The 144,179-nt window shown below is 39.0% G+C and overlaps 1 protein-coding gene across 1 annotated transcript; it reads left to right on the forward strand.

Annotated features, from left to right (window-relative positions):
• The first annotated feature begins 9,619 nt into the window (after nt 1–9,619).
• On the forward strand, nt 9,620–96,694 carry LOC139742817 (netrin-1-like). Its single transcript, XM_071653332.1, has 6 exons — nt 9,620–10,616; nt 68,259–68,447; nt 82,170–82,319; nt 90,809–90,865; nt 93,656–93,730; nt 95,245–96,694. The coding sequence occupies exons 1-6, from the start codon at nt 9,620–9,622 to the stop codon at nt 95,571–95,573; spliced, it is 1,797 nt and encodes a 598-aa protein (XP_071509433.1). The 3' UTR covers nt 95,574–96,694.
• The last annotated feature ends 47,485 nt before the right edge of the window (nt 96,695–144,179 follow it).

Consider the following 144,179-nt stretch of genomic DNA (forward strand, 5'->3'; position numbering starts at 1 on the left):
TGGATATTTGGGGAACTGTAAAGATTAAATTGTTGAAAATTTTCCTTAAGTGCCCCTTTCTTTGTTAAATTTAACATCTTTTTATTAATTGCAAATATTCAAACTTACTAAAAACAAATCTTTCCCCCAGCAAATGCCCAGTAGGCCTCACTGGAAACATAACTCACGTCCTCTACTTTTAACCTGCCCTATGCAATATGTTGGTATGATTAACTTATCATCAACAACATACTTTACAAAAGAGTCGCTGTGAATCCATATAGCGCTCTCGAATAGGAAGGTTTGTGGTGGAAACCAGATTTCAATACCACCACATAATGCAATTGCTGCCGTTGTTCGAACCACGAAATACGATCCTGTAGTTGTTTTCAACAAGCTGCAGACTTTATAAGGATGCTACGTCAATCCAAGGGTTCGTTATATAGAACACATAAAATTCGTACAGCCAGAAGTTAGTTAACTCCGAAAATGAAACTGGGTTTGGTTTTACAGGTAGTTGAGGCATCTGTTCGAATATTTCTTTTTCCTAAAAGGTTTAATATTCCGAATGTTAGTTTTCTGAGAATAGAACAGTGTTTCCTCCGAAAGAGAAGAAAGATTTCTTAATCCGAAAAATGAGGTAGGTATATTGACGATCAGAAATTGAAAGAGGATTCGTTAATTTTAAAACTGAATAAGATTCATTGTTTCAAATATTAAAGGTATTTCGATAAAAATCAATATCATGGCTGAAATCTCCTGTTCAATTTGTTTTGAGATTCATTTGTTTGCGATATACCCTTGGGCTATACACATTGTGTGTGACACTTGGCCTTTGGATAGCATACTCGTAGGCCAGAACCCAACTCTCAGTAAAAAATGGGCCCCTAGAACAGTGTAGAACCTGACAGAAGCTTTTTCCCAGAAATCCAAATCGGTTACAACAAGGAGGTGAAATCACCTCCCTGGTTACAAGCACTCCGCTCAGTAAACTGTGTTTCCTCTCTATAATAGTGTCGACACTACATTGCTAATCCTCTTTGTATTTTGGACGAATCCGAGAAACAGCAGCCGTAGTAGTACGTGTAGTAGTATATAATAGCAATGGTATAGTGGTAGTAGTAGTAGTAGTAGTAGTAGTAGTAGTAGTAGTAGTAGTAGTTGCGGTGCTAGTAGTAGCAACAATAAAGTTAAAAATTGACCCATACGTTAAAGCAGTAACAGGAGTAGCAGTTATGGTGGTCGTGAAGGAACAACAGAGAGAGAAGCAGTACTTACAGTAGCAGCGTTAGTCACCGTTAGAGCACAGCAGCAGTGAATTTATGATATTAGTAACACTGGTAGTAATGGAGACAGCATGAGGCACCGATATGAATTCGAAGCACCACACTTCAAATCGAATTTAGAGTAAAGTCAAACATACAGTTTGGGAGTTTGGGAGTTTTGTAGTCACAAGTTAGGAATCACGTGAAAGCTATAGTAAAGACTATACTATATTTTTCTCTCTCTTTCTTTTTTTCCCTCTGTCAGAGTGTCAGCTACTTATCCACCCCACAATTTATTCTAAAGAAATTGTTTTGATTGCCTGAAAAGGTATTTAAACAGGTAAGCGATAAAGGAAACAAACACAAAACAAGCAAAACAATACTATAGCTGAATACGAGAAATATGGGGTCATGTGAATACAATGTCCCTTGGGTAGACTTAGTAATATGCTCTGTACACAAAGTGGCCATAAGCACGACTCTTAAAATGGCATGAAGGCAACGAATTCAACATTCTTCGAGACAATATTATGTGTGTTTATAAGCCATGAGACATAGTATGATACTGTTTACATTTCCATGGACGAAATGAATAAGAAGACCAGCGAAGTCCTATTCACTATAACTGAGGAGGGGGGCGAATACAAATTTGAAACATTGCGTTATAGTGGATTATGACATTTAAATGTTCATACCATTGTCATTAAAAGTTTGGCAACACTGTATTTCTGACCACTGATTTTATCTAAGCTTTCTGTTATAAGCGATTTCGCTTTCAACTTCCCTCAGTCATGCTCTAGTTTTGTGCTTCAACGTGACTTTCGTTTTCCTTTCTGTAGGAGGAGCTTGCATCTTCTTGCCTGCTTCGTGTTCTGCTCTGTTATTTTGCAGTGTTTAGTTTCGTGTTGTTTTGGGAAAATGAGAGAATGCATAGAAACCAAACAATATATAGGTCTATAATAACTATTGTTTTTCTAATGATAACTTTCCAGAGAGGAAGGAGACCCTAGGGGAACGTACCCCTGCTTCCGAAGCTTTGTAGGCCAGGAAAGTTTTGGCTCAGAAAACACCAGGGATGCTGATGACGGATCGAAGCTGAAAGGTTTAAACGTGGCGTGATTCCGCAGGAGCTTTCCCTGGCTCCGGATCTCGAACAGTTTCAAGTTCACGGTCACTGTATAGCGCCCCTCGGGGGTTTTCATTGCAGTCACTCATCGGTAAAGGAAGAGCATTCGTTGGGTGCCAGGACGGGGTAACTTCATATGATATTGCCGCACGGAAGACCCTCCTGAAAGCAGTCTCAAAAGATCTACGAAACACAGCCATCCTAGTGTGACTGACAAGATCGCTGTCCAGTATAAGGAATGCGTGTTACCGGTCAAGGATAGCCTTGCATTCTGTCCTAGAACGCGTTGTATTGAATGCAAAGATCATATCCCTCGACTAAATCGTTCGGCCAGAACACCAATGTAATTTGTTGTGACATTTACCAAATAATGTCATCTCGGCTGTATAGAGTATGAACATTCATCATATTTTTTAAACATTCATAGCACCATATTCTAACGATGCCAGCCACATCGCAATTCAATATTTTTCTGTGGTGTTATTACCTTAATTTTGTCGGTGAAACCCCTATGTCAATCTCATTTTAATTCTAACAAAAATATAGAAAAAACGCTTGGTGTTAATGCATTGAACTAACTGGAATATACTTTCGGATAATAAGCAGTCATGATGCAAACAAGGATGGTATCTTCAAACTGGATACGGATACTTAGCCCCATGTACAGGTAGTCGGTTCGCCCTACCATTTTCTTTTCCACACATATTTTTTTTCTCACGTGCCTCGCCCCTCCTCATCGAACCTCATTGTTTACCTCTCATATAATATTGACTTTGACATTTGTTATTATGAATGATTTGCCCCACAGCATCTAATTGACATGGGAACTACCTACAATCCAGTTCGTAATCTCCGTTCTAGTCATGATAACGCACATCCTTTGTCCCTTGTCCTCTTCTGGTATTTTATGTTTGAATATCAACTTATGCTCCTAAAGTATAGAATGCACTACAACAGTCAATGAGAGAATCCTCCACAATTACGTCATTTAAAAATCGACTTAGAAATATTTTAGTTCTTAAATTGTAATAGATCTGTAATTCTATAGTTCTGTATTTCTAAGCAGTGTATTATGCCAATGCTGTGTAATAACTGACTTTCTGTATGGCGCTGTCATGCTTATAGTGAACAGCGTCTATTAAATTAGCCATAATCATTATTATTGTTATCATTATTATCATTATTGTTATCATGATCATCATGATCATCATCATTATTATCATGATTTTCATTGTTACTTATTGTATCACAATACTACAATTGTACGAGATGTCCTGATATAAGGTATTCAGTAACTTTCAACACAAATATGGTAACATAATATACCTGTTTTGATATACGGGTATAAGATTAGGAGATCATGAGAAGCTGCATCATCAAAACGCTACGTAATGCTGTTTACTTTACGTAAAGATATCTTGTATTAACATATACGTTACAATACGTAAACGTATATCTACGAATCGATGCTGGTTACGACACATTTGACAGGAAATTTATATTTGCTCTCGATAAAAGTGTGACATGGGTTATTTTCGTAGCGCCATGACCTAGAACTACATGCCCCATTAAGTAAATTTGTTTGTGAGTCTAGATTTGAAGTTTGATTTCAGCATCGGGCTTTATTATTGCCTTGCCTTTATTTGCCACGCTTAACACCTCGCCGAAAGTAGACATTCATCTGGCGCTAGCGTCATGCTTGGGGGCTATGTCATTCGAGTCAACTAGAACTTCCCTTTGCGATGTCAACTTCTGATTACATTTGTATTTTCGAGATAAGAAGGTGCATGCTTATATACCCATTATTTGTGATGTGTCTCCGCCCAAGCAATGATACATCTTCCTCGCATTTTCCGTATGATAATGATAAAAACAACAAAACAATAACAGATAAGAAAGTAAATCTACGAAAGGTTGGGCTTATAAGTTATCGAGTCTCTCAATTAGTTTATAAAAGCTTTATTTATTTTGTAAAAGTAGCGATTATGAGAACGGATGCATGAGACAAAGGTGACTGCGCCAACATTCGTACACTGTCAACTGAGAAGTTTATGACCATTGATTTTACCACGTTTGAATCAATATGGCCTCGTTTATGAAGGCTTCATAAATAGAACATGGTAGAGTTGTCATGGTAGCATGATAATATCTCTTGTACAATATCCTCATTATATTCCTACATCCATAGGCGGAAGAAAAATGATTACTCTACTTTGTCTCATGAACGCCCTGCGGATAAATTATTTAACAATCAATTTTCAGGCATCATTTTTAACCGATAAGACATTTTCACGTTTTTCTGTAAATTTTTCTTCCTCGATACATTTTTGTTTCGTATTTCATTCTGAAAATGTCATCTGCTAGTTTCTTGTATGAATGAGTATGTGTACAGTGTGTGTGTGTGGCGCGCGCACACACTGGTATAGAAATGGGAAGACGCAGAAAAAGGTGTATTGTAAATTCGAAATTTAAAGAGTTCGTTCAAGTCGAATGCTCTCGCGCGATTTTTTCTTAAAGATAAAAGTAGAACAGTGCTGAAATGAAAACTTTTGTCTTCTACGTCTACAAATGTTCCAATAATCAATTTACACTAAAACATAACAAATCTCGAAAAATATATGGAAACAAGATACACGCCAAAAAACACTTAGTCGCACTGCTGAGACATATTAATAACTATACAATTATCGAGAGAGGGCGTTTTAGACCTTGTGTAGTCAACTCTTTCAGAGATACAGCAAGCAGAACGTTGTGACGGCCTTCCAAAAAAATGTAACATCTAAATGCTCTCGCTGACCCGACACCATGTAAAACAATGGCATTAGATTGCCTTTTACAAGAAAAAATGTACTTACGAAAAATATAAAGAAGCTACGTAACACTCCCCTAACAAAGGTAGTCAAGGTTTTGATACAAAGCTATCATTTCTTACCTTGTCGAGTCTATATACTGTAATGGAAGTTTTATGAAATATTGATGCATTTACATGTGAACACATATTTTTCAAATGATTGGCTAGATCTTTGGCTTTTATGTAGAAGCATCGGTTTTTAAAAAAATTTACATTCTTCAGCTGCCGCGTTTGTGAATAAATCATCCGGTGCAAAAACATCAATTACCTTTCCATCAGAACTGATACAGTATCGTGCAAGAGGGTGACATGATTGATTGAAGAGTCTAAAAGATGCCTCAAAACTGTCTTAATATGAGAAGTGAATGTTGTATTCTTTGATTGTTTGTTTATTTTATCCTTGCATTTTGATGAGTTAGAAAGTTTGATGTTAATTATTGTCATTTTTACCATTGTTTGTTATTATTGAATTCAACATTATTTTCCCGTACGAATAAGGAATATTGTGTTCCCAGGTCAAACATAAGCAGAACGTACCAAGTCACGGGCTATCGGAAGACATGTTCTTTTATTTATATACGGTCTACGTTTGTTTTGTTTTTCAAGTTCATATTATTACACGATACCTGGATGTGACAAGTCAACACTTTTATGTGTGTCCTCATTAGTACGATCCATGCTGTAAGCTCATGCCGTGCTGTCAAATGAAAAAAGCTGAATAATCATTTATATTTTACACAGCAGCCTCAATTGTAGATCCAAAATGTGCTTACAATTTCACCAGGAATGCAACCTGGTGGATTCACAAGAAGGGAGTCCAGCAAGGTCTTTGGATATTTCATTGCCACGAAAACATTAGCTGCTACATAGAACGGCCTTGTTCAGGTCATCGACTGCCACCGTAGTACAATCATACTTCACATCGATGACGGTTGGGAAGGAGGATGCCCATGTGTACAGCGTTAACTCATGGAGGAGTACACGGCCTCAGCGCCGCATGACTTCAAAACAAGGCATCATCACATCACATTCCGAGACCGACAGTAATCATCGCTATGGGCGCTTTTAAATAGTCATACCTCGAGGACTGAAAATACTGCCCTGTTGACGTAGAGAATGCATCAACATACTATTACGACTATAGCGTGGAGCCCGACGTGGGGAAACGCGTAATGACCGCAGATGAGTTTTACGTTTTACAGACAGACTTACATTTAATGGGTCTTTGCTAATTAACCGTGATAATTATTCAGTTTCGAAGTTAATAAAATACGCATGAAAATTGATTATTTTTTTATTACCAAAGCTTTTGTGCAAATGAGGTACATTACAAATCATTACTTTGAAGTGGATTTATCATGACAGACATACTTAACTCAAAAAGATCAGACAGAACAGAACAGGAGGCCCTACTAATCTCCCATATTTCTTTCGTCTTCTTTTTTTAGGCATTACTTCACACTTGATAAGAAAAATATAATCACACTACTCTTGGAAATAAAGCTACAATGCTTAGTAAGTAGTGCCATCGAATATGGATAAGCAACAATTGTCATGTTTGATGTACAAACGGGATACATGTAAATATATATATTCAATATTACACGTTTCTTAGATAAGCATAACAAAGAACTGAGGGGGGGGGAGTACAGCGAAACGGATTCTAATTGGATTGCAAAAGTTCTTACAAAACTACACGCGGAGTTTAACAGAAACCAACACCCACAAATACCTCTATAACACTAACTCTTCGTATAAGCAACATTGCGCAGTACATCATCGCAAATAATATGCAGAGCTCGCTTTCTGACATTTGAATGTCCGTTTAACAACTCCTAATTCAATGAAGGAGAAACCAACTTTGGTGTAGCTATATTAAACGGGGGAAATTCACGGTGTCACGATTTGCTCGTCGTCTTGAAACCACAGGGAAGTCGCAAGTGTTTGCTAAAGATTGGCTACTGGTCATCTGGTCTGTAGCGGTTTGCCTAAGATGGCCGAATAATGGGATAATCGTTTTGAAGCATCCCAGCGGGTGAGCTGGTTGAAAACCGGGTTCTACTGCTAATTGCCCTTCAAGTCAACCGTTCCAAAAGAGCTAATGACTATGCGACGCAGTATTTCATCTATTGACAAGATTAAGAGTTTGTATTATTAGCCTTGTAGGACAGTCATTTACGATATGTATCAATATGTATTATGATTATGTGTGTGTGTGTGTGGGTGTGTGTATGTGCGTGTGTAAATTATACTGACAGACAAATCGAGCCGGTGTGGAAAGCAGTGTACCTCTTACTATAATCCTACATGTACTAGCGTTGACGCTTATGAATTTACTTGATGCGGTGCAAGGGATGCTGTTTTCTTTGAGCCAAGTTATCTGGTTTGTCTGTGGGTTTTACATCTCCTATAAAGTTGGATCTCAGAGACTGACAGGACCTTTTGTTATATTGTTTCGTTGTTAGTTTCTTTTCAGATGAAAGTGTTATTGCTACGATTTTTTCCTTCAGTTTAACAAGATGTCTTTGCTAATAATCATATCATTTTGTGTGTGATTAAGTTTCTTCTGCGTCATTGTTTTGATAGTCGTCTCAACGAAGACGCCAGTGCATTCTGTCTCGATGAAGAGAGTTGAAATGGATCGCTGATCGCACGGTGCCGCGATTATAACACAGATTGTCGACGAATCCTTCAGATCAAAATGTAGTCTTGTTTTTATAGAACAAAGAGATGATGATAGCGGCTTCATAAGAAAAGAAAGACCAGCCACATGTATTACGTTTTATTTAATATCAGACCAACCAAGTTGTGATCTCATACAATCATGTATATCTAATACTTATGACCAGTGTCACAACAGTCAAGATGATTATTTAATCATCACTGTATGTACAAGTAATCAAAATCTAGTATACCATTTAAGTGTTTTTGATAGCAATTAACTTGTATGAAAAGCATGCCCTAAACAGATCCCAGTTCATGGCAGGAAAATGAAAACAAAAGAGGGAAATCTGGGATGTCTGTTAGTACAGTATCATCCATTTCTTTCTCTCTCTTTACCTCTTTCCAATTTTTTGATTTCTTTTCTTTTCTTTTTTAACTCTGTTACATTCATGCGTTATCATCTGTACACCCTTTCAAATATCGTCGATGTTACTGTTGTCTGTTTCGAGAATCTCTTTACAATACAGCGCTTCAGAAATGATCCATGTACTTTCCATTTATACCATCCACATTTCTTTAAATAAATTTTCTCTCCTTGCGTGTTCTCATTTACTCCCTCAATGTACGAGTTACAGTGCTTTTATCCTTTCAATCTTGTATCTCTTTCAAGTTGTAAGGTTGCTCTAATGAAAGTAAGCAAATACATCCTTTTTAAAGCCGCAGACGGGACATGGACTGCAAATAACAGCGTCAACAATCAAAGCAGCGACTTAAAGAAAACACAGTTAAATCCAAGCTGAACGAAGCGAACGAGAAATAGTTCGGTGGGAAGAGAGCCAGGGGTAACACTCTTCTTTCTTACGACATCTCGCGCTGATTGGCTGTTAAGCGACGCACGCGTAGTTCACGCCCATGAATTGGGGCATCTGAGCGTCGGTGCAGTAATCAGCCACTGCGGTGAGCTTTTCAACGTTGACATTGCGGGTGCTGAGGGCGCAAAGTGAGACAGGCTGCCCTATTCGATTTCGTTAGTCGCAGACAAATACGGGCTGTTCACTTCTAGTACACTTCACATTATCTACTACCCATGAGACGACTAACCCTGACGTTGTGACCGGATGAGAGAATATTATCAGTATTATTGTAGTGAGACTGGAAGCTTACCTATGGATGCGCGATTGTGCCGTGCTCCACCTCGAGTTTTGTTAGCTTTTCAGTTAGTTTTCTTAAGTTGAAGGCATCTCTCTCTGAATCTTGTCAGAATTTCTCGAAGCCACTGTGTTGAAGTGATATTCGGCTTCCGAAGGAGTGTGGAACTGGATCTTCAGAGAAGGTCTCTTCGCGTCTTTTTTTTTTAATATTTATTTTTTGATCTGTGCATTATTATACAACGTTCATTCTTAACTTTTTATTCCGCTTATGATGATATTGAACTCGCTCTCCTCATGATCTCGGGCGTACAGCATGAGCTTGACATTATAATTTGGCATTATATGTAATTTGCAAGAGTTTACGTCGCCTCATGTCCTTTTCGCCACAGGTATTTGGATTCTTTGACGGAATAATTTCCCATCTCAAGACTGATCGCGAGACAGCAAGGAGCATTTCACCTCGTTTTGTGAAGCTATATTGCAACAACCCATGGTGTGAAATCTAGCCAGTCCCTGTCTTGCATCACCCGTACAGGATTGACTGCAAACTAGTGTGGAATAGGCTTGGTAGTAAAAAAAAAATATGGCTATGTGGTGCTGCTGCTTAGTGTTCATTGTCATGGGCTTTGGCAGCTGCACAGCGGCTCGCTCGGCAGCCAACAGTCTTAGCATGTTCGCTGCTCAGCAGACCCGTCGCGACCCCTGTTATGACGATAATGGTAGTCCAAGGCGGTGCGAGCCAGACTTCATCAACGCCGCATTCCAGGCACCTGTGGAGGCTTCTAGCACATGCGGGAACCCTCCCAGTCGCTTCTGCGCCTTGTCCAGCGGGTCTGAGGGCGAACGACAGAGAAACTGTTTTATCTGCGACGACAGCCATCCAAAACGGCGCCACCCGGCGTCCTACCTCACTGACCTCCACAATCCTAACAACTTAACATGCTGGCAGTCCGAACCCTTCACACAAAGTCAGCACAACGTCAGCCTGATATTAAATATGGGAAAACGATTCGAGATAACATACATCTCAATGGACTTCTGCTCGCTACACCCGGATTCTATGGCTGTATACAAGTCACAAGACTTCGGTAGGACATGGCAACCCTATCAGTACTACTCAAGCCAGTGTCGTAAAACCTATGGATACCCTAAGAATGTCATTATCACCAAGCAAAACGAGCAAGAACCAGTTTGCACCGATATTCCTATCTCCGGCTCCCGTGTCGCTTTCAGCACACTCGAGGGTCGTCCGTCCGCCTACGACTTTGACAACAGTCCTATTCTCCAGGACTGGGTGACGGCCACCGATATCAAGATCGTCTTTAACAAGCTGCAAGCACTCGGAGGGGCAGATGCGGAGACGCCTAGAGAGAGCTTGTACTACGCGCTTTCAGACCTGTCCGTCGGGGGAAGATGCAAATGCAATGGACACGCCTCCAGTTGTGGTCCAGGAAGAGACGGGGAGCTTGAGTGTGACTGCAAACATAACACAGCGGGAAGGGAATGCGAATTATGTAAACCATTCCATTATGACAGACCATGGGCAAGGGCTACCGCCAAAGATGCCAACGAATGTATCCGTGAGTATTAACATTAAAAACTGTTTTGAAAACAACGCCTTTTAAAACCATTGTGTTAATGTAATAACACATTAGCTTCTCATGTTTCTCCCTCATCATGACAAATAATATTAACAAGCAAACGTGATGATCTCTTCTGCAGAGAGTGAGGTATACCTTAATCATGCAGAGATAATTTACTCCTTTTGATATAGGACTTCGTTTCTGTCTTGGCCTTATTACTGAGTGAATACGCAGGTTAAAGTGCCCCGCATGCAGTCTACATATCTTACTGAAGTGTGGTATATTAGTACATATGCACTTGTAGGAAGACACTTTACGCAAGGTAAGAGATGTACGACAGCAATTCATGTCACCTCCACAAATTTGCACTCTCAGCTGCCAAGTCGTACATCAACGAATCATGCTCAGACAACGATCACCTGCATATCCAAACCCTTGACTGGTATGTCCTCGACAGTGAAAGCTTCAATAAATGAGACGTCTGCGTACGTGAATTCAGATTTCTAGTTCGATTCGTTAGATGTTTATATTCAAAACCATAAACAGGTATGCTGTCATCGAGCTCCTTGAGGTGACCTGATAACCCCCATGGGATAGATTACAGATTAGTTATTTTTCATCTGGGGACTACTTTCAAAGCAAGGTGCATTGTTGATCTTATCATTTCGAGTAATCCAAATCAACACACATTTCCTTACAAAGTTAAGCAAGTATCCATAGCAAGAGATTTGTTTGATTTAAAAGAGATGAAGAGGACGACGAGACTCTATCGAGATATGACTTCTGTGATGAAGTCTGTAAGCAGGGATACGCGCTACATGCGAGAAGTGGGGATTTCCCCGTTTCGCTGTTTTGTTTTGCTTTTGTAGGGGAGAATGCTGGACGTTTAATTTGTAACCACCAAGACTTACATAAGGACGAAACAGTGATTTTTTTAAAACTAATTCCTTCTGACTAATGCCAGTGTTTGACTCTTTCTCCCCATTTGTGTGTTTGTTCCGCTTTGTCTATTTGTGTAGTTGTGTATTTGTGTACAATAGAAATATTATTTGTTTGTCCATCGTAATAATGTATGCAAACGTGTCGTGTAAGGGGAAACATGGCCATTTACGCACACACACCGACACAAAGTGAGATACCTTTTCCTCTACACAAATACGCTTGTTACTGTTCAAAAGAAATGAGTAAATCATTATTCTCCTTGACCACACTGGTCGTGTTCCGTTGATGATTTTCCCCATAAGAAATGAGGGGAGGTAAAAGCAATTACTGTACTTAATTACTTCTTTTAGACATGGTGTAGTATGTGACCACATCATTCATATATCTGAGACTATAGTACAACACGCCCTTGTGATATCATGATAACGAAATGATGTTAATTCTCATCACTATAGAAGACTTGTTTCCCTCCTCCCCTACGTTTATTACACACTTACAACTCGACCTATGTCGTGCTTCATTTGAAAATACCATTATGTACCGAGTTAGGGCTATTGCTAATTACCCATTTCGGGTCATGTTGTTAAATACAAAACATAGGGTCTGTTCATAAAGGGTTGCGATTGATCTTCCCTTCGATTTATTGAGCGTATAACTCTGCAAATCGAGTGCAAGTTCAATGTTGAGCGTAAGTCCTGTTTCATAAAGACACGCTTGATTTCAAGAAAACTCAAGTAGTAGATTGAGTTGATTGATTCAGTAGATTTGGCGTTACTTGCGATCAATCGAAAAGCTGTGCATGAATCGCAATTTGCGATTGACTTCAGCTTACGCTCAATCCTTATAAAACAGACCCCTAATATTTATTTTGACGCTACAGATTTTCTCTTTGATTTGCTAAAGCATTGAGGGTGCCCTTAAACAGAATTAAACCTTAGCTCGATGTTGAATGAAAAATGGACCTATTACAGAGGGTCGTTACCAACGTTTTTAGGTAAGGTCTTTTTCCGCTGTTTTCACTGAAATACTAGAAATTATCTTTGGAATCAACCATGGGCGTAAATCCGGGGGGGGGGGGGAATGGGGGGATATATCCCCCCCCCCCCCTGAAATGGAGGGGGGGGGGTGGCCTGTACAATCATCCCCCTGAAATTTGAGGAAAAAATGGAGGAAGCAGAAATGTGATTGTATCAATTTTGGCATATTGCATGACGTTCGTACGCTCGCCTTCAGAGAGGTAACAGAGCTGAACAGTATTCTTGTATCTTGTAGGATAATTTATACTTTCTCAAGCGCTCGCTCGCGAAGAAAGTAATATCTACATAAGGTTACAGGTATGGTCCAGACGTTGACAACGTTAAATAGTGTAGGCCTACACGTAAACATGCTGTGACGTGCAACTCGGAACCATCTGCAAATTATGTACGAAAAAAAAAAACAATAACAAAAACTATATCGCCATAATTGAACCCCCCTCCATTTCCTGAATCATTCCTGAAACAATGATGACTCTGATGACTCAGTCAGGATACATCTATGGGCATACGCAGGGATGGAATCTATCGGGGGGGGGGGGGGGGGGAGCAAAGGGGCATTTGCCCCGCCCCTACGGTAGAGTGTTGGGGCAGATAAATCATTTGCCCTACAAGCAATTCCCGAAATGAGGACAAATCACGAAATGTCTTTATGGAAAATTGTCCAAATACCGCCAGAACTATGCACCAAATCGTTGAATTGCAATCATAAACATGCAAAAGCTCCGCTACTGGATCCCTTTCGATAGACTTTGTACACTTTTGAGATTTACGATTTTCCTAATATTTTATCCAGTGGCGTAACTACACGGGGGGGGGGGGGGGGGGGGGATGGGGGCACGGGGAAGTACGTGTCCTCCCCCCCCCCCCCCCCCCCACCTGGGCTATTTCCTAACTTTTTCATTAATATAAAACACACACACAAACAAACACAAACAATTAGGGGATGCTATAAAGCGCAGATTTTGGACATCCTTCCCCCGCTTCGCCGCTTGGTCACTTCGACGCCCCCTCGCTGGTCATACCTCCCCTAATCATGAACATAACCGACACCCTTGATTACCAGTGGCGGATCCAGGGTGGCGCACCGGGCGCCCCCCCCCCCCCCCCCTCTTAATTTCCAAAGCGAAAAAATATAGCTACAAACGGCAGTTTTTGGACTGTAAAATGTCAAAATTTTCAAGCTCGCTCGATCGCATCTAATCGTTATGCCATTCTCCTGATGTTGCTGAAAGTAATTGTCAGCAGACTTTGCGCCCGGTGCGCCCCCCCCCCCCCCTTGATTTCCAAAAAAAATATAGCTACAAACGGCAGTTTGGGGGCTGTAAAATGTCAAAGTTTTCAAGCTCGCTCGCTTCGCTCGCTCGCATCTAATCGCAATGCCATTCTCCTGATGTTGCTGCCAGTAATTGCCAGCAGTTGCGCCAGGTGCGCCCCCGTCTTAATTTCCAAAGCGAAAAAAATATAGCTATAAACGGCAGTTTTTGGACTGTAAAATGTCAAAATTTTCAAGCTCGCTCGCTTCGCTCGCTCGCATCTAATCGTTATGCCATTCTCCTGATGTTGCTGTCAGTAATTGCCAGCAATTGCGTCCGTTGCGCCCCCCTTAATTTCCAAAGCGAAAAAGTATAGCGACAAACGGCAGTTTTTGGACTGTAAAATGTCGAAATTTTCAAGCTCGCTCGCTTCGCTCGCTCGCATCTAATCGTTATGCCATTCTCCTGATGTTGCTGTCAGTAATTGCCAGCAGTTGCGCCCGGTGCGCCTCTCCCCCCCCCCCCCCCCTCCTTCAATTCCAAAGCGAAAAAATATAGCTACAAACGGTAGTTTTTAGGCTGTAAAATGTCGAAATTTTCAAGCTCGCTCGCTCCCATCGCTCGCGTTTATTCGTTATGCAATTCTCCTAATGTTGCTGCCAATAATTACCAGCAGTTGCACCCGGTGCGCCACCATTTACAACATCAAAATGCAAAAAGTTCTCACCGTAGGAGGGGGAACATCCCCGTCCCACACCCTCACCCCCCTCCCTCGCTCGGGTTAGGTCGCGTTCATGATATTCAGTGTAAGAATCAATACAAGAAGTTTATTTATGATACCATTTTATAGCTAAATTGTTTAATAATAATCGACATTTGAATATATTGCTACCTTAAACAATTGGGACCGTTTCAAGTCGACAAAACGCGCAAAAACATGCATCAAATTGCACCATTTACAACATTAAAATGCAAAAAGTTCTCACCGTGGGAGCGGGATCATCCCCCTCCCACACCCTCGCCCCCCCCCCCTCCACCATTTACAACATCACAATGCAACAGTTCTCATCCGTAGGAGGGAGAACATCCCCGTCCAACACCCTCACCCTCACCCCCCCCCCCCCCTCCCTCGCTTGGGTTAGGTCGCGTTCATGATATTCAGTGTAAGAATTAATGCAAGAAGTTTATTTATGTGATACCATTTTATAGCCAAATTGTTTAATAATAATCGACATCAAAATATATTGCTACCTTAAACAAGTGGGACTGTTTCAAGTCGACAAAACGCGCAAAAACATGCACCGCTCCCTCGCACAGGTATTTCAAAAAAATAAGTCTTCTTACTAAAAAAAAAAGTGTGTGTGTGTGTGGGGGGGGGGGGGGCACCAAGCTTCACCAAGCCCCCCCCCCCCCCCCCCCCCCTCCCCCCAAGGCTGCGCCGGTCCGCTTATGGGCTTGTAATCGTGGTGATGGCGACTATCCGATCATCCCCCCACTCCTCAGTACGGATTTACGCCGTTGGAATCAACCGTATCTTCTTGCCTCCAAAGCATTTCTGAAGCATCAGGAAATATGAAAGAGTAAAGAAAATTAACAGAAATAACTGCATGATGCTGCATTCAAGTATTTCTAGCCGCTGTCGCTCGTAGGCTATTAACTATTTGTCCGTTGGACTTGGATTCCCGCGACGTTAATCACGAGTCTCGAGTAACATTCTTGCCCGTTTTGAAAGTGAAATTTTAACGAAACTCAAGACGGCGCTCGGGGCAAGGCGCCTGAGTCAGCACACACACAAGAGAAATATAATATGCATAATAAATGCAAGATTTTCACTAACCATGGGCGAGATTTTTCCCTTGTTTATCATCCTTTAGAAACTGCTTGAATAGAAAATAGATTATAACTGGAGGCCAAAGTGTGTGCAGGAGCGTTACTTCGTAAGTGTTTTGTTCAAGGATTTATGCTTGTGATTTGTTTGATCATATTACTTTCTTTCATATAAAAAAATAAAATAAAGTCAGTGGAAAGAAAATATCTAGGTACCTACATTATTTTAAATGATTCTTATAAGGAGGACGCATCAAAAGACACGAAGCTCTATCTAAAGAGGTAGATGTAGAACTACATATCTACCTCTTTTGTTAGTCTATGATACAGAATGCACCATAGCAGTATAGGATTTAGTATGCCGTGAGATGCAGCCCTGCCATGTTATGGAGAGTTGTTACGTAGTGTTCAAAGTAGATAATGAAAGATACAGTCGCATGCCTTTCTTCATTGTTACAAACTGAAACATCATGTGTAATTAAGTGAAGATATAACCTTGTGTGGTCAATATATGAAACTTATGAGACAATGGCATCATCAATCTTATCTAAGGGCGACGCAACGTCACATTCGTTATGCGTGTACGTGTGTTGTAGCTCCATGGTATGTTACTTGTGTGTTCGAGGTATCATGTTCAAAGGAACAATAGTACTATCTCTATATCAAAATCACTTTCTTACACCGTGTGTCTCTCTGTTCATTACATTAGTAAAGGGAATATTCGGTGTTAAACGTCCTTAACTGTACAGCAAGACTTCATGGAAAGGACGTGGTTTACGGACTCTCGAAGTTTATTGTGAGAGCCAAATACCAGGACGATGACTTTTCTTCACTGAACAATTTTAAAAAGTGTCAAAAATAGTTCCCTCGGCAAATACAAGTTTTGTCATTTCATAGACACTTTCTAAACATGTGTTATTAGGGTCACTTCGGCTGGACAACAAAGTTGGGAAGTCCCAGTTTTCGCCACCCAGCGGGCACCCAAGTGAGGGGCCCAAAGCCCTTCATACTGAGCATGTAATGTGCCCCTTCACTGAAGAATTGTTTTCATCTCACCTCCCTGTTTGTAACCTGACGTGCCTGACAGCGACAGGAAGAAATGATTAAATAAATGAATAAGTGAAACGAAAGCATAACAGATGAAAGAGACATAGTGTCCATTTACACCATTTACACATCCACCCCACCTCTCTCTCTCTCAAAAAAAAAAAAAAAAGCTGAAAAGAGAGGAAAGGGGCATTTCGTCTTCAGTGAATTTGTTTGCCCCTCCGCCCGCTCCGCTTTCCTTCACCTCATTATTTTGTACATAAGTGCTTGCTATGCATCACTGTATGAGTGAAATTACGTCAAATTTTAAAATTTCTTAAGTTCCGCTACCATTCTGACTTACTGTATGTTTAATAAGTATCATACTGATGATGACTCTGACACTGAATAACAAGAATAACAATAAAAAAGAGAGTGATTGTTAACATTAAATCATGACCATCAATCAAAATATTGTTACTTTATTTTTACAAAGTTGCCTGAAAGGTTGTTTAATGCGTTTAAGTAAGGTTTTGTATTGTCGTTTTCTGCCTGACGTTGTCTCAATATTCTCCACGAGCAGTGAGTATAAGGAAATATCTTTCTCCTCCTGATATATCTTTCATCAATGTACAATTGATACGTGTTCATATTGGCTCTATTTGTTATTGTCAAATCGATAGAATGGTAGAGATCTTATCAAAACATGATTCTAAAAGAAAGGTACGGTAGTTTGGTATTAAAGTTTCACACTTTTTCACGGAAGAGTGATGTTGATAACAACCATGTCAGTACGCAGGCCGCACAAGTCTCTAAGCTGATTACTGAGTTAGTTTTTTTTTTTTTTTTTTTACTGATACATGCTCAAATATCGACTTCAGACGTTATTTTTTATCGCTGTACACAAACCAATGTGAGCGTTTTGAGTTGATGACGTTGTCTATCTTCATCTCACCTATGAGTATAGCTGCGTTTCGTGTATGTGGTTGCGAGCTACATTACTACATGTATAATCATCCAGTCAAAACACTATACAGAAACGCTAACATCATTACAGTAACTCACTTGTTTTGGTCCAATTTTGATTGTTTGAATTTACCATAATATTTTGGAGACAAATTAAACGTGATATATATAGAGAGAACTGCCCTTCAAAGGTTTCTTCTGGATGATGAAAAGCCGTGAAATTTTCCCATCAAACAAGGAGTCATAACTGCCATCCAGCTTCTCGAATAAATCATGCCAGATGTTTGTCTGAACAGCGATTTTCAGCTTATTTTTACGTGTCATCCTCTTTCATGTGTGGCAGTGATAGCATCATAGTATGTTCGGCACAAAAATTAATGATAATTACCAGGCCCCAAACTTGTTCAGGCTGCAAATTTACAGACACCGTATCAGTGCACCTTGTCCCTTTCCCGTCCTCCGTCACTTCTTGAAGTGTTTGTGTCTGTAAGTCGTGATACGCATCATTGGGTGAAAGACGAGCTTTTTTACACTTGCAAATTTTTGCTTAGTCCCGTACCATAGGTGGGGCTAAGGGGGGGGGGGGGGGGGGGGGGGGGGGGGGGGGGGGCCTTAGCCCCACCGTTGGTACCGGACTTTCCTCAGCCCACTATAGCCCTTAAAACACTTGTGTTTCTTAACCCCGTACTTTCTCTGACCCAGGAGTATCGTTAATCCCGTACCAATTTTTCAGCTTTTTACACTCGCCAATAAATCCCGTACTAGCTCTTTTTCGGGGCTAATGAGAGAAAACTGACCTTTTTACACTCGTATTTCTTAGTGCCGTACCTTCCAAACCACATGAATATTAATGATTACGCTGTACACTGTACAAGTACACGCACGCACCGGCAGCACTTGATTATCTCGTTTCTGATTGGTCAGTGGGGTTCGGACTTCGTCTCCATCGCTTAGCCCCGGATTATTTTTTCGTTCTGTTTACACTCGCTTGCTTGGCACCGCAATTGCGGGGTTAGCACCGCAATTGCGGTGCTAACCCTGCTATTTTGTAGGGCCAGATAGTACGGGATTATCGATGGGGCTAGCCCACTTTGGCAAAATCAAAGTGTAAACAGAAAGTGGGCTAAGGAAAGTCCGATACCAACGGTGGGGCTAAGCCCCCCCCCCCCCTTAGCCCCACCGTTGGTACAGGACTAAGCAAAATTTTGCAAGTGTAAAAAGCCCTTTTCTGTTTACACTTGTTTTTGCCAAAGTGGGCTAGCCCCACCGATAATCCCGTACTATCTGGCCCTGCAAAAAAGCAGGGTTAGCACCGCAGTTGCGGTGCCAAGCAAGCGAGTGTAAACAGAACGAAAAAATAATCCGGGGCTAAGCGACGGAGACGAAGTCCGACCCCCCACTGACCAATCAGAAACGAGGTAATCAAGTGCTGCCGGTGCGTGCCTGTACTTGTACAGTGCACAGCGTAATCATGAATATTCATGTGGTTTGGAAAGTACGGGACTAACAAATACGAGTGTAAAAAGGTCAGTTTTCTCCTTAGCCCAGGACAAGAGCTTAGTACGGGATTTATTGGCGAGTGTAAAAAGCTGAAAAAATTGGTACGGGACTAACGATAGTCCTGGGTCAGAGAAAGTACGGGGTTAAGAAACACAAGTGTAAAAAGGGCTTATGAGTACTTTTAGTATGGTGTTCGTCGAGCGGAGTCATATGGGAATGGTTTGTTTGGTTGGTTGGAGTTTTAAAGAAAAAAAAAACCCAAATAAGTCGTAGATGAATTATGATACGACTCTCTGCAATCTCAGTAAGAAGGACCAATAACTTTCTTTTTTTCCCGGAAAGAAATAGTTCAACCTGTGTACATGCAGTTGTAGTTTGTTTAGTTTGTAAGTGTCAAAAACTTACACAATGCAGAGGGCAACTTTCATTATTATACTTTGGTTAGTAAAGTCATTGTAGGCAAATCTTTCTTGATATTATTACATACATTTTTTTCTCCTGAAGGTTGCGTTGCCTAACTAAGACTTATTATTACTTTTGTCGCAGCTCTGTGAATTAATGTGATTTTTTTTTCTCTTCGTACATTGAGAGGAATTTAGCGGATTTCGCCTATGGCTAGAATCGATGAAGGGTGGCGGAAAGAAAAGACAGAAGAAAAAAGTCGAAGGAAAGAAGGAGAGAGAGAGAGAGGAGAAACAGGCGCGGGAAATCAGCGGAAATCCAAGTAGAGGAATAACTGAGGCGCCTTCACATGTTACAGCATCGACGTTATGCATCGATCGTCGGCAGTGTCAGATCTGTTTCGACATCGGTCGAACCGTAGTGCCCTGACAAGAGTCAGTCGTCGATGATAGATCCGACGTATATATTGACGGTTTTGAAGATTACCCCCCCCCCCCTTCCATTCCTTCCTATACACAATCAACATACCCCAGTATTGATATGGCTAACGAGACAACTTTTCTAACCCGTTGATTCATTGTGCGTGTGTGTGTGCGACAAATTTGAGGCAGGTAATAACTACGACAAAACAAAACAAAACAAAACACGCTAGCGAAAAAACGTTTGTATAATTATCTCTTATTGCAGGGATTTTGCTGTTACATGCGCTTGCATATAGGAATGCATTTGTCAAGTCAAAATACATATAAGATGCATTCTCCCGTCGAAAGCCATGTGAACTTACAAACTAAATACGAAGTTTTGTTCCGAGTACTTTTCAAATATAAAAGAATTTGATATCAGTTACGTTTAACCATTTACCATCTACACTATGTGCAATCCGATGTCCCTTTCATATTCTGCGGGTACTAAACTGGGCAAGAATTTTCCGTGCGGTATGTGTGTTAATGGAGGGTATCTTTGATAGGATGGGGATAAATGGAGGTCACGGACCTTTCGCTTGGATATGTTTCAGGCAAAGTTTGCAAAAATTTTGCCACTGGGCTCATGGGGTTGATTTTGTGATTAAGTTTGATTTCTTTGTATGTATAGAACGATACATGGTGAAATTCTTTGATTTCATGCTAGAGCCAAGCTAGAAAGGATTCTCCTCCTGTGCGACAATTCTTGTTAGATTGAGACACGTGCATCAACCGAAAACACAACTATTGCATCACCATGTGTACTTTGTTAATCTGTAACGATGTTGTTTTTTTTTCTAGTTCATGCACTTTTATTTTACATTGCTGTAACTCGTGAATACATGTTTATGTCTTCAAAAAGAAGAAAAGAATCACCCGCTCAGCTTTGAAATTCGCATCGGATTTTCTGAATACAAACTATGATCAGTTGAGTTGAGTTGATCTAGGACTATCTGACCTTAATGATTAACAGCCCCTTACTAGGTACGGTAAGAATGATTTTTATTATTAAAAAAAAAACATACACTAAAAAAAAAAAACCCTGAAACGCCACCGCTAATCAGTTATCCTACGAGAGAGAAACCTTAGATAAGAACTTTCTAATTGAAATCACTTTAAGCAATTTCCATTTAAACTTTTGCGATCTTTAGTTTTGCATTTATTGTTTTATTCAACGTAATTATTTCTTTTCGGTAAAGTCTCCCCAAAAGACGTAAAGATCAAAATAGTGTGGGGGTAGCCTATAATAAAGAACCTAGCTATCATCCATACGTTCTGTTCAATGCCCTGCCTCACGTCCCTATACATCTATGTAATTATACACTCATTAATAGGATTCCATGTAATAGATAACTTCATGGTGTTGTCGGCATATAAAACAACCGAAGGAAAACTGCCTAAAAGAAGTCCTTGTCAAAGTATTCCATTACTCCAAGATCTGACCATACACTAGGCACAGCGTTCAAATTCATGTGCGTATATAGTAATAACTGGTCAGCCATAGAATGATGAAGACGCTTGTGGGAGCATTGTTTTCCCTCTCCCGATCCTGCCAAGAATGTTTGGAGGAATTGGAGCATATGTTAACTTCTACTGGTCTCATCATGAAGTAAGACCCCCCCCCCCCCATGACTATTAAATCCTAGCCGTAATATGCTCGCCGTGAGATTGTTCATTGTTGATGTACATAATAGTGCTCATATATACATTACCCTGTACAAAATTCCGATTCATGAGTGTTATTGGCATCTTTGAATTTCTCCCTATGTTACTCGCCACATTATGGATCTGTATCTATAATTGCCCATCCAATTGTCTTTCTTTTTTCCAAACATCTGGTGCTTCCTGTGCTAAGTGTTGGTGCATATTGGTACATATCGGCTTAGATTTATAATGCACGATGTCAAGATAAACTCGTTCCGTTATACATTCTGCGTAATTTCACTGAAAACGCACTGTTAGCCATGACATACTGTTGAAGTGATATAACGAGGTACAGTTACAGTGCAAAGGCTGCCGTTTTATCTGTGCTAGCTGGTAAGAGCGGCTATGAGATACGGCTGTCCTCACAAATACTTCACACATGCATGCCGGCGTCACCTTCACAGGTTTGCGCTAGCACATTCCAGATTATTTTTGTGAGGTTGAACACTTATTTGTGAGATCACCTGCTCTGATCCGTCTGAGGCAAACGTGAAGACGAGGTGAACATTCGTGATGATGGGCTGTTTAACAAAGCTCTTGTCTGAAACGCGGTGATTCTATACCGGTACAGTAAAGCCAATAGTTCCCCGTTCCCGACTAAATTTCAGCGATAGCTCTTGGGCGTTACTCACCTATACCTAACGCGCTAACAGTTGCAACGTTTACCCCCTTTCTGTTCTGGTTGATATCCGTTTTCAAGAATCGATTGGTACATTATTTTGTCGCTGTCAGATGAAAACGTCTAACATGTTATGATCGTAGTGGTGTACATTGTATATGACGACACGGACGACATTCATTGTCATGGGAAAATTACAGTGCGTCATATTTTGTTGGAAACACCCGCATTCGAAGAGCAAATACCTGCGTCTCTAAATAAGAATGAAACATGCCTTGATAACTGTGAGCGTAGGAAACTCAAGAGTGATTCCGAATGATTTGATGATATCATATCATTCCGGAAAAAACAACCAGTGATTGCGATTCACCTTAATCATATTTCAAGAGCGAGCACTAGCTTACGACAAGACACGTTTAAAGATGTAAGATATACTATGAGAATCTCATTAGTGTTGTGTTGTGTTATTTTATATCAGCATCACCTAATGGTTGGTGTAGCAACAAAAAGAATATTGGTGTAATAACGACAATGAGACTTTCAAAAGTTCTAGCATGATTGTGTTCATGATATCGATAATGGTTGCCAATTTTAATAGTAATGGTAATGATAATGATAATGATAATGATAATGATAATGATGATGATAATGATAATAATAATAAAAAAAATAATAACTTGAAAATTACGACCAAAGTGTTTCTAAGCGCTTTACCTGTTGTCAAGAGAAACGAACATATAAATCGAGTACAAATAATCCATAAATTACACAATCATCGATATTGTTCTTCAAATAAGTGCGTCTTGAGTTTCTTTTTGAAATTGTCAATGGGGGTAGATTACTGAATATGAGTAGGGAGGTTATTTCATAGAAGGAGGCACAAATTATACAGCTGTACCTAGCTTTCAACTTTTGTGTCAGTGAACTGTTACATGTGCCTCCGAACAGCGCAAGGATCCTTGAACATTAAAAAATTCAGCTGAGGTTTATAATGCCCATCAGGACTCCCCTGGCTGTTTTCGTTGCCAGGCGATTGATTGCCCGAGCGGGAAATTAGGCGTGACTCGAGTCTCGCTCCTCCTGTGAGTGTTGGTGCCTGCTAACCATGAAAGTACAAACAAATACGAGCTTGGTGCCAGTGGCAGTGCCTCACGTTGACATCGCGGTGTCGACGAAATACCTGACGACAACCGCTGACAACTGGTGTGGTCTGTGCTATCTTCACAGCAGTTTAGATATTAGAATAGATATAAATTTGATGGATTTTACAGCGACATCTGTCGGAGAGAGAGAATTTTGATATGAATAAAAAAACCCGACAGAAGCTGGTTCATTACACGTACTGAACTTGCACTCTTGTGCGCTGTCAATCTTGTCTATGACAATAACAATCGAGTTCCCGCATAATCATCTACACAGGCCATACCTATTTTGGCGTGATCTACGTGAAATAGTGGAACGCACTCTGCAGTAACAATTCTGAAGGAAGCAATGGTAGCTGCATTACAGCGATCCAACGAAAGTTGTGTTGGTATTAATCTTACAGATTAATATGAATGAATAATTCGGAAACAAATAGCGATTATGCCAAAAGGACGAGTGTATCAGTTCAGTTGTGACAGCCTACGTGTAGTCACCTAATGTGTAAGAGTCGTTCTTTTCTAATCGAATTGTTATGCTTGGGAATAGTCATTCTGCATATTCAGTGGAACTGTAGATCGGATCGACTGCAAGGCCAAGCGACATTTGAAATCAATAAAAGTAATTGTCCTAGATGAGTATGAAAATATGTAATATTTAGAATTTAGTCGGTCATGAATATTGGGAAACTTTAATCACCATCGACTCACCGTTTGGTCGAAGGCATGATCACTGCTTTCACTTCGTCGAAGCCATTAATTGCACTGAAGTATAGGCCTGTTTCATGTTAATCAATTCAGAGCTACTATATAACACAAGCTAAGCAACTGCAATTTTTTATTATGTCTCGTTGTTGTTTTTTTTACAGGTTGAACATTTACCGACCGAACATGTGATCTGCATTCATTTTGTATTAGTAGAATTCTTTGCGTATTCGAAATTAGTAACAAAATTACATGTTCTAAGTTTTTTTTTTAAAGTTGACAAAAATTGACATTATGTCAGTAAAATAAACGCACGATCACTGTAGTATGCAGACTAAAGTGTGATGGCACTGTGGCATAGTGGATAAAACTTTTGACTTTCAATTGCGGGTCCCAAGGTCGAATCCCGTCAAGTGACTATGTCACTGGATAATACGTTTTAACCCACTATAAATATGTTCTCTCGATCCAGGTGTATAAATGGGTAACCGGCAGTGCTAAGGTAATGATAATGGCAGGACCCTCTGGTAGAACAGTTTTTTTTTTCTCCTCCTCCTCCTCCTCCTTCTTCTTCTTCTTCTTCTCCTTCTTCTTCTTCTTCATCTTCGTTTTCTTCTTCTTCTTCTTCTTCTTCTTCTTCTTCTTATTATTATTATTATTATTATTAGTATTATTATTATTATTATTATTATTATTATTATTATCATCATCATCATCGTCATCATCATCACATCATCATTATCATTACATTGTACTACTATCATCAATATAATAAATCAAAGCAGGTGTATTATATAGCATTTTGTGCTTCACGAGTGACAGGATCGAGTTTTGCGTGCTCCTTGCCCTTCCACATTGAACTACATGTGTACTTCGATACTGGGCTTGCTGGGAGTCGTAAGGGACATTTTCTACAATGCGAGGTTCGTGACTGACTCTTTTTTTTTCAACATCGCCTAATCCTCACTTCGCAAAGTTGATCGGATGATGTTGTCATGGTTACGGACGAGTACGGAGGTGAATTATTCCTTTTAGGAATTCACTGGAGTCAAATGAGGTTAGAAGAGCCTTTCAACGTGTAAAATAGAGTTGTGTGACTTAGTGGGAGAGGGAAAGCCATTGCCACTTTTCATTTTGATGTAAGCTTATGGAATGCAGAGTTGCAGTCTGAATGAATGTAGGCCTACACATATCGTGTATTGCCTGCAGTCTAGATGTCGATATTTTTGATGTTGCTTACATTTAGTTGTAATGATATTGGCAAACCATTGTCGTTTTCCTTTGTCTTCTTATTAGGACCTGCTATCATAATCAAAGTAATCACCATTACAGCCATCATAATATCACTTTAATCATCATTTTGTTGGTGACCTACAGCATGTTTAACTAGTTCCTAATGCATAAAACATTAACAAAGCACGGAGAAAAATACAATGCATTTGTAACGTTTATGGATACATGTGATCAAGTAATATTAGAATGCTATTTGTTTTTAGTTACAATTGTTTGTTTCGAATTCGTCACCATCAATACCTTTTGTCTCATAGAACAACCTTATCCTGCCAAAAATTTATCTGCGTTGTTGACAGGACCATTCATGATTATGGATGTACAATAGAATTGCAGTGAGAGGAAATAACGACTGCAGCTTCCCGACGTTACAAGCAGGAAGAGAAATATTAGTATGCGTCTGTCATTTCGGCACCAAGGTCAGCTTCATGCATGATTAGATGTTTCCTATGACAGAAAACTATCCCACGAATGAACTTATCCTAGAGAATATTCCCAAAAGCATCTAAAAAAAAAAAAATGTGCTGCGCCTTGCTGACGCAGCACGACTGCCAATCACAAGAAGACCACTGACCTGTCTTTTTGCCTTCAACCAACCTTTTGGATCGTGTACTGCACGAAATGTAGATATCATACAGTGAAATGACCAACAACAGCAACAAAACCACACCAATATTTTGTGAAGGATAAGAGAATGCCCCCCCCCCCAAAAAAAAAGGCAACACACACACAAGCACACACACACACACACACACAAAACCCCGACATGCATGGTCAGTTAACTGTACGTATTAACGTTCTTCCCTTTGGATAACAGAGCAATAGGGAACCTGCGAGAGAGTATCAGTGACTCAGCTGACTTTTAATTCCTCTGTTTTTCAGAGTATTCTTAATGACTGCGGAAACTTCCTGGTTATTGTGAAAATCCATCCATGAGAGTAATTACGGGACAATATGAAATCTTTTGTTGTTGTAATGCTCCATTCAGAGTTTGGATGCATCCTTGAGAGAAGTTCATTATTAAAAATTATAATTTATTAAAATTTGATATGAAGGCCGTATACAGCCACAAAGTGTCTCGTCAATTTGCGTTTTGTTATATGGTTACGGAGTGTGGCTGTTGGTGTTGGTGATTTATTTGAAATGTTAGGATGATTGTCGTATGCTTACACATGTATGGCGTCCATATTCCTCTCGGTTCTTCGCAAATCGTTCACTCAAAGCGAATGCGGTCAAGTTAACACTCACCATTAATGTATATTTTGATTGCCTTGTTGTAATGATAATGCAGCACAGAATATCACAGCTCCATTCTCTTCTGGTATTTCAAGATAGCCACATTACACTTTTCTTCCATTCTCTTCATTCTTTAAGGTGACAATTACTGTATATTGTTAACTACTTCTGGTGTTTCCTTTGGGTCATGAATTTGCTTCTGTCGAGCAATAAATAGCAAAGATACAAAAGATCATAAAACTATTAAGTGCTATCAAGGTAGAGTTATGATTATGACAGTAATGATACATTAATCACTGTTCTTTCATTAAATGCAATATCATAATCATCATCTGTTGTCTCTACTGCTATCCATGCGATTATGATTTTTACTGATTTTTCTTTTAATGAAGATTTTACTCAAGACGGCATACCTTGGCAATATGAACAGACCACCATCTGATATCATCATGCAGAAAGGAGGAGAAAGTTAATTGGAAATGTGCAATCAGAAAGGACTATTCATATACAATGTATTATCATGGATGTTACTATCAGTTCGCTGGATAGTCATTAGCTTCTTTGTCCGCGCAGATATGGAATTCACGTGCAAGTCTGCTGAGATGATACCTTTTAATGGCAGTGAGAGAACCATTGTGTGTTGTAAAGGCCGTACGCAGAGAGTTGGTTATCGTTGCCTAGATACCCGAATGCCATTCGCAAGAATTCCTCGTCTGTTTCCTGTATTGACAAATCGAACTGATTCCTTCTTTGATATCGCACTCGATGTTGACGGATGTTCACAATAACGCGAAAGAAGATCTGTTTGTCAGGCGAGTCGACCCCACTATTTAAGGAGCATATACATAATGCATTTTTTTTTTTTTGCCTGCTACACATTGAGTCAGGCCGCAAGGTATACATCGCGCTCGATGGCTGCATACTGCCTTCATTCACTGTACTCGGAATAATACATTTCTCGCCTACCCGAATCGCCAGTGGTACAAGCGATTGGGATGCCTCAGATTCATCCGATGTCGACAGATTTTGTTTTCTGAAGAAAAAAAACACGTCATAACTGACAGTAAATCAACAGAAATTACCCTTTTTAAAAAGGAAAAAAAAATATATCTGAAATGACGTGATTTGACACAGGTATCAGACGAGAGAGCTTAGAACTTAGAAAAAATTATGATATCAACTACAAATTAAGGGATAAGAATATGTGTAAGGACAGGTAATTGAAGTACAATAGAGAGCGAATTCGTTGTAGAGAATAAAAGCATTTGGAACAATAAACAATCTTTCCGCTTTGACCACGTACCCCCCCCCCCCAAAAAAAAAAAAAGACGTATTAAGCTAGGAAGATTTTAGTAAGCTTATCAAAAACTTCTGATGGCTAATCATGATTGTTTTATGCACACACACACATTCACAAACTGCCTGAACACGCTCAATGCATCATGGGTTTTTTTTCTAAAGTGTTATCTTTTATATTTCTCCATCATTATGTGCCCATGACAGTGGATTAGTGCTAGTAATTATAGAAGTAACGTGAGTACTACTGACAAATATTATTAAGTAGGCATTTTATTTCTGTATTAATAGTAGACTAAAACATATGGTCTGCAAGAATTACCAAGCAAATAGAAACACACTTACTGAAAAGATTGTTTTTTGGTGCTTCATATCGTCATTCCTATGAAAGATGATGGAGTAGACATAGCTATTAGAGCAAAGAAGGTGGTATCGCGAACAGCAACTACAACGTTGGCGGAAAATCTTTGTAGGGCAGTCTTGTGGAGACCAGGTAGAAAATGCTTCTCTTGCGAGCAGTGAGTATGTACTTTTGAACACCATTAAGAAACCTTCAGTTATTTTATTTTTTTTTTTTGGGGGGGGGGGTGGGACGTGCTTTCGAGTTTTTGCAAGACTTGATATCCTGAAGAATTTCCATTTGACCTTGGGACTTCAGTTCTAAAAGAACAAACATGCCACCTTCTCCTGAAGAAATCAGGTATGTATAACGGAGGACGCCGAGTTTGGAAATGCGCCATCTCTCTCCATCCAACACAACATGATCATAGGTCTATTTCAAAGATGTCAAGGGAATATGATGTATTTGGTGTTAAAATGGAAAACATATACTAGAAACAAATATGAAGAACCAGTTAGCCAGAAAGTGGATTTAAATCAAAACAGTGGAATGAAAGGATCAAGTGTGTGGACATTTCAACGAAATCAGCAAGCAATGTGTGTTCGAATTCAATATCTAGCGTTACTTGAGCTGTTAAAGATAACCATAGCTTTCCATCCAGTCTCATTTGCAACTCGTGTTTTGTGCATTACTTGTGAGCGCCCTAAAGAACAGTATTTATGAAATTAAGTTTTACACTTTTGCATTTTTTCATTCTCAATTTATAAATGCTGAGTAAAAAAGCATAAAATATGCTTTTCGTTCAATTTGAAAGAAGTGAGTTATACAAAGCTGCACGTATGTCCTTTTGTTTTAAAGGAATCCTAGGCGAATGAAATGACTCTTTCTGGTGAGATGTTGTGCCATCGTTTTAGTGTCATCGATTTTTTTTTAATCTCTCTTTCTCTCTTAAAGGAGAAACAGCAGCATTTATATGCTATTGAATGCTCTCTTATAGATAGCGTAGACATCTAAAGTATTCTGGGATGTCACTGTGATCACCATTTTCTCTCAAATTAAATTATAAAGACATGAACAATAGAAAGGTAAAACGAAACACGAGGAATACCTTGTTCCATCATCACTCAAGAAATTACGTTATATTAAAGCGTCACATCCATGTAGGCTTGCTGTTTAATCTTTAGTACCTCTAATATATCTTGCAAAGGAGGCACTTTCATTTTACATGAGATTGATTATCGGGCAGCACTTTCCAGGAAGAAAGAAATGCATTTCATCGCAACCTTTCGCTGCATGATAATGGCTTCCCTTAAGCAAAATAACATTCGCCATATTTTTTTCATTCTTTTTTTTTTTTTGTGAGGGGGGGGGGGAGGGTTTGAGTTTGTGAGAAACTTATATATTTGAGGCAGAATAGAAGGTGATGATATACATCAATCAAATCCCTTGAGGCGTTGCAGTTTATTCTCTGCCAAATCATGAAAAACGTCGCAAAATGATAGATGTATCCTCAGTTCTGCCAACGCTAGTCTTTAATCCTTCATCAGGGAAGGGAATTCTGCACTCTCCAAGATCGTTGCATGTCCAGCTTTTGGGTATCCATATGAAAATATTACGCATGAAATTTTGTGCGATAAACCCTTTGTCATTTTGCAGGGTTTTTTTTTTCTCCAAGCATGCACTCTAATATAAGTACGTGTAAATAATATATATAGGGCCTATATATATATAATTGTTATTGTCATCATTGTTATCATAATTATTAGTATCATTATTATTATTATCATTATTATTATTATTATTATTATTATTATTATAGTTATTGTTGTTGTTTCTTTTTGAAGAGGAACAATATTAAGTTATTATCACTCATTGAATGCGCTGAGGCAAAGTTGAAACATGACCCCTAATTGGGGAGGGTTTGCGTCAGCAGATATAGGTTTCATCGTAGTCGAAGAGATCAAAGCAACATAGAAACACAGATGATTGCTCAAATACTCAATGAGATCTTCATCTCAAATCATTGTGGGGTTTTTTGAGACGGGAAATCATGTTCCTATAAGCTTTCCATTGGTTGATGAAGCATACAATATAAATGACTAAATCACTTACAGCTACACAGTCTGTAGATTCAAGATTGTGAAACCGCAATCGTGATCTCATTATTTGCTCCTGAGCTATTCACTTCACGCAAACAAATTGCAGAGTATCTCATAGGGTCAGAAACGATGCAGAAATGAAAGGAATTGATGATTAAAAAAAAGTGTAAAACCACCCCTTGGCAATAGAAGGCTGGACACACACTGGCTGTACTAGTTAACGAAGATGGATCTCCACCATGAAAGAGAAATAGACATCGTAATTACACCAATTTGTACAACAGACAAAGGTAGCTTACCTCACTTTTATTCTCTCTTTGTCATCCTATTGTACCATCTAATTGAGCTGTACGTACAAAAAAGGGGGATAAGGAGACAAAAGGCAAGGGAGTTGAATGGAATCGCCAAGGGAGGAAGATACAAGGGAACTGGGAAATGCGTTCACTTTGTGTGAGGTGATAAATAAGAAAATCCTATTTAAGGGTATATAGTTCAAAGGGGATGATTCGTCCCTGAAGACTTCTAGTATCTTTCAGCTTTCGAGCACTTTGATGGCCTGAAGGTAGTAAGGTGTGTTTAGTGAGACGACCAAATTGAGGTCTAATTCAAAGAATTTCAATCTGTCACAAGGACGCTGAGAACATTAGCCAATTTAACTTCTGCCTATTGCTCAACCGCCACCAGACTTATCTTTCATTGCCCCAAAGGGACTGTTGAGGTCTGTGATGATTATGCACCGGACTATCTGGCAAAGTGTGAGACCTGGCTTGGCAGCATTTACCTCGTGCGTGTGTAATATGCACTTTTTAAAAAACAGTACACATGACTTGAAGTCAGTAGTGCCTGTCTGCCATTGACGTCTCAAATTACGAGAAGCAGCTTTAATCATACCAGTATTCCTCTTTGCTGCTATTTGCAGGAAATCGCGATGTCTCGGAAGATTTTTTCAGAGTTTTCTGTGTCTTATTTTTTGATAGACAAATATTCTTTACGTTTATAGAGAGTATCCAGCGCTGCACTACCTGTAAGAAGAGGGAAAACGATTCATTCTCACCACGTATCTTAAGAAATCAAAGTTGTGTCCTGGTGGAATATTCAACACAATATTACCCAAGCGCACTCTCGTGACCGGGATGGCGACCCGAAGTACTCATGAGGGTTACATTTGCGATGACTCTCTATACGGTCATAGCTTTCCAGTTATTTAACTAATTTCGCAACAAACTTTCACTTTTCGCTTCATGCCAGGTTGCCTCGTTCACAAATCTCTTTTTAAACGTGGTTGCCTGTAATGGCCACAATCTGCTCTTGGTTCAACCGACTTTCCAGGTGAATAAAAGTCAGTGTGTGGTTAGTGCCCACTATCCCTTCACCGTTAAAAACAAAATGAAATAAAAATAGAAATGAATAAATAAGTAAGTATTGAATTGCCAGCCTGTTTGTAGCCATTTGCAGCCTACAATGTCAAAGACCATGGTGTAAGCTGTGTTAGAACAGCCTCGACAAGATGATATTTTTTTTTTCTTTTTCGTCCTGAATAGCATCGTACACACTATATGAGTATTGGATAGCGGATCGACACATTGACGTGGAGGAAACAGGACAAGAGGCCCGAAAAAAACGCTAGATTGCATTCGCGATTATACGATTCACCCGACCCCATTTTAGTGTTATTTTCGATTCCCACCGCTTGGTATCTCTCCCTTTCTCCTTTCTCCTCTTCTCTCTCCCCTTCTTTCCCACTCTTTGCTTTCAGTTTCTCTCATGGCTATGTACTTACCCCCCTACCTACCCCTTTACTTATCTATTTAAATTGCCTGATTTTAGCTCGCATGTCCCGTTTTACATTTTTGAAGCCTCCTCTACGGAAGCACATAAGTTTCCACAGCCCGTAAGGACGAGATAATTCCTCGCCTTCTCCGACCTTTTCGGGTCTAAGAAGACGAGAATGATGGCGTTTCATCTTCTCAGTAGCACTTACAACACAAGCTTCAGTCCTCCTCCTGAAGTGTCGGAGGCATTTTTGTTCCGGGTTGTCCGTCTCTCCATTGTCCAACTTCCTCGTTACCACGATTCCAGAAAACAGTTCAGTGGATTCTATTGATAGGTCACCTACCTTGCAGAGGTATGCTACATGAGGTAAAAATGGGCTTTGCAGATTTTGGGTAAAATCCCTTGGGTTCGAATGTCTGAACCCTAGCTAAAAAAATGACATCTATATATAATCATGTCCAGTGGTCATATGATTTTGTATGAAGGGTGGGTCTTTCCGTGAAATGATACACAGATCCGAAATCAAGGTTAGAGGTCACTGTGCTATCTTTTGCAAAGGAGTAATTTCCTCTCACGCTTCAGCTATAGAGTAACGGTGTCAGTGGACAGGGTAAGAATAAAATACACATGGACATAACAGTGGTGATAACTCATAATGTGAATGTCAAAGGTGCCTGTACTTTGGTTTAAAAATGTCATCCTTGAGCCACAAGCTAGGAACGTCCATTGGTAGTACATACCACTGGTCAAAAATTACAGAATAAGTCAGCAAGTGATTGCCTGAAAAGTCAGGGGTCAAAGGTTACCAAAAGTTAGCAAAAAATGTAGTTTTTCTGGCCATAAAATTCACTAGTTGCAAGTCCGATATTAATGTTATTTGGTATTATGGATAGAAATGAATTTGAAATTTAAAAATAAAAACACAATAATATGTACCATTCATGTTGAGATGACCTCTCTTTCAGACACTTTCTTTCTTTCAATATAAATATGCACATAGAATATATATCATACATATATATATATGTATATATATATATATATATATATATATATATATATATATATATGTAAGGCTCGACACTAACTTTTTCATCAAATTTAATTCATTGGTGCCCGACAATGAAATGTGGTCGCCGAAAAAGGAAAGGAAAACGTGTAAAATTTAAGAATCTAATAAAACACCCAAATGATATAATAAACCATGGTATTTATGTGAGAATTGGCAGGTACGTGAAAGTGTGTCAAACACCACGTACTGTGTGACTAGTACAGACAGTCTGAAATAATATGATTAAAAATAAAGGGAAACATTGAAACTGAAATATTCTTTTAAAAAGTCAAAATAATTGTAATTATGAGATAGAGATCCCGCCTCCCTGATTAGAGCGCGGCACTTGTGTATTGTCCCTTCGATCATTCGAAGTTAGTGAAAGCTTGATCAACCTAAAAGACAAAGGACAATATCACACTGCTGCCACGAGCAGCAGCTTCAAACCGCTTTCATGGAAAAAAAAAAAGGTAAGGTAGAGAAAACAATGAGTCCTGGATGAAAGAAAAGACAGAATGAGCAGTAATGAAAGTAGCGAGGTAAATCAAGAACAAGAGTTGGAGCTAGAGGATGTACAGTGAGGAAATTCACAAGAGAAAAAAAAAAACATCTTTCCCCTGTGAGAACGGAAGACACCAGGAATATGTGTAAGGAAAAGAAAAGCTTAAACAGAGGAAAGGGGAGGAAAGAAGGAGAGACGCTGATGTGAGCAGGACTAGTATCAGACAGTCGAGAAGAGATGACAGAAGGTCTCAAGCTTGGCCTCAAGCGCATGCAAACTCCAAACAACTCGTCCAGATCCTGGATCACACAGACGATGAAAGCCCTTGTGTTTACTGATAGTCCAGCTTCACTAAATAGTGAGAATGACGATTCCTCTCTCAAAGATTTAAAAAAATAAGCTTGCATGTACTGAGTCATCGTCATTGTGGGAAAAGTAGCAGAAATCTTTATTGATTACCCTTACAGAGATAACAAGGTTTCAATAACCGCAGAACACGAGTTGCTGTACAATAATTGAAATGTGATGGTTCAGGCTGCGGAAATTTATAGTGAATACAAGTATTTATGGGAATGAACCTTGCTTACTGATCCGGTTTAGGAAGAAAAAACCTGAAGCACACAAAGATCTTTTTTTTTTTAATGTTTGTCTAAACAATTAATCATTGTGACAATGAGGTCACCATTCGATAATTATGTTCTTTCAGCTATTAGTATTCAGTGCCATTTACTCATAGTCGTATAGAAACTCACCTCATGCCTTCAGGTAAATCCTTTTGTGTTGACATTGTGACTTGGGAAAGTGGAGAAAGTAGGGTTGAGGGAGACTTTTCCTTCGAAGTTTGAATGAAGCAGATTTAATGGATTTTTTTTTTCACAGGTAATCGTATGGCTGTTTCGAACAAAATCGAACAGAGCAAAGAATTCAAGACTTTCAGTATGTCAATGTGGGAAAATAGGTTTCAGGTACTCTTAAAGGATTGTTCACAGCATATATTTTCTGTAAATGTTTCCTTCTGCTATTCGTGACATCTATGTCACGAATAGCAGAAGGAAACATTCTCAAACAGTACTCTTTCCACCAGAGCTGAAACCCCTTTATCCATACCACATGCATATAATGAAAATACTTCTTCCTTACTAAATCATTTGCTGGTGCATCTCAAATAAATCTAGGAATAAGCCAAATTTGCATTTGAAAGGTATGATATCTAACGTGTTGCTCGGAATGAAGAGAACAAACCACAAAAAAGTTTACAAACATATTCAAATGTTATTAATATCTTACACTGTCTTAAAGAATGTTCCTGACAACCTGAGAGTTTACGTGAGCTTTGCCTGAGGAGTGCCCGACATATACGTTGGTATACGTGCATCCTAAGTATTGAAATACAACGAATATGTACATGTGGATAGAATGACTTGTTATATCCCTGGAGGAAAACTGTCCATGAATTTGTCTATGTATTATTATGAACTGGTGTACTCTTTGTGTGTTTGTCATCATCTTTGCAAGTTTTGAGCACTTGAGGAATATAGCAACGTGCGCCTGTCCACGCAAACACTTAGGAGTTGTACGAGAGTACACTCCACCCAAGGCATACACGCACTCAATGTCGTGACTATTCAAGAAATTCTCTTGAGTGACACGAGTGACACGAACGTTCTCCAACTATCTTTATCCATCGGCGCAGTCATTTACATTAAACATGAGATAAACTTATGCGTTTTCTTTTCTAGTTCAGTCAACCTAAGAATGGAAATATTATTATGTCCCTGTCGTCTTTCTAATTTCCGTCAATTGTTGTATGTAGAATTTAAGAATTATCGTTCTGAGGCTCAAATGTTTAGAGTGTAAGCGGTTCTTTTCATGGAAAGAGACAGCGATAATGCCTACTTACCGCTTAAGATACATTGGTGTCATTTCCTGTCTAGATGTTCTCATTGGTTGTGCAACATAGCACTTTGAGCAGTATCATTGAATAACTAATACACATCGATGTTATTGAAACTCCCGTGAAAGACAGAGAAGAAAAAGAAAAAAAAATGTTGTAATTGTAACTTTAGTTTATCAGAAAAGTGCACCTTGCATTCATGACTGGGATAGATTCATAAATACCCAAATTAGAAAAGGGAAGAGCACGACAATGATGTTTACTTGGCAACTTTGGAGTGGTGGCAGGACCCAAAGACCAGCAGCAAGAACATGGATGTGAATTCGTACATTCGTGGTCATTGCTGTTTGTCCCCAAGACGTTGTATTTACTCTTACGCTCTCATTATTTCTTAAATATCACCGAAATATCTATTGTTGACAGGCCTTTCAATGGTGTGTTTAAAAGCCCCCCGCCCCCTTGCCCTCCACCGGCCAGTGTGCTTTCGATTGGATTTCAGGGCCATGCCACACTACAAGTCATCGCTAGTGGTTGTCGTTTGGATTTTTGAATATGTATGTCAGTATTATAAGAGAGGGTCAACAAAACTCATGCTTGACACGATCACTACATTTATCTAAGTATATAGTGCTCGACTTATTTACTGAATTGCATGCCTTTGACAGATGATGTTGTGCAAGAAAGTGCCCTCGCTATCTCGATTTACCCCCTTTCATCGACTATGCGAAGCCTCCTTCATATCAGGCCTCTCTCTCATCAAAATGCAGCTTGCAAGTATCCTGACTCGTCGACTAAACACACTTCTTGACAGCGCAAATTATAAAAGCGTGAAAAGAACATGCATCACCGTACCGATATCTCTTAACTCAACATGGATCCCATTGTGGAAAATCTTCAGTTTGTGACAATGACCACTCTAAGATATTGTGGCGCTTTTCATTTGACTTTGATGTTTAGTTGGTAAACAATGACTGATAATGCAGGAACTATTGCACATTTTTTTGTTACAATTTATTCACATGTCTTATTGAAACATTAAAAATGGAGTACTCTTGCCACTGCGTATGAATTGGACACAGTCCTTCTTATTCATGGCACTGTGGTGACTGTAGCATCAAGCAGTTAAACGCATTAACATGATTTTTCGGCTCAAATGAAATACCTTTTACCAGTTTCAGTACGAGCGTTTGTAGCGCACCTTATGAGCAAGCAAAAATTTCACAATATTAATAAGCTCCATAATTTGTATCCGATTATGATCAAATTTTTGCTGCTTTGCTTTAAGAATTATACTCTTTTGTATCAGACTAACTTTAAACTGGTCCGGAAATCCCCTTTAACTCGTAGCAAAAGTAAGACACCCGGCGCTAAGCGTGTTTTCAAGATAAAGAAGAATTTTGGAAGGTAAGGCCTGGACAGATTTGTCATGTTGAGCAACTCTCCAGGCTGGAGACTGAAAAACGCGCTGTCAGGAACTGCACATAGTCATGCCGTGTTTTCTTTGAACCGAACTTGCACTTTTTACGTGTTCGCAGCAAGTGTCTTTCAGGCGTTTGTTTGGCGCCATTCGACAGTCGCGTCAGGCACATTGAAGCCGGGACTTGGTTCTGCTTTTGACATAATTCCTAACCTTTTTAGGCTTATGGTCCTACGTTTACAGTTGTGGCGGATAGCAATGTTACTATCCATCCGCGCACAACACTGGATTTGTAGCATGATGAATATAATCAACAGTTTAATGCAGAATAATGGAATGCTATAACTACTTTCGTGATTGCATGTAGGTCAGAAATTACCTTTCACAAAACCCGACATTCTTTCCTGTCAAATATTTAGTCTGTTCTTTGTGCGGTTAATTGTCATTCAACCCATGAACAGTAATATGTCAACATGTTTTTTATTCATATCTAAATGTTCCGGAGAGGATATTTTGCTTGCTTCCGCAAGAGTGAACTATCCCAACCTTAATTGTCTTGCCTGCAATTCATACATGTGCATGCCAACACAACTGCTGTCATTGCTGCTGTTATCGTCTTGTGTTCAAGTGAGGCAGTATGGCTTGGCTGATCTCCACCCTTTGACCCAGATCGATCCCGACATCAGCAGAGACCTGCGAGGATGACAGTGTGATGGTGCTTTACTTGTCATATCTCATTAGCGATGTTGGAGGGAAGAAGCTGTGCTCGCCCACCGAGGAGCGGAAACAGCACCGCGCACTTCTTATCCGGGCAGACGTCCTCTTGAGACCAATAGAGTAGTCTCCGCACAAAGTACTGCGCCAAACTTGAATCTGTTTCGTTCAACTCCGCGCAATTTATCGCCGGAGTGTAAGTGATTCATGCACCCACGGGCATTTTATATCTATAATTATGCAGAAGTACATTGTTTGTTGTATGTGCGTTTATTAAGTAGAAAACCCGAACATTGTATTTGGCGGCAAAGGTACTTAATAATTATGTCCGTAACCCTCAAGCATGAGGGGAAAACGTGCGCGAGGGTGTGTGTATGTGGGTATTTGTGTGTTTACTGATGTGCTTGTCAGTATTTGTCTTTTTGCGTTTACAAGGTGAGAGAGAGAGAGAGAGAGAGAGAGAGAGAGAGAGAGAGCATTATAATAAATTGGGATGCGTTAGTTCATCGTTATGATATTTCCTCGTCCGTAAGCTTCCATCGTTTATTATTCTTATTCCAGAGTACGTAATCCGCGGGATGAGAAATCGCAGTGACTGACTGAGCTGCATTCGTGCCCGGGATTGCGGTATTATGCGACGGTGTGTGCGATGGCGTAAGGCGACTCTCTGATGACAGACATTTTCCATCTTATTACATATTGCTGAGCGAGGAATTCTCACTACTTCTAATAATTTCAGTCAAATAAGGCTGGGGGATGAGCCATGTAAGTTATTGTATACGAGAGATTTCCTATTCCACTGATTACCTTTCCACAAGAGTTGAAGTCTATAGAGTTTCTAAAGCGATGATTTACAGTTTCCTTGGACCACGATTTCGTTTTCTCAAACAACATATGTGATTACTACAACCAAAGAGCGCAGAGTCACTTTAATGCCAATTTGAGCGTAATGGAGTAATGGACGAATAAAATGATAGAAGGTTCCTTATAGTCGGACGTTAAAAAGGTTATGGAAAGTTATGGAACTTTTCATTTTCATATACTTTCATTAAATAGCAATAACCGTCACATAACCGTCACCGCTCACATATTGCCTGACGTGATGATATCAACAAATCACTACTGTCCCATTGATTTCTATACGCACAAATAATATCATATAATGATGTTTGGTTTTTGTATTTGTGAATGATTTGTAGCTTATACCCTTTCTCCATAAGCCACCATTTATAGATTATTTTAAGTCATGGAAAATCCGAAGGATACAAGTTTTTCTTGTTCCATTTAGTTCAAACAAGCGCATTTAGGGAAAATGTGTGCTGGTCAGTGGGAGACCCGTAAGACAATGTCACCATCACCTCATAAGAATGTCATCAAAGTTGCGTCACATGGTTGCTGCTAATATCGCTCTTTCGTGAAAGTATTATTGACACTTAGCGACTCCACTACTAATTTTTTATTGTATGTCCCCTTTCATGTTACGTCTACCATTCCGTTTGCTTATGCTGCGTTTACACCATGTTCCACGGCAGCCCCGTCTGCCCGTAACGTAGTGCGCCGTGGGTAGATGAGACAGTCTCCCGTCCACCACCACCCCCCCGCCCCCCCCCCCCCCCCCGCTTCGTATTCTAGTCTTGTTCCGTCCAGTCCTAGCCCCGGTGAACATATAGCTATCAGACCTTGTTCTCACGGTGTCTGGTCAGGCTAGACTATCAATATTTTTCGTCGCGTCCCGCTACGGATCGCCTCCAAGTTTTGTTATGGTCCATTACGTGCCGCCGTGTCTTGTTGCGTTCACCCCGTTTTATTTAGCCATGTTTTTTTGACAGTTTAACAATCTGACACGGCATTCACAGCAATCACGGCCTTTCACGTTTGCCTATCCCTTCTCACCGCTTTGTCTCACGTCCATCCCGTTTTGTCCACGGTACCCTAAAACGTGACTGCCGTGGCCGCCGGGAACATGGTGTAATCGCAGCGTTAGTTTGACTGTATCCATGACAGACACCTTGAGCATGGTGTGGAATTGCACTTAAAATGTCCACGAGAGGTGAAAAGTGTGTATAAATATCCATCTGTGCTATGTTTTTGCTTGTTTTTTTTTAAAACTTCTACCCTGTCCATTCTTACTGAGTAGTTCTCAAATAGCTTTTATACGTGGATTTCTTAAGCGTACCAGCAGTTTTAAAACATTGCCTGTCAGTTGGTCCCTCCGTTTCCCCGAAACATCTAAATTGTTAACTTTATCAGAGTGAATTTAAGGATTGATGAATATACAGTATATGTTTCTATTCCACACGTTATGCTGCATAGTAATCTATATTAGTTTTATCTTCATTAATTTTGATAGAATATGAAATAGCAGTTGAATTTAATTCAATTCAACTGACATTTCTTGTAGTCCGGATATTTTTAATATAACACCCCGACGCACGACTTCGAAAACAAATGTGACAATTATAACGATACAGGTTTGTTTAGATAATTTTTAACGGAAATACGCATTTAAAGGCTGGGGAAATTTACTTTTCTGGTTGGAGATGATGCATCAGAAACATTCAAACTATCATTGAAGCAAATCTTATTGTCATGTTCAGGCTGTAAGTGAACCGTCTGTAGTGTCTGTCTCAGATGATTATTTAAATCAACTTTGTTACTCCCGTGTGGTATAATGTGTAAGTGCAAGAATCGAGTAATTCCTCCCTTCTTGTTGGTCACCATACGCTTAAGTAACGATAGATTACAGTAACACCACAAACACACAATCTCTCTTAAACACACCTACAGCAAGCGAACAAGAAAGCAAACACACAAACAGATAGAAACGTCATTCCTAACGCCGACAGTTTTCTTCGTCCATTATATTTTGGTCTTGCGTACTCGTTTACCTCAGTCGCCCCAATCTCGTGATGAGAAGGGGTATAGTATTCGTGACCTTGCCCAACCCTGTTGACTCAGTACTGTGGCACCATAGAGAATTCATCATTCATCTATTCATTTCAGTTGGCACAAATATACGCTGCTGTGATATTGATGAGCTCACGCCAGCCTTCCCTATCTGGTGCCCGACGGGATACAGCCGAGCAACCAAATTCTGTGTATAATTTAATGTCTAGAGTCCAAATTGTTATTCGTCCCTCCGCCTCCTATCGCCTTCCACTTTCCCTCGAATAAAAGCAAACAATTTTTTCTCATCATGTGTCCAAAAAGTCGGAACTATTGAGTGACTATCCCCTTGCGTTAAGTAGCCCTGATCCAATGTTGTCTCGATCTTGATCTAGTCTAGTACTTAATTATTTGTCTCGTGTGCTTTCCGTTAATTAAATTCTTAAGATTCTATGGTAACACCACATTTCATTTGCATTCATCTTCTTGCAGTTAGCCTGTACCATTGCCCAAGTCTCACATCCATACAATATAAATGTCGCAAAGGGAAATGGGAAATTCGTACCTTTAGTTGTGCGCTAATGCCTGTGCTTCTCCAAATGGTTTGTATTTTCTGCAGTGCACCCCTTGCCATAGCTACTCTCCTCCTGATTTCAACCATGCTGGTGCTGTCATTGTTTATGAGTTATGACCCCACACTTCCTCAGTTTTTCCCCGATCTAGAATGACATTCTCTTTGTTCACTCCATCTTTGTCAATTACCATGAATGTTGTTTTCTTCATGTTCAGGAATGTAGACTGTACTTCTTGCTAGTGTCCTTTTCAAAAGTTCCAGCAGTTCTGCTTTACCCTTGACTGCGACTGAAATCTTCGCTGCCGGAGCTGTAATAAGCTCGACAGAAGTATTTATGCGTTATATAACCCTACATGTAAACTATGGTTGGGGAACAAGAAAGTATATATACCATATCTGTCTCCGTGCGCCCGGGCGTGCTGGAGGTGGGAAGAAAGACTGTTTTAACGATGGCATGAAGTGCTTGTTTGCATCTAGTCCAAGAAGAACCCGGAACCGTGGAAATACCAGTCCATAAGACTCATACAGAATGTGTGGCTTTGGTTTTCATGTTCGTGATACTGACGTGCTTTTCATGCTCATTTTGAATTGTGAGTGTGTTAGTTTTTAAAGCATAAACGTTGAACATTTCTAAATGAAGGTACAAGTATGAATGAACGCACGTCTGTAGTTAGAAGAGACCAAAAGACAGCCCGTAAAATAACTAATAGACCCTACTTGTTCCGAATTTGTGTCTATTCCTGTCCTGTTTAGCTGTTTCGTCACATTGAGCGCTGTGACTAATCTCATTACTATGGTGCGTGACCAAGATTCTCACACTTTCTTTTACCTGGCACGATTCGGAAGTGACTGCCCACCCTCTATCCTGTTTTGCAAAGTGGTACAAATCCCTGAATTACCACTGCAAAGTCAAATTTAAGCATGGCTAAGGATATATTATTTTAAGACGTCGGAAGGGCAGAAAAGGTCATCAGATAACAGTCCAAGGAAAGGATGAATTTCATTCGCTAATCTTAGATTTTGATTTTGCATTTATTTTGTTTGCATTCACTTTAAGGGATGTAAAACGTTGAAATTACGTCATCAATAAAAAATTGTGTAGTAAACACACACACATATATATATATATATATATATATATATATATATATATATATATATATTGATTTTTTTTATGAAGAATGTTTTGTTGTTTTTTTTTCTCTCTCTTTGGCTTAGTTTTGTTTTTGGCGCGATTTTCTCCCTGATCCATTTTTCCCTCAAGTTTGGTGAAAGCAATAATGCATCTCATTTTCCACGGACGAAAGAATATGTGATTTTGGGCATGCTGCCCTGATTCCCACATTATTCCCATCACAGTGAGGAAATATCATGTCAGGAGATGCAGCTCAAATGAACACACCAACGACACAGAGGTTTCGCCTCCGGCAGTATGAGTCTATTTTCGGATACCTTAAACACCAGCAAATTAGTATTTCCCCCAGTTGCAGGCAAAGTATTATCAGTCGCGTACAGTTTATGAGCATTATTTCAAAATGTATTCTGTATGAATATCGGTACATCATCACAAATGCTCTCATTAAGACTCTTTGAATAACTTCATGGTCATGATATTATGACCTTGGTGTCATTCATGTACAGTAATTGTCATCTTATGTGTACATAACTTTACCGCACAACATGTTTTCATTATTCCCCAACACTAAATAACCTCATGACAGGATATGACGTTCTCTACCGTGGAAAAAAGGTGCAAGAACGTACTGACTCGCACCAAATAACATTTAGAGTGCAATTCCTCACATGCTCGAGTGACATATATAGAAAGTACCACAGAAAAATACCACAGGATATTCTTTTTTTTTTCTTAACATTTTATACCACAGGACTATCACATCAGGAGAATATCACACAGCAGTACCACACAGAAAAATTGTAAGGCAGAACCAACTGAAATAATAAAAATATAAACAAAAAAGCACATTGTCCTCAATTAGTTGATAGATGAGTTATGCTGTGAATTAAAGCAATTGATTTGCCATTACTTAACCTGTCCTATACTCCTACAGTATTACCTATTTAGTGAAAGTGCTGCTGTAAAGCATTGAGACATTTCATGTGGACTTCTGTGGTACTCCTGTGGTACTCCTGTGGTACAAATTTTTACATAGCTCATGAATATTCATAAAAAGCACTCTAGATTTTAGAAAATACATAAATGACTTAAAAAGTCAAAGTTTTAACGATGGGACTTACTTTGAACTTTCTTAAAGATTGTCTAATTATGTTATGCTATTCCCAACATCATAAATATTGTTATGAAAGTGTAATTTCATATCTTGATAATAAAGTATAATCTAGTTAGTAACCATGCCTTAATGCATTACGGATAGACCGCCATATATATATATATGTACTGATACGACCGATGATTAACTAGGAATAGGATGACTCTATAGATCTATTATAGGACTAGAATGGCACTTGGCTATATTAGACTCTCGTTTGATGTTACATATCAGGAGTAGGACAGAGGTTTGTCCTGAAATCCATCACTCGCCTATCAGGAATATTCCTTGATATGTGGCTAAAATTCTCCCAGATTTTTTTTTTTTTTTTGCGATCTGTGTGGTACTCTCCTGTGGTACCATGGTAACGCTGTGTGGTACTGCCCTGTGGTAATGCTGTGTGGTAATGATCTGTGGTACTGTCCTGTGGTACTGTCCCAAAATACCACAGGACAGTTCCTGTGGTATACTGTCCTGTGATACTGCACTGTAAAAACATCGGTGTTAGATTTAACACCGGTCAAACTTCAATAAAGGACCACACCCACAGGTGTTGAAAATGCACTGTGATGGTGTTGAAAAGTGTTCACCTGACACTTCATGGTGTTAATTTGACACTGTACCTGGTGTTATTTTGACACTGTACTGGTGTTAATTAAAAAATGACACCACATGGTGTTGATTTGATATTTCTTGGTGTTAATATCAATGGTTTAACACCCGTCCAGCTTCAATAAGAGACCACACCAGCTGGTGTTACTGTGGTGTAAATTTATTTTTACATTTTTTCAAAAATCTAGTATTTTAATGTAAAATTCTTGATCGTCTTGTTTAAATTAAAAATCAACAAGAAGTGCAGTTACTAAAAAACTCTTAAAAAACAGTTTAGAATTTGGAAATAACACCAGGAGGTGTTAATTTAACACCATAAATGAGCACCGAAAATTTAACACCAGCTCGGTGTTCACTATGTAACACCGGACTTTTTGCAGTGTGGTCCTGACTGTCCTGTACGTGGTACTGCCCAGTGGTACTGCTCTGTGGTATACTGCCCTGTGGTATTCGTCCCAAAATACCACAGGACAATTCCTGTGGTACTGTCCTGTGGTACGTCCCAAAATACCACAGGACAATTCCTGTGATACCGTCCTGTGGTACTGTCCTGTGGTACTTTCCTGTGGCACTGTCCTGTGGTGCCGTCCTGTGGTAATTATCTTTGTACCACAGGACTTTTTCGTAAGGGATGTAACGAGTAAAATCAAACAGGCAACTGTAAAGCAAACATTCGTCAAAATTAGACTCAGTATGAGGAGGTTACAGGATCTGGAGTTTTAAATTTATTTTTGTTTCAATTCAAATCCAAACTTTATCTTCCTTTTTTTTCAACAGAATGTACAAAGTAATGTGTGAAATTGGACATGCATATTATCGAATGATACACAGGGAACGAAGAATAGCAACATGTTCATATCTCTGATCAGTACAAGAAGAGACGACCTACATCTTCTGTGACACGTGGTGTCTTTGTATCCCCTGGTACGTGCACAGGACGATATCAATTCAACGGTGCTACCGCAGCCGTCGCAGCCGCTCCTTCAAATTTGTGTGTGTGTGTGTGTGTTTTTTTTTTTTTTTATTCAAATTGGGTATGGAGGTGTATCATTAAAACTTTTGGTGGTTGCCGCCACGCTGTTTTCGTCTACATACACAAAAAAGGTGGACTTGTAAGGGTCTGCTTCTGTGCTCTACATTTCTTGTAGTCATTACCCACAACACTCTATAAAGGTTTATCATAGTTAAATCTGAACCACTATAATTTTTGGTGTTGCTGCCCCCAATGTTCCACCATTTACAGGGTCAAAGGCAACCACCATGGTACATAAAGTTTTGCGCGTTCTACCATGCACATCTCTGGAGCTATTTTCTTTAAAACTCGTACAGAGGTGCATCATGGTAAAACCCCTCATCACTTTCGTTGATGCCACCTAGTGTTCCGCCTTTATTTCTTTCATTTCTGTATTATCTGTTTTTTTTTTTGTTAATGTCACCATACATGAGATTGCTTCAATTTTTCTATATCGACATGCATTACGTTTAACTTTGTAAAACATGTTTGAGTAATGTTATTGTTTCCTCGTATAACATGTAATATTTACCCCGGAAATGAAATTGTAATTGTTGTACCTAGCTACTGAATTGTTATTGCAATGTTCCCCTCCCAATTTCCAAACAAAAAAGCAGACAATTGCAGGTGATCATTGAATGTCTCTATAGTCAGGATCCATATATGATGCTAAACACTTAAAGGACAAGTTCACCTTCATAAACAGAAGGATTCAGAGAATGTAGCGATATTAGTAGAACACATCATTGAAAGTTTGAGGAAAATCAGACAATCCGTTCAAAAGTTATGAATTTTTGAAGTTTTTGTGCAGTACCCGCTGGATGAGAAGACTACTGCAGTGTATGAATAACTTAGATGTCACATGCGTACAACAATATAAGGAAAATATAAAGAGAGTTTCACAAAATTCCATCTGTTGAAAAAAGTATACATTCCCCTGACTCGTTACCGACAAATGTTATGGGTAATATTATTCCCCCTGCCTTTAGAAAGAGGCAAGTCAAGTGCTCTTTTATTATGCGAAAAAAGTGAAAATATGTTGAATTTTCTTTTACATTTTCTTTATACTGTTGTACGCATATGACTCACAAGCTGTAGTAGTCTCCTCATCCAGCGGTTCCAAGACAAAAATTTAAAAAATTCATAACTTTTGCATCGATTGTCCAATTTTCCTCAAACTTTCACTGATGTGTTCTACTAACATTGTTGCATTTTCTCAATCCTTATGTTTATGAAGGTGAACTTGTCCTTTAAGATCGATGGGCAAGAATGGTCTCGCCGACATTGCCCTAGGCTCAGGGGCTGATAGTCATTGACGGTACAGATAGACAGGAGTACTAAAGGTACAAACGCCTCAGAAACTTGGTCTGGGAGGATATGAATTCACTGGCGGGTATGTAGGAAAAGGTATGCATGCGCACGCGGTTTTTTCGTAAAAGTCTGTCAATACGCGTGTTTTATTCGGGATATTCTCAAGAAAGGTCTTGATCAAACTGCTCGTAAGATTTGCCGAGCGAAGTCCAAGATGACTTGGTCACGAGAGATATCCCTACATACATTATTTCATTAAATAGATAGACTCGTAGGTGAAAATAACTAGTATAGTTAGTAGTGTGATAATATCAAACAGCGGTGCAGTTCAAGGAAGAAGGGGATTGGAAGTGTAGTATGTCTGAAGCACAGGCATAGATTAAACGTCTCGTCATAAACCCAGGGACTAATGTGTACGCTCAGAATAGTACCTCCACATTGGCAATCTATTCCAAAAAAAAAAAAAGATGAAAAAAAAGCCTTCTTATCACTTTTGATAACATTCATGGGTTACCACCACCATGATGTAAGATATTCATCCAGAAATGGGCCTATTTGGACGCTGTGGTGACGCACCGCATTGGAAAGGCAAGCCCAGCCTTCAACCGACTGATTATATAGACTCTGGCAACACAGAGGGTCCTACGCCCTGTTTTAACAGACCTTACCCCGACAACGTCGGGCTAAGGTCCAGAGAACAAAATTCCTCGCCTCGGACAATAAAACCGCAGATGAGGGCGAGGGGTTCCGTTTTAACCGACACACACCGAAACCTTCTCCGGGTAAGTTTCCATAACAACCTACCCATTTATGCGCAAAGTGCGGCCTCCCAACCATCAAGTTCTTTATCATCAAGTGCCATCTGAAATGGACAGGGCATGTAGTCCTCATGGAAGGTGCAAAGATGCTGCTGTATGAAGCACAGGCAGCGCCATCAGAGAAGACCCTTCAAGAGGTGCCAATACACTCTGAAGACAAACTTCAAGAGCTGCAGCATTCTTTGGAAACAATTGCCCAGGACATAGTTCTTTGGAGGCACCAGTGTACATACAGCACAAAAAGCAAATGCCACTGATGGGTTTAATAAGAGAGCTGCTGTTATTCAGTCGAAGAAGGAGTGAGAATAAAACCTGGCTCCTCTTGTGTGGATTCCTTTCTTTTCGGCATCGTCGGTCTTTATAATATACTCTGTAAACGGCCTTCGTCTGGAATATTATCCCATCACACTTTCGACAATCCCCGGCCCTTGACTCATCTCTTTTAGACAGTTTTCGAATAAATTAGATATTTATATACATGAATAAGTAAATGCTGCAAAGACGAAGCAGCCAGGGCCTAATACCTCATTTTACCTGCGCGGAATATATGAAAATAATTGTTGTAGGCCCTACTTCATACTGTTGCAGTTTCCATTTCCATAATTCACGTACACCCGCTAGCCGTAGAGCTAGAGGAGTACATTATGTAATAAAATAGTAGGCCTATAGTGAGGTAAATAAATGACAAACGATTTTGCATAGTACGTACACAGTTATGCACAAGTAGCCTACATAAGAACTAATAAAGAACTAAGCTGACCTGTCTGAGTTTGCAGCAAAGATGATTTCCTCTCAAATTTTCCCATACTCTTCATCGTTGTGGGCTTCAAGCAAGATTTGCAGTCGTATCGAACGTTGTGTCACATGTCTCGATGTCCAATACCCGACACCCAGGAGATGGCCTACTCTGTGGAAGGGGAAGATTTTTGATGTCACGTCTGCAGACTCAGATTGTTCACACCTCCGGCCTGTGGGGGTCTGTCATTCGAATTGCCTCGATTAACGACTTCCAGCTAGCTGACAGATTGCCCCTGTCACTTGACAAAGATTACGCCTTGCAGCCAATGCTGTATCCAGCGCTCCATTCTCTTTCCGTCACTAGTCTCGTTATGATGAGGTAGATGTTTGCGGGCTTGACGGCTTGAATTCCCAATCTTTTTGCCACTTCGTATAACTATGTGAACTATTTTGAAATCATGAAAAGTCCAATATGTATCTACAAGTGATACTTGTGAATCTGTCTAGACACGTGTGCTCAATATTTGTTCTATGCCCCTGAGAATAGTTTTCCAGTCGTTTTGTCATGTGGAAAGGTCTGTTATTACATCAAGCATCATTGCGCATATTTATTGTGACGGCCCCTACAACATGGAACAAGTTATGGAAGAGAAAATGCAACAGTCTACTCTATTTTGTATCTAAAGAATCGGTTTGTAAAACTGGATTTTTCAGAAAATCTTATTTTAACAAATCTCTGTCATTGTGTTTTCGTTTGTACATTGTATTCTTGAGAAAAAAAAGTTGCCGAAATATATCAAAAATGAAAAACTTCAAGATTCAAAAGTGTCACAAACGATATCAATTTGTCTTGAATACCTGCCCTACCTTAAGGTGTCGATCCACAGTTAAAATTCCATGAAGCCCTTGAAGTGTGAAACACGAGTTCAAAATTAATGCAATTCCATACTGTTCAAAACTATATGTGAGGCTTTCATACGTTTGTAAGTAGAGTAAAATCAGGCAATCAGAATGGTAGAGCTAGGTTGTGAATTCGGACCTGAATAAGATACACAAAATAAAATTGTACGTTTCCACTAAACGATGATAACAACAAAACCAATGCAAAACAAATGAGGGCGATATGTGTGTCACACAATTCCTGATTAAGGTAAATTTCATCTTCTTTCACAAAGAGAAACTGTTTCATTCGAATTAAAATTTGATTATGCCTACTAATGACGTTTGCGGGAAAGTGTTTTAGTTGTTTTATTGTTGACCCCCAAACGTAAGTTTCTTTTTGATAGTTTGTGAACAAACTATCGGGAGAAGTTATGGTTCGATACCATCATCGTCTCAACTAATTTGTATTATGACAAATCGCGGGCAAGACATGTCAAAGTAATAAAAGTGTGCCCAAACTAATGGGACAATTGGAGCTTTGACATCATCGTCACCGCAACTAATGTTCTTATGGGGTGTAACTATGTGTACCAGTGTAACTATCGGGAAGAAACAAGTTAAAGTGTAATTTCAATTACCTTTTTTTAATGTTTGTCGGGTCTGTTGAAATTACAATATACCTCTCTATTCGTCTCATTTTACTCCTTCGTTAATCAACTTGAGCACGGAGTTCAATCTTACTCACTTCTTGCAAAGACAAAAACAATATTACATTCACCACGCAAGATCAAGCTTCTCTAGATGGAAAAATTTCTTTTTTTAATTAATTTTGAAATCTGAAATTTAGGAAATTAAGTGCTAACAAATATCAGCGAAATCTAATTGCACATCACATCACCTGTCTCTGCCACCTGAAGAAAGTGATGTGAGTGCGGTTATCATTTGTTTTGTACATGTTTTGTTACTTACAATGTGAAAGAATGAGTTTAAGTTACTATGATCTAGATAATGTAGGGAAAGTCATGTTCGTAATCTGCAAACAGATGGGAAGTTCATTCCCAAATGGGTTAGGATGGCCAAACTAAATACTTCTATCTTTGCGGAAATTTAGCGAAGATATGACTGTTAATCGTCAATAATTTCGTTGGAACGTGCCTGCATTATCTGGTGTCTTGAAATATTCCATTTGATCCACCTGATATGTACTAAACGTCTTCGAGGTGAATGTAATTCAAAACAATTAATCCATCATTCAACTCTTACAATAACCAAACAAAACGTGAACCAAATGATGCAGCGGAAACTTTGTCGATGCTCTCCATTTCTCCTTACTTCCAGACTTTACCATCTTCTATTCTTTGTTAAAACATTTCGCACGTCATGATAGAATCTTACAGACAAAGTCCCTCCAAGTCTCTCATCCCGTGGTAACAAAAGCTTGTGGTGTGGTCCACAAATGAGGGAAAAGTCACGTTTGTCACGCGTTGATGTGTTTCGTACCACTCTCAACGTAAATATGATACCATTATTTCTTTCTCTGAAATCCATTTCCGCGCCAATTTGGCGTGTAAAAAGCAATGGGATCTCTCGTGAAATCGTCTGTAAGCACGTCTTGTGAAGCTCTTTTCTTTTGAATGTGTGTATGTGTGTGCATGCGTGTGTGTGTGTGTATGTGTGTGTGTGTTCGCGCGCATTTGTTTGGTTCGCACATTTTTCCCTTCATCCCTAGAAATGCCTCTTTCTTTATTAAGATGTGTGACTTGTTTTCATCACATTATTCGACGGGAATAAACAGGTTTCTTCCATTTATTTATTATTTTGTTGAGAACTGAGGATTTACCAGTTCCTTTTCCATTCAAACTCTACAGAGTAAATGGGATATTGTAGATGGTGCATCTCACCACAGACATCAGCAGTCAAACGCTATTGTGAAATTCACTGCATCGCTTATATGTAATCCATTGTTTTTCTTCATGACCACAAGTAGTTACAGATTCTATTTAGAAAAAAAATATATATATATAAGTCGAGAGGCAAGCACATGTCATTTTCCTTGTCAGGAATGCTTCACTGCGCCTTTGTCGATCTTCCGAAAAGGAAGGGCACATTGTGATAACGTATAGTACTGGAGAGACCTCTGAACCTGACAGTTCACTTGTTCAAATGTCGTTCAGAGGAAGGTCCACGAATAAAATAATGTACAATTGGGCTTTGTAGTGACAGAAAGGCCTTGTGGCAAAAACAATTCAAATACTTGAGAGGGCGTGATAATAATTTTAGGATTAATATGTTTTAATTGCAGAAAATCATTCAGCTGAAAATCATATCTGATGTGAAGTTGAATTGATGCAGCACATAAAAATGTTCAAGCCCCATTACTTTCTTACTCTTCCAACGAGATGAAACTGTCACTTAAACTTGGATTTGAGTTGCACTTTAACCTCTGGGTTGTTGTTGTTGTTTTTTAACGACTGCCCAGCACAGTCTGACCAATCGTTAAATGATGGTCATTGGATTTGTGCCAAATAAAGACAGTGAGTAAAGTGAATCCAAATGCGACATGGGAACGCCCTCACACACGCCGTTGATTTAATAACGCCCACTCCGAGAACTCCTCAATTAACTCATCCGCCTCGTTAGTTGTTGTTGTTGTTGGGGTGGAGGTTTTTTAATCACAAAAGGTGGGCTGAGAATTTGTATCAGATTTTTTACAAATTTTCTAATGTTTTATTTTATTGGATTCTTAAGGTTCGTTATGATTAAAAATGTTTGCAAATTTCATTATATGTGAGCTTCCAACTAAATACAGCTTTTGATGTGGTCATGTCCATTGTGTGTAGTGGACTTCACTAATTGCAATATGCAGGGAGTTATAAGCTGTTCACGAGGGTGGTCACAGCTTGCGAAAACGAGATTGGTAAGTATTGATGTCTTGTGTAGCTTTGGAAGGATTTAGTCGTCATTGAGCATTTAAGGTACTTAAAGCTGAAGAGTACCTGGCAAAGTTCTACAAGTAAAGCGATTACGAATTCATCTCGTAGCTTGTCAAGGGGGCAAGGAAGTCGGATTGAATTTGGAAGGTTGCGGAGAGCAAACATCATTACCTTCTCTATTACGACTAAGGTGGATTTGGCATAACACTTTCTTTGTGGATGCATCGCGGCAAATTACAGTAAATCATAGACAGACTGAGAGCAATGCCTTCAAATAGATCCTTCTAAGCGAAGAGAAGATGGGTTTTCCGCCGTTATTGTGCGGTTTGCTGCAAACAGGCAGCCTAGACAGTAGGGAAAATCGTGCCTAAAGCGTGCTATAAGCGAAATAGATCTTCGACCACCTTGCATGTATTGAAAGTTTTCGTACGGCTCTTCCTGTAGCCTGTGTGCAACACAATGGCTATCACTGTTGAGCAGTACTCATTTATTCGTGTTCAGACACTGAGCTAGAGTGCTTGTAAAGCACAAAGTGAAAGTAATGAATGGACCACAATGTGAGAATTTACGTTTCTGCTTTGTCCTGTCGTGATGGTAAAATTCATGTATGATCTTTAAAGTTTGATAGATAAAGAGAAATGATTTCGCAAAGATGTGTCCCCTTGCAAGCATGCAGTAAGAGTAAGCTTCTTGTTGTTTTTTTAATTAGTGGAAGAGGAATTCAGTTAGAACAGTACAAACGTGAAATGAATTGGCATTGTTAGAATTCAGTAGCAGGGAGAGACTATCCGAAGTAGCGATATTTGTCATTGGTATTGTTTAATGACATTCAAAGGCAGAAAAAACAACAAAGGAAAAAAAAAGCGGTGCGAGTATATAAATGGCAGATATTTTCGTGTGCATAAATCATGATCCGGATGAGAGATATGAACAATGATTTTCTTTTCTTTAGACCATGTAAAATGCCAATACATGATATTACGTATTCACTTTCATGTACTTTCCCTTTTTCTCGATGAAATAATGAATTAGATGGAATAAGATATTTTAGCACATTAACATATTACGACTTATTCTTATCGAAGAGCCTTTAAAAACAGCGATATGATAAATATGAATCAAGAGTGATGTGTAAAAATGTCTGTTCTACAGGGGTTCACAGTTTGACTTCAATTTCAATGTACAGGACACGGATGCTTTTAAGCAGAGTAAGGCGCCATCTTGATTATTCGTAATAACTTTCACAGCTGGTGGACAAGATGTGACCATTGAGGCCTATATATGACAGAAGAGTATTTACCCGTTGTAGAATGTTTAAAGGGAGGTGGTGGTTCTGATATTTTGTCTTATTTTACTTCTTGTTTCAGAAATCATTTGCCTTAATTTCACCTAGTATCATTGAACTTAACTTAACTGCAATCAATAGCGTAAAATCAAATGTCGCTCTTCACATTCTGTAAATTCTTGATTTTGACTCGATTCTAACGAGTCTTACTCTTCTGCTCAGTTTGCTTGCTTTCTTGTCATCATTGTCAACTTAAGTATAGAGTATTGTTACCCTATAGGGATTAAAATTTCTTTCACTAGAAACGATACCAAAATTCGTCGCTGATTTTATCAACAGTGTATTTTGAGTGAATCATTAGTGCTTTCTCTTTTCATGGAGGCCGTATGGCCCTAACACCAAGTCCTTTTGTTCCATGCACGCATTCGTTCTTCAGCCTGTCGTAACTTCATGAGGCCAAATTAAATTTTGCAGACTATTATGCGTGTAGGCAAGAGAATTATGAGTCATCGGAAGATTTGGTTACTGGCATTCGACGCCATGCTCTGCAGCGTAAATGGGTCGGGAGAAGACGAAGTGCACTTTTCATGTGTTGATACGGCCTGTCTTATATTAACGCAAAATTAAATCCACGCATGATCCAAGAAATTGTAGTAGTTGCACTTCGCATTTAACAATACCATAGTGCTTCCCTGTCTCTCCGTCAAGGTCGTACTTAAGAAAACATACTCATTTGCATCCAGAGTGATGTGTCGACAATGTATTTGAATACAGATAATGAGACCTGGTGGATTCTCCTACTTCTCTTGGAATGTTTGCCTAAGAGGCACATGAAAGAAAATTAAAGTGTCATCGTAACGTTTGTTTTCCCTTTGTATGATATGTCAGTGACCCATGTTTTCTATTAACAAATTTCATTATTATTGTTGAAAGATGTCAGTCCCAAAGCAAACGCCTTTAGAATACAGCTGTACATTCACGACTATGATATTGTATATTTTGCAGTGCCATTACATGTCAGCTGTCATAGTAATCATATTTGCACATGACAATAGAAATACTGAATTTGAGTGAGTGTGTTCAATTGGACATGAACCTTTCATCAAATATCGCAAACAAATAATGCATTAAAGCATACGAAAAGTTGATCAAGATGAAACGAGCATCTTAGTGTTCTGAATGTACTGTCAGAGGAAGAAAAGACAATTTGACTTGGGGGAAGGGAGGTGAGGGTGGGGGAGGGGAGGAGAGTTTACTTATGCTGGAGGATGTCATCAAACCATATAGGAAATAAGGTGCTAGGAGTTCTTAACAACAAATGGGATCCCTACCGACGACCATCCATTCATTCATCACCCGAACTCTGCAGTTCACTTTCTGGCCCAAATCATATTTCCCCGCAGCTATGAATTTTCGCGTCGCCTTGTCCAATTTTCTGTTGGCGTCACCCTTTCATTTTTTTTTTTTTTTTTAGTTTTTTTGTGCATGACAAACAAGAAGTGCGCGTACATGGTGGGCAGTTTTTTGACCGTTTTTTTATGAAACTAGCAGGGAAAGAGAAATAAAGATAGAGAGAGAGAGAGAGGGATGATTTTAGCGAATTCTTGATCAGTACATTGAAAGTTGAACGTTTGTTTTCCCTTTGTATGATATGTCAGTGACCCATGTTTTCTATTAACAAATTTCATTATTATTGTTGAAAGATGTCAGTCCCAAAGCAAACGCCTTTAGAATACAGCTGTACATTCACGACTATGATATTGTATATTTTGCAGTGCCATTACATGTCAGCTGTCATAGTAATCATATTTGCACATGACAATAGAAATACTGAATTTGAGTGAGTGTGTTCAATTGGACATGAACCTTTCATCAAAGATTTGTATATTCGGAACTTTAAAATTATACTGAAACAACAATACAATTATGAGATACAAATTTGGTCCCGATGTCAATGCCTCACAACCCATCATCTTTTGTTTGTTAATAAAAACCATTATGACAGACACGTTTTACGGGTTCATAATGTTGCAATCATAATTAGTTTGTCCTTCCTTTAAAATTCATTCAGAGTTTCTAGGTCATTGCAGGAATGGTTTGATTTATTCATTTGTAATAGGCCTAGTGTGATTACATTCGTGTAGATTACAAAAAAAAAAATGATCACCTCATCTTGCGTGCACATGGATTGTAAGCAATGTAAGCAGTTAGAATTTTATAACCATCGTATTATAAATTCAGAGTTTGATCGGATTTCTACTGTGATTAATTTTTGTCCATTCTACCTATATTGTATTCAACTTACAATCGAAATGATATTGGATTGAAACGTGCTGCCAGAAGACGCCTCATTGAAACTTATGCACCCTATGTACAATGAAAAGAATGTACAACAATAAGCAGATTTCCCAAAACTTGCCTTGGTGCTTTATTCGGAACGAGAAGGGTAGCAGACGACTTGTTTCGAAGCGAGGAGAAAAGACAACCTGCTAAAGCTAAGATAAGGAAGCGTCCTGTTTATTAGATAAGAAAAATGGAAAGACCACCATAACCAGCCTTGTTCCAAGCGTAAAGGGAAACAGGGCTACATCCACCATTTAGATCCATGGTAATATCATGTGTTTAGGTGATAATCATGCTTTGTTTTTGTTTATTTTTTGTTAAATCCCGCCCATACGAGGTCATAGGAATTCATCGATTTTAACAAGATTATACGTTGTCTCCCTCAACCCATTGGAGGATTTCTTTATCACAACAGTATAATCACAAATTACTGTGTAGTTAATATGGACATGGACAAAGATCTTATTGCTGCCGCTCAGAATGATGTAACCAGTCTCAGAAGTCAACACACATCACACCACGATAACATTACTCAGGTTCATTCTATAAACCCATGCCCTGTTCGATGGCACATTGGTCACTTGACACTTACATTGTATAATTTCAGTGTGTCAGTTATTAACTTGTGAAAATTACAAGCTCAGTAGCGCTGATTACTACCAATTACTGTCCATTTCGCTCGTCTTGAAGGGGGGGGGGGGGGGGGGGAGGGACTTCCTCTCAGTCTGATCTTCTCTCGCCGTTCATAGAGAGTCCGCCAGACTCAGAAATGGCGATAGGACTACCTCAGTTACTCTCGAGAGGGAGAGCTTTGCAGTCGTCACCGACGAAACGGAATCGGCCCACTGAGTTCCACGGTACCGACTGCGCAGGTCGAGTTGATGATTATTGCGGATATTTGCATTCGATACCATCGTCAGGGTCAACGAGGTCATCGTCCTTTGAACCAACCGAAGAGCGAGCTTCAGTTCGCACTTCCTCATGACAAGGCTGTCACCCGGCTCGTACAAGCGGGGCACCCATGTTGGAGTCATTAGGCAGTCAGCACTGGGACCTTCAGATCGCTATCGCCACTAAGGCTGCGATTGGCATTGGTCTCGTTACACTTTGAAATATTTCTTGTTTTGACGGGTAACTCTTGACCCTGGCCTGCAAAGTCTAATCAGAGATGGAAATAGTGGTAATATATAACGTTGGGAGCGTAGACATTACACTGAGATCTGTTGGCAGTGGAATTGAATATCACGGTTAATGTATCCTCCGTGCTTCCGCGAACGAGTTCAAAGTATACGAAAGGTTGACAATGTTTTGAGAGGTGCTGGTTGACTTCCGTACAAGGAGAGTTCATTTCCTAGTTCTCTAAAAGTGCTGAGCTACTACACAAGGTTTTTTATGTAAAGTATTTTCATTCGATATAGCGATTTCTGGAGAAACTGATACTCTGTAGGCATGGTAGGAACGACGTGATGCACATCAGCTCTTGTCTGGATGGGGCTGCATTTTTAACATCTTTTGAATCATCATGCAAAATCAATTTTGTATGCACACAGTGATTCAATGTTGTTTGAAACTATACTCCGTTTCAGTACAAGACCAGAGTGATTGCACGCGTAAAGCAGTGCCCCATTTCATGGTTTGGGACACAGCGGAAAGTTGACAAATGCAAACTCTGCGCGATCTTAGTCTACGTGATTTGCGTTATGGTGGCGTGAATCATAATACTACAGCCCTTACGCACATTCTCTCCCTCTCTCTCTATTCTCTACGTTTGCGTTGTTACTTTTCCCCCTCACGACATTTCGATGTTCCTTTCTTCCCAACAAGCTCTCTGATTAAAGCACTTACAGTACAACTGTCGACCATCAAAGTCGACAAAACGTCATCAAATACGACTGTAGGTTGTCACATGTTGCATAAATTAAGTGGGAGGCTGTATGCCACTAGTTTCCAACACGTCAAATACATCATTTTTTTAAAGGAGTTTGGGAACTTTTATGGATGCTTAAAAGTGCTTAAAAATATACAAAATGTGAACAATAGTTATGTTTCTACCCTAAACCGTCTACAGTTACGGTTTATTGAGAAAATTAGTGATATCTCCTTAAATTTTAGGCTTAATTGCAAAATTTTCAAATGGTATGACGTTTTGTGATACAAGTGACGAACACAATATGTGCATCAAATGTGGTATCTCGAACCGTTTTAAAATCACTTCTCCCAATGGTAAACACATTGCAGTGCAATCAGAACAGACGAGTGCATACACACGAGTGTGATCTGCTCACTTGCTCTTGCATATTGATTCGAAGAAAATGGCTGCGATGAAGGAGAAAGCTGTTCCCACTGTCCCCAAAGAAGTAAAAGAATCTTTCTGATATATCGCAGAAAATTACCTCCCGAGCTCCACGACTGCGTGGTTTCTCTACCAACAGGTAGAGTGGCCCACATTTCTACAAGCTTGTCTTTTACGCGGGCCTCTCTTTTCCAATAACACAATTATTTTGAACATTAGTTTTGCATGTAGATGTATATATATCTACTGTTGTATATATTGTATTTTCCCTTGAACTTGTATCGACAAAAATGTGCTTTTTGAAATACAATTTCATTTGAATTGAATTAAAAAGGAGGGCTTTCAAAACTTTTCCATTGATCAATACGATCATTTTGGCATGGTAAAAAAAAGTTCTTGTTGTCATGACACGTTTCTATATATCTACATGCTCATCAGACGAAGGAGGGGAAGGAGTTGCAAAAAAAAAACCCAACAACAAACAGAACAACAAACATATATATATATATATATTTATATATACACACATACATATATACATATACGTTATTTCCCATCCCTCTATTTTACCATAATTTCGCCAAAGGGCAGAATGTAGATAATAAATCTTCTGCAATCCCACAAAGCAAAAAAAAAAAAAAAGAAAATCAAAAATACAAAATTCAGAGCTTGTTCACTCTCGTGATCATTAAACAATCTCTATTCTGCTAAAATCATGACATTTTTCCTATGCAGATGACTGCTTGCAAATTGTATAAACGACTCATGCTACATATGGATGTGTATGTACTTACTTAAGTTTATGTAGGGCCTACATCTGTATATCAGCTTTAGGTGTGACTCACTTATCACGTTGTCCCTTCCTTATATGACGTGTCTACGCCACTGTTCATACGAACTGTACGAAGAGAAGTTGACTCTCGTTTTCATGAGATTTGGTTATATATTTAGATGCACATTCTAGGTACATAATCTATCCAGATTAAAATTGGGAATCAACAATGAATTAAAATTGTACACATGGAAACATAAAGACATTGCTCAAATCCTAACTACATATATTATTCTGACTATCATGTTTGTCCTGAGTTTGAAGCATGTTTAATCATCTATAAATCATAGGATTAAATTGCCATTTTCATGTTCGTTGTACATCAATATCACGGAGAGTTGGAATCCTCCCTCCCCATATACACCCTCTCCGACTGCTCTCTCTCTCTCTCCAAAAGAATTGTTCGCATACCTTAACATGAAAACACACGACACCTGAAGATTTCTCCGAGAGAAATACACTTGTAATTACCAATGCTTTCCATCGTAGAAACAATCATGTAAACTTTTTTTTTTCTTTCAAAGCGGTTCTCTTGTCAGTGATGTCACCGACAAAGAAAATGTCAAAATTTGGCAAGCAAGAAACCATTTCCGGTTGATTGATATCTAACTCTGATTTCACAAGGAAGTGTTTATGCAGGAGTTGCTCATTGCACGAATTAAAATCGTCAGTTACCCTTTTCCCTAGTGTTTTCAATTGGAGTGTTATCATTTACTTGACCGTCTTCGATATACTCTCCTTCCCTTCGCTAAATAGATGGCACGCGACCCACCTCCCCCCCCCCCCCCCCACAAAAAAAAATGACACATGGATTACGGAGACATACACATACACGTATGTGTGTGTAAAAGTAAAACACACTCACACACACACACACACACACACACACACACACACAAGTAGGCCTATATATATATTTTCGTTTTTGGTGTACTCATCCTGTATAGTGAAGAAAATATTGATATTAGGATTTTAAGATTATCGTCACTGCTATTTCTACGAGGCCAATACTGCCCAATGAATAGTCGTATGATAGAAAAGGATTTTTGCATTGAAGACTCCTTACTTTGTGTGATCGAAAAAGGAATAAATTGCAAATGGTACATTTATTAGTGGGCATTTTACAGCGAGCATCCTTTCATACTTCTCTGATGCCTGCAGATAAGCTGTGCGTGAGTTCACATTATTTACCAAGCGCTGATCACATGGAAATGTCTCTAAACGCTGAAAGATTCGCTTCGTTTGTCCTTGACTGTTGGAAGAACTTATGGTTTTGTTTACATTGAGGGGAATGCGGGAGGATGACATGAAATTATCATTTTTATTCTGTGTTTGCGCACACGCAAAGCAGCCGTAATCGGAAGTGGAGGCGTCGACAAACGTTCGCCACATTGAACTAAAACTGAACACACAATGAACTAAAGCCCGGACTTTGGCAGATCGCCCTCTAAATAAAACGCAACATACAAAGGCAACATACCCTTGTTTGTGTTTGTGCGTGTATCTAATGCGTATCTATAAGTGTGTGCATGTGTGTCAAAATATAAACAGTTATCAAATATAAACATTTATGCATTTATCATATTCTAGAATGAAATGATATGTATAATAAATACTATTTTTATAGTAACCAATTACCATAGCTGTCGTTTGCAAATTCTCTTTTATGAGAAAGAAATCAGCGAATGAATAGCTCCAGGGAATTAGCGCAAAATGAGACATGCGAAGAATTCCGATAGTTATGGTTTATGTTTTATGACATTGTGTCCAATCGGCTAACAAGAGATCAAAACATCGCATGCCTGGTACTCGTCATTATTTAAAATGCCACTAATTTTACAGTAAATCTAGCAAACTATGAATTTATAATGTTCGTGTCCATCTCCCAAAATGGAGGATATTAACTTTGCTGGATAATGTATGAGGCGTCGGTGGCTTTTTAGAGTAAATAGTCAAGTTTATCATGTTTGTTGGTAGTTTTTATTTAATAGAGCATTATTATTCATCATAGATGGCCTTTAGTAGCTATACGAATACAACAGATTTTATTTTTATTGTTTTCGTTCTGTCTGGAGTGCATAACATATTCTTCAGAAATGTTATCGCTTTCGTGATTATGAGTATGCAGCTTAGCTCCACACATCCTATGATTTGATTGTTGTCACTTAAAATATGTGAATTCTGTCATTCATATGACGTATGCATATTTCATTTGTGTCATTTGATTCAATAATACATGTGGCCATTAGTCACTCTGATGTGTTCACTCCATTATGCCCAATACTTACGTCCTATAGACTGTCATCAAATTATTGATCATCGACCGTTTGACTGCAAATTCTATAAATGTGTGATTTGTTTTGTTATTATTTCATTTTGTCTTTTTTTTATAGTTTTGTCATAGAATATTTCATTTCATTTAAGACATACTTCATAGATACAGACGCATGTGTCCAATTCTGTGCTAGCTTTTCGTCAACTCTTTGATAACAAAACAAAACACACATATGTACACACATACAAACACACGCGCACACACACACACACACACACACACACACACACACACACGCAGTGTGAGAGCCTTATTTTGTAGACGTGCCATGGGAAAATTCTAAAGTATTTCCCACGTTGACCTTCGATTTAACCGTTGGTGTGTTTTGCCAAATGTAGCAGTATCTGGGGAAATTTGCAAGCTAATCGCATGCATGTGTGCGGAGGTTCGTAGAGCGATGAAATCATGGAGATGCAGTTGTAACTCGATGATGAAACAGACCAGTAATCCTTGTAGTTGTCTTCCTGTGTACCGTGATCATGACAACCTCTACAGAGGTCCATCCCACACCTACCACCCCTGCACGCACGCGCGAGCACGCACTCCCACACACAAGAGAGCTTCACTACACACATTTAATGTGAACGACAACAGAGATTTCGAAACACCACCAAAAACGACTTGTCAATTCTATGATCGACAGTGGTTACATAGCCATAAATGTACCTCACATCGGGATAAGTCTCAATCATTTTCGGAGACGGATATAAACGAGGAATTCCAGTCCATTTATAAGTTTGTCTGATAAGAAAGAATAAAATCTTACGAGTACAGCAGTGAAAATTAATATTATCGAAATCGGGAAAAAATAGAGAAGTTATGAAATTGTGAAGTTAGTCTAATTTCTGCAGAACAGTTCTCGTACAGTTGATATAAATATGTAAATTAGAGAGCTGATGATGTAATCACCTTACATTTTTGCATTGATCATGTAGGCCTACAACAACAACGAAAAAAAATTAAATGTTTCTGTTATCAAAGCGTAAAATATGATGCTATTCCCGGTTGAATATTTTCAAAATATTGATCAGTTAGATATATCAGGATTTATACTGGGGTGTAAATGCGTTTGAATGAAAGAATGGAAATTTCAAAATTTCACAAGCTACATGGCAAGTTGTGAGGGGATGACATCATCACTTCACTATTTGCATATTCATATTGACTGTTCAAGAACTGGGACTGAAAAATTAGCGAAATTTCAAAATGTATTAAGTTTCTTATTTTTCATCCGATTTTGAACAAAATTTCGTTGTGCTGAGAAAATTTTACTCCTTCTTTTCAGATTAACTTCCAACCAACTGCACTGTCACACGTCCTAAGCTACGATTACATCTAGTTTCATTTGACAGTCACGAAGGCGCTATTGCCACTCACTATTATACATTGAAACTTGTTTTGCACGGAATTTTGTAAAGATCACAGAGTTTGTAATTCTTCAGTAAATGACATTCATTATATGCCCTCATCAAATGATGTTGCTGGAAGCTGGGAATATGACGCACGAGTCCGAGTTCATTCTAGCTCTAAGTGTGTGGGGTTTTTTTTCCTGAAAAGTATGCATGCAGATACACTTTGTCCGCATCTTGCCATGGTCCTAATAGACATGATAATTGTTACTAACACTGCAGTAGTCAAGCTAGACTACACTGATGTTTGATCTACCCGTAAACTCCTGTGTATACAAAGCTTGATTTACGTCAAAACGAGTCAAATGAGATTGCTGTTAAGAGGTGTGCTCAGCCCAGGAACACGGTTATCATCATTTTGGAATTTACGTCTCCAATTAACACAGACGGGTGAACTAAAATGGTAGCAACATCCTTCGGTTATATTGACATCTGCGACACCTTCTTGCAATTAACACGTTGGGTCGATCGAGCAAACACGCATATATATATATACTTCTCAGTCCCACCGGAGTGTGAGTGAATTAAATTTGAAGCGTCACTTTGGCTATTCCTGTACTTTTACTTATGCTATGCAAATGTTTAGAAATGACTCAATGCTTTCTGATTGCTCCACACTGAAATATAATTCGGATTATTATTCAATTTCTCTCTTTCTCGTTGTCATTGGCCCTATAAATCGCACAGTTACTAATTGTGATTCGAACAGTTCAATATCCAGTTCTTACAGTTTAGCTTCGCGCCCCGTGATTGTTAAAATACTGTCACCCGTTTCCTTTTGCTGAAGTGCCCTGTAACCGGAACAATGACCATCGTTTGCTCTGAACAAACGTATCAATTGCACGGCAAACCAGCCATTTACACATCGCTCTCGAAGGCTATAACGAATAGAGAGAACGGCTACGTCCAAATCAAACTTCTCTCTCAAACCCACCAAAGTAAATGAATTGGCGTTGTTCCTTTCGCACTTTCTTGAAGAGAAGTCAAACATTTGCCAAAGTAACGATGAATAGCAGCCAAATGACTAGACTAGTAGCTATGCCAATTTTCTCCTTTATTTCCCTGTCAAGACTTTGTTTGATGTTTGTTTTCCCCAAATCGTTTTTTCCTCTCGTCCATACTGTCATCATTTTCTTCCTCCTCCTCTTCGTGCTCATTTCCTCTTCCCCTTTTGATGTGTACGAAGATCAGCCAATAATTTTATTACTGCACAATGAATGATCTCCTTGTTATTATTTCTTTTTCCTTTTTTTCTTTTCTTCCTCCACATTCTTATCTTTCTTCTACTTCGTCTTCGTTTTCTTCGTCTTCTTGTCTATTTTTTTTCTCTCGCCCCATGTCACTGTTTCTATGTACGACACTATAGTACTGTTAAATTTAAGTTTTGATTTCAATCTTTAGTGTCCATTTGGAAATTCCTTCTTGTTTCTAGTCAACACACATAAACACATAAAACATTAAACAAAGTATGATCCAAATCTCAAGACATTCATCCTAAATAAACTTTGACATATTTTATAACATGCAACATACTAACAATCCAGCATGCAAACAGAAATCTGACACTTCATTAAACTTTGATGTAAATATTGCACTTGTTAGAACAAACATCACCACAACTCAAAAACAATTTTTTTTTTAAATTAATGAAGTAGAAGATTATCACAATATGCATAAAAGCGAATTACAAGAGGCTGCCACCATCAAGAAATTAAATTCTACACTACTATAACGATTCGGCTTTGAAACGAAATAAAATGAATCATTCAAAAATGGCATATAGGCCATAAGACTTTGACAAAATCCAAATTAGCCAAAAGTGTCATTCGGTACACGTACCGGTCGGTACACGTACCGGAAATGCATCTATAGAACAGTTACATGTTACAAATTCGATTTAAACAAACATGATATAACATAATGACTATACCTTTACCCTGTCAAGGCTACACATCAATGGCAGCATTACCAAAATTTAACTGTTATCAATTCCTGTGGAAAATTTGAACAAAAAATTAATTCATCTATTGCGTTTCTGCAACGGATTTGTATCTAAATTTACGATACCGCATGTTATGGCAAATCATATGCATTTATGTTAAAGGCACACTCGTAACAAGTTCTTCACTTCTAAAGATGTGCCCCAGCATGTTCAAATTGATCGCATTATTATTTGTATGGATGTTTATTTATTTTGCTGGATATAAATGTCATTGAACTGAACTGAACTGAGCTGAACCTAAAGAGAAGTTTCTTCGAATGTATATTCTATTTTCATATCAGGTATTGATATTTTTTCTCACAAATTACATACGCGACTACAGCTCAAACAATAGTAGCAGTAGCAATAGTAACGAAAATCCCATGCATACAGAATAAACTTTTTTTATAATAATTAAAGTTACAGGATACAGAGGATGTCATGTTATTATTATCATTATTATTTCTTTTTTTGGTAGGGTGAAAATAATGTGTGGGAGAACCTACAGAAAAGCATATGCTTTCGGGAGTAGGTTCCCAGGAAAGAAGTCATCACGCACACACATCTACGCACACACACTCCACGCATGCAAGTACGCCTGAACAAGCGTGCGTGCACACACCAATGCACAAAAGAGAAAAAGAAAGAAAAGAGCACCGACAAGGCCTTTATAAAGATGACATTGAAAAGAAAGTAATGTGGGTACATGTGCAACTGCGAGAGAAATGAAAATATCGTAGGACTTGGAGAGGAATACCAAACGAACCTGTCAACAACCATGCCGAGGAGTATAAGTCAATGGTAGTGATTTTGAATTATGCTGTCGCCAGTACGGTGAATGTAATTCATGTTTAAGCTTACGTGTTTGCTGTATTAAATATCAGTATGTAAAAATGTCAAATTTGGGGCCATTCAGCAATGGGAATGTAATTTGCAATATTCGTTGTCGAGTTTTTGGTGTATCATACATGTCTAGTTGAATGCTATTTATTCATTTCTCATTTTTCATTAAACACAAACGCTGAAACTTCTGGCAGTTATTCCTTCTGCACATCAAAGATCCTAAATTCATTTTAATACAAGTCGATTTTAAGAATACACGTATTACTTTTGCAAATATTCATTGCTTCTGAAGAATGATACATTCCCTTGACCAGTTGCCAGGATACATTAAGGCAAATATTCCCCATGTCTTCTTGAAGCAATCGGTCAAATATTCTGCCAAATTCATGGGAAAATAATTGCGACAGACAGCAACCGACGTAGAAGGCATTACAATGGGCGGAGAGCGGGGTCATCGTGAACAAAAACCACTCGAGAGAAGTGACGGGATCTCATATCTCGCTTTTTGCCTTCTCGGACCCGAAAAGGTAGAGAAAGCGAACAATCATCTGGTCTTCTCAGTGGCATTTATATGCTACCGGAGTACCGGAGGTATGTCATTACTGTTCAGGTGTTGTCGGACCAAGGTTTCCTCTTTCCACTTCCCTATTGAAACTGCGTCGCGTCACAAAAGGGCCTCTAATTTATGCCTGAGCTATTCAATAGTATCGCGTGGTTATGAGATGAGATGCTTCCAGCATCCAGACACCACGAAATGCTGTACGATAATCATTCCTATTGATGGCATCACAGTTTGATGTCGATCTGACACGTATATCGTAATTCATGCGAACCATATGTCTTCACTGAAATTCCTGCCAAACCTGACTGCGGCATGCGTGTAATCCAATTGACCGTCATTCATGCCATCCGACAGAAGACATCAGTAAGTGCCCACCCACATCCCTTCAACACAGGAAGAACTAACCTGTGCTATGCGCAAGATGTGCGGCGAACCATCCGACAACGACAACATCGAAAATGAAGGGGAATATTTTAGTTTCAGTACGTGACCTTAATGCCACATCATCCAGAAGTTCAAGCGGTTGTGATTGATATTTACGTGCTTCTTAGCAGCCACCATCTTGTCATCAAAATCCAGGAATTATTTACTCAGTTCTGGATGATCCGCATTAAAATCTGTCAGCCGCCAGGTTGGAAAACAAGCGCAGTAGCTGACCTCCATTAATCATCCTAGGTATATGGCCAGAGCGTTCTGTCATCCTCGCAAGAAATATAACCATTTGTCTGCTGGTGGCGGCGCCCGCCGGAATGTGAGCACTTGAGCGCACTGCAACTTGAAATTATGAATGAAATCATATTTTCAAGCGAGCTATACCCTGTTACTGTGTCCCTTATCATACAAATATTATGTTGTGTGTGTCTTCTTCCTCCCATAACATTCCTTGTTTATCTATTCCTCCGTTTACCCCTCCAACCATAAATTCTGTATTTTTTTTTTCGTTTCAAACAGGTTTGCTCGCCATGTTCACGCTTTGATTTTTGTTAAGTGCAAGCTCGTAACGAAGCAAGATTTTCCTTTCCGCCTGCCTTCTCCTCTTGTCATATTTGAAGAGATTGATTACAATTGCAGATCTTCATTCATAGAAATTTGAATCTCCTTTTCAGTCAATTGGACGTGTGCAGACGCAATACATTGTATTAATTCTGTCACAATAGCATACCGGTGAAGATAACGGCTTATCAGTTTTAGAGCAGTTGAAGACTGCTTTTCTCTTGATGAATTATTCTATATTGAACCGAAGTTCCTTGTACGAATTAGTGGGGTAATCTTCCTTGGTTTTCACCAGTTCACTTTTCGTAGTATGACAGACTTTGGAAGTGTTCCATGTTTGTAAGTAAAATATCTTACACCATATGAGCATCTGCAATGTGTTCCGCAGTTTTCCCAGACAATATCATAACTAAGCATGAAAACATACATGTATTTCATCGTATGTGAAAACTGTGCCTAGCTAGGAGAGGAGTGTCAGGTTGATGAAGAAACTATTACAATATTTTGTAGAGAGACACTTATGATAGAGAAATCGGTAGATTTGATACACCAACTATTAAATTGTCCGGCAGTGTCAAAGGAAAAAGGAAGTAATCCGCCTTCCTCATATCTCTTTGTGACGTTTCCAGTTGTCAATTTTACGTTTACAGAAGGGTTAAGAACAAGAAAGGAAATAATTCATTTCGTCATAATGTTCTCTAGCAATTACTTTGACTATTGTTTATTTCACGTGTCTTAGTAACACGTGATTAACACAATATTCGCATGAAGTGTTATGTATTTTTGTTTCGTTTTTGGCATCACTTATCGATCTCTTTTTAAGATTTTGCCCTTCCAACACATGCGAGTTACATAGAGCCATGTTATGTAGTAGTCCCAAAGTTATGTTGGTCGGAAATTCATTACTTCTCTTTACTATTACAGATAAATAAAGGGAATCATGTTGTTTTACCAAGACTCCTTGTTACGTTCTATTTTTCGAGAGTCTCAGCCTGATAGTGATTGCGTGTGGGAGCGAAAGTATTTCCCTTTATATACAATATTAAAATATCTTTTTTCAAACTATACACACATGGCATGTATACTGTATGAAGTAAAACAATGCACACTGTATAACGGGTCTTGAGTATCAAAATAACTGTCAGCTAAAATATGTCTTTGTGTAGGAGTGTGTGTGTGTGTTTTTGCTCCGTTGTGATGTCTTGCAGTGGATTTCTGACTGCAGGTGGTAGCTAACGATTCTCCATCTCCTTTCATAAAGTAGAGTATTCAGTAGATGATTGTTCTTTTTTTTTTTTGTCGCTATAATACCATTTGTGCATATATTTTGCATTATTTGTCCATCCGAATTGTTTAAAAGTTGACTTGATGAATGTATCACCCTGTATTTCTTTTTATTGATAGAAAAATGAATAATTGAATGGAATTGAAATGATAAATAGACCAGAAGGCGTATTTTGGAAGCCTTTTCTTAAATTGCGTCAACCTTTTCTTACCCTGTTTGCATCTTTGACAGCCTGCAACTGCAACCTTCATGCCAGAAAATGCCGCTTTAACATGGAGCTGTACAAACTTTCGGGCCGGAAGAGCGGGGGTGTATGCCTCAAGTGTCGTCACAACACGGATGGGCGCTACTGCCACTATTGTAAAGAGGGTTATTACCGCGACCAATCTAAACCCATAACACACAGGAAGGTGTGCAAAGGTAAGATTTACCGGTTCACTGACTGTCATTTGAAAAGACGAAGAACGAATAAGCATTGTGGCATAGCATTGATGACTTCAGTAATGTGTGCAAACTTTCCCTGTTCAAACACTTGTTCTCAAGATAGTGTTCTCGAAACATTTCTCATTGTTTTCGCAACTAGCTCAGTAATGATGGATCCACATGTATCTGCAACACATGGTAAACTTCTTCCAAATATTGTGCATTTACACAAGTTCTTCACGGCACTGTAAAACTAAAGGAGGCTTCATTTTGAAACTGCTCACTCATCTAAATTGATATCTACCGTAGAAAACCAGGTTGGAGCCAATGCGAACTATCCAGGATTTCAGATATTAAAAAAAAAACACCGTACAAACAAAATACATGTTTCATGAATCTTCCACTAAATGTAAATCATTGATTACTATTTTTTTTTTGTTACTGGAATAGATTCTAGTTTCTTCTAGTAATGGAGGGAAAGATATATGCACAGATAGCTCACGTGATGTTGTGTTTCACTTTCTCCTTCTCTCCACTTTACACAACACAACATTTTACTTGGATGAAACAAAGTACATTGTACATGTATTCTATGTTGGAATCTAAGGACGTAACTTCTTACCCAAGGTGCCATTAGTGCTATACAACCTAGATTATAATACATTTGCGTTCAATTATAGTGCCGCCACCACTCTTAGTCACTAAAATACATAGGAATAGTTATAACCTTGAAGACAGAGGAATAGGATTTCGAATTTCCAAACAAGGTCGAATCATTTGTGTGTGTTTGTGTGTAGGTCTGTGTGTGTTTGTAACTCTGTGTGAGAGGGGATTTATTACGTAATTATATGTGATAAAAACTTAAAATGGCATTATATATATATATATATATATATATATATATATATAGAGAGAGAGAGAGAGAGAGAGAGAGAGAGAGAGAGGGAGCATAAAAATTCCTGCAACGTCAGTCAGCAGTGTAGTTATTCTCAGTAACCAAGAAAAACGGGAACTTTAAATGACTGAAGAAGCAATAATATGTCGAAATATTTCTTACCGAACGAACTGCATACACTAAAAAATGTAAATTCGAAACAAGCTGATTTCACAGACCTCGTGGGAAAATGCAGCGGAAGACATGTTAGCGGTTTAAAGAAGGAACTGAAAGGGAGTGCCTTGCTTAAACCATGTAGCTGCAAGCCTAAACCTTGCCTTAACATATAATGAAATTGAGACGATGTCAATTCATTCGCCAGACCTTTTCTACCGCACGATAGACTCGTACCAAACGGCGTTTGGTAGATTCGTCTCCCCCTTCCACTTCTCGGCGACTTTTGTGGAGTGTGTGTGTGTTGGGGGGGGGGGGGGTAATTTGCAATAACCTGTTTTTCCAATAACTTGTTTCATTACCAAAATCGATGGTACATGTCACTTGGCATAATAACTAAATTCAGCATAAGTACAACAATAAACAAAGCACACAAAAAACCCAAAGCATTTGCATTATTGTTTTGTATAAGTCTTTCGTAGGAGTCAAAAACTATACTAACTGTGGAGTTTTTTCCACTATATTTCCAGGGTACACACGGTTCAGCGAATAGTGCCTGCAGAATGCTACATTATTAGCTTAATCTGAATATGTATATTGTTGTACTTTAGAATAGATACTGTTAATAATGATCATGTCCTTATTACCTGCTGTACAATTAACAGCTATATTTTTAGATGGACATGAATAGATTTTGAATGATATTTTGTTACATATTACGTTGTGAGTGATCCACGTTTTACAAGTCCTGCATACAGTGGACCACTCTCTTCCATACTTACTTTTCTGCCAATCTTGCAAAGCATGCATTGCTGTTCTTGGTTATTCTATACTTGATTGTACATATATTCTATTATGTACTTTACGATCTACACTGCATTACGTATTTCTTACAAATTGATAAAGCAGTATGATTTGTGCAATGTATATGCTTTGAATTTTGTTTCAGTCTTTTGTTGGATGGAAATAAATGATAATTGAATTAAATTGAATTGAATTGAAAAACGATATGAATAAATGACTTTTACGGATTACAACTGATTTATATTTCTGATTCAATAATTGATAGAATTTCATTCATTAACGTCCATTGTCACTTCATTAAACAGAAGCTTCGTATTAGTCGTAGTATACAACTAACATGGCAATGAAAATTGTGCATATCTTTTTTTATGTCATTATCATCCGCATTATTCAAAGTAGTGATTTGTTGACACTGGTACGCGATCGCTTAATCGGGCTTCGCAAAAATAGCGATATTATACATTAAAAATACAAAATAGCGATCTACCGACGAGCATTTATGGCTTGTGTGACATGGAACACTCAAGTGTGCAAGAGATGATAACATAATATGGTCAATTCGTTATAATATATGTCTCCAATGTTATTCTCAGTGCTTTTATTTCTCATGTGCCTATTTGTTTTTACGTAAGCATCGACAAGAAATTACTCCAGTCAGTTTCAGTGCTGCAACGAGTAACGTATCAACCCTCCGTTCAGCCTCTCCCTCTTCAGCCCCAACTTAGTAAACTGAAGCTGTCATATTGAGGCAAAGTTTCAGAGGTGACGTGCGCCAACCCTCTGGAGCTGCCCAAGTCTGATCCAGGGATTTCTGACGAACTTGTCAAGGGTTAATAGAGTTCACGCGCGACTGACCTTGACACAAAGAAGAGCCAAGGGGGAAAATCGGGTTAGATCATCAAGCTGAAACGAAGCAAACCGCTAAACATATTGTGGTTTTGAAAATAGAGGAGGCAGCTCGAAAGACCGATTTTGTTTCAATTTGTTAGGCCGTGGTTTCTGTCTTATTATCTTCCAATCTGGTTTTCCCTTTCTTTTTACCCTCACCTGTTCCATCCTCATTGTCGACGCGCTTAGTGACAGAACATCCATCTGTCATAGCTCCTGTTTCTATCCTCACACTTTAAGCTTCTGCGGATGTACTCGTCTTACTAATGCCTGCTCATGTTTTGGACATTTACTCTACCTGTACCATAAGTTGTTAGGCCATTAGGTCATTTCAACGACGTAGGCTTTAACTCGAACTTCAAATGCGCACAACTGGCAAGTTGTCAGCACAGCGACAAGAGGCATAACTCATTCCTTGAATAAGGCCTACAGCTTTGACTCATCATATCAAGATATACATCACATTATACGATGATAACGATCTAGGGTATTTGCTGTGCTCCCATGCACATTTCCTTTACCCTCCGATGCAACTTAAGCAGCGTCGCGTTTATGAATCAACAATGTGTGGACAGTCGAACAGCTTCGAAAACCGTCAGAGGACTTTCATATTAATATTCCTCCTGGCCATATCACTCGCCTGTCTGCCACGTTCCATCCAGACGAAAGGCGGAAATCTGAAACGAGATTGAGGTAATGATTCATTCCAACGACTGATGGGATGATGTAGACCTAATCATTTACACAAGACGTACAACTAAACCTCATTCCGCAGGTCATCATGTCCGGAATCCTAGTAGATTTAGCGTAGATGAAGCAATAGTACGTGAATAGCCATCATTTCCATGAAATTGCATTTTTCATGAAGAAAATTAATTTGTTTTTAGTAATCATGCATCAAATAACAGGATAACAGGATATGGAAGCATTTCATGGCATTCCCCAACATCGTTTCATTTCATGTGTAAGCGTGCTTATTCCTTTTTAAGCGAAAACAAATCAACGTACAAATGATTGATTAGTGTTGCACATAAACTGCAGGATATATTAGGATTGTTTACAATTGAATTGCCCCACATTAGACTAAAGAAAGAGACAGTAAAGAGACTTATGACGCATGTACACGCAATTATGTGATCACACGGTAATAGTAGCACGGTCACATCTACTATGTGAACATATGCAGAAATATCTTACTACAAGATACATTTTGGAATCAAAATCAATATATTAGTAAAATCCCATGGGGGACATGGCGATATTGTTGCTAATTCACAAAAGAGGGAAGGAAAAATAATTTTTTTTAATGAAGATTTCACTAGGTATACACAAACACTCCTTTCAGGGCAATACTATTATGGTACGTGTGAATTGAGACACAAGACTATACCACCTCTCCTAGTGGCGTTGAGGATACACCTATAATATCCTCCTATCTTATGACGTTGATGATCGTGCGTAGACAACATACTTGTGGAAACAGTGCATCAAATTCAGTCTATTGACCGATGCTTAATGAATGCTTAAAATAATGGACAATCACTAGGTGCTATTTAAAGATACATGCATGATGATGATGATGATGACTCTATCCCGAAGGACGCCAGAGGGCCTGTAATTGTTTTCTCGTTGTCTAACGGTCTGTCGGTTTGTACGTCGTAGGATTTTGATAATAGTGGGACAGACTATTATAGAATAAGATGCAATATCCATACCCGTATCTTGACACGCTGAAAGGATGGTAGAACGTAGGTTATGTGCCAATATATTCATGCATTTGCCCTTTCTGGTCGAGAACACTGATTAAATTGCTTGATTACTGAAGTGTAGTAACCATATCAACCATATACTCGCAGATTATTAGGCTGCACGAAGTCATTTCGAAACACATGAGAGCCACACCCACATTTTGTTGATAATCGCCTACACGCTGTTTACCATTTACCGCGAAAGACGAAAGATGCCAATCTTCAATCAGTTACAAATTCCCCAAAGTTGCGTAAATAGATAATGAACTATACTTGTTCTGAAAAAAAAAACCAAGAATACTTTACTCGTGTCACTTGTTTCAAAAGGCTCGTGCAAAGTTGGCTAGCTGACTAAAGCATTTCGATAGAAGCTCGATGTCATGATTTTTGTTCACTTTTAGTGGACTTCTTCGTATTCAGAATAGCTATAACATGCATCAAATGTTAATGAGCTATGGATCTTAGTAAGGCAGCAGTGAACTACATCATCTAAAGAGTTTTATTACACAAGGTCCCTAGTGTTATATAGGGCTGAAATGATCACGCCATGACTCTGAGCTTTTGTTGACGATAGTTTTGCATAAGATGATGCCGAACAATAAGTCGTCCTACCTTGCTTCATCTGCCGCGTTAGAGCGAGGAATTTCATCCATGAGACGTTGACCTCTAGGTGTTTTCAGGCATCACTTGGAGGATCACCTCGGGGCCTTCCCAAGCGCTGGCCTCCCGATTCATATGAAAACGTCAATAAACAAGTATCACCTCGGGCATTCCCCGCTACCACTAAACGTCGTACACAATCAAGCCAGCCACCCGACCACAACAGACACAGTGTGCAAAGACTGGCTAACCGCGTGAACTCTAAAATCTCGCGTATTGGCATATTGGCACGATTCCATCGAGGATCGTTAAGTCCTCTGGCGACGAAGGGTAAGCTATCTCACTTTTTGTCCGTCTTTGACAAGTGGAGCTCAAATTGGAGGTTTCAGAGCAAAAAATCATGAATAGCTAACGATTTGTATGATAACTCGTCATACGCTGGTTACAATAAAAGTATGAATAGAACATGGGACATTTTCATTACGTTTAAACAAAGCTAGTTCTCAGTAGCTGTGTCAAAGACATATCTTGTGATAATGTTTATTATGGTTATCTATACTTAACTTCATTCATAGCTATATAGACCTTCCAACTGGCAGAGATGAGCAAGACACAAAGAGAGTCTTTATCACGTGTGGGGGCGCTGTGGCATAGTGGATAAGACTCCCGGCTCCCAATCGGAGGACTCGAGTTCGAATCCCGCCCAGTGCCTACGTCCTTGGACAAGATGCTTTTACCCACCATGTCCCTCTCGACCCAGGTGTATAAATGGGTACCTGGCAACGCTAGGGTAATAATAATGGCAGGGCCCTCTGGTAGAGCAGTGGTAACACTGAAGAGGCTACCCTGGGTAAATGAGACGTTGTTATTATTATTATTATTATTATTATTATTATTATTATTATTATTATTATTATCACAGGAGAAATTTCGTGGGGTAAACGTACCTATGTTCACCAGCAATGGGTTGCATTTTTTTTTTTTTTGCTATTTCCATTTTGATTGTTGTATTTTTGATTGTTTTATCAAGGTAATGGATACTATTATAATCTATAAAGCGACTGAAGGCTGACATAAACACTACACTCAAGAAGGTACCTCCTGAAGAGTTTAGTCAAAAGTCTTTTCGGAGTATTTTTCAGACAGATTTTTAGCACTTTTTTTTGTTGTTTTTTGCTGGTCTTATGATAATAGAGTTAATCGAAGCAGACAAAACCTATGACTATGAACCAATATATTTGAGAGATGCATGCTTGTTCGATTTCTTCCCAAGTCTCCGAGAGCGTCATCAATGAATCAATTGGTTCGATTTGAAAAAGGTTTAGTTCATTCTTCATGGTTTTCGTAGAAGATGCTATAGGGGAGTGGCTAAATCACATAGCCAAATATCCCAGGACTTACTAACAACTTTTTATTCATTCATTTAATATTCGTTCTTATTTTTTCAGTTTTGATATCTGTTTGGGGGTTTGAATTTATACTGGGACGAAGCTGCGATTTTATCAACGAATTTGAACTTGACGAAGAGATGCCTCTCAAATATTGCTTAATTATTATAATTTGAACAACAACAAAAAGCTGGAAACTTTAATTCAAGACATGTCAGGATGGTTCAGTTATGGAAGCGTTTATGCTGAATGTACCAGCCTATTGAAATGCTGATAAGTTCCTTTCATATCACGCGTTGAATGTGCTAGCCACTTTCTACCCTGCTCTTGCATCGCCGACCTGTCTGTCGTCGTCATAACCTTCTTCTAGCGCCCGACAAACAGGACTCAAATATTGTTTTAAATTCAAAAGAATACACTCGTCACTCGCCGGATTAACGGCTCCGTGAACCGCGAAAGTGCAGTAATAGAATTGTCCCTATTTATGCGTTGAAACCGACACTGTTTTGCTTCTCTCGGATATCCATTTTTGTCAAATTAGTAGCCTCCCACATATTCTCTTTTGCCCTCGGTAATTCGTGGCTATGACTATTTCAATAAAGTCTGACATGGTAATGGAACCACGCATGAACAACTGAGTCCTACCTAGTGTTATGCCACTTGGTGGAAGTACAAATAGATGGATACTAACTTCTTTAACTCAGAACGAGAAAACGTCTGCCGCATTCATTCTTAGTCATCGTCTCGTCTACTCTAGTTTTAAAGAGAGTTTTATCGAACAAAATAATTTGTAATAAGTCGTCATGAAAGTGACAATCCGCATGTAATTTCTCAGCAGTCATTCATCGAATGAATATCACTGAGAAGAGATATCAGTAGGGCTTATACTGTATATTCTTCTTATCAGCTCATTCTAAAAGCGTTCTATGCAATGACAGAATTCTTCACATTGAATCTCAAAATACATTTACCATGCAGTTCGGCTTTCTTCAGACAAGTGGAAAAATCACGTCTGATTGATAGTCAAACATGGGAAGAAAGCAAACCATGTTAAATCTTAATTAACTTTTTCATGCATATCCGATCCATTGATTAAAACTGGTGTCTTCAATGTATGTGGGACGATTTGCTATCATCTCATATATATATATAGGTATAGCTTACACATTGTATCAACAAAGCACCATTAAAAAAAATCGTACCGTGCTGATAACGGAAGTGCATTTTATTGAATCATTATTTAGGTCACTGCCTTACACTTTCAAGAGCAATTCCACACCATCTTCAAGTCGACTTTGATGAAAAAAAAAAGAAAAGAATTTAGACGAATGAACTGGTAAAAGAAGCTTCTTCAAAATAGGAACCCCAGTGAGAAAGTCATGGAGGCTTAAAGTTACACATGCTTTCACCCAATAGTTCTTTATGATAATTATTAGTAACGACGACTACAAAATAAATGCGATGATGATGTCGTCAACACAACTTCATATTGCTTTGTGCACAAAAACATCATAAAGAAAAAATATAAACAGCTACTATAGCAGCTACCCCAGCAGTCACTTGCGCTAGGTTATTAGCACAAACACTAAAGCAAAAGCAAAAAAAAAAAAAAAAAAAAGACAGCGTAAACAGAAATAAATTATTGTTTGAATTAACGCTCCAGGTCAAAGTTCGATTTCAACGGTCACCAAATTTCAGCTGAAAATATGTTATATTCCAGCGATGCCTTCCACTTGGTGAATATAACGAGAATTTCACTTGGTTTCAAGGATATAGATATCTTGGGAGATGCCCTCTTTTTGTAAGGATGGTTTAAGGTCAATCCTCGGTCAGGTAAGGTATATATTAGCACCTTAGAGATGTAAGTGAAAGACCATTGTAATGACGGCAGATTAGTCATTAAGTGATTATACCGGCATCGTAGTCGATAGCCCACTGCTGTTGTGAATAATTCTGTTCTCTTTGCTCTTGTTTGTTTCCATCTCAAAAAGTAAATGTGTGTAGCTTAATGACAGTCTTGTGAGGCAATTATGTCAATACCTCATCTAACTTCCATATAGTTGGCTACTGATCATATCTGTTTTGTGAATACGTGTGAACTCTGAAATTCCACAAACTTGTTTCTTTTTTAGGTCAGAATATAATGAAACCTCTACTATTGCTCTCTTTGAGTATGTTCTGTCTTCTCAAGGTAACCTGAAAATAATTGCTCTTGAAAGGACAATGAAAATTGTAAAAACAAAAAGAGATAGGGTGTATTCATGTATAAACAAAAATAGGTGAATGTGTCATCAAGATGTAGCAAGTACTCAAACATGGCGATGATATCATTACACGTAATATTTTTCCTTTAAACGGAGCGATGAGCTTCCAAAATTGCGAGAGCACATTGTATTGTTCATTATGTTTATATTTGTTGTACATGTAATTATCAATGTTATTTCTTTTTCTCGCTCTATACTAAGAGGTATGCATCGGTGAAGCGAACACATTCAAAGGGACGTATAATCGATTGTATACTATTTCTGTGTACAGTTACTTTAAAAAATGAGCGTTTCATCTTATAGTATGTTAGTTACGCAAATTTAGTAATATACCTAATCGACCACCATATATACCACTCATATTCCTTTCGTTATATTCCCCGTCAAATCTAAATTTCTATATCGAATGGAATGTTGTTGGCGGGAGTAATTGTTAACATAGCTTAAAGAACATTTGGAAAACTGTTTTGTCATAGGTTCGAGTCCCACTGGTTCCTTTCTTGCGACATGTTTGTTAATTTACAGATCAGCAGTTGCGATCTTAACAAATTTAATTTGAGAGGGAGACAAATTAAAGAAACTCACACCTATTTTTATGTATTTCAATAATTTCTTCTTCGTCTTGTTGAAATAGGCATGGGATATAAGAATAGTTGAACAGATCGTCGAAGTGTTGGGTGTTTGTTCCTGTATATGGTGTACTTGTTGAAAAGGCGTTCCAACGATTAAATGACAGCATTGATAAAACGTAAAACGTGCTGACACTATGAACTATTGATAAAGTGAGAACATTTTCATTTGAAGGATTACAAGTAACAGGTTTGCTTCCGGACTTTTGTTGTAAAGCAACGATATTTCTAACAATGGTATTCAAAGAGCATTTCGACACCTATCTCCTTACTATTTGTGACAGCAGATGAAGACTGTGACAGTAGACCCCTATACCATTGTACTACTTCAATGTGGCATGAATCTATCACACTTTTAAGTGAAATCATTGCAAGGACGAGAATTACTGTATACCGCAATATAGCCTTTGAAATCCTTGTGGTTGAAGACCAGCCAGCAATACCCTAGCAAAAGAACTTCAGCTTCTGACACGTCAATAACCGAGCAACTGACTTGTTCAGCGTGACCAAACGGGGTGGGAGCCTTGTGCTAATCACAGGTAAACATGGCAATCCAAAGCACCTCGGGCGCACACCGACGTGAGGGATAAAAGGAAAATCTTATTCTGCGCCGTAGTTTCTTGGAGAAACTAATAGGTGTGAGAAAAGACGATTATCGGGCTATTGAAAATGTAACTGAATATTCACACAAAAGGGGGAAAATCGCACTTGGTGCCTCTCGCAGCTATGGTATAGTTTCAAGAAAGCCACGTCACTAGGAACAGGTTTTGTGTAATATATAATGGTAAATAGTAGCATTCTTGTGAGGTTACAAGGGGAATATTGCCTGCCTGCCTGTCTTGGTATGTACATTTCTCCCCCCCCCCCCCCCTCTGTCTCTCTCTGTGAGACGTGTAGGCTTTTCTGTTATTGAAGTTAGGTGAGAGAGGGCAGACAAACAAAGAGTACGGTCCCTCCTCTTCTGCGTACATTATTGTATAAAAATTCATATTCTTCTACGTAAATGATTCCTTTTCTTCTATTTACATCATGCCTATTCTTCTATGTAGGCCTTTATTATTCCTATGATATGTACAACATTTCCCTATAAGTAAGGCTGGCAAAAAAGAGGCCTTATGGTATGCCGGCTATTGTTGCAAAATTGTCCAGTCCTGGTTAGTAAGCATCTGATTCACACATTGTTACTAGCTTACTAAGATCCTTTGATCATGACGCCATGCTTCTACGTATAGATAACACACCTTTTCAGTGCTAAAGTCAACTCCTCCATTTCTGTCAGGCTTGAATGAAGTCTTCCTGTATTTTTTTTGAATACCACAAGCATGCAGGTAGACGCCATATGCCATTTTTACTGTTAAAAAGTGCAACTAGGGAAACATGATTAGATAAAATGCTGAAAATTACTACCACGATATACGAGTAGTAGACACCCTCATAGATTCCTACAAGCAACGAACTTAAACTTCAAACAATTTTTCTACCCCTCTCAATCCATTGTTGATTTCCTACGGACAAAATTATTCATGGAGGTCGAAGCAGGCAGCTACGTAGCTCCATGGTCGAAGTGTGCTTTGAATACGTCGCAAGAAGAGAGAAGAGATCACTATTTGGATCAAAGATGTGTTTGACACTGTCTGTAAAACTGTCTCCCTGGAGGGATTTGCATGACGCAAAGTTCTCTTTAGGGATTTCGCGGTATAGAGACTGTAGTAACAGGAACAACAAGAGGATGAAGTATCCTCCGTAAATGACATCATGAAGGTTATCACAAAAAAACCTTGCCTTGTTTCATTATTTTAAAAAAATAATCTTACATCAATATTGTGGCACAGTTTGGTCCATGATGATGCACAGCATAAGTCAGTTGATTTCTGTGTACTTGTGTGTGTGTGTGTGTGCATTATGTGTGTGTTTATATGTGAGTCTTCCTGTGTGTTAATACATTTGCGAATGAGATTCTTTCTTTTACAATTCATTTGATCCGATTAGGTGGCACCTTAAATCTAAGGGTCCTTACACAAGATTATAATTCTTGGCATGGAGTTTCAGTCATTGCTGCTCGCTGCTTTCGTGTGCAAAATGTGTGATTGCACTATGTACTGTATTGTTTTTGATTTGCATTACTGCAGCTTAAGAAAATCATATTTTCCACGAAAGAAAATCCACTAACTTCATTTTCTGATGAAATTCTCTTTAGTAGGCGAGTTTAAAGTACTGTAGTCACATTGCTTTTATATTGCGGCACTCTTTGCACCTGTAAAACCCATCGCGCTTTTGTGTACGAGAACGGATCTGTGAAATGAGAACGAATTTTTGGAAGCTTGAGATTAACAATGTGCTTACTGATCCTTGTCATCCACTCACGCTCAGCTTTATCCGACGCTCCAGGCGACTTTTCATCTGTTCCGAGCCCTCTCTCTGATGTGTCGCAAGGTGGTAACTAACCGTGTACATCATGTATAATACACTTTCTACACGTTACGATGGTAACCGAAACCAACCAGCAGTTGCCCCCTTTGCGCATACTCGTTTCATACTTCCCTCTAGAGTCGACAGTCGGTCGTCGAGATGTTTTTAGTGTATCATTTAGATTTGTTCAAACATAGGTGACCGAACATACGTTGTGATGTACACTTGCACTGTGATTATTTTATCGTCATCTGCCCTGTTTATGTCCGATGGATCAGTGATTTGGTTTTGTTTCACTCCTTGTTTTTCTCCAACATTGTGATAGTGTAATGTTTTAGTTTTTATTTGGCCAAGTGTTGTTTGAATATTCCAATCTTAGCTTGCATGTTTCTGTTAATACATGTGCCTCCCTCGCCAAAGTGAATAATTTGCACACTGTAGCTTAGTAACACCACTTTGTCTGTGTTCATTAAATACAAAATTGCGAATACGGTATATTGGTCAGATTAAAATCTTTACGCAGACAAAAGAGTCACACACACACACACACACAAACACACATTTAATACATATACAGACACACACACGTAGGGTCTACTCGTTATCAGGACCTCTGTGTAAATGTTTATTTGGCTCATATATATATATATATATATATATATACCTGGTATATACATATATATCTATATATACCTTATATATATATATATATATATATATATATATATATATAAATTTAAGAATTCACAAGACAAACAAGGAATAAAGAATTACGAATACGGAATATTGGTTAGACTAAAATCTTTACGCAGACCAAAGAGTCACACACACACACATACACACACACACACACACACACACACACACACACATTTAATACATATAAAGACACACACATGTAAGGTCTACTCGTTATCATCAGGTCCTGTGTAAATGTTTATTTGGCTGATATATATATATATATATATATATACATATATATATACATTTTAGAATTCACAAGACAAACAAGGAATAAAGAATAAGTATACGGAATATTGGTCAGACTAAAATCTTTACGCAGACCAAAGAGTCACACACACACACACACACACACACACACACATATTTAATACATATAAAGACACACACATGTAAGGTCTACTCGTTATCATCAGGTCCTCTGTGTAAATGTTTATTTGGCTGATATATATATATATATATATATATATACATTTTAGAATTCACAAGACAAACAAGGAATAAAGAATTACGAATACGGAATATTGGTCAGACTAAAATCTTTACGCAGACAAAAGAGTCACACACACACACACACACACACATGTTTAATACATATACAGACACACACACTAGGGTTTACTCGTTATCATCAGGTCCTCTGTGTAAATGTTTATTTCGTATATATATATATATATATATAAATTTTAGAATTCACAAGACAAACAAAGAAAACTTTGCAGACTAGCACATTTTCTTCCAGAGCTCCCTCAAGATACTAAAGTAATCAACCTCCTATCCCACCTCTATGTAACCGATGATTGTCGTCAGTGACAGTTCGAGAGAACTTGTAACCAGTGTAATATGTTTTGATAGTAGCTGGCATGGTTGTGTCATGAGTGTGCGTTGCAGTTCCATTTCGCTTTTGTTCCCGTGTAGCTTGTACCGCTGTTATTTTATTTGCTCTCATTCCAAGCTCAATTTGCATTTCATTTTGATTGCTCTGAAGTTATTAGTCATCACTCAGCGTGCTGGGCATGTGCTATCAGCGTTGTCATAAACGTGTCGTGTTCATGTTCTTGCCACGCTTGACATGGATCCTGGAGACGACTGCCGTGTCAGTACAAAGAGTATAACATAAAGGAGAAAATAACATACACTAATGGGTATCTCATATCGTAATTCTGAGCTCGTATACGTTTCCGCTTTCTTTCCAATTAGCGTGTGATTGTCATCCTATTGGATCCCTCGGCAGCATCTGCAACCAGACGACCGGTCAGTGTCCCTGTAAGGATGGCGTTACGGGACTCACTTGCAACAGGTGTTCACTTGGATTCCAACAAAGCCGCTCACCTGTAGCCCCATGTATAAGTGAGTGACGTATTCTCCTTTATCTTTACATTAAAGTCATTCTTCTCAAATCTTCATTTGATTTTATGATTTTGCACGGCAATGGCACATATACGTGACATGCAGAGTCCGCAGGTTGAGATCGCACTGTTAGTGATGCTTTTGCACATATTTGTTTCTCCCTGCATAAATCAATAATAGCCCATTTGAATTCACCTGCATTATGGGAATCGTGACATTAGTATGTAACAGAGGCCTATAAGTCATTGTTCTTGGATTACTGAACATTTTGATACGAAAAAAATCGGTAAATAGATATAAAAGCTATCATTTTGAAGTTTACAGTGTCAAAGGTAAGAATGCGCAAATGTAGGTCTATTCCGGATTCCGACATTGTGGCACCGGTTATCTGCCAAGAAACAGAAACCCCCAAAAGACAGAATCATTTATTTCTTGGCGAAGGTCACAGTTTTAATTCTACAACAAACCGATATATATATAGTGACCCTAGAAAACAGCAGTGTATTTTCGATTTCCCCTTTTCAACATAACAGATTTTCCATTTTATCATGTAATAAGCTCCTTAACCAGTACTTCGCTCTACGACATACTGATAGTAGTTTGATATGTAGAGCGCAACAAGCTCAGTCTTGTGCGTATGTCCCAAACAAAATGTGAAGACACAAAGACAATGTAATTCGTGTGCCTCAAATCAAATAAAACAGCATCACGATACTGTCTTGCACAAACAGTAATGATCCCATGCACCCTGCACTCATGATAAGCGAGCATCAAGGCTCGCTGAATTGCACCTTAATTCGTTCCCGCGGAACTGCTGTATGTTTGGTAGTTGATGAAGTGCATTACACTACCGCCTATCCCTTTGCACAGAACTCATGCCTTAACACCTCCAATTTCAGATGTGCTACAAAGACATTGTTTATGTTGTCGTTTCCTCTTCATTAATTCTTTCGAGATTTTCGTCACCGATATTTCGTTCTTTTTCCCATTATCCATGTCTTGATCATCATTATCTCCATCTTCATGACCATCTTCACTTCACACCCATTGGCAACCTCTTCCTACTCCTTCATAGGGATCAAAGGTAATTATCATCTTGCATCATGCGCTCATGCTCTCACTACGCACTTAAAGCATGTGTAACAGCCCTAATCAGCACATTAACGAGAAAATAGGTGTTCTGATGGACATGGCCGAGAAACGTGCTGGTTTGAGAAAAGCCCGTGTACGTCAAAGGCACTCATTCAGTCCTCAGTTATTCATTATTGATCGATTATTTCTTATGACATATGTCCTGTCATCGAATCTTCCTTATTTTGTTCACACACCATGCATACATTTCCTGTGTTATGCGCAGTCCCATTGGTTGACAATTGTTTGGTGTTCCATTCGCTTTATCACTGTTCGTGAAGTGCGTCATAAGTATTCCCTGCTGGTTTCGTTGTTCCCCCGTTTCCCATAATTATTGTGAGCAATCACTCGGGAAGCATTAATAAAGTCATTTCACCAGGTACATGCAGTGATATTTACCTTCATGAATAACCAGAAAGGATCTCTGTTCGTACCATATCTTTACTTCAGTTTACATTCAGTGGAGGTTTTTCCTTCCGAAAGTCATATTCGTAATATATATTATTTGGCAGCCCTTAAGAGTATGACATTGTTTGCTTAAACATGAAAGAGCGTCCTGAGCAGTACCATGAAACCGTTTGTGGCATTTCAACGACAACAAGAAACTTTTCTTCAAATTAAGAGGCAATGGCATGTGTTTATGTGCGTATGTTGCTGCATCATGTGTGGGGAACAACGTCAAAACGCATTGTAGTAGTCAAAGAAAATGTCTGAATGTAACTGATGAAACAAAGACACAGTAAATTCGTTAATATAAGATGATATGAAAGCAGTGTTTACATGCAACGTTATAGCCAACGACTGAGTGTGATACATGTACCTGGAAAAGGAATTCTATTCATTTACTGTACGAATCCTAGAAAACTGATTTGGCATTTAACCATTCATGTGCAGTATGACGGGTTTTTAGATTTGTTTCTTTTTTATTTTTGAATTAATTGGAAGTGTTTGCCTATGTAGTGAAATCAACATGAGCTTTATTACTTGTGTTTTAAATGTACTTAGTATTCTTTACTATATTTTACATAATAGTTTTCTCTGACTTCCTTTCATAAGTGAACAGCAACCTCATTAGGTTTCTTCTGTAATTCTCTTTTGGATATAAAATGCATACGTTCAAGCGTCTCTTGGGATCTTAAAGCCATATGGTGTTCAAACGTATATATATATATATATATATATATATATATATATATATATATATATATATATATATTTGCATACGTTTGAACACCATATGACATTATTATATATAACATACATATATGCATATATATATATATATATATATATATATATATAGGCTCACAACATTAGTGATTAAGGAAACTCCGTGAAAGAAGTTGTTTAACGAATTTTCGCCCAGAGACCTTTGCCAAGTTAATGGCAGATTTTATTCTCAAGATGGTATGATTAACTTGACAAAACCCTATGGGCAAAAATTTGTTAAAACAACGTCTTTCACGGAGCTTCCTTAATTACTACTGTTGTGAACAGGTTCGGTGTAATAATGTCAGAGGTAAAAATGTCAGAGGTAAAAATGTCAGAAGTAAAAATGTCAGAGGTAATAATGTTAGAGGTAAATATGTCAGAGGTAAAACATTTCTACTTCTGACATTTTTACCTCATTTCTACTTCTGACATTTTTACCTCATTTTTACTTCTGACATTTTTACCTCTGACATCTTTACCTCTGACATTTTTACCTCTGACATATTTACCTCTGACATTTTTACCTGGCACCTGTGAACCAATGTCTTCTTAGACCCCGAGCAGAAAACCTTTACATGCATTTATATCAAGGTTCGACACTAACTTTTTCTTTTGGTGGCCCGACAATGCAATTTGTTGGCCCCTTGTCACCGCTATAATGTCGAGCCCTGTTAATGTATATATGTATGTATGTATATATATGTATATATATATATATATATATAATGAATTTCCGTATAATGGATTGGAATGTATCCATAATGCAAAATGAATTTTGTAGAAAGAAACCAGCTCAAGAGCTCAGACGCTACAATCGCATACTTTGACAAATACCCCAATAACCTCCCAACATTATGAGAAAACGTATATCGCTCCTTTCATTTCATTCTTTCTCTCCATCCCAGAAAGGATGGTAAAAAAAAAACTAATTCTCTGCTCCAATTCTCTAACGGTTCCCTTAGCAGTAAGCCTCGCCGATCCTAATCTGGCCATAACGCTAGTGAAAGATACGACACCCAGACAAATAAAGAACAAACAACACGGAAAGAGTGAAGGGAAAATGGTTGAAATGAAATCTGCGCATTGGGGCAAGTTTTGGCGGCGGTCTTTTGGTAACGCGAGCCTCGCCCAGGTGCCGAATGAGCAGACGCGTTCCAATCCAAGTACAAACCTATTTTCAAGCAGACAGACGAAATGCGTCGTATTTATTCAAGCATTAGAATGCTATTTTCTCTTCTGATTGTGGAAGTGAAAGACGGCAAAAAAAAAAAATGGAATGGAATTGCGAACACACAAAGTGAGAATTGCGGGTCATGCAAGAGCCAAAGCCACGGCGTTCGATGAATGCAAACTATCTCCTTCCTGGAGAGCCTCCGTGGCTGGAAAGGTTGTTTCAGCGTGGACTTCACTCACTTGTAACCAAGATATCATTGTACACTGACAATTGCTGTAAACTATGACATTTATTGATATCTAAACCAAAGAAGACACGATTTTGACGAATCGTATCCCTAGTCAGAAGACCCTGAGGCTATTAATCTTTTAAGTGTGTTTTGAATAGTCAAGTTCTTACACTACCCTGTACTGTGTAATAACAATTGATTACAACAAGTCTAAATTGCTAAATCATTCACCAGGATGGATGTGTGTACATCATTTGCAAATCAACCAATTGCGTGTAGCTACCCCCTCATGTCAGCTATTATTTACCATATATGACATTTCACCGTGTAAACAAAGAGGAAGGCATTGCCTACTGAGACAAGACCGTCCTGATGTTGCATAAACATCACACTACTAAATCATATTTTTACCTAGCTGTAAACACTGAAGACTAGAGTGAGAATTTGTATTTGATGTCAGTTACTCTACGCTTATTGCTATTATATTCTGTGTCCACCCGAATGACGTAACAAAAAATCAAGAGTTTGTTGATCATTTGTACATTTTTTGGAGTATAATTATATTGTGGATGTTTGCTAAAAGCCGCAATAGATTAAAGGTGAACAGATTTCCTTACCACATCAATTTGCAGTCTTCTTGCGTCATGAATATCCTTATCCAGTATGAAAACAGTCCTCTCCATTTGTTGAGCCATACACTTTGTCCCCCGAGGCACCTTCTTGTGGACTTCCCATGACAACGTTGTCCGCACTATTTGTCGCAGACCCTTTCTGCGGCTTGAATGCAGCATATGCCTATTATTGATGAAACGCCGCAACATTTTGTTATTTAGCAATACCTTTCGTTTGAAAGAATAAAAAAAAAGATAAGAAAAAGTGTAGGGGCAGCGGTGCATTGCAAAATAGTTGTTGTTGTTGTTCATTTTCCATCTGTGAAGATGGCTGGATAGCCCATATTCAGCTACACTAAGCTGGTCTTCCATGGGGTCCAGTTGGATGTGGGGTGGGACCACTTCACCGGGTTAGACACCCTGCTCTTTGCGATGAATGAATGAAGCGGGATCTTTTACGTGCATGAGCTGTGACTCTCTCATACACGGGACCTCCATTTTATGTCCTATCCGAGGGACAGAGTGTTTTGCCTCTTGCTAGAGGGGACGGTATGTTTACACACAACATTGCTCAGTCCAGACTCGGGTTCGAACCCGGGCCGCGTGATCGTGAGGCAGACGCGCTACCGACTGAGCCAACTCACCGCCCTAGTAACACTATATATGACACGGAAAATTTGTCAGATTTCAGTGAATAAGTCGTTTTGAAAGACGGAAACGATAACCATCTTAATTGCATTTTATTGAAAACCCATGTTGCCTTAATGGATGCAGGAATAATTTCAAGGCTGCTAAAGTGATTGATTTCCACAAATAACTTCGAACTGAAGGTTCCTTCAGCCGACAAAGCACTTTTAAAAACGTGTAACTGTTGTAAATTTACCTTGTTCGGGATTAGCAAAGGTTATGAAAATTGATTTATAAAGAACTTTTCTTGGGACTCAGTTAAAGCCTTAACTTGCCTTCTGTCATGGTGATTGCTGTGGCTATCGCTGTTTTGAATACAATGTGGTAAATAGTGTAGGATGTAACATGTCGCCTCTGATTTTCGGCTTTTACTTATCACTTCGTATAGATATCAAAGTGAAAAAAAAAGAGTGAATGATTATTCCAATTCTAGTATACATGCATGATAGGCAATTGCAATTTTCAAAATCAGGGATGACGTTCATTTTTACAGAATTCAAGGAGACAGGCCAGTGCACACAATATTTACAACAGACACGTTGATAGAGATGCGTTTACACAATGATCCCGGTGGTCACAGCAGCCCCGTTTGCCCGAAACGTAGTGCGCCGTGGGTAGATCCTGTCCCCCCCCCCCACCCCCCCCCCCCTTCGCATTCTAGTCTTGTTTGTTCCAGTCCTCGCCCCGATGAACATTATATAGATGATGACTGGCGGGAGAGGGAACATACCGAATGTTCCACCCGAAGGGTTTGAAATGCTATTGAGGGAGGTTATAAGTCCCGGACGAAGTCGAGGGACTTATAGCCTCCCGAAATAGCATTTCAAACCCCACAAAATTAAGGAATCTTTAAAAATCTTTTTCTCTACAACCAGAAGTGATAAAGCTAAGTTAATACTATGACTTAGTACATTGATGACTGTAGTTTCAAGTTGCTCATGGCGGAATCAGGGGTGCCCCCCATGGGACCCAGGGGAGGGGTCCTAATGGAGCCTAAATTGTACATTTTCATCTTCTTCTTGAAAACCTCTTGATGATTTTTTTTACCAAACTTGGCAGGTATGGTAGCATCCCTAGGGGGTTAGGATCTCAATTCCTTCAATTGGGCACCCTGCCCCCCCCCCCATGAAGGAATCTTTAAAAAATCTTCTTCTCTAGAACCAGACGTGATAGAGCGAAGTTAATACTACGATTTAGTACATTGATAACTGTTGTTTCAAGTTTGTACATGGCGGAATCAGGGGTGCCCCCCTTGGGACCCAGCGGAGGGGGACCTAAATTGTACATGTTTATGATTATTATCGAAAACCCCTTGATGGATTTTCACCAAACTTGGTAGGTAGCATGCCTAGGGGGTGAGGATCTCAATTTGTTCAACTGTGCACCATGCTTCCCTTGGGGCCCCCTAGGGAGCCCACACCCCCCCCCCCATTAAGGAATATTTACAAATCTCCTTCTCTAGAACCAGAAGTGATGAAGTGAAGTTGATACCATGAATCCCTCCCCCCCCCCCCGGAGTCGTGGGGGGGGGGTGGGAGGGATCCAAATGTGGGCCTAAATTGTACATTTTCATCTTCTTCTTGAAAACAAGATAATCGATTTTCATCAAACTTGGCAAGTAGCATTCCTAGGGGGATAGGATTTCAATGTGTTCGAATGGGCGCCATACGCCCCTTGGGGACCCAGGGGGCCCAAACCTCCTAAATTAGGGAATATTCAGTAATATTCTTCTCTATACATCAGAAGTGATAGAGCTTTAAGTCTTTTTTTTTCGAAACTGCAGAGTCCAACTTTCTAAGTACAGTGTACTTGGCAGGTATTTTGACCAGTGTGATGGAATATGCAAATGGACACCATGCCCCCAGCTCTCAAAGCTGCCCCCCCCCCCCCAAGTTTCCAATGTTCTCAGGTAAGAGTCTGCAAGAATGCATGGAAGGTGAACTTGCGATACTCAGGTGAGCGCGAGACCCCCGGGTCTCCTGTATTTGTCGTCTAGATTACTTCGAAAATGACGAGGAAGATAATAAATCAATTAATTATACAGCCGTCGTTGTTCTAAAGCTCTGATACCAAATCGAAGCAAATTTAGAGTACAACTCGTACACGCTCATACGCCATTTGATTAAACCAAAAAACAACAACAGAGCAATTGTCTTTCATTTTAGTTTTGATGATGAAAGATAACATTGTAACCAGAGAATACCGTCATTTCCCTTGCCACTGCTTATTAAAGGGAACCCAAACCCAAAGAGCAATGTGGACTGAATGAAAGCAGTCTAATACCATTAGTAGAATACATCAGTGAAAGTTTGAGGAAAACCGGACAATGGATGCAAAAGCTATGAATTTTTAAAGTTTTGGTGTTGGAACCGCTAGATAAGGAGACTACTAGAGGTTGTGACGTATGTGTGGACAACGATATAAAGAAAATATAAAGAAAATTCCACAAAAATTAACTTTTCTAGTATTATGAAAGAGCACTTGACTAACCACTTTCAGAAAGCAGGGAGAATAATTGCTACCCTTAACATACGTCAGTATCAAGTTGATGGACTGTGTAATTTTCATGAAAAGTGAATTTTTGTGGAATTCTCTTTATATTTTCTTTATATTGTTGTCCATACATACGTCATAACCCCTAGTAGTCTCCTCATCCAGCAGTTCCAGCACCTAAACTTTAAAAATTCATAACTTTTGCATCGATTGTCCGATTTTCCTTAAACTTTCACCGATGTGTTCTACTAATGTTGCTGCTTTCACTCAATCCACATTTCTCGTTGGGTTTGGGTTTCTTTTAATTGGGGATTTCTGAGGTGTGATACTCAGGTTTTCAAGAGTAAGGTACTGTTTACCTACACACACGCGCGCGCGCACACACAAGACAAACAAACTATCAAACAGCTATGTAGCTTGGTCCTGTCGTGTGAAATGGACTGGGTATGTCAGGTGTAATTTGCGTATTGGGGACATGGTGGCATTATTTCACTTTAGAAATGTATGTGATTACACAAAGTGGTAGCCTTGAGACATGTGTAGATGACGGTGGTAGACCTGCTGAAGTTGCGTCGTACCTGCAAGTAACAACCGTAACTTGATAATTGACGAATTTATGGTAACGGATGAAATTAAAGGAACTGTCTGTTTCAGATCGTTCAGTTTATGGATGTTTCTTCCTTATTATTGAATGCCTGCCCCCAATTCTTCTTGTATATATAAACCAGCGACTTAATTCTTAATTACTCTCGTATCGAGGTTTGGAGTTTTCTTTACTTCCTCACACCTCAAGGGACGTCCCGTAGGGGATATAATGTCATTAGTGACATTCACAGCTACATCAGTTCCACCATAGCTGCTGGTGAAGTAGTTATTTAGTGTTTTCCTCGTACTGAGATATTCATGTATTTTGCTTTCTGTAAGTACTTTACCCACTTTTTTTCGTCTTCAGAGCTGCCTCGAATTACAAGCAAGCCGTCTGCAGAGCAGGAACCTAATGTTCCCGAAGGTACGTTAGCTTTCTTTATATTTGTTGGTTTGCTGTTGTTGTTGTTTCTATTTTGTTTGTTTTCGGTAACGTACAATTGCGCTTGTGCTTTGAAAACGATGGTGCAAATCAGACACAAATGCACGGCAGTCTTGCCAGGAGTCCGAAGGGGTATCTGTTTCCAATGCAGACTATTCTGTTCTCAGGACAAAATAATTATCAGACATAATTATAGACATCGCAAAACCACCATAATTTTGCGCAAACAATCAGCCTCCGTGTGCTGCGTCGTGCTTTCCCCGATCTTTGACACATTCAAGCGTTATCTCCACTGTATTACGTATAAAGTCATATCCTGAATTCCATATATCGAAGACTGCTGTTGCGAATTTTTACATGGTATATTTATGTGATGTTCGCGCTTAATACCGGAAGTACATGTTATTGTAACACATTAAATGCGCTCAAACCATACTTGCCCTGTAAAATACATAAACAACTAATATTGTGTTTTGTCATTATTATTAATAACGTACAACTTTCGTATGAACGATAAAAACATTATTAGCAGCGCAACACGGGATGACTTGATGTTGCCCTAACTTCAGTTCATCACAGTAAACCAAGAGGTAGCATAATGGCCGCGGTGAGTGACTTCTTGAGGACAGAGTGTTCGAGGTCACACACTCAGTGCACGCGATGGATATTCGATAACGTGCTCGGGATGGTTTATTGCCACTTGGTTTAATATCAGATGGTCTCCTTCCCAGTTCGTCTAACACCACTACGGCTACACTCATTTGGTCTACTGTCAATTTCGTTAAATGCCCATTTGCTTTAATCCTCACTTGGTCTAATGTCCAGTTTGGCTAATTATCATTTTGTCTAATGACCAGATGGTCTAATTGCAATTTTGACTCATTTTTTTTCCATTTTGTCTAATAAACTGTGGGTATTAGACGAAATGGGCATAGTCCATCTGGAAGTACACCAACTGGTAATGAGGATAATAAGCCAGTTCGTAGTTAGCCCATGTGCACGTTGGTACAAATGACCTTTCTATTTTCTTAGTTGATTAGGCACTTCACTCACATTCAAAGCAACATAATGCATACCGGTAGGTTTGCCCGGCGTAACAATTTATGGAATTCGTGTTAAACAAAATTGATCTTGCACAGCGAGACCAGGTGACCAGAATGGTCCGTCAAATAACCCTCGGGGGAAGCATCCATTTCTTTGTATTGCATTGAATGCATAAAAACATGTTTATATTCGTAATGCCAAATACACTGTACCAGGTTTGCAGTCAGGTGGATGTAATGGCAAGTATCATGTACAAGGATTGCATGAATAATCATTATATGACAGATGCTTATCTCCGTGAATTTAAAAACCATCATCTGCTTTGGTACCAATGACCTTTTTCTGCTCATGCGCAAAGTGGAACTACGAACTGGCTTATTGGACTACTAGTATATGATCATTAGACGAACTGGTTGTAGACGAAACAGGATGAGACCGTGTGGGTGAGACTAAATGACTATTAGACGAAGTGGGAGTAGACCAAGTAATAGATCACCCTCCGGGTTGCCACCAAACGCCAGGCTACCAGAAGCTATTGACTGTTATTCAGTGCTGTTGACCAGTTTGACTATTAAGGTGTATAGATGACACAAGATGCAACGACAAGATGAAACTTACGGGAAAGGCTGGTACCATGTATCAACAGGGTGCGGTCCATTAGTCAGGATAAAAAGACGCAATCAATATGAGTCAGATGGTCTCCGATTTTTGTCATGTTAAAGTAAATACCAATTCAGTCAATACCTTTGGTGCAACAAGGAATTAAGAACTGATATCCGCAATGATCTTCCGGATTCAAAGAGGCAGATTGCCCTAAAGAAGGAGATGAACTGACATGTTTTGAGGTGCTATTGCACCTTCATAATACATGTGAATTGAGAAGATGTAGCAATATCGATAGAACAAACCAATGAAAGTTTGACGAAAATCGGACAATTCGTTCTACAGTAATACATTTTTGAAGTTTCAGTGCCGCCTTTACTGGATGAGAAGATTACTACAGCTTGTGATGCCACATGTGTAGACTGATATAAAGAAAATGGAAAGAAAATTCGACGTATTTTCACTTTTTCGCATAATGAAAAACACTTGACTTGCCTCTTTTAGAAGGCAGGAGGAATGATATTACCCTTAATATACGTCCGTGACCATTGAGAGAACGTGTTGGCCCTACTTTAAAAAAAGAAGAAATTTTGTGAGATTCTCTTGATATTATTTTCTTATATCGTTCTACTCGTGTGACATCATAGACTGTAGTAGTCTTCTCATCCAGCAGTGACTGCGCAGAAACTTAAGAAATTCATAACTTTTGAACGGACAATCTGATTTTCCTCAAGCTTTCACGGATGTGTTCTACTAATATTGCTGCATTCACTCGATCCACATGTATATGAGGGTGAACATGTCCTGTAAGAGGGAATAGCGTGCGTGCTTTATTGTCTTCCAGATATCATCAAGACAGTTCATTTACTATTCTTTATGAGATTTAATGTGCCATTCCTCTCGTATTTTCAGACGACCCGCCTTTGATGAAAACAGATAAAGTTTCTCCTCTGTCATATCTTGTCATAATTATTCATGTTCCTGAAGTGTGTAGTAATGTACATTATATTTGTTCGTGTGTATTGTGTGGACATTATCTACTAAATACGTAAATCATTGAAGCTCATAGAATCAAACCCAGTCCGACATGGTTTATACCACTTCCCTTTTCTATTTCCTGTACAGACGGAGAATGTCCGAGAAAGTGTGCTGCCTCGACAAGAAAAATTAGTCAAAAGAAATACTGCAGAAAAGATTATGGTAAGGTCATACTTCAGTTTATCTTCCTTTACCTCGATTGTCTGCCCTAGCGAATGCGACTCTCGTATGGGCGAAGAATATCAACGTTCGCACCAAAATGCTTCCAATCAAAGCTGATGTAACGACCTTCTTCAAGTAGAATTATCTTTAAACAGGAAAGTCGCAAGAAAATGAAAACTCCTTCTTAGGGGACGCGTAACGGTGCGTGAACTGTCACTACAATCCACCCTATGTACAAAATGGTTTTCATAAAAGTAAAATAGGTTTCATAAAAGTAAAATAGGTTAACCTCAGAGGTAGTATTACACTGATTGGACCTCAAATAGATAAAAAAGAAAAACCTGATGCCTTCGATTGAATCACTTTTTATATGATTTTATGACATCTTCTGCGCAACCAATATCATTGTTCTCAAAGCATTTGACGCTTTTTCGTTATAACATTTTATAAATTTCTTCCTTTATGTCCGAGTTTGATGAAACCTGTTCGATTTTGTTCATTTGATTCACCCTTTTTGTTCGGTGAATATGATCATGGTGTGGAAATATATTCAAATCACATCGAAATCTAATCGACACCATGGCGTGGGTGAGGTGATAATGTAGGTTTACGGAGATGCGATCACACGATCCTTCCGTGAACAGAATGATTTTTCTTTTCCAATCAAAGGAGTGATAGAAGTTCGCCAATATTCTGGGATTGTGGTTCATGTCATCATATCGGGCAAGCTCTCGTCGTGACAGCTGAATGAAAATGGTATCAAATGTTTCCTACTTGTTGTTGTATCCTCCCCGTCACCTCAGGGCACTCTTCCCGTTTCAAGACCACATGGCTCCACGAATCTCATAGAGTCATGCAGGCATGTGGCAGGGAACGAGCAAACCTCTCTTTGCCAAGTTCTATTCATAGAGGATCGTGCGCCGTTGTTGCGTTGTTGAGTTCGCAACATCAGGGAAAACAAAGCATATAGTACGCTTATTTGATATTGTTACAAGCTGTAATGTCATGCAAGCTTTATTTGATACAGGGAAGACATATAAAAAATGCGCAGGAGTGTAAAAGACATCTCAAAACTCTACGGTTTCCCTTTTTTCTGTTAATTTTCTCGAGGATGGAGATGTCAATACATATTCGCTTATTTAAAAAAAATGTATTAAAATGCATTGCACAATAATAAAAATGAATACGCATGACACACTGAGCAGTAATAGCTAAATTTAAAGAGGGCATGTGACCTCGCATGTGACATGTTGACAATCTCTGGTACGGAAGAAGGTCTGCCCACAAACAGTTCATTTACCGTATCCATCGATGAAGCGACTCCATTTACGAAAATTGTACGAGAAAACACTTTCCACTGTCAAGCAATTGGCTGGCACGATTTAACTACAGTTGTATATGTCGACCTTTTCAGAATAGACACGTTATGAAAATGTGAATACTACATGAATAGTTCGTGAAGCACCATTATATTTCTATTTACATGACGCCTATTTCATTTGCTACTTTTCCAGTTGTTCACGCGCACATCTTATCGAGAGAGATGGAAGAGGAGTGGGTGAAATTCACAGCCAACATCATCACCGTCTATAAGAAGGGAGAACAGCGGCTACGAAGGGGAAACACTTTCCTCTATGTCAGGCACCGGGACCTTACTTGCAAATGTCCAAAGATCCGACTGGGCCACAAGTACCTGATACTTGGAGAGGAGGATAAGTCATCCAACCCTGGTACACAGGATGGAGTGATCGTTGATAATCGTAGCGTGGTCCTAAAGTGGAGAGACCCGTGGGACAATCGCATGAGGAAGTTTAGGAGAAACGAGCGGCGGAGTGACTGCTAGGAGGACTCCTATGGTAAGGCTGTGGTGACTCTTTTCCGACACATGTTTTGCGAGAAGAATTAAGACTGTGACTAGGAAGTAAGAGGACATCTGCTTACACATTGCTTCGTGGGAATAGAACGAGAGATTGGAACTTCTGCCGATTTTCTTTCGCTGCTCGTAGTTGAAGGAGGCGTGTCTATGACGACAGCGGCTAGGCACTAGTGACGGACGGGACATTCTCCTCCTGACTCATTATGTTGTCATCGATACAATAATGGCGTCATGAAGGAATCAGTGGTCATCTGTGTGCCCGTCTCCGAGGCCAGCCAATAAAAAAGACACGCGACGCATAATCTAGACGTAAACTCGAACGTGGTAAACAATGCTGGTCGACCTTGGAGGAGGTAAAATTTGGATGAACATTACTCTATGCGAAATTGGTATCCAAAGTTCTATAAATAATGCGGTGAAAGCTTGTGGCAGTTATCTGTGGTTTTGCAAATGCATCGATTGTGTTGTTTTCAGACCACATCTTATTCTGGAAATATTGTCCATAATGTTGACAGAAGTGCTCATCAACTGTGTGGAGAATACATTCATCTCATTAATTTCAATTATTTTTCACTGCCCGTTCATTAGTGAAGCGACATGAATATCTAAGCTGCGAATGAACAAATTAAGACTCGTACTAGATCAAATAGCAATGCATTTGTTCGGTCAGTCGGTATCAACAATGTAGGAATAGACCTACATTACACTGAAAGGAGGTCTGTATTTAGAGAGATGACTATGGGATTCGTTATTGTAATCACCATCATATCCATGTTAGAGAACTTCCAATGCCAACATGATGTACAGACCTCCGAGCCCGCGCAGGCTTGAAACGTAAGACGGTCGATGGAATTTTGTTTCACACGATACGAGCATTTGATTCCATTGATGTATAGATAATGAATAACAATGTCGTGTACACAAATATTGTATTCTTTGATTGTTACTGTGGGTGTAACGAGACGTGATTGTATTATTTCTGTGGTCTTTATTTAATTATCACTTTGTAAATAATCTGAAGTATAGAATTGTATAGAAAATGTGGATAGCAACCATATAAATGAAAAATGACCCAATACGGTGTAATGTGCGATGAGCTCGAGGCTGCAACTATCACCGAACAGTCTCATGAGCTGTCTGTGATTTGTCGTGTATGCTGGTTTGAAAACAGAATGAAACTTGATATACTGTTCACTTGTTTTAGGGTAATGACGTTGTAAGCAATGTATACCTATCATTAATGGTGAAGTGTTGTTCGATGTCATAGCCGAAATATGTGGAAATGCTACTGGCTGATTGTTGGGAAATCTCTTCCAGCCACAGTGTTCGTATAGTAATAGCAGGCATACTGACACCGGGAGTGCTCACGAAGATACCATGATATGGCTGCTTGGTGTCACGTATTCCTGCTCAGCATGTGCGTAAGTCTATATTCCAGATATCTCTGGTAAGCGAGTGGTATTTTACGAAGTTTTTCATGCCTCTGGCCAGCTTGGTATCAGAAGACATGTATTCAGGATGTCCGTGTGTCTCTCCGTTTGTGAATATGTTAGTCCGTCGTTACGTCCCTCATTGTGGTATTCATTGTGATATCTATCTTCCCGCCTTTTCCGGAGGATTTTAGTCATATTGTGTCCTCATTTTGAAGCTGAAATGTATACAGATAAGCGGTCGAGTATTTGCACGAAGTAGCAAAGTAATCTTTAAGGTAAGAGATTATTAATATGATATGATAGCAATCTACACTGATACATAGATTGCTATCATATTATTTTAGTAATCTCTTGCTTGAAAGCCTGTGTTATTTTCATTGTCATTAGTACATCACGACATTGGTAACATTTGATGTTAAAAACGCGACTGTAGTATTCACATCAAGAATGACGTTTGTCAAAAAGATTTTAGACTTTGATAGTTTCATGTACTATTTCACTAACTCTTTTATAATACTGTTCAAATATAAAACCTAAGTGATGAAGAACTCAATTTCGTTCTTGAAATTTGGGGGAAAAAAAGTCGCAAAACGTTCAAAGGCTGTAACGTGTGTATTGTGTTACGATACTACATCTCGTAAACCGTGGAAAGAGATTTACATAAAAATATGTTATTGAGCTCGAATATGTAAATGGTATTGCTAACAGTAGAAAAGAAGTATTCACGTTATGAAATACATTGCCATAAAGTTTCGAAAGTTGATCAACCTAGAAGGGGCGCATCATTGTTAGAAGCATAAAAACAACTTGAAAACATTAGACGGCAAGGCAGAATTACGTGTTCATATGTCATCACCCCTCATTCTTTCCAAATGTCTGGTAGGCCCTTACGTTCACTGATGAGCTATTGATTCGGTGCAGAAAATGAGTCATGTCTATTGTGGACAATCACTGACAAATTATGTCTTACTCTAAAAAGGTTTTCATATCGTCAACCACCCATGACACGCGAGTCTGAAGTGAAAAACAGTGAAATATTGGCATTGTATCTAGAATTCGATATCTACTGGGCAAAAACACTGTAACTCATCGTTTTGTATACACGCTGAGCTCTTACCTGCCGTATTTCCCTGTCAAACTTATAGTGGCGAGTATATTTACACCATAGATTTCGACTGCAGCGCATAAAAGGATCCATAGTATTTGACGTGGCTGCTCCTCCGTATCATGTTGTGTAGAGCCTCGGTCACAACACACCGTCCGTGTTTATACGCTGTAGTTCGTACGTTTTTGGCGGACATCACGGCATTCACGTTTTTCTGAAAATGTGGGTAGGGAGTGGCAAGAGCAGGGAGGGAGAAACACGTTAATCCGTAGCCGAAAGTTCTTTGTGTCCTAGAAGTGCTACGGCGTGTCTGCATGCTCCAAAATCCGTACCGAACTTTAATTTCGTCTTTAACTTTTATTAATAAAAACTCCGAGAATGGCTCGTGATCCTTCCAGTTGTTCCAGTCATTTAGTTGCCCCTGTAAACATCATTGTGTACGAATGCATAAAACAAATACTTGTTCATAATGCAGAATAGATAACAAATACGTGATGAGAACATGCTTTTGTAATACGTATCAGTACAAAGTGTCATAATTTCAGAAAATGACAATTATACGTATATCCTGTGATTTATCGCAATGTTCCATAATGCTTATGGTCGTTATCACATACGGTGATTTGTAAATAGCTAACTTGATAATAGGAAATGTACACAATGTCGTGAATACTTTTTCTTTTCATTATTAGACAGCTGTACTTATAGTGACTGCAACAGGGATATTGCCGTAGGATATTAAATTGTTATAGCGTACCCCGATGAAGAACTAGGGGGGGGGGGGAGGTGGAGGTATTTTGTTATGGTCAATGTCTCGTCGTATTGAACACACAGTCAAAAGACGATACTCCATAAGATTGTTAATGTGGAGTATTTGTATTGGAGGGGAAAGTGAGAAAGAGTACAATAATAGTCGTTTTAATCGACACTATTAGAAAGCAGGCGTTGCGAAGGATCTAGCTATGTCATTGTATACTAGGTAGAGGAAAGTTTCAATGTTACAAGAGTACATCTTAGTTCACATCCACTGTATCAACAAGTTCATATTCAATGATCACAGTCTGAATCATCTAGTTAAAGTAAAGTCAAATGCAAAGCGAATATTCATATTTTGTGTCATTTTATTCATTTCAACAGTAGACACGAAACACAGGGAGAAAGAGTTCTCTCACAGCTTTAAGTGTGGGTACCCCCCCCCCCCATTTCCACAACGGTGCCCCCCCCCCCCCCCCATGTCCACAACGGAAACATTTGCGTTGGGTCAAACGTTCAGTTTATAATGTGCCAGGGAAACGGGTAATCACACAGCTCTATCGTTGATAAAAATCGCCTTGCTATATATTTGTATTGGGCAAGAGTGTACAAAGTTGTCGGGGTGATTATCAGTTTTGACTAATATAGTAACGATGTTTTGTTTAATGTTGTCAGTCAAGGGAAATTATATGTAAAGCTGGATATTGAAATTGTATCGTGATATTTTACGCATTATTGTATTCGTACACACAAAAATGTGGCCAAATTTTAAAATGAATGTGTCAAGTGATATGTAAAATGAATATACGTCGACTTTTGTAAAAAGATGACTTTCTAATGTGTCTGTGCATTTTTATTTCCTTTAAGACCTGTGACGGAAGGTGAAAATTGGAACTCGCTCACTGCGACAATAATGAAGTATCATATACAATGTATCATGTTTAAGGCATTCGACAGTAGCAGATTAGACAGGAGCATTGTATCTTAAAAATCGTATGTTAAAAATGGAAAAGATTCTGTCAGTTTGACCATCTGCTTTGGACACCTGCCGACAAACTTTTCTACCAAGAAGGACAAAAATCAAGGGACAACCATTGTCAGTGAATTATCAGTGGATGCGCAGTGGGACTATGAGTCATGGCTGTTTGCATGTGGTTGCTTGTTTGTTTGTTTGTTGTTGTTTTTCTCTCTCTGTACTACTCTCTCTTTAAACAAAAAAAGAAGAAGAAAAAACAAACCAGTGAAAACGTTCACTCTTGAAGGAATGAATAAGAGAAAAGAGTGAGTTGAGAGTGAAATTGGGGTGAATTTTAAGTGAAAATGTTTACTTTCACTCATTTTGGAGTGACCTTAGGAATCACTCAAAGATTTCTTAGTGATCCCTGAGGTCAATCCAAAATAAGTGAAAAAGCATATTTTCACTCCAAATTGACGATTCATTCTGAATTCACTCTTTTCTGAAATTCACTCCTTCGTGAGGAAACGTTTTCACTTTTTGTCTCGGCCACCGGAGGTGAAGGTGAGACTAAGGGATCCAAATGGCGTCCGTCCGTCGTCCGTCACAAATGTTAAAGTTTACCTGCAAGACTCTCTTATGATGCATAACTTGGCAACTGTTACAGCAATGGCAGCCACACTTGGGTGATAGAAGCACTAGGGGATCTTCATGTTATGGTGTTGTCGGAGGTCATGTGATGATGTCAAAGGTCATTTGAGGTCATATATTAAAGAGTATGTGCAAGACTCTTTTCTATGTTAAAGTTTACCTGCAAGACTCTCTTTTGACAAATAACTTCATATAAGTTGCTTGGATTACAACCTAACTTACGTCATAGATGCACTAGGGGTACCTTCATGTTATGGTGCCGTTGGAGGTCACAGGATAAGGTCAAAGGTCATTTGAGGTCATACGTTAAAGTTTACTTGCAAGCCTCTCTTATCAAACGTAACTCAGCACATGTTGCTACAATGGCAATCAAACTTGGGTGATGGATGCACTGAGGGTACCTTCATGTTATGGTGCCGTAAGAGGTCACATGATAAGGTCAAAGGTCATTTGAGGTCATACGTTAAAGTTTACTTGCAAGACTCTCTTATCACACGTAACTCAGCAGATGTTGCTACAATGGCAATCAAACTTGGGTGATGGTAGATGTCTCTTGGGGAGTTGAAGGTGACCACAAGGTCAAAGGCCACAGACAGGGGTCAACAAACTTTTAGGGCCCAATGTTAAGTTTTTAGGGCACATTTCGTTTATGGCTCATAACTTTTGATCCCTTTATCCGTTTGTGACCAAACTTGGAAGGAAGATGTCCCTTGGGGAGTTAAAGGTCATCACGAGGTCAAAGGTCACAGACAGGGGTCAACAAACTTTTAGGGCCCAATGTTATGTTTTTACGGCACATTTTGATTGTGGCTCATAACTTTTGATCCCTATGTTCGTTTGTGACCAAACTTGGACGGTATATGTCCCTTGGGGAGTTAAAGGTCATCACAAGGTCAAAGGTCACAGAAAGGGGTCAACAATTTTTTAGAGCCCAATGTTAAGTTTTTATGGCGCGTTTCGATTATGGCTCATTACTTTTGATCCCTTTGTCCGTTTGTGACCAGACTTGGATTGTAAATGTCCCTTGGGGTGTTGAAGGTCACCACAAGATCAAAGGTCATAAGCAGGTCAATTAACTTCTGGGAGTTTTAAAAAATATTGATTCCTTGTACGCGAATGGGCGAGACACAATTTGGCACTTCCCTTGTTTTTAAAGAGAGCTAGCTGTGCATGTCTCTGCGCTGACATAAATGGTGCATGTACACGCGAAAAAGAGGGTCACCAGAAAATTGGGGCGTGACGTAGCACGCATCCGATCAGCTATACCCCCCCCCCCCCCACAATCACCCCAGACAACTACAACCTCGGGACATCTATGCCCCAAGGACAATTACCCCGGACAACTAACACGTAATATAACTACCCCAAGACAATTTCCCCTCCAGGACAACATCCCCCTTCCCCAGGACATACATGATGATTTTCCCCTAGGACGATAACCCCTCCTGCCCCCCCCCCCCCCCGCCCCTCGACATCTTTATGACACTGCTTGACAATTGTCTCAAAGAAAAAACCTCATTCAGGATGTTAGAATTCTGGGATGATTACTCGTTGGGTGTATTTCGCACTTTTTGAAGCTGGAATCACGTTATAAGTCACATTTCAAAACACGTTCAAAACGGCGTTCATGTAGTTTTTTGTTTGTAATGCTGATTTATAAAGCTCAAATAAAGCTATACTGCGCAGTATGACACAGAAAGTAAAGGTCAACATGGGTGTGCCTATAAGCATGCATTTCCTTCTTTTTATCTGAGGTTTGATTTCTCCTTTATGTTATTCTTTGTTTTTAGTCTTCTTTCATTTTTATTTTCTATCATCTCCAATGCAGTCATTTTTCGTCTTCTCATACCTTTTCCTAATAATTCTTTGTTTTCTTCAACCTTTTCTAATTTTCCACATGCCTTGTTTTTCCCTTCTATTATCTCTATTATATTTTATCCGTTTATATCTTTTCTCATAAACTTTATATCGCCTTATTTTTTTGCTTGTTTTTTTTTTTGCTTTCTTTCCCTCTTTCTCTTTTCATCCTTCTATCATGATTTTATCTATATTTTCCTTACTTTCCCCTCTATTCTTACTTCTATCATTTCCTGTGTATTTCTGTATTTCCTTCTCTTCTCATTCTCTTTTTTCTATGGTACGCTTTCTTTTGATCTTTCTTCATCCTCTTTTGCCGTCTTTTTATATTCTTTCGTTTGTCTTCTCTTTTTGTATTTCCTTACGTTGTTTGTTCTGATCTTTTTTAAACCTTTATGTTTTGATGTTTCTTTAATCTTGTCTTTGTCTATCCTTATGATGCTCTTTTTTCTTTCACCTTTTTCTCTTGCTCTCTTCCCTTTTGCTATTTTGTGTTTTGATTTTCTTTATTATTCTTGTTCTGTCTTTCCGTATGTTATTCTCTGTTTTCATCCGTGCAAAATATTGCCTCTCTCTTCTCCACATGTTTTCCTGGATTTTTGTCCTTGGGTAGTTGTCAGGGGAATATTTGTCTCATGGGGTAGTTTTCGCGAAGGGGGGGGGGGGTAGTTGTCCTGAGGGTTAATTTTCCTATAAGTTGTAGTTGTCCGAGGATCGATTTCCGGAGGTTAATTTTTCCGGGGGCAGTTGCCCTAGAATCGCTTAGCAATCTGCGAGGAGGCGGGCAATGCGAAGTATAAAGCAAGTGTCCAACTTGTGTCAAAGTTTACACGTGCAAAAGTCTGTATATGTCAGTCCCGGATATGAATGATGGACTGAGCTCAATCAAGAAGATAATTTACATGATATCGTAGGACAGCGGAATCTTTCGTCGAAAACGTATGTCAGACTTCGTTTGGTGTAATAATTCAAATCATGACAACCGTCTTCCTTCCTGCTTATCAAGAATATCAATCGACCTTGAGCAATCATAGGAACGGATGAGTCGTATAGACATTACTTGATTTTGCGTGCTGACTTAGCTTTCATTTTAGATTGTAATTGCGGTTCCTGGTGTTCGCTCGTAAAAAAAAAAAAAATAAAAAAAATGAATACATGAGTAATTCTCAACCCGACGTAACGTGGGACGAGATGATGATTTTTTTTTCTCCTGAAACGATGTACATGTGTTAAGTATACGCATTGCCGCAAGTGCGTGTAGGTACGTTTGAGCGTGAGGTAGCACATAAATGGATAGTGCCATGTATATATTTGTGGAATTTAATGCGGTCCTTGAGCAGATAAACTAATACATGTAGGCCTACTCTGAAACAACCCCAAAACATAATACACTGAACAAACATGATGACATAGGAGGCTCACACATTCCAGTACACTGTAGAATTGTACAGTAATTCCGTTACAGTATCACTTGCTTAACAAGTTCACCTGTGTCAAATGTTTGCATGCCGTCTTCTTTTGTTCTGCCTTCTTGAGCACCCAATAATGCATTCTTATGTGCAGCTGGTATATGTCATCATCCTTTTCCACTGTAATTTGTGAAGAATTTTGAAAACAATCTTATTCCTCATCCCAATGACTATATGAATTTTGAAACTCTATACCAGTATAACCAGTTTAGAGATGTTCAAATACAGTCTAAAAATCATCTTGAGTCTCCTTTAAAGTGTTTTTTTTCGCGTTCCAGGTGTATTTGTTCCGAAATATTCAATAATTTCCCAGTATGCGTGTTTCATTAGCCACTCCCACTGCCGGGGGCACGGACCCCCCCCCCCCCCTATCTATCTATCTATCTATCTATCTATCTCTGTCGTGTTTTTTTCTCCGTCCTTCTTTCTCTTCCTCTCGTCTGGTTCATTCATGTCTTCCCTCATAACACACATACATTTTCTGGAATATAAATACGTATCCATGGGGGCATAGCGTATAGGCCGATATACAATCATACATTCACGTTCCCAGCCGGTGTATAGGCGACAAAAAGAATATATAACTTTTGTAAGCTTATTCACTCTGAATAAAGGTACGAACTGAGACCTTGGAGGCAAAATTCAGAATAAACAAGAAAGTAGCGACTGCATTCATAAATGACAAAATCCAGGAAACAAATAATTCCCTCTTTAGAATTGCATTTGAATCTTGAGATGTATATCCGTCCGCCTGTGATGGAAACTCTTCTCAATTTTCAGATGATCCTCTGGAATAAAATCAAACAAAGAGAACATTAAAAATGTCATGAAAATCAGACTGTGGTCATGGTAATGGAAAGTTCAATTTTTACTGTTTTCCCCATTTCAATAACATTAGTCACAATAGTACAGGCTACTAAGATGCGATGATGATTCTCTCACTTCCCTGTTACCCAATTTTGATCACATTTTCACTGTTGTGCTTGTTGGAAGATATTACTCATATCAGACTAACTTTTAACTGGTTCGGAGTTCCTTTGAATGGCAGTGTTAGCAATGAACTGTCGTCACGTATTGAGATGCAACGTGGTGTGGCCATCTGCTAAGTTCTCTTGCCATACCCACATGCGCTTGTCGCGCATCAGGAAATGGAATGCTACAGACCCGAGTGCCAAGATTGCTGCAAGAGATCACAACGTAGCGACCAGTCATCCTCCCTTGGGGTCAGGGATCAAGCTAGGTCCAATCTAGTGTATTTCATGTCTATTTCCCCTTTTTTCTCCGCCATTACCTCTCCAAAGGCTCCCTTTGCTTCTTCCATCTTTTTATCCCCCTAAAAAATGACAACGAAATAATCATAGGATGGAATTGACCCGCCTAGCTTTTAGTGCTGCAGTTATGCATCGAATCGACATGACTACATTCCAAAAATCTTGTGAAATACAGTAAATTCAATTCAATTACATTTGTATATTATATTACAGCATATATCACATTTTCTATCCACCAAACGTAAGGAAATACATAAGTATACAGTCAAACTCGTCTATACAACGACCACTAATCGAAAACTCGAATGTGATTCACAGACCGGTCGTCACTATGTGCAGGTTCGATGTGGTAACCATTGTATAGTAGATATGATTACATTACATTATCATGAATATATGGTATAAAATGGTGGTTAACATTTACGAGGAGAAAGCAGTGGCTAGGATCTATCCCGCTTCAGGACGGAAACTCTGCAGGACTGTTCGTACGTCATGGCCCAAACAAGCTCCTCCTCTGACAGATTGAACCTCTGCAGTCCAAGGTCAGTCCTTCTAAGGCCCACGACCACTCGCACCGGTCTCATTCAATCGCACGAGCGATCGCATGGTCTCACGTCCAGTCGCACGACCAATGCGATCGGTCGTGTAACAATTGTGTCAGGCGTCAAGCTATGCACTCACAATCACTCGTGCAGCATTCGCATGTGAACGCACAACCACTCGCAAGAGCATATGCGAGCAAATATGACTTACTCGTACAACGGTCTCTTCTACTCGTATTTGTTGTACGGCAGCTGTTGCACTAGTGAAAGCCTTTTTGTGACCTGACGAGATTCATGGCAATAGAACTCTGTTGCAGCCTGTCGTGCGGGCAATTGGCCCCAAACGGTCGTACGCCAATTGTGAAAGGGGACACGGCTCTTTACTAAAGAGCCCACCACAATGCCGAAGGTTCGTTATTCTGACGGTTCGTTATTTCGAAGTTTCAGTGGAATGAGTTTCGTTAATCCAAAAATAAGAAAGAGTTTGTTTAATCTAACTCAAAACAGAAATAAAAATAACTTCCTAAAGTGAAAAAACACCAATAAAATAATACAAAGTCATGGGATATGGCGCATTAAATTTTGCGTATTGTCTCAGGGGAGGATGACACGTGTCATTTGGAGTCCCGACTTGAGGAGAATGTCAATTCTGATTTCATCTAAGTTTATTGTCGCTTGCGGGGATGGGTTATATGAGTGGTAGGGAATAGGGATTATCCATACCAAACTATCATACAAAACAGAGTTTTCGGCAATAATTCTCACTCTATCGGCCTCTGCTGTTACTGCTTCTATATATAATGACGATTAAGCTACGGTATTATGACCTAGCATTTTAATGTTATAACTATGTTTCATATACGGGATTTATACGTTGGCTGCATTTCGATTTCTTTATAAATGAACAGTGTGTGTGTGTGTGTGTGTGTGTGTGTGTGTGTGTGTTTGTGTGTTAAAGGGGGGGGGGGGGGGGGGGCAGTTCTACACACCAACCCGTAAATGGTTTGGATGCCTAGCCCATCCACCTCACGTATCTACACCCCTAGAACCTCACATTAATCTGGATTTCAACGCAGTCATTATATTTGCAGGGGACGCAAAGTTGATTTTTGACAAGTAGGATGCCCATATAGGCTTTTGTTACGAAGCACTTCAGACAAGAACGAATCGTACAAAACAACATACAATTAAAGTACAGACGATTTGTTGTGTTGGTACTTTCCCTTCTCATAAGTGTTTTGAGCTATAGAAATACAAGATTTCAAAGATAACAAAATAAAACACGAAAATGACATAATGAATACAAAATATAAAAATCCGCAAGGACAGTTATGCCTGGACATAGATTCAACGAATTTATTACAACAGTGGCTATCATACAAAGCAAATTTACTGGTAACGAGGTGACTTAGTCCAGTTCCATATATGATTATGAAATATATGGTCCAGGGTAAGTCCACTGGATAAATAATCACAAATTCTTGACGGTTGATTACAGGCGTAACGGCCTGAAGCCTTGTGTGTGAAATATCCCACAAAGTATCCAAGAAATGCTTGACGAGTTGCTTTCAGAGTTCCTAAGTTGAAATCATGCACAATAAGATAAATTTAGGAGAATAACTCCATCAAGATGCAGGAATATGAATTTGTCATATCTGTAAAACATGCTTGTATATACAATATCCAAATTATAGGCGGTGATAAGCCTTTCACAAGCAAAATCCTGAAGAACTCCCTTGGCTTGGAAACTCAGCCCATCAAGTCTCAATATCTGGGGCTTCATTGCAGAAGTTTATACACGTACCAACAATTAGACCGATTTGATCTTCTGGAAGTGCTTCCAGGACAATACATTCCTGAAAACTTAAAGTGAACATTCAAAGAAAATTACCATTTGGCACAAATTTATGTGCTGTGTTTATGCTACAATCTTCGAAAGGACGTTATTTAAGACTTCCAATTTAAGACTCCCACAACTGGGAATGCAAAAAGAGCAAAAAGAAAATCCATGCGATGTCTCCGGTAATGCAAGCACTTCGGATGAATTCGGGAAAAAAAAATCGGCGAAGGTTTTACTGACGTCATAAAATGGACCAATCTAACAGCAGCAGACGACGTGTCACAGCTAAAACACAAATCATAAATGCATTCATTGTTACTGAAGAAGAGGTTAAATTACTTCGAATTACGCTAATTGTGATATTCTTCGAAAGGAAATGTGGCACAGAACGCTACTATACCAGTGCCCAGCTTATGAACCATCACTAGAATTTAGTAGAAAGGCGTATTTAAGATTTTAGAATGCAAGGGCCATCGCGTTTTCAAGTTTGAAAAGCCCGTCTAACAATGCTGAATGTGAATGAACAGCAAACCACCCGGCGCGGCAGTGTGGCTAAATGCATAACTCAAACCGTCTGCCGGATGAATAAAAACTAGCAACTGCTTGTGCTATATAGCCTTTGGCTTGAATCCGTATGCATAAAAACAAACAATTACTTGCAAGCAAAAGCTTTTGATAGCAAGCACAAGCAATTGCTGGGAGACAAAGCATTTGCTTAAAAACGTATGCATAAAACATACTTTCTGCTTGTTCTTGCTAGCAATTGCTTACGATTTTCCAAGCTCTATAAAATGAGCTTGGGCTTTTGCTTAACTGGGACGTTTGATTTGAAGTATTATTTTCATATTCATAAGAGAAAGGCCAAACTTGTGCAGGAGTGGTATAAATTTTCCATTTCAACAACGGGAATGTCCAGTATTATAGCACGCAGAATGTGATGAGAAACAGGAAGGATGTCTGACATCTGTGGAGAGCAAGGAGACCTCTCTCCACGTGCGATCTGGTAGATCCGGGCTAGCAGTGATGGGAACCAGCCAGTACGTGTGTGTGTGTGTGTGTAGATGTGCGTGTGCGTCTGTGTGCATTTTTAGGGTCATTTTATAGCTCTTCTGCTATGTCAGGAAATGTTTCCGCACACACACGCCCTTTCAAATACAGTGTACATGCTGTCACCCCGCCTTTGTTCTTGTGTTCGCAAAGGCGTGACGTCCCTTTTGTTGAAAACGCAAGCAATTGCTTGTGCGGGACAAGCAAAATATATAAGCAAAAGCAAAAGGTTATGCATATGGATTTAAACATTGCTTGAGCTAGACCTTTTACTAGACGAGATTGTGCTTGTGCTTGAAGCAATTGCTTAAGCCCCTTTTACACTTTCACGGATCGCATCACGTGTGACCACGGATCGTAGATCCAGGATCATCCGTACTGTTTCTGGCATGACCGTGTTGACTCCGTGAAGTCATCCGGCATGTCCGCGGAAAAAAAAAAAAAATCTTGCTTAAGCCCCCTTCCCACATACAGGTATAGTACGGCGTATCGACGGCGGATGCCCATCCCTGCTCATCCGGGAGACATCCCTGAGGATCCCCAGTACACCCCTGGGCATCCCTAGTAGCCGTGGCCACGCCGCGAAAATTTCAAATATGTCTGAAATGTCCGGGAGTCTGCTCCCGGTAAGACACACCCGTAGCACAGCCGACGGACATACGCCTACACCCGGCGGCTAATCCGGCGCATACGTGAACAGCCGTGGCAGACACGTGGCGTGTGAAGTCGTCGGATCCACCACGGCTCCATGCCGGGTGTGCAGGGATGCGTCACGGATAGTCGGCGGACAGTCGGCGGACGGTCGCCGTATTAGCTGTCCTTTCCGACGAGTCCCTAGAGGCATCCCTACTGTACTCCTTGTATCCGCCGACTGATCCGTACAACCCGACGGATCGTCCGTCACAGCCGGGCCTAACCCCTGCTCGTCTGCACCGAATTCGGCGTATCACCCGCCTGACAGCCGCCGGGCAGTCAGCGGACATCCTGCACACCCAGCGACTCACCCGTGCACTGCATTTTTCCCGTTGCATCCGCCAGCAATCCGCCAAATAAATACGTTACCTGTATGTGGGAAGGCCGCTTTAATTTTTCATCCCGGACGTCACGGATGAAAATCAATACGAACTCTTCCTTGTTTGCACCGTCTACTCCGTGTTGCCTCCGTATTACTTCCTTGTAGGCACCGGCTACTCCGTGTTGCCTCCGTACTCATTCCGGGACAATCCAAGAAGACATTGGACGTCCGTATTATGCTACAGTTACACACGGCCGGATTTCGAACCGGTTCCATAAGGAATTAAAACCGTATCGACCCGGTTCGAGCCGTAGAGACCCGCACTGACCCGTATCGTAACCCGTGTCAATTCCTGATGGCTTCCGGGGGCTACGATACGGTGGTGAAAAATTTTTGGTCATGTTCAAAATTTTCTCACGGATTTCAATTCCGTATTGATATCCGAATTGACCCGGTTCAAACCGCATTGACTTGCATCGACCCGCTGCAACCCGCAGCCAACCGGCAGCGTAAAACCGTATGGACCCTTGGCGTATACCGCATTGCCTTCATGCGACGGATGATGACACGGTTTACATCCGGGTCGGTACGGGTCGAAGCGGGTTGACACGGGTCGATATAGGGGTTGAAAAGGATTCAGTTAAGGATTTAACGCGGATTTTTATACGGTTTGATACGGGTCAATACGGTTTTAATTCCGTATGGACCCAGTTCGAAATCCGGCCGTGTGTGACTATATAGCATAGATTACCCCTCCATTCCGGGACTAATCCGGCTCATTTTCACCCGGATCAAATCCGTTTTGTGACCCGGCCGTGTTTGACTGTAGCATTAGCATCGGCTCCATCTGGGATGAAAAATTCGTCTATTTTGCCAATACAAGCTCATAAAGTCCACGAGATTTGCTCACATCTTCCCCCATCAGTACAGCCATCAACCCCTCATACTGTTCGTATAGTGGTCGCCTGAGAAGCTGCAGTGACCCACACGCATCTCCTTGCTGTTTTTTGTGTTTTGATTTGTTTGTTTTGTTTTGCTTTGTTTATGTCATGATGCTCCTGCAAAATGAGAGTTTGCAACAAAGAGATTTGCCTTTATGATGTCGACAAGCCGCATGAGCAGAGGCGTATGTAGGCTGCTGTAGATTTTCTGGTGTGCTTGTAATACTTAGCTCTGGAGGCATGCCGCCCGAGAATGATAAAGTATCAAAAGCAAAAGCAAAATGTCATCTGTCAACATTTTGGGGATATCCGTGTAAAGACCGCGAAGGGACCCAGTTGCATCCGTGCTCTTCCTTGATATCCGTGTTTGCTCCGTATCGTTTCCGCTGTGGTCCGCGTTCATTCCGTGTCTGTCCGTGTAGGCACCGTACTTATCCGAGTAGCCTCCGTACTTTTCCGTGTAGACACCCAGTTGGGATCGTATTCACGCCGGCATTGAGAGGAAAATCGCTATTTTGCATGCCGGAACACCACGGATGACGATCCGTGGTCATCAGTGAAGCAATATTGAAAATGTAAAAGGGGCTTTACAAGCAATTCCTCCGATACGCTAGTAATACGATTAGAATACGCTCATAATTAGTTAAGAGTACGTCTGCTACGTTCGCCAGTTCGCTGAACACTAGATTTTGTCAAATTTCGAGAAAAAAAAAACCCCAACCCAAAAGATGTATGCTAATAGGTATACGCTCGCTGATAGTGTGACGGGGCTAAGTGACCTTGAAACTGCTATCGAAATGAGGTGTTTCGCAGCATTTTTAAGGGGCGCAGCATTTTTAAGGGGCTTTCACACCGGGTTTGCGTGGAGTTGGCGTAGTGTTTTGTAGCTATTGCGCCGAGCTTACGTTACCCTACGCTGTGCCTACGCCGGGCTACGTAATAATATGCAAAGGGGTACGCGGGATAAGAGAAAAAATAATCATAGTGATTTTTTTTCGCGTACGTTCGGAGTAGAGCACTGGACGCCCAAACGCAGTTTATACGCAAGTTTACGCAACACTACACTTCTGTACGCCATGCCTAGGCAATAGTACGCTACCATACGCCAGTTCAACGAAAATTCTGTGAGGCTGGATCCAAGGATTTAACGAAAGACTTCTTTTTTTTCATTCTTGGAATCATTTGACTCCGTTCACACTTCACGCGAAGATGTTTGGGGGCCTTATTTTATGCTTCCTTTCGTGGTCTTTTCTGGTGTTAAAAGAAACCTGTACTGACATTTTCTACTTGTCTGATAATTCTAATCTACATTTTTTGATGCCTACAACTGGAAAGAGAGGATTCTAAAACCCAGGATAAGCCTGTAATGATTTTTTGACAAAAATGAAAACAAGCAAGCCAAGGAACGATCCACACAATTTGGCATACGTCACAGGTGCCAACCTCCGACTTTAGCAAAACGAACTACACATGTCAATTTACTGATGAAATCTCACACGAAGTACTGCAAAAATTGTTATTCAGTAAAATTGCAATATGGAGCTGAAATAAACATGTTAAACAATATTTATTAATTTTTAAAAGGAATCTCTTCAAAAGCTTTTTATTTAGATAAAATTTGTGGGGAATATTCCAGATATGCAAAATGAAATTGGCATCATTGTCCGAACGTGCTGCCCATAGAAAACTGTGTGTAAGTAACGTTGCACTAACTATGCATTGATGATGAGCGATAATGGTTCGACATCACAGTTCAAACTATCTAACGAAGATGAGGACTGAGTGATTCTTAAAATCTGAATCCAAAAAATAGTCAACGGCAATCACGGTTTACGCCTAGTTAGAAGAAAACGGCACTCAGTACATATAGACTCTAGACTAGAACTAGGACTAGGACTAGTGAGCAGTCAAGGACCGAGAAGATTCTACTCGCCGCCCCGTCGACAGCTGTACGTGCACAGCGCCATAGGCACAGCGTAAACGTTTTTAAGTATGCAATACATACCCCTGCTGCCAGAACTTGAAGAAAGTCCAGACTCCAAGGACTAGCGTTGCCGCTAGATCTAGGCCCTTGTGCTGCAGGCCCTGTTGTTTCTGTGCTGAATTTTGCAGGTAAGGTATCTGCTTTATGGATTTTCAATGTTTTTGTAGTCGAGATAAATCTCATGGTGGTCGTATTAACACCAAGGACTAACTTAGATACCTCGGAAGAGTGGCCTGACCACGTTATACAAACAGTGCCGCCGCTTCGCGATCCAAGCGCTGGTGTAGGCATAGTGCTAGAGTACTTCCGTATCCATATAGATATCTCAAAATTCACTTAACCAAATTGCACCAAAATCACAAGAAACATTTTATGACTCATGTCCACTTGCTCACGCTAATTGGAACCAAATCGCAAATCGGGAAGCGTAAGTGAAATTGTCGACTTTCCTGTCGTCGCTAAAAACAATCTGCTCTGTATATGTACGACTAAACAAGAGTGATCGCGGCGTATAGTAGCCCTACTTGCCTGCGCACGCACAGACTGAAGTTAGCCATCTATAATCATGAGACAAATCTTTCAAGTAATCGGGAGCAAAAAATCAATTTGTAAATTATTTGAGCTAAGTTGAATTAAAAATAAAGTTCGTAAATCACACAAATCGCCAAAATCATGACATTTTTTAGTTTAGTTCCCGCGTAAATTCCCCGTTCGCACAGTACTAGTCGGCTAATTTCAGTTCTAGATTGTGCATGTTGCGTTTACCAAGATCTCTCGCGAAGAGTGAGGTTTTTTTGAGTGACAACTTGAAAGTCGGTGTCAATATTGATACTTCTCGATTACCGATTTCGTTCAAATATAATACAGTATTTTGAAATATGCTTAGAAGGTTCAAAACCACTAAATATGTACAATTTAGTGAAATACTTGTCGCAATAGTTTTACCAAAGAAAAAATAAAGCAACGACCGATTGTCATAAGTTTCGGGTAATAGTTACCGTTAGTACATTGTTAACTAGAACTGCCGAGAATTTGAACATCCAGTTATGATTCTTTCGGAAGTTATGCATTCATAAAGATGGTAAACCCGCCAAAAACAGCATGTCGCAAATTAATAGTTTTGCCGATATGTTACTATTATGCAAATGAAAGCATGATCTTTTTTCATTAAAACTTGTTCTAAGGCAAATTAAGCCATTTGCCTACACGTTAGAATAAAAAGAAATATAATTGAAAACTGTTCAGTTGAATTATTTTACAAGTCAAATTTGTCGCAAAGGCCTGTGAAACATACGTTACCATGATTTCAAGTTTTCCTTTAAAACATTCCCTGGGGTTGAAATTGTGAATTATCCGTCCTAAAAACTTAGAAAATGTCTCGTCCAATGCTGTAAACAATAGTTGTGCCACCTGGTTATCTGCTGCAGAGAAAAAGCTTCAAGCACTAATATGTGTCAGACCGTATGGTTAAGAAATGAAACATACGTTACCACCGCTATGGAAAATTAAAAATGAAAATGTTACAAGGAAGATGCCAAACATAGGCATACGGTACCCCAATCTCTCCACTGAGTTTTCAATTTTGAGCCATTACTAATCGCTTGAAAAAGTCACATCGAAGGTCTGATGTAACTTACGTTACCGAAACATACGTTACCCCCGAAAAAATAATCTTAATTAGATTCACTAACATTGCAACCATTCATCGATAACAAGTGCTATCTAGAGCTATCTTACTCCATAGTTGCATAGAAACAGTCCTTGCGACAAAATGGCACATCACGTTGACGACTCACAGGGAATGGACTGCACGAGATCTTTCTCAGTATCTGAGCGAACGGTATATATATTTTCAAAGTCATGTTTAGCGTAATCACATTCAAATATTGGTACTTTTTTACTATAAGCAAGTACTTTGGTGTTTGTTTTGTCGAGGAGAATAATAAGTTTACATCACACTCAGATATTTATACAACATTAAGGTACTTAAACATAGGGTCAATATTGTAACGTAGGTTTCACTTAAGGTAACGTAGGTTTCAATTTTACATCTGCATGTACACTGTCGTACTTTTCACCAAAGCTTTATCCTAAAAAAGACTAATATCCATAAATAAACAGATGAAAAACATATTTCAATTTTACGCTTGCACTAACCATTCTTTTTGGCGATAATCATTGTCAATGAGGCCCTGAATACCCTGGTAACGTAGGTTTCAATCACTCTATCAAAATCAATCCAATATGTATGTTAATGATATATGAATGATGAAAATAATGGTTTTCATTTTAATTATCATATCATTTACTTCAAAGTTATAGTGACTGTAGTCTACCAAATTCATTATGTGACACTTCATTCCTTGTAATTAGAGGTAACGTAGGTTACGTGATTATGTAAGAATATCTTATTACTGATTTGCAGTATGGATTTTCTTATTTCTCTGTTAAGTGAATCTTATCATTACTCCTTCGGTTCCTAGAGGTCAAAATGGGAAAATAAAGAGCCAAGATTCAGGCCGATTACTGAAGAGGGAAAAAGGAAAAGATTGGAGAAGAAGCCTTCCGTACTCTCTTTAAAAAATTTGAGTGAAAATATTCACTCTTCATGGAGTGAATACAAAAAAAGAGTGAATTTAGAGTAAAATTGGAATGAATTTTGAGTGAAAAAAAAGTTCATTTCACTCATTTTGGGGTGACCTCAGGGATCACTCGAAGATTTAGGAGTGGTCCCTGAGGTCACTCTAAAAAGAGTGAAAATGAACATTTTCACTCTAAATTCACTCTTTTTTTTATTCACCCCATTAAGAGTGATTACTTTCACTCGATTTTTTTAGAGAGTAAATCCGAGAAACAACGTGTAAAAAAGTATTACGTTCCTGTGGAAAATCTTAAGAGTTGGGAAAAACAAGAGCGCAGAAAACAAATGAAAGAGTTAAAAAGCACAGAGCGTTCGGCAAGAAAATAAAAGAAGACTTAAACCGATCTCAGCAAAGGGTGAATGAAGGTGATAATGTCGACTTGATTGACAAGGATTGACAAGGAAATTGATTCACAAATTTAAAAATTTGCTAATGATGTATACCTATGTATGCTTTACAATGAAAGGTACTGTATAAAAGTGTTGGCTTGTAGATATCAAATTGAAAGGATGAAATATATGTAAATTTCCTCGTTTATGCACCGAAAATCATCCATGAAAATTTCTACCCAATCTAACTATTCCGAGATATTAATGAAAATATGAAGTTTAACCAAGAAAATAGAAGAAAGCGTCATACTAACGCTCTTATACCAACTTTTATATAATTTCACTATAATACAACTCGCCACTTTTGCATTATTCTCTCCTACACTGGCTCTTACCCAGTATGCCTTTTATTGAAAGTTGCCTTTTGCAGAAAAATACTAGATTGTGAGTTTACAGTTGTCTTTTATAATGATGTCCACTGAAAACATTTTATAGGTCACCGAACTTTTATTCTATGTAATGGAAATAGAAGAACTGCAATTTGTTCTTCTGACATTTCTATGCCTTTTCCATTGCCTCTCCCCCCCCCCCCAAAAAAAGGGGGGTATCCAAATTATGAAAGGTGCGCCTTTTTGTGTTTATCATTGTTGTCTTTATAGACTAGTGTGTCATAGGTCAGTTATACTCTCAATCTAAAACCGTGAGAAAGCTGTCTATTTACGTGACCACTCTTAAATTGTTCATAATTCTGTATTTTTGTGACTATTACCCAAACCATGCATTATTGTTGCTTAAAACTTACAGATTTCTTAGCACATTATTGAATAATGTGCCAAGAAATCTGTATGTTTTAAGCAACAATAATGCATGGTTTGTTCATTAATGAAACTCGTGATAATCATGCATTATTAATCATAAAGCAGTGCTGGTGTTTGCATTTTAAACTTCATAGGCTCGATGTGATTTATTTCACATTTTTCACTCTTATGCCCGATATACCTTATTGATGTAAACTTTAATATGCTAAACAGTTAAGTGCTGACCAGTTTGTGCACTCACACTGTGCAATGTTGTTTAGCGATGCATCATTCCTTTTTAATGCACTTTCCAATGCATCTCCACTTTCGAGTGATTAATATTTCAATCTGGAAACATTTGAAACATACGTTACAATTGTTTATAGTACACACTGATACATTTTAGGGGTTCTTGACAATGTCTTTTGTGACTCTTATATAAGTGCATTCCTTTGGTTTTAAACAGGGCACTTCAACAGGTAATTTTGCAGTGAAACTCATGATATTCAGACAAAATAAACTCTTGAAATCTAAATATTGTATTCCAATTTTTCATTTTTGGCCAAATGTATATACTATAAGGACGATAAAATCAGACGACAATTAAATAAATCTGCTTCCAGAAGTACTGAAGGTCTTGCAACGCTGGTACTTTTGATATTTATTAGAACTCTTAAAATCTATCTTCTTTTTTAGTGTTTAATATATTAATGTAACATACGTGACTCATATGCGTAACAAACGTTACCAAGGTTTAAACAGTCACATTTTCATTTGTCATATGGTGACTGAGATTGTTTGAGAATATGTGCAGGACAAATCCATCTAAAATCATTTGGCAGTTTTCTGCAAGTTCTATGTGTACGAATAAAAAAACCACAGGAAACAATCTAACTTTACATAGTTAACAACCTCCATCATATCTATCAATATCTTAATTCACGGTTACAGCAACTCATCAAATGAATGCAAAATATAGCAGGCACATTGAAATAAGAATGGTCGTATCTTCGAAACTATCCACCAATAGAAGGATAGTTAAATTGTCCATCCCTAAACAGAATGAATATGGTCAAAGAAAAATAAGCGCAGTAACGTAAGTTACAGTGGTGAAATTTTCATGTTCAACTTCAAATTTCAGAACATAAAAAGTTTGCAATATTTGTTGCTCATTTTTGTTTAAGTTGAAATTCAGTGTATCCTCTAGCAATTTTTCGTTGTCGGAATGTTTTTGAGAAAACTTTATTTTTTCAAAATTTCAAAACCTGAATTGTACATTTTTAATGGTTTTGGCCCAGAAGTATATCCTGTAATTTTGGTGCGATTTGGTTCAGCGAAATTTGAGACAGCTGCATGGATAGGACAGTACACAAGTGCCGCCTGCTAGCTAAATTGGGCCTAAGCGTAGTCTGCTACTCGCCACGATTTAACGCACGCGTATGCGAGGGCTTGTAATCAGTGATATATTTGGCACCTGTGACATCACGACATCCGGGCTCGTCAGCTAATTAGCATAATTCTCGCCCAAAAATTTCCATTTTCAACATGAAATTACGGACTAAATCGTTATGAAATTTTGATTCTGTTTGCACCGCTGGGTCTTTTAGAATTAAAAGAACATATAAAAAAATAACTAGATATATCGCTACGGCTACTGATATGCCTCCGCCATAATGCATGGTTCTCCTAATAGGTCTATAGTACAATGTCTTGACAATGTGTGATGACAGTTTCACACAATTGGCAAAATATTAAAATGACAGGTTTGACACAAATGTGCTGAATGTTCACTTTCCTAGAACTAGGTTCAATTGGATGAATGATTAAAATGTCAGAGTGCAGGTATTTGGGGAACTGATGATTTTTACTTGACTTTTGACCCTTTTATAAGTTTATGCATTGAGTAATTTTCAAGGTATTGAGAAAAAGTATAATTTCAGTATCAAATGGGAAAATAGCATTATCTAAACCTGGCCTTTGACCTTTGACCTCACAGTTCCAAAGAGAATCACTGTTAGGTTGAACATGCATAAATATGTAAGTTTCATGATGATACCTTGAGTTACTTTCAAGATATGGAGGAAAAAGTTCAATTTAGCACTTTCACTTGACCTTTTACCTTTTGACCTTTGACCTTTTGGCAAGAAACTTCCCCAAAAATATACATTGGGTAATACATGCCATACATCAAGTTAAAAAAAAAAAACAAACCTTCAGGCATATTGCATTTAAGGAAAGTAGTGATATTTTGAGGAGTTGACCTTGACCTTTGACCCCTGACCTTTGACCCATGACCCCCAAATTCCCTAGATAATCACTGTCCATCGGTACAAGCATATATACTAAGTTCCATGAAGATACCTTGAACCATTTGCGAGATATGGAGAAAAACATGAAATTTCAATTTTTTTTTTCACAAAATAACCTGTGACCTTTGACCTTTGACCCTGTGACCCTAAAATCCACACAAAGTATTATCCCCCAAGGATATACCCTCATACCATGTTTGATGTAAAACCACCACACGGTTCTTGAGATAGCGACAAAAACAAAACGGGACGGACGGACGTACGGACGGACGTACGTACGGACGGACAGACGGACGGACGACCCGAAAACATAATGCCTCCGACCACTTTGTTGCGGAGGCATAAAAATCCGTTACAATGCCCTTTTAAAGGCGCAAAGGGCAAAGGGTCGAAAGATCATTCTATTTCCCGCACCAGTTTAAGATAATGAGCGCCATTTCTTTCTTTTTTTTCGGCGTGAAGCACGCTGTTTGCAGTACACCTCTCAGTGTGACATCGAATAAACCATAGCCAAACGGAAAATTTGGCCTTTGGCCCGTCTCGCGCTGACCGAGGAATACGCTCGGAACCCTACCCTACGGAAATTGAAACGTGCAGAGAACGCGACTTCTCTAGCGCCTTGTCTAGGACGAGAAAGGGATAGAACGACTTGTTACAAACGATCTAAACGTAACTAAAATTATACTGAAAGTACTTCGTTCAGGACGAGAAAGTTAGACTAGAACTCGTTAAAACTCGTCTAGGAGACTATCAACTCTTTCAAATATCGGTGGTAACCAGATCATACCACAAATGTAAGTGGCATTTTCATGTCTTGGTCCAACGAGGGGCAACAAGAACAAAATGGCCAGAACCTCGCCTTCAGACAAGGCGAGGTTCTAGCTGGAAGGAAAGTGTGACTTCTCGAAAAACTCATCGTGTCCCCTCGTCTAGGGACCTTAGACTCATACAAGAAAGGAGGTACATGTAACTTCTTGAAACTTACACCTTGGCGCCTTGTCGAGGACATTTTCTTTTCGTACAAAGAGGAAAGTACGCCTCAAAACTCGCCAAGATTAAGAAAGATGTAGCCTATTCTGAAGGAAACCTTCGTTACTAGGCTGCAAGAAATGAAACATCCATAAATTGCAATACATCACAGAAACGGTCTATAAAGGGCTATTACGTACAGGCAGTAAACAAAATACCGTCGCTGTAGTGTATTCAAATGCTAAGCATGCTTTCTTCGCAAAGGATTACCTTAACAACCACAAAGTTTGCCGGAGGCTTGTCCTACCTACAAGAAACAACTAATAAATGCTAAGTGACATCCTGCCGATAAGAAATTACTTGGAGGGAGCAGTATAGTCGGTAGGAAAAACGAATCCATAAATTTTCATACATTACACAAACGATCTATTGCTAAGACGCGACGGATGAGCATCAATATGACGTTACCTAATTGTAGCAAGTCATTATGTCACATAGGCCTACAACAATTCATACAGATACATGTATTAAACCAATTGATAAGATGGTATATAAAAGTTTCTTCACAATTCCGATTTTGCTGCTTTAATCACAATCAGTAGGGAACTACTTGTAACCAGGGAGGGGGGCTCAAATGGTGCCTTCGATCACCCGAGTGGCTCATTGCAGCTGCCTTTAATAGGCTTATGATATCCTTCGTTAAAAGATACATTTGACAATGCTCGTGAAAGCATGACTACTTAGGATACTCGACGTCGTACTACCTGCAGCCTGTGTTGCATGCTTGTTGACAGACAATATCAGTGAGCGCACTTTCCTTGCACTTTCCTGTAGAATTGATGACCTTTCGACTCTGAGAAGCACAGACTTCTCCAGCTAAATGCGGAATTTTCTGAATAAAAAAGAAGTTATAAAATACGACATCTGATACCACACACGTTATGTTTTTAAACTTATTTTGTAACGCCTCATTTCGACAGGTGACATTGTGACAATGATGTTACAGTATCATCACCTACTCAGATGTCATGTTAAAGCGAGGATACGTATAGACAGTTAAGAGACATGCCACAATTTTTGTTGTTATTGAAATTAGAGAGTACAGCAGATTCGAGCATGGAAAGAATCTATGGAAGTTTCATCAAAATTTATCACATAATTTGGATTACGTATATTGAATGATAATTATGACCTCACCTTACAAATATCCTGTGAGTGTGGCTCTTCGGACGAGTTAGAAAGAGAATAAAATGTCCTGCGCATGAAATAATTTTTAAATCGTAACAATGAAGAAATCATGGCTTACAAAACGGATATGTTTGATTGTGAATGCAAAATAGTTTTTCTTTCGTACAAACTCATTTAATTTGCACTGAATTGGTTGACAATGACCAATTTGATTATTTCAAGAAAATCGTTAAAATATCCGACTTCAATTTATTTCCTTATTTGGTTATCTTCAATCAAACTCTCAATGCTTTGCTTGAGTGTCGGAACTCGATCAACGTCGACTCCAACATCAAGAAGAGTTCATGTTAAGAAACGTGAACTCTTCAAGAACAGATGATTGCAGCGCAAGCTTACTGCGGAAGATGTTTAGAATGTCTAAGACCAATATGTGAAATGAAGAGGTTATTAAATCAGAGGAGTGATTAGGTAGTGTGATAGATTTTTCTTTTATTCGATTCCAGCCTTTCTACTTGTATTTGTATTAAAGATCGCAACTCCTGATCTACACTTTAAAGAACATGTCGGAAAAGGAACCAGTAGGATTCGAATCTGTCGTCTACTGTTTTTTGGGCAGCGACACCACCACCAGGCTATCCCTACATGGTTGTTGGCAGTGACACGATGAATTTGGAACAAATATACCCAGGCTCCGAAATTCCGGCATTGCACAGTCCCAGGCGAACAAGGTTTATTAAATGAAAGAAAGAGATTATTGATTAAGAGGAGTGAATATGTACTATGACATAAATACATTTCTTTTCATCAATTGTCACCCTCTGTACAAATATATTCTGAATAATGTAAAGTAGTATTCTATTATGCACAATTAGAATGTTTAGCCAAAATTCCGCCCATCCGCATGAAGGTAAGAGAGAATCTGCTTCACCGTGTATCACTCTGGACAGGTATAACTTTTCCGGAAATATCATGAAGGTGACAAACTGAAGAGCGAGAGGGAGCTCAAGAATAGTGCGCTGTAAATCTAAAATGACTGAGGATACCGCGACATATATTCTACTGGAATGCGCTCAGCAAAGTAGGGAAAGGTCTGATTACACCAAGGATGTACTAGGCGAGCAGCCTTCAAGAGAATCAGTGTTCCGGCATTTCAGATTTCCCATGCCTATCGAATATCGGCACACATCGTTAACCCTTGAAGTGCTACCTGTGATCGTCTTATTACCAGATATTTTACAAGAAAGAGAGAGGAAGAGATGGAGAATAAGAATAAATAAATAGATAAATTAATAACACTGAATAAGGCGCATTACAGAAAGAGGCAGGGAGAATTGGAAAGAGTAAAATACTAATTCTCACAGAGTAATTCATCACTGGGTTGGCAGCCATCGCATGCCCCCATAAAAAAAAAAGTTTCACTGATTTGTGGGATGATACACAACGGAAAAGAAAATCAGGGTGAGGAATTAACATAATGATCATTGGTGTATATTTCGTGATGGTGCAACTATAAGTTTTCTGATTATTGATCATCTCATTATGCTTGACGGCATGGCGGGAAAATAAACGAATTTCTAACAAGGAGACGACAGGCAGGGAAAGGCGACGGAATCAGAAGAAGAAGTAAGCTCCTAAAAATACGAATTTTCGATGTCTAGGAGAGAAGGTAACCTATTGAGAAAAAAAATAATACGAAGTTCATTATTGTATTAATTCCTAGCCTCTTCGAGACTATTTCAAGCAATTAGGAGAGAAAAATAATTTCAAGCGTTCTTGCGCCGAATTGAACATGATGTGAAGTTTGAGCGCCAAATAAAACTTTTCGTCATACGTGTCTTAACAGAGTATAGGGAGTACGTTGTTTCGTCTGAAACCAGAACCTGGTTATGACAGGCTAGGCTTAGTGGGTGTCGTTTTCCGCTGTTGACTATAAAGTCTTAGGCTCTGAACACAGACCTTTATATTTTACTCAGTTTGGGCCCTTGCATAAATAACGAATGTCCCATTTATTACCCTTCAGCGACACAAAATGAATAGGAACATTTACCAAGTATGTTCATTGGACATGACATATACACTGGTGAATCAAAACACACACACACACACACACACACACACACACACACACACATATATATATATATATATATATATATATATATATAATATATATATACGTGTATGCCTATCAAAAAAAAATGTAATCCAATTTTGGAGGGCTCATAATTGTCAGCTATGGAGAGCGCAATGTTAGTTGTGAGGAGGGAAGAACTCTTTTTTGTGTGTGTTTAGGTTTGTGTTCATGGTTTCTTCTAACATTTCATCCATAACCAATAGTCCATAACCATTAACATGGCCACCTGTCCGATAACTTGGTCACTACGATAAAGACCAATAACCCAGAGAGCCCATTTTCTCTGTTTATATTCAACACATAGCTCGCAGCGACAAACCATGATGTCTTGAATATGAAGCGAGAAAAATAGAAAATGGGTTAGCCTTTGTGGGAGTGACCAAATTATCGGCAACGTGGCTATGTTGAAGGTTATGGACCATAAAAGGTTAGAAGAAACCCTAAAAACATAAACTTGCGGTCGTGCAGGCTGGCCTGTTAATTTGACCACTTTCATTGACAGATCTCATCCACTCAGTGAGATTTTTCATTGTTCCTTCATGTGACACTCAAAATTTGGAAAAAGTGCAATTTGTCATTGTCTTTCAAGTTCATGCGCATGACATTTGTCAACATAATTAGGTTCAATGGAAAGAGAAAGTTTCCCTTTCCTCACAACCAACATTGTTAACAATTATGAAATAGTAGCCCTTCAAAGTTGAATTACCTTTTTCTCTTTGATATGCACTGTATAATATATATATATATACGCTCAGCAAAAAAGAAAGTAAGCACTTTTTAGAATTCATACTTTCATAGAAGAGTTTGATGAAAATCAATGTATTATATACCATATTAAAGGTAATTTAATTGGCCATCAACCTATCAGGTCAATATAAATGGAAACTTCACGCATGAGTGAACAAATTCGTTTTTGTCGTCCAAGGCACAAAAGTAAAAATTGGAAAAATGACATGCAATGATTGACAGATGAGGTCACAACAGGAATATTGGTTTGGAAGGATTTTTTGTGGGCATATCCAGGTAATTTGAAGAAAAATAGAAGAAAAATTAGTTAAAAATATATGGAATGTTTTTAGATATTCGTTTCACCGCAAAAGTGATGCTGAGGGTATCATAAATCAACACGAATCAAAATGCATTTGTATTTCAGAGAACCCTGAATTTAGTAATTTTAGAATTCCTGAGATAAATTCACTGACCAAATATTACTTCCAGTCTTCCTAATTTGAGAAATCGATTCAAATTCCTACCATTTTTGTTGATATTGCTCCTTCTCTCATTTCATTTGAATTTGGATTTGACAGATGATTCTTCATTTTCTTCCATCATTTTCTTCCATTTATTCTTCTTTTCCTCCATTATGCTCAAGTAATTAAGCATCATATATATATATATATATATATATATATATATACACTGTATAGGGACAATGCAAATGGCTGAATCGTGGTACGAATTTATCAGTCACCTCTTGTTCCGCGTGTACATCTTCTATGTGAAAAAATAGTAATAATAATGATGATAAAAATAATGGAGTTGAACCGAGCGGGGAGAGGGTGTTGGTACGGGATAAGTGTTATGGAGTATTACGTGCATCGAGTCATTTCCAAGGTACGGATAAAAAAAGGTAATTTCAGTATTAAACAGTTCAGTATTAGCATTTTAACCTGACCTTTGATCCTTTCCCATTGACCCCATGACACGAAACTTCCCAAGATAATCATCGTCAGGCAGCAGGCCTGCATGCATACTTTTATTGGAATTATTGGAATGTTTGGAAATGTTTCCATGCCCCGAGTGTTGTAAGTCTATGAAAGTGAACTGAGCGGGAAAGGGGCGTGAGGACATCTCCCTCCCACGGGAGGGAGCTTTTGCATAGGCCTAATTAGAATTAAAATTGAGCGATGTGGTACACACTTTTAGGATTTTTATCTTTTTCTCGAAAACCCCATGACCGATTTTCATCAAACTTTTCCAAGTGGCATTCCTTGGGTGATAGGATCATTTTTTTTCTTCAAATGGGCACCATATCCCCCGGATTCCACGGAGGCCCTATCCCTGCCCCCCCCCCCCCCCCAATTAAGGAATCTTTAAAAGTATTCTCTAGAACCAGAAGTGATAACGCTAAAGTTAGTACTATAATTCAGTACTGTGGTGACATATTTTCAAGTTTGTTCATGGCGGATCTGCAGGTGCCCCACTTGGGGCCCGGTGGCGGGTCCAAAGTGGGGCCCAAATTGTTTATTTTCCTCTTCTTCTTGAAAATGCATGATCAAATTTTGACCAAACATGGCTGGCATTATTGCTAGAGTGATAGAACACAAATTGTACAAATGGGCACCATTTCTATTTTGGGAACTCCTGGGGTGGGGGAGAAAGCCCCTGAATTAAGGAATCTTTACAAATTTCGCAAACCTGAAGTAATAAGCTAAGTTAGAGCTATACCAGTAAGTAGACTGGTGACTGAAGTTTCAGGTTTGTTTATGGCAGATCTGGTAGTAGGTCCGGGGGGAGGGGGGGGGGGGGGGGGTAGGAAATCGAATTGAGCCAAATTTTCACATTTTCATCTTTTTGTTTTCAAGGTCAGATTTTCACCTAACTTGTAGGTATTATCGCTTGAGTCTAGAATATCATTATATTTGTGCTATTGGGTACCACTCCCCACTTTGGGCCCCCATGGGCACAATGCCTAGGGAGTGTGTGTGTGTGTGTGGGGGGGGGGGGAAGCCCCATACAAATCTTGTTCTGTAGAACCACTCTTTTCTGCTTACCACCCAGTCCTTGATCAAGTGGTACTGATCTCCACTATACCCGAACTGCTATGAATCCTAGGATGTTTCAAGTTCAGGTCATGTAATTAAAGCAGACATCCCCGCCGCACTGCTTAAAGAGGAAATCCACCCCATAAATAATTTCTAAAAGAGAGAAAATAATTCCCAACAGAACGTCCCAATAATGACAAAAATCGGATAAGAAATGAGGAAGATATGACATTTTGACATTTCACATTTCCTCGAAAACATTTCCTTACCAGTCTTTTTGAATATCCAAATGAGCGAGTTGATGTCATGCCCTCACAAGTTTTCCAAATATGTTATATATGAAATTCCGAAAAAAAATTTTTTTTTTTTTAGCTAATACAGGTAAAACCATATTCCCATTCCATAACATATTAGTTAACATAATTATGTGTATTCTTATTTTGGATGGTTTAAAGGCAAGTTGTATATATATACAGAATTAGATGAACTATGCGATTTTTGTCGTTTCCGTATATGAAATGAATAAGAATTTGTGAGAGCATGACACAATCAACTTGCTGATTTGAATATTCATAACGACTGGTCTAAAAGAGTTTTCCGAAAAATTTTGAAAAGATTTATTTCTTATTCAATTTTGATAATTTTTGCACTGTTCTGCGGGGAATTGTTTCTCTTTCTTATGAAATTAATAAAATTTGGGAGTGGATTTCTTTAAATGTACTCTATTGGGATACTGGGCCAGCAAACCAGTGTCCCGTACTCAATTATCTCGCTAGAGACAAAAACAGAAAGCCTCGATCAGAAGGACCTAAACGGAGTCGACCCCTGATTGCCCCACGAGTACGAGAATCGGATCTGACTATACTGGAAGTCCACATTAGCGGTTTACAATCAAACATAGGAGAACTGAGTAACATTTGCCACAAAATCAAGCCATCTTTGTTGTGCAGACCTTCCTAGATTCTACAGTAAAGCACGGAGTTACCCGTATTACTATCCCTGGCTACTCACGTGCTGCCGCAGAGACCGTCTCAACTCAACTGGGGGAGGGATTGTCGTCTACTGCCTGGAAGGACTTGTCATCCACTATGACCCAGCGCAGATCAATATCCTTCAGATTTTGAATTCATATGGTTCACAGTGTCCCTGAAAACACAAAAGGTCATGTGTGCAGCCGTGTATAGATAGACATCCCAGAGCCAACAGCAACGATGTCAATTACAGTGCATCCCCGTTATAACGAACACAATTATAACGAAGTAAAAATTAAGGTCACAAAATTATCGTCACTGAAATCTATGGTACAAAATTCACTTACAACGAACACAGTTATAGCGAAATTTCCATTATAACGAAATCATTTCTGAGCGCCACTGAGAAAGAAAAACAAAAGAAATGGGCTTCGTTATAACGAAATGCAGATCGTTTACTATATCAAGACAAACATTTACAGAGCGTCTGTACATGGGCGAGCGCTTCACATTTTGAACAGTGTGTGTAAATAGAAATCGCTCTGCGTTCGTTCCCTGCCTGTGTCACCAACCGTTTCCGAGGAGAACTTGCCCTATTATATGTTAATTCGAAATGAATCAAGGTTCGTTATTACGAATCACACAAAGTCTGATATAGGCCTACCGGATACATGCATGGGTTCTTTAAATCGGAAACGAAATAGGGTACGTTATTACGAACGTTACCTGTGACGATACTCCAAAGGTTCATTATTGTTCATTATTCCTACGGTTCATAATCCCAAAATGATCTTCATTAATAAAATCAATTCAGTAATCTTCATTATTCCAAAGATTCATCAATCCAAATGTGAGAAAAGGTGAGTACACTAACAAAACTTCGGAATTACAAATCTTATAGGCCAATTGTCTTTGTACAATAATATAATAATAATAATAATAATAATAATTCATTACATTTGTAATGCGCTTAATGTTTCTATAAGCGCAAGTGGAAGAGGCGAGAAGGAAGGAAAGGAAAAATGAAAATGAGAGATAACAAACAAGTCAAAATACAAATTACACAGTCCGACCTCTCATCTCATCTGGACATGTTGGGACCGGCGCTCATCCGGATAAGGGATATGGCTGGATATGGGAGGGTGTCTTTTGAGCCAGCCAAGTGCAAGGCTCTAATGATATCAAGAATGAGACAACCATTGAGGGTAGACTTGTACCAGGGAGACACAAAACTCAAATAAGTTGATGAGCTGGAGATATTAGGCATCAAAGTTGACAAGAAGCATACCTGGAATAAGCATACCAGGAACATCTCTTCTAGAGCTGGACAGAGACTTGGTGCTCCGAGGAGAGTAGCATCTAAACTGGACACTCTGCTTTAGCCTACCAACACTGAGTTATGCTCTCTAGGAACCCATATCCAAAACATACTCAACTGGCAGAGTTTTGTACACACAGCAGTCAGAGTCTAGAACACCTTCCCAGAAGACCAAGTTGGCATAATCAGTGACAGAGGGTCTCATTCCTTCAACAGTTGAGTCCATAACCACCTTCTGCAAATTGTACAGCACATTATTTACTAGGCCCAAGTATTTTTTTTTTCTTTTTCATTTGATATTCTTCTCTCAACAGCTTCTGTTAATCCTTGCTTAGGTCATGGGGTTGTGCACAGCACTGGAGGCATGATTTTGACACTTAGTGTCACACCTTGTGGACTATTGTTCACAATAGCATTTTATATATATTTAAAAAAAGAGTGATAAGCTAAGCTAGTGCTGTAAGTAGATTAGTGACAGTACTTCCAAGTTTGTTCATGGCCCATGTGGAAACAGGTTTGTGGGGGTGGGGGAGGTCAAATTGTGGTTCAATTTTACAGTTTCATCTTCTTGAAAACACATGGTCAAGTTTGTCACCAAACTTGGCAAGCATTATCACTTGGGAGACAGAATATTACACAGATTGGCACCATGCCCCCACCCCTTGGGGACTCCAGAACTCATGAATTAGAGAATCTTAAAAAAAAAAAAACAAAACAAAAAAAAAAAAACTAGAAATGTCGCTATGCGACTGGTATGCCTCTGCCACAATGCATGGTTCTCCTAATACATGTAGGTCTATAGAACAGTGTCTTGACAGTGTGTGATGACAGTTTCACACACTACAAGTAATTGGCAAAATACTAAAATGACAAGTTTGTCACAAATGTGTTGAATACCTTGACTTTTGACCCCCTGACCTTTGACCCATGACCCCTGAATTCCCTAGATAATTACTGCCAGTCAGTACATGCCTATCAATGTACCAAGTTTCATGACGATACCTTGAACCATTTGCGAGATATGGAGAAAAAAGTGAAATTTTATCATTTTTACTTGACCTTTGACCTCATGACCCAAAATTCTCTCTGGAGAATCTTCATTTGGTAGTACATGTACATAGATGCCAAGTTCAAAAAATTTTTATGAGTGAGATTTTCATGACTCAGCATCTCGGCGCGCGCACATGTGCATAAGCGAAGGAGCGAAGCGACTGAACGAGGGGAGGTGATTGGGAGGGGGGTGTCCGCCCTCCCACGGTAGGGAGCTTGTTGAATCTTTAGCTCTTAATGGTGCAAGCTGGTGCATACTTAAGTGACTATTTTTTACCTATTTTGAAAGACAAAAGGTAAATATGCCTTCAATTGCAACTCTCTTTAATCCTAGTAAGACCTAATAAAATGGTTTAGACATTTTTTTCTCAATGATGTAATAATATTAAATGTTAAATTCTAAGTAATTCTGTGGTCGTGCGGGGTTTTTTACTGTTCTGAATTTTGTTCTATATTTGTTAACATAATGGATGCAATTTCCTCGGTTTTGGAAAACTTTCTATACTTTCGCCGCATGCGGCGCACTATCACTTCTAAATTGTGATGACGTCAAAGAACGGAGTCGTCGATATCGATTGTCCGACCAGCCTAGCCATATAGCCAGCGAGCTAGCAAGGCTAGCGCAGCGCAGCGACAGCACCGTCGCCGGCGGCTAGCGCTGGCGGGGGAGCGAGCTAGCGAGCGCATAGACTACTACTAACGTTAGATCTACTAGTTTAACTTGCTAGCGCCGGCCGACAGGCCAGGCCATGGCCGGGACGCTCCCGCTTGCGGTGGCCGGAGTAGCCGCTCACTTTGTGAGCGAGCTGGGTCTGTTCTTCTACTACTTAGGGTAGACAAACAGTTACAACTTACAGTGTCAATCATGTAGAATACATATTCTTTCTAATATGTTAAATTATGGGGGCATACCACACATACCACTCTGTATTTCCCAGGCGATCGTTTCCGTGAGGTCTTATATTCTCGGACTTGGTGCCATGTTCATTCGCTCTTGCACTGGCAGCGGGAGATGCAGCTGGTTCATATCGGTAAGGTGCAGCCCCACGATAACGTTCTAGTTCATCGGCTGCCTCTCCCTCCCCATCTTCCCCTTCAACTTCATGTGACTCCTCTTCTTCTCCGCTCGTCAGAGCTGCAGTCATCATCATCATCATCATCATCATCAATGTCGAAGTTTACCCATATAGGTGGAGACATTATGCTCGAGGTACCAGGTATTTGTGCAAGCTAACTTAGTGATAATGTATGTGGTACTAATGCGTACATGTCGACAGTCTGTGAGTCGATCGGGAGCGCACATCCCGGGCCCGGGCGCCGGGCCTGGCCGGGCTAGCTAACGTGTTCGCGCGTGTACCAAGCTAGTAATCTAAGTGCTAGTGCTGAGCGGCGTCTGCTAACTGAGCACAACTCCGTGCTTATACGTCATCAATCGGTTCAGGGGTGTTGGTCACGTGACGTATTTTTTCGCAAAAACTGCAACGAGGTCCTCCAAAAATGTGATATTTGGGGGAGTTTCTAGAAGCGATAAAAACCGGAACGACACTGAAAACATATTTACATTGATAATCATGACATATATTTTACATTTCTTTTGCATATTAAAACATTTTGCACGCATTTTATTAGGTCTTTAAGCTATGCTCCCAATGCGTGAGAAAAATGGGTGTCATGCGTGAGATCGTGAGACAGACCCTAAATGCTTAAAGGGTGTGTACAGTTCTGGTCGGGATGAGGATTTAGCTTTTAACATTTTGCGAGATATTCAGAAACCACTCTATGAGATGTCAAAGAGCATGCAATTCTAAGGGGTGTCAAAAGTTTACCTGGTATTTGATGAAAATTGGTTTTGAAATGGCTGAGATATCCAAAAACAAGGTGAAACAAAGAGATCCTAATAAAAGGCGTGGCCAGTCGCCTTTTATTATTATCACTTTTTTGGATATCTCAGCCGTTTGAAAACCAATATTTTCATCAAATAAACGTTGAATCCTTCTTAAAATTACATGCTCTTTCATATTTCATAAGAGGTTTCTCATTATCTCACTTAGGAATGTTCAAAACATGAATTCCCACCTCAACCAGTACTGTACAGTCCCTTTAAGTCTCACAATGCGTGAGACTTGGTAGCTCTGCATGTATACACAAAGTTTCAAGAAAATACCTTCAGGCATTGCACAGATATGGGGGAAATAGTGCAATTTTGAGCATTTGACCTTGACCTTTTGACCTTGAGCATGGGCACCCAAAAGTTAATAGGCACATCTTCAGCCACTCATACATATACATGTCAAGTTTCATTAGAATAACTCAAACGCTTTTTTAGTTATGCTTGCCACAAAATTACGGACGGAAGGATGGACGGACGGAAGGAATGCCTCTGGCGACACTTTGTGGCAGAGGCATAAAAATAAGATAAAAACATATTATTTAAAACCACAGATACTCTTGATTAATTACATTAGTAAATGTACTGTCGAGGGAATCTGTAATAGCAGGCAGCATACCAGAACAACACAAAGGCAATGACTAAATAGTGTACTCTTACTTATTTCTTGCAAACTTTGATACAATAACAAATCATATACGCTATACGAGAACTAATGAACATCACATGTGAAGTATATTTTTGTCTGCATTTTTGGTTATGTCATATACAAATTCCATATATTACATCATTACTTTACTTTACTTACCACTTTCTTTACTGTTTTTCACTCTGCAGACAAGAAATAATGAAAAACTCCTGTGATGAGAAGCAGTGCAGGATTACTCACTTTAATTAACAGTGACGTCCTGAGCTGCACACTTACCTAGCACAATGTAACACATCATACCCCCAAATTCATCAACAACCATACGTTCATACCATCAGATGAACAAACATGCTAATACTCAGGGAAATTTCTTACACTTTTAATATCATAAAAAGATTTGCACATTGTCCTTTTGTGATCATACATGAAATGAAAAAAAAAAATAGATGCTCAAAAAAGAGTCCAAAAAGTTCACCTGAGCTTCAGGATATATTCAAACTGTATTTACTGCACTGCAACTTCATCTTCAGGGGCCTCACTAGCAATTACGCATCATTCTTTACATACAAAGCTCTACACGAATTACAGTTTACCTATTCAATTTCAATTCAATTGAAATGAATTTATTCCAAAGTTTCTGCATTGAAATTAAACTACAAATGAAATAAAGTCATTTCTTTTTGCAACACAAAAAGGCATACAGTGTGTACATCCAAACTTAATTGAAATTTACGTATACAATGGGCTGTTAAGAGATTGAAGAAAAGAACAAGAAAACACGTCCATTGGGAGCTACTTAGGATAGTGAAACAAATGATCTGACTGAATTATGGTACATGCACATGTATTGGGAATGTGAATGTAGAAGACTGTCTTCAAATAAGCATATAGCTTGAAGATACGACAGCCTTGACAGCTTTGTTCCACTGGGTGACTGGAACTTAAGGGCTTTTTACACTTGTAAATTTTTGCTTAGCCCCGGACCAACGGTGGGGCTAAGGGGGGGCCTTAGCCCCACCGTTGGTACGGGACTATCCTTAGCCCACTTTCTGTTTACACTCGTTTTTGCTAAAGTGGGCTAGCCCCACCGATAGTACGGTACTATCTGGCCCTGCAAAATAGCAGGGGTTAGCACCACAATTGCGGTGCTAGCGCCGCAATTGCGGTGCCAAGCAAGTGAGTGTAAACAGAACGAAAAAATAATCCTGGGCTAACCGACGGAGACAAAGTCCGACCCTCACTGACCAATCAGAAACGAGGTAATCAAGTGCTGCCGGTGCGTGCGAGTACGTGTACAGTACACAGCGTAATTATGAATATTCATGTGGTTTGGAAAGCCCGGGGCTAAGAAATACGAGTGTAAAAAGGTCAGTTTTCTCCTTAGCCCCGGACAAGAGATAGTACGGGACTAATTTGCGAGTGTAAAAAGCTGAAAAAATTGGTACGGGACTAACGATAGTCCTGGGTCAGAGAAAGTCCGGGTTTAAGAAACACAAGTGTAAAAAGCCCTTTAATGTTCTGGCCCTCAATTTATTTATCACCCCTTTTGATTAGCTCTGCACTCCCTGCCCCCTGGGATGATTCCTGCCAAATCCATGAACACTGCACTTTGAAGGAAATTACAACAAGGTTAATTTATTCAATGGGCAAAACCTACAAGAGTGTCCTAAACTGATTTCAAGGATATGCTTTCCACAAGAGGAGCACTGCATTAGGGCCCTAAATTGTTACCACCTAATTGTGCCAACGTGGACTACCTTTGTCACTGCCATAAACTTGTATTCGTCACCTTTAAGACTATTCTAATGCAATCAGTTTGGCTGTACTTATTTCGGATCACGGGAGGTGATCCCACCATCCCACAGTCTATTTGAACAACATCTATTAAACCCTAAGAATGATTATTGCTAAGTATGGTGAAATTTCTGAATCTTAACCTTTGTCTTAACCCCCCCCCCCCCCCCCAAGCCACAGTTGTGCATATACCTCATAATCACTATTAAATGCAAGATGACTTGTATAACTTTTGATATTGGAAAAGAATATGGTTAAAAATGTACAAACCCTTTGGCCTTTCACACCTCAACCCTAGGCCTCCATGGTGACAAGCTGAACCATTAATTTATCCAATTTTTATTCCATAAACCTATGAGAAAGTGAGGAAGTTAGGTAAATCCACACATTTTTGTGTGATTTGCATAAAAAATGCTGTTGCCATTGCAACAGATACATCACTACTCACAAAAAAAAAAAGCATCTTGAAGGATAACATATATTCCAGCAATCATCTGTCCCAAATTCTAACTCAAATACTCCAAAACCGAGAGAGCAGCTCAACCGCATATTTTTCTATGATTTGTATAAAAAAATGCTGTTGCCATGGCAACAGACATATCAACACTTACAAACAAGCTCTTGCATGATAACATATTCTAGTGATCACCCATCCCGAATTCTCACTCACATGCTCAAAAACTGAGAGAGCAGCTCAATCTTGCATGATTTGGCAACTGATTTCTTACACTCATGAAAAAGGTGTCGTACACAACTACTCTTTACATTGATTACATGTGTGGAACATCAACTGAATTGCTTTAAAATTGAGAGTACTTTGATCGACAACATTTTGTATGATCTTCATGAAAATTTGCCGTTACCATTGCAACTGATACTAACTAACAAAAGAGGTGTCTTGCACAGCTACCTAAGATAGCAGTCACACATGCCAAATATTAGGTCAACTGAAAACTGAGAGAATTTGTTCAATCCACAACATTTTGTGTGGTTTTCAGAAAAATGTGCCATTATCATGGCAACGCATTTCTCCATTGTGACAAAAAAGGTGTCTTGCACATCTGCCTATGTTAACGGTCACACAAGCCAAATTTTGGGTCAGTTGCTCAAAAGCTGAGAGTAGTTTAAACCACCACAGTTTGTACAATTTTCATGAAAATTTGCTGTTACCATGGAACCACATTACTCCATAGTGATAAAAAAGGTTCCTTGCACGTCTACCTATGATAGAGGTAACACATGCCAAATTTTAGGTTAATTGCTCAGAAACTGAGAGAGTAGTGTGATCCACATTTTGTATGATTTTCATGAAAATTTGCTGATACCATGGCAAACCATTATTCCACACTGACGAAAAAGGTGTCACGCACATCTACCTTTGATAGTGGTCACACATGCCAAATTTTATGTCAATTGCTCATAAAAATGAGGGAGTAGTTTGATCCAAGAAAATTTGCAACGGACAACCAACCAGCTGCCCAGCCACCTGACCTCAGAGTGATTCCTATATTACCCCCATACACATTATGTGTGGGTGGGGGTAGAAAATTTATGGATTGTCAAAAAAAAATGAAAGAGATAGGTTTACACAGAATTTCTTTGACTTCTCTTTTCAGAGGAATGTTGAAGAAACCTTTGCAAAAATTAGCATAATTGCACTGAAAACTAAATGTTGCATATAATAACTGCTGTATATACTTCATCATAACTTTGAAATCCATATACAAAAAACACTGGTATCACAAGTTTTGTTTTTCTCTTACTCAGAAGAGCACATCACAACTCACATGTGGGAAAAAAGCTTACATGAAAAATTTCCCTGCTGATACAATACAATGTTCATTTATTCAACACATGCATGCACAAAACTACTGTCAATGGCTACACATTATGAATGCATGTGGAAAGTCATAGGTTTGACAAGTTTGTCCATTGAGTATGTATTACTGTGCTGCACTGCCATTTCACATTAATGAACTATTTTGTCTCTATTCCTATTAAAAAGCCACACTAAAGATTTTGTCTCTGATACATTAAAAGCTGATGACCATTCTTCAGTTGCAAATAGTTCTTGCAAGCAATGCCTCTTGGAATGTCACAGTTCAGTATAATGCATGACTCATGGGTAATCTATTTCACATCTAATCACTCCTAAGAGGAGAAACATGAACTACAATAATAGTAATAGTAACTATAATCAATATAATTAAATATGTAGTATTCCTATTACTGATTTGTTAATTAATCTAGTGTAAAATTTACCATGCACATTGTAAATAGTGCTTGTTACACTCATTTTTGGTTTGAGCAAATTTAACATGTTCCTCAGCCTTGCCAGGTAAATAAACCTGCAGCACTGATATCTTGAGCAGTGCCATCATACAAAAAACAAAACAAAAACAATATCCCACACTCAATTTTCTCATGGAATTAAAAATTACTGATATTTCATATCTAAAAAAACAAACATTTTCCACACCGTAACTTTTAAGACCTAAACAATTACACCGGCATACCTCAAAAAGATAAGCCAGACGAGTTAACATTTCATGAAAATATTCATTTTTTCTAACAAGGTAAAAGTGGATTTCTATGAGCAAATATTTTCTTTGTGCTTGATTCATTGACTGCTGATATGTTACACATAACACCTTGTGCCACTCTTCAGGAGGAAATACATTGCACAGTAAACTAGATTTTCATACTTTTTATTTTGCTAATATCACATAGCATGAAATTTGCAAAAGTGACTGCATCATAAAATACTTAACTTATGGTATTGGCATATAAATGTATATATTTTGCACAGAATCATGTTTCCTCTTTATCTGCTTCTTAAAAATATCGTGCTCCATGTGAAAACAACCAACATTGAGTGGATGATGAAATGTTGTGAGTTTGATTTACACAATCCTTTCATCAGTGATTTCATTAGTAGTGGAACTTGACACATTTTTTGCATAGATGCTACAAATGACAACATATACTGTATTAACATTAACTTCTGTATTTGTATCATCTTATATGCTCAAAGGTGCAGGTATCATAATCCACATTGAGAATGCAGTCCTTTTAATGCTGGAAATGTGCACTGGATGTGAAGGTATCTTTTTTTTTTTTAACCTGTACTTGCTAATTTGTATACTTGATTTCTAATAACTCTACCCTTGACCACATCCTTTTAGTAAGGCAATAATGTTGGGGTTTTTTTTTTTATCTTCTTGTTTTTTCCTTCATCCTCCTTTCTTGCTGCTAAGCTCTTCCTCTCTAGTAAAATTTTCTTCACATCTGAGCTTACACTTCTTGTTTCATTTCTAGTTGTTCCAATGACAAAATGAACAAGGCACCATAATTGCTTTTATTATCTATGACAATATTTGAAGCAGAGCAGAGATACAATGCAGCTGTGATGTTTTCAGATGCTAAACCCACTATTGTTATTACAGTGTACATCCATCATCATCATCATATCATAAAGTATCAATAGCCATTCTTTTTTTACTTACATACATCAGCTATGACCTCCTAAAAGAGAACATGACTGAATGTTCCACCCATGGTCAAACATTACCAAAAGAAAAAAAAGTTCCATTACGACATGATCAAGTCAATCCAATTACAAAGTGGTATTTGAGTAGCCAATGATAAGATACAGATAGCATGTAAATAACAAGAGAATAAGTATTTACACCAATGCTCAGATATAGAAATGAAATAGACAAGCAGATACATGCAGAAGTAAGTTGCAATTCTCTATACGTCACTCCCATCACAAGCAAGGACAAGAGACCCGGGGGTCTCACGCTCACCTGAGTATCGCAAGTTCACCTTCCATGCATTCTTGCAGACCACTACCAATGAACATAGCAAACTGGGGGGGGGGGGGGAGGGGGGAGGGGCAAGTCCTTTTTATATACTCTATCACATTGGCAAAAAGACTTGATATGTATGTAAAAATCTGACCATGGATTTTTCGAAAAGAAGATCACAGTGGAAGAGCTGGCTCCTTATCTGGTCCTGGGCTTTGTTTCATAAAGCTGTTCATAAAGTTATGCATGATATTACGAACGACTGAAATATGAAGTGCCAATATGTGTGCCCATTTTTTTCCCCATGGGTTTTCAAGAAGATGAACATGTAACAATTTGGCCCCAATTTGGCATCCCACTCACCCCCTCCCCCCCCCCCCCCCCCCCCCACCACACACACACACATCCCTCAACCTGTCTTGGACGAACTTGAAACTACAAGTGGGGCATTGTGCCCATTTGTACAAATCCCTATGCATTCTCACACTCCAGCAATAATACCTGCCAAGTTTGGTGAAAATCTGACCTTGTACTTTTAAGAAGAAGATGAAAATGTAAAAATTAGGCCCCAATTTGCCCCCCCCCCCCCCCACACATCCCTCGATTTGCCATGCACAAACTTGAAACTAAATTTATACGATGAATGATCATACAAGCTCACTTGAGCCTTTGGCTATGGTGTGCTAAAAAGCTACCTAATGTGACATTTTACTTTGAGAATGGATCATATACTGTATACGCTATATATTTCGCGAATTTCGCGAGTCGGGAGCTATTCGCGAAATTAACAACACGCGAAAATATTACCTTCCAAAATGAATCCCTTGCCTTGATGATTCGAACATTTCAGTACTAGTATACCATGTCACGGCTTACCGAACAGACCATACTGGCCAAGCTTGTTTACGCACGTCCACGTCTACTTACGAATACTGTAGAGAGCCAATCCATTATCGCAAGGGGACCACTCGTCAGAAATCTAGCGCGATGGACTTAACCACGTCAAAAATGTTGAATTCTAACTTACTAGTTCGCAGAGTTTGGCAAGTCTTTTTCATGCAGTGTATAACTAGTATCATTCTTATTTGCTAGTAAGTTGAAAATTCACACTTTCTTTGCCACTTCATATTTTCTCTGGTCCCCCAATCGCGAATTTAACCACTCGCGAAAATGTGTGACAGCGGCAATTCGCGAAAATTTATGTACGCGAAAATTACAGCGTATACAGTATTGAAGGCAGAAAGTTCAGGTTTAAATTATAACCAACAAAAAGTGGACATTCCCAAGCAGCTGAAATAAGTATGGGCAATTTAAAAAGAAAAAAAATATCCTACCAATGGGGTTATTTGGCCCACTGAAGCACACAGTGACTTACTCTTTATCGTGCGCACACAAAAAGGGAGTTTAAAATCCAAAGCAACTGCTATTAAAAAGAAGGCGTTATCAAATTATCCTGAAAGTTGGCAATCCATTCAAAGTATCAACGTAACTTGTGATGATTTGCATATAATTTTGTAAGGACTTCATGTTCATTATCACATGGTTCAATGGTGGAAAATGGAGAAAAATAATCTAATCAAAGGAATATGAAGCTTCAAAGACTGTATAAATGAACAAAATAGTAGTTTCACTTATGTAGTTTTGTGCTTAAAACTTACAGATTTAGAGTCAAGAGGAATGACTCCTTCATAATTAAGGAAACACAGTTCCAGGTACCCATGATGCACTACGTTTCAAGCAATCAGGACTGCCGTGGCTGCCGGGAACATGGTGTACACGTAAATGCAGCTTTACAGTCAGAAAGGGAAGGAATGAGAAGTTTGTACTGTCACATTTTATCTAGATTTACTATGGAGGACTCTAACTAAATAACTGAAAGTGATACAGAAAGTGCTCCCTTAATGATTTAAAAAAAAAATCTTACTTTCATTTCACGACTACATATTTTACTGTGGGAAAATGATGAATAATAATCATATTTTCATAAGACTCTCAATCACCTCGATAATTCATCTGTGATACTAATCTATTTATTGCCAAATTCTTGAACATTACAAACTGTATAGAGGGAAACAGCATTACGGTAATGTTAACCATAGGCAAGAGTAAGTCAATAATCAACAATTTTGTATGGTTTCTTACCTTTAATCCCTTAAATACTACAATTAGTACAACATTCATAGGGTGATATCTGATGCTGGAAAAACATATATCTAAAAAAAAAATTCATCTTGACTGTATCAGTGCCAGTAACACCAGCCCATGCATACTTCCTATCCTTTTCCATTATATGGTATTACTGCTATGATCACAATGGCCACCAGCAGTAAGATGATGATGGTGATAAAAGCTGAAATAAAAACACAAAAATCAAATTAAGTTCATGCAAGCACAAACATGGGAAGACATGTAAAGAACTAGATTCTCTACTATATCTTTAAAAGATTAAAACTATTATGATAGTCAGATTAATCTTGCACAATACTGTAGAGCACATGTTTAAAAAGTCCAATTGAAAAGGTGCCAAATATTTTCTTTTTAGAAAAAAAAAGACTAATAGTAATAAAGACTTCAAATATATGAAAGGAATGAAGTACCAGACACTGTGCTGAAAGCAGCAAGAGATGCATTCAGGATACTGATGGGTGATTCTTCGCTAAGTGTCTCCTTTTGTGTCAGGCTACTTTCAGAGTTTAAATATGCAAATCAAAATTATAATGATTTTTAAATTTTGCCCCATTTATTGAAAAAGGTGCCGTACTGATAACCTATGTGTAAGGTACAAGAATTGTTTATTTTAGTGCCTTGATAGATTGATAATGGTTTATTTACAAAAAAGCAAAGTATTACCCTGAAGGCTATATTATAATGCATTACATTGTAAAACACTATTATAACAAACAATGTACATATATGCAACAAATATCAATAACATTAACATTTAGAAATCCAAGTAAAAGAACAATTATACACAATATATTACTTTAAAATAATAATCATGGTTATCAATACACACACACGCACACACACACACACAAACACATGCACATAACACCCACATTCTTACAGATAGACCCAGACACTCATCTCATGTACCCATTTGACACTTAAACAGTCATACACCAAACAAACAGAGATTATAATTTTCTCAAAATATAAAAGTAGGAAATTATAAGTACATATAAAATAAAATGGGTAAATTCAACAACATGCTGATAAGCTTCATTGGAAAAAAAAACCAACAACAATAATACATAATCAAACATTCCTTAACATTTACATATTCAGGGCAACTTTTCAATTCTGTAACCAATTTCAATTATGAGTGCTCTTGTTCTTGGCTTTAAAATTTGAGACTTCATCTATGTACCCATGGTAACATGAGGTATGCTCAATGTAGTGTTACAAATAAGAAAACGAATAAATCCATATATGACAATAACTTTCATTTTCCCCGTGACATAGCATTTCACACAACAAATACACATACATACACATGCACATACACTTGAACACACACACGTACAAATACAAGCACGCACACAGTCACACACATTTACCTAATATTATACCAAGCCCTCACAGCCAGTCAACTACAAATATCATCAAAACTGTGTGTCCAGATGAGTATGCATAAAATGGTAAAATTGTCAAATTTTCACATGCTGACAACTGTTTTTTATGGAAACACTCCTAAATGCATTACTTTATTATTCAAAAACTTCCACTATCTACAATCTAAATACATATTTTGACTTTTCTAGACATTGTTTTTTCTGTCCTGCCATTTGCATTTTTATTCCGCCACTCACTCTGCATAGCGCCATCTATTTCGTTAATCAAACCCTTGCAACACTTCCACCTGCAGTATAGAACGCTGAGACACAAATAATCATGTCTACATTCCTGAGTACTGTAAAAGTGGAAATTTTCGCGATGTTGAAATTTTCGCGCAATCCGAAACTAGCGTGAAAATAAAAGCATGTGAATATTTTTGTTTGCCATATGTTCCAGCAGTTGATGACTTGATTCCACGCAATTAAAAACACGCGAAACTCTTCTTACCCCGCAGAGCGTGAAAAATTAGTCGCGCGAAAATATCCACTTTTACAGAATAGGTCTTAGCCATGTAAGATCTCCCAAGAAGTCCGAAATTGCAAAATGACCAGGAACAAACCTCTATTAATCGTCATAATCCGGACGGCACAGATTTCACTGACTTTATGTAATAATGGCTAGTTTTTATGCCTGTTAGATAAAGGCTGTTTGAATGAAGCCCTACATCAAGACTGCCATGCCAGGGGTTGCTCTAGGGGAAGTCTACAAGCTTTATGCCATCCATCTGTCACAGTCATTTCCATCACATGAAACTGGACCTCCTACATGATGGATACATTACATTAGACCAAAAGTGTGACGGACATGACTTTTTGTCATAATCTTGCATGTATTTAGTTTTTGAAGCCTTATTACTCACATTTGATATTAAATAAGTGTATACTAGTGTATATTACATAAATAAATCTAAAACAGATACATCCTTCAAGCAAATTTTTTTTTTCTGTATCAGTAGCATAGTTTATATAGAGAATCTCAACAGTAGTTTATTTCAGTCTGAACAGTTTAAATGGTCCACATTTGTGTACACTGTCAACAGAAATCATTTGATGTCAAAATGACCATTTGAGACTGCTTCTTACAGTATAAGTATTTGATTTGGTCTAGACTCGACTTTTTCCTTCCTGCTCCTTTTTCCAAAAATATAACAAGGTTTGTTAATCTGCACATGAATTAGGTTTGTTATTCCAAAAACTACATAATCTGCAGGAAAGAATGGCTCATCCTATGTGATGATGTAGAAGAGGGGGAAGGCTAGCATACAGAGGAGGAAAGAATACTTCTTTTTTCATCAATAAGACAACTACAAGTTACGATTGTATTCAAGTTTATCAATAAGTATGTATATCATGTCTGTTTGTGCATTCATAAACAAGAGACCCGCGGGTCTAGCGCTCACCTGAGTATCGCAAGTTCACCTTTCACGCAGTCACTAATCTAAATTATTCACAGCTCTACCAAAATTTGACGAGGCATTCTCAAGTGGAAGATGAAAATGTACAATAAGGGCCCAATTTTTTCAAGATTCCTTAATTTGGGGGAATTGGGGCCCCCTGGGGCCCTCTGGGTGGGGCATGGTGCCCAGTTTGATAAATTGAGATCCTGACCACCTAGGGATGCTACCTGCCAAGTTTGACAAAAATCCATCATGAGGTTTTCAGGAAGAAGATGAAAATGTACAATTCAGGCCTCCATTTGGACCCTTCCAACCACCCCCCCCCCACCCCCAAGAGGGGCACCCCTGGATCTCCTATGAACAAACTTGAAACTACAGTCATTACTGTACTCACTCATAGTATTATCTCAGCTCTATAACTTCTGATTCTAGAGAAGATTTTTAAAGATTCCTTCATTTGGGGGGTTTGGGCCCCCTGGGGGCCCCCTGGGCGGGGCATGGTGCCCATTTTAACAAATTGAGATCCTAACCCCCTAGGGATGCTACCTGCCAAGTTTGGTGAAAATGGGTCATGGGTTTCTCAAGAAGAAGATAAAAATGTACAATTTAGGCCCCATTAGGACCCCTCCTCACCCCCACCCCCCCCCCCCCCCCCCCCCCCCCGGGTCCAAAGGGGGGCACCCCTGATTCTGCCATGAACAAACTTGAAACTACAGTCATCAATGTGCTAACTCATAGTATTAACCTAGCTCTATCACTTCTGGTTCTAGAGAAGAAGATTTTTGCGGATTCCTTAATTTTGGGGGGTTTGGGCCCCCTGGGGGCCCCCTGGGTGGGTCATGGTGCCCATTTTAACAAATGGAGTTCCTAACCCCCTAGGAATGCTACCTGCCAAGTTTGGTGAAAATGGGTCATGGAGTTCTCAAGAAGAAGATGAAAATGTACAATTTAGGCCCCATTAGAACCCTTCCCCACCCCCCTCCCCTGGGTCCCAAGGGGGGCACCCCTGATTCTGCCATGAATAAACTTGAAACTACAGTCATCAATGTACTAACTCATATTATTAACTTAGCTCTATCACTTCTGGTTCTAGAGAAGAAGATTTTTACAGATTCCTTAATTTTGGGGGGTTTGGGCCCCCCTGGGGGCCCCCTGGGTGGGGCATGGTGCCCATTTTAACAAATTGAGTTCCTAACCCCCTAGGGATGCTACCTGCCAAGTTTGATGAAAATCGGTCTTGGGGTTTTCAAGAAGAAGATGAAAATGTAAAAAGTTTACGCACGACGCACGACGGACGACGGACGACGCACGACGCACGACGCACGACGCACGACGCACGACGCACGACGGACGCCGGACGAAGGGCGATCGCAATAGCTCACTTGAGCCTTTGGCTCAGGTGAGCTAACAAGCCTGTGTTTGTGTGGTTGTTTTCATTAAATTTTCACTGTGCAATATCCTACTGATTTTTTTTTTAAACTACAACACAGTATATCATTTTTGGAATGAAAAACTTATTTATTTTCAGATTAGCAAACCTTATTTCATTTTTGTATAAATGAACCTTTTGAAGAAGGAACCTTACTTTATTTTTGGGTTAACGAACTTTTGGAATAACAAACCTTATTTCATTTACAGATTAACAAACTTCCGAAATCACGAACCTTTGGAATAACAACCTGTAACTGTGTACTTGTATACAGGTATTTATCATGTCTTGCCAAAGCATGGTAAAATGGCATGAAGTACTGTATTGCTAAGGAACATGTCAACATAACTTTGCTAAATTGAAATAAAATACTAAACCTTGATACTATGATTCGAATCCATTCTCTTTGACACGCTCAAGTCATATCTGTCACTAAGGGTGCCAGAAAGGGGGGGCAGAGGGGGCACTTGCCCCCCAAAAATTTTATTTGAGAGTTTTTGCCCCCCCCCCCCATGTGCCGCCCTGAAAGGTAAGAAATGATTAATCAATTATTTGAAGACCAGAATGAACAATAAAGTCACTTTTCTTGTTTAAAAATTGTTGATTTCATAACTGAAAAAATGTGAAAATTTTCGCCCCTAACAGGGGACTTATG

The sequence above is a fragment of the Diadema antillarum genome, unplaced genomic scaffold (genome assembly GCF_040938485.1).
Source record: "Diadema antillarum isolate AM-2024a unplaced genomic scaffold, OU_Dant_1.0 seq00001021_RagTag, whole genome shotgun sequence".
In the NCBI taxonomy this organism is placed as follows: domain Eukaryota; kingdom Metazoa; phylum Echinodermata; class Echinoidea; order Diadematoida; family Diadematidae; genus Diadema; species Diadema antillarum.

Excerpts from the sequence above, each read along its gene's own strand:
- LOC139742817 (XM_071653332.1), top strand. The coding sequence starts at position 9,620 with ATGGCTATGTGGTGCTGCTGCTTAGTGTTCATTGTCATGGGCTTTGGC. Across the intron at positions 68,448-82,169 it reads ACACAGGAAGGTGTGCAAAG|CGTGTGATTGTCATCCTATT; the intron begins GTAAGATTTACC and ends CTTTCCAATTAG. Across the intron at positions 93,731-95,244 it reads ATACTGCAGAAAAGATTATG|TTGTTCACGCGCACATCTTA; the intron begins GTAAGGTCATAC and ends CTACTTTTCCAG.